General features: G+C 55.2%; 3 protein-coding genes and 1 long non-coding RNA gene across 16 annotated transcripts in view; 1 reads left to right on the top strand and 3 right to left on the bottom strand.

Moving 5' to 3' along the window:
* CLUH (clustered mitochondria homolog) overlaps positions 1-16,996 on the bottom strand; it is a 40,437-nt gene extending 23,441 nt beyond the window's left edge. Inside the window, exons 1-5 of the mRNA XM_037411312.1 lie at positions 16,834-16,996; positions 2,556-2,752; positions 787-958; positions 481-624; positions 146-273 (exon numbers count right to left, since the gene is read on the bottom strand). Of these exons, the coding sequence (XP_037267209.1) occupies positions 146-273; positions 481-624; positions 787-958; positions 2,556-2,752; positions 16,834-16,951 (759 nt within the window). The 5' untranslated portion in view covers positions 16,952-16,996. The remainder of the gene's footprint in view (positions 1-145; positions 274-480; positions 625-786; positions 959-2,555; positions 2,753-16,833) is intronic.
* Positions 16,997-18,274: 1,278 nt separating this feature from the next.
* On the bottom strand, positions 18,275-34,921 carry CCDC92B (coiled-coil domain containing 92B). Its single transcript, XM_037411297.1, has 3 exons — positions 34,761-34,921; positions 29,876-29,923; positions 18,275-25,119 (listed from the first exon to the last, which is right to left on the bottom strand). The coding sequence occupies exons 1-3, from the start codon at positions 34,888-34,890 to the stop codon at positions 24,461-24,463; spliced, it is 837 nt and encodes a 278-aa protein (XP_037267194.1). The 5' UTR covers positions 34,891-34,921; the 3' UTR covers positions 18,275-24,460.
* Positions 34,922-48,035: 13,114 nt separating this feature from the next.
* On the top strand, positions 48,036-128,303 carry RAP1GAP2 (RAP1 GTPase activating protein 2). 13 transcript variants are annotated; one of them, XM_037411198.1, is made up of 26 exons: positions 48,036-48,173; positions 50,647-50,763; positions 67,910-67,945; positions 98,627-98,711; positions 105,980-106,015; positions 107,102-107,146; positions 107,635-107,667; positions 108,006-108,215; positions 108,754-108,857; positions 109,411-109,489; positions 110,063-110,116; positions 111,274-111,357; positions 112,648-112,748; positions 113,441-113,570; positions 113,790-113,945; positions 114,563-114,634; positions 115,055-115,141; positions 115,418-115,552; positions 119,491-119,628; positions 120,004-120,119; positions 120,443-120,556; positions 121,075-121,192; positions 121,581-121,707; positions 122,981-123,060; positions 123,268-123,303; positions 124,268-128,303. In XM_037411198.1, exons 1-25 carry the CDS (start codon positions 48,124-48,126, stop codon positions 123,274-123,276), a joined length of 2,316 nt encoding a protein of 771 aa, XP_037267095.1. In that variant the 5' UTR covers positions 48,036-48,123; the 3' UTR covers positions 123,277-123,303; positions 124,268-128,303. The 13 variants fall into 13 exon arrangements, with proteins under 13 accessions (XP_037267095.1, XP_037267087.1, XP_037267078.1 ...); XM_037411190.1 differs by having other exon boundaries at positions 48,039-48,173; positions 120,004-120,122; positions 122,984-123,060; XM_037411181.1 differs by having other exon boundaries at positions 48,039-48,173; positions 120,004-120,122.
* On the bottom strand, positions 87,887-89,593 carry LOC119158874. The gene is made up of 2 exons (XR_005107999.1): positions 89,346-89,593; positions 87,887-88,727 (listed from the first exon to the last, which is right to left on the bottom strand). It is a non-coding gene; the product is annotated as an uncharacterized LOC119158874 (long non-coding RNA).
* Positions 128,304-138,470: the final 10,167 nt, after the last annotated feature.

The raw sequence follows: 138,470 nt of genomic DNA, 5'->3' as shown, positions 1-138,470 counted from the left end.
GGCTAAGCAGTGCTATTCCAGCACTCATTAAGCATCTAGCAGAACAAATCCCAAAGTCCACTTCAGTGCAGCTTTCAATCCCCAAGCATCAGTTTGCTGCAAGGAATGTGCCGATAGCTGTTTTAATGACACAGGAGAACTCTACCTTCCAGTCTCTGTTCTGGGGCTGAAGGGCACACAGGGGTCTCTCTTTGCTACCTGGCAGGATATGTTCAGGAGGGGTGCAGTCAATTTGTTCCATTTCAGTACCTTTCTTCTTCCGTTTTCCACTGTCTAGAACAGAGATAGAAAGTCAGTGCTGACAGACACAGCGTTCCCTCCTCCAGTAATTATTCAAGGAGGAAAGCAGAAGTGCTCCGAGTGTTTCTCTGCACTCCTGAATAATGTGGGACAGCTGATGGCTAATGATGTGTTTTAACTAAGCAAGGAGTCAGGGGAATGAAAACACTGACACACCAGAGAAGCCTTTTTGCCCCATACCTCCCAGGTCTCCTTCAGTGAAGACACTCAAGAAGGACAATGAATTACAGTCCACACCATTGAAAGCATCTGATGGGTCAAGACTCTTCAGAAGGTCCCGAATGTGACGGACATGTATCCTGGCTTCTCGCACTGTGTACGGTTCTGATGAGTGAAAAGGGAGGAAAGAAACTGGGATTACACAGTTGCTTACTCCTTTGGCACGCAGGTCTCAAAAAGGAACCACAGGAAAAGACTGCCAGGTGGCCAAAACCACTCCCTATGAACACCCTCACTTTCTCCCTCCTGAAGTCTGAAGGAACTTGCCTTCCACCACTTTCAGCAGCGAGCCCTCCTGCAGTCCTTCAATAGTTTTCAGCTCAGCAAAGTTGTCTAGGACATTGCCATCCAGCTGCAGAGAGAAGCAAGTCCGGTGGCAGGTATCCTCACGGTCCATCAAAACTTGGTGGATCTCTTGCACCATCTCTTGAGGAGAGACCTTAAGAAGAGAAAGACCCAGACAGTTATTCTCAATCCTCACACGCGTTCTTGCCAAACTTTGTCCCTCTGCTGCAAAATCAAACACCTCTTGTTACCTCTCCAGGCTTAGAAAGGCAGACTCTGGCTCTCCCTACCAGGAAGATCACTTCTGTTTCTGCTGAGAAGGCACTGCCACCTCTAGCAGGGTCAGCCACCCCAGCTCCACCCCTCAGGGCTCGACACCCAGAAATGTAACAGCCTGGTGCTGTGCCGAGCACTCGGCATGGGACAGAGGTGGCAGAGAAGGAACAGAAAGTGGTGGGGGAACCCAGAGACTCTTCCCTTACCCGTTCACACTGTGCATTTGTGGCAAGGCTTTGAATGATGCACATGGAAAACAGACTATTTCCTCCACTCAGTTTGTTGCGGTACCCACGGCACAGTGCGGCATGTCCATGCCAGTGCCGCACCTCCAGGGCATGCCGCCTGCAAGCGTATGGCTCCCGCGATGCAAGAAGCCACCCCAGCTTGTGCACCAGAGCTGCTCTCCTACCTCCCTGCTCTGGCTCCAGCATCACTGACACTGCTCTCAAGCCAGCAGGACTCAGGGTAGTTTACATAAGCTGCTGTAAACAACGTGGCCTGCTATTATTAGCCCATTAAAACTAACAGCCAAGGGGATTTAAAGGAGAAAAAAGCTAGGCTGAGATACAACTAGTTCCACAGGCGATGCAATTTCACTGCACTCTCTGCTGGTCTTGGGGAGATAAGACTTCCCACTGGGTTTAGACTCCAGACATCTCTCCCCAGAACTAGAGATACTTCATTCAAATTATTTTCAGTGAAGTATTAAGCTAAATCAGAACATCCGTTAGGTATGTGAAAGCCTGTCCTGATCTGGTGGCACAGGTCATTGCCCCCGTGACACATGCGGAGCTCTCTGTGCAGTGGGGAAGGGAAGACTGCATTGCTCCCTTGATCCTCAGGCTGCCGCTTGAGCTCCCTGAGCTGTGCTAGCACCTGTTGCTGTACTAAGCCCAGGTTAGCCCAAGGGAGCATCATGCCAAAACCATTCGGCAAGCAAGGGATTTTCCCCTCCTGAGAGTCAGACTCAGAAATCCTGTTTTCCCAGAAGCGGGAAGGCCATTTCCCCAGTGCTCGGGTCCACGCCTGCACCCCTCTGAGATGGGCAGAGAGAAGCTACACCTCAGCTCATTCTCCCTCCCCTCGCTTCACACCTGGGATCCGGAACAAAACACCTCCCCATCCTCAGGGAGCCTAGGCAGGCCTGCGCCAGACAGCCTGTTGCTCACATCTCCTTTTCTTTCCTTTTTCTCTAGAAGCCACTGGTCAGGCAGCTTCTCTCCTGCACCCTCCATGCCTTGCTGCCTCCTTCCCCAATTAATGCCACCAAAGGATGGACAAGCGAGGGAGCCGTGAGCACAGTACTGTCCAGACTGTGGGAGCTAGTAGGGGCCTTCCTGGGCACAGTCCTCTGCCCCTTCCAACCTAGCTGGTTGAAGACCATGCTGCATGTGCCCTGGCTCAAATGCTTCCTGCCACCGCCTCCTCCAGCACCACCTCCATTCCCCTCCCCAGCTGGCAAAGGGAGGTACCTGCAGGGAAAAGGGCTCTATTCCTGGCGCACAGATCTTGACAGTAAATCCCGTGTCCTGTATGACAATGACCTCCTGGTCGTTCCCATCTTCTCCTGGGTCAGCCTCCTCATGGCCATTCTGTCTGGCATCCTTCTCGTCCTTAAGGCTCTCGTGCGGGCCGCTGCCGTTCATCAGTGCCACACCAGACGGGTGCTCTGGGCAAAAACAGAAGGATTTAGACAAGGTCTGAGCAAACGGACAGTCCTCACCGAGTGTTTGGAGACTGGTTCAGACACCACCACCATCCTCGGGCCAACCCAAGTGAACCAGGGGTTAAAAGGCAGCAAGCATTTTATTCTGCACTTGGTGTTTACTAGGCACAGATGTGCCAGGCCCTTCCCTCCCTTCCCCTCACAGCTTAATTAACATGCTCTCACTTGCCTGCAGGGTTTTCGTCTTCCACAAATCCTGTGTGGAGAGGGGAGGGAAGGAAAGCAGGAAGGATGGGTCAGTGTACAACACATTCAGCTTAGTCTTAAGAAGCCTCTTAATTAAAAGAGATGGGCGTGTGGTGCTTTGCAGCCTAGAGGCAGCTGTAACCTCTGCACCAACATGTTACACAGCTCCTAACATACCTCCTGGTACGCTACTGTTGAGCCAGGAGAGCAGGGAGGGGAAGACACGGCAGTTGCATTGCTAAGCTGTGCATCAGGTGGGAGCCAGGTTACTCCACAGGCACACAAACAGCTCCCACGCCCCTACCTGCATCTGGCCACCCTCTGCATTTCCAAAATACTTCGCAGAGAACCCATGGTGCCAGGGCGAGGCTTTGCCTAAGCAATTTTATTCAAGAAAAAGATGACGACATTTTAAGTGCTCATTTAGACAGATGCGTCACAGGGAAGGGAGCTCTCTGCACCTACTTCACTGCTCCAGCAATGAAGTTTTCTTTTCCAGTAAGGTGGAGAGCATCAGAGAGCTGATAGAGCTTCCTAAATCTTGTCTCCTAGAGCAGCCTACACCCACCAAACCAGGCTGCAGACCATGCTAAAGAGGACCGAGGTGCTGCCAGAGTAAGCTGGAACAGCGAAAAAGACCCTTTGAGAGAAGGAAGAGACCCTCTTGCCCCCAGCCTGGGGACCCTCTGGCCCAGACGGCAAATGCTGGAAGGGAGCAGGCACAGTGCCCTGAGGGGCGCATTTGCAGTACAGCTGTCCCGTGCCAGCATACACAGCCAGCACACCCAGCTGCTGGACCCCCAGAGCCACACACAGCAGTTCCAGCTTGGTGCTCCCAAGCAGCTGCTCACCAGCTGCGCAAATGGAGCGGGCTGGGGGCTTTCCCAGGCAGCAGCAACGGCCTTTCCAAAAGGCTGCACGGGGTCAGAGCAGCTCAAAGCCAGGTTAACACCATGAGGCTGCTGAGCACCAAGCTACAGTCCTCCAGCCAGCTCCACCTGGCAGCTCTCTTTCCTCCTCCTCCCCTCCTAGCAAGGCATCCATCCCAGCCCTGGCTGTGCTCCAGGGAAGACGGCAGCTCAGCCTCCACCACTTCTGAAATGCAGACTGGTGCTGTGGCTTGAAGACCTAAAGCTGCCACGGCTAGTTCCTGCCTACCAGCCCCAACTGCTCTGGCAGCCCAGAAAAGTCATCCAACCTTTACTGTGTACAAGAACATGGCTGGAAACGCCACATCCCCTGCACGCCTCTGGAGCGCAACACAGGCTGCAGCAACGAGCCCTGCTGGAGTGTCCCCAGAGGGTCATACTCCTGTTCCAGACTATGGCTGCCAACAGCCAACGCGCCTCAGAGAGGACTGTCAAGGCTGAATTAGGACACTATAAAAGAGCAAGAAACACAAGGAAAGCACACCCGTTCCAGAAGGCAGCAGGTAACAGAGCTACCTTAAGCAGCCTCTGCTGCCTTCAGCATCTCAGCAGCTGCTGTTCATGTTCCCTGTCACTTTGCTTATGTCCCCAGCACAAGCTGTTCATTTCTTTGACAGATGAAGCCACAGGCAAGCCAGACAAGAGGCCTGGCTCTGGCTCCAGCAAGCTGCAGTCATGCTAGAAAGGAGGAAGAAAAGCTCTACATAAGAGTGCCCCAAGAGATGTGGTTTCAGAAAAACCACACCATGCCCAGAGGGCTGGGGAGAGCCCCTCGTCACACCCTGCAGCCAGCACAGCCACACTCCTGGACTGCCTGAACATGTAAGGACAAGGAGGGAGAGCAGAAAAGCCATCACAGAAATGCTACACCTGAGGCTGCTTGTACCATTGACGGGATGACCCGCCAGGCTCCTGAGCCAGGCACAGTCCAGCCCCTGCCCACCCCAGCAGGGAAGGATCCCTGAACTTTTGCTCCTGCTTTAGCAGCCAGAAATGGGAGGCAGAACTTGGTTACAAGGAAGGCTGCAGCACTGGCTGAAGACCCAGCAGAGCCCACCTTCAATCGCTGTGGCAGCGGCCAAAGGCCAAATCCAGGCACAGCTGCACTGGTGCTGCCCACCAACCCGAGACCCCCAGTCTCCACCTGTCTGTGACCAAGGAGCTTTTCCAACAGAGTCACAGATGACAAGCTCGAGGTGCTGCTCACCAACAGCTGACTTTTGCTGGCAGCTGAGGCATGGAAGGAGCAGCCCGTGGGATGTGCTGGCTCCTGCCTTTCTGCTCTCATTCCCAGCCACGATGCCTGTCCCGATGCTCCTGCAGCCTACCCTACGCCATGCTCAGGCCCACCCCTGCACCTGATAATCATGCTAAAGGTTTGACCAAGGATGCTTTCCAACCAACCAACTCATCAACAGTAGCAAGGTGGGTGCTGAAGCTACCCCTGTGTCACAACAGTTGGCAGGGTATTCCCAAAAGAAACACCATCATCTTTGAGTAAATGTGACTTGTCTTTTTTCTAAGCAAGATCCTGCAAAGAAGGTGCCTCCATAAAGAGCAGAAATTAACCAGCCAGCCTGGAGCTGCAGGTGGGGAGAAGGGAAGCAGTGTATAGGGACTAACCAAACCAGGAGACATGTGTCACACGAGAGCTGAGCACCCATATGCATGCTGGCCTCAAGTGCAGCAAACACCTTCAGCTGCAAAGCAAAGACAGGGAAAGCCTGCACAAGACAAGAAGTCACCAGCCAGGACCACACCTCTGCTGTTCACTACTCTGTGGTATCACAGCCCCAAACTACTGATTGTTTCAGAAATCTGAAGACTGTTTCCTGTCTGTGGAAATACAACCTATTTGCACTTTTCATCCCTCTTTCCCTTCTTGAGTGAAGTTGGGGCTGATACAGCTCTGCACTCTGTAACAGAAGAGACATGTTGAGGCAACACCTTCCTGTCTCCTTATGCCAGAAGATCCAGCTCCAGACAACACTGTCTTAAGTTTAGAAACAAAAGTTAAGCCTGCACTGAAAAAGACCAGCTGTCCAGCAGGTAAACCCTTTGATTTAAGGCCAGCAAAGGCTTTCCAGTGGGGTTTTTACAGAATGGGTATGTTTCAAAGAAAACTGTGTGTTTTGTTTCAACCCTGGCTGACAGCATGCCTGCCTGGAGGAAGCGTTGCCTGCTGCGTGCCAACATCCTGCGTGCTCTCCCCATGGGCAAGCTTCACCCACCTGCCTGGAAGCGGTCCCCGTGCTGCCTGCTGCAGACCAGCTGTGCTGCAGCCTCAGCAGCACCAGCAGGGAGAGGGAGGCAAAAGCATTGGCCACCTGATTTCAGCACACTCAAGATGGCAGGAAGAGCAACAGGGATACCCGAAAGACACCTGTAGAGACCTCTCTGCTGTTACCTGCTCAACGTTCAAGCCCCAAAGGGGGCAGGAGCTGTGTTATTTGCGAGCTCTTGCCCACAGGAGAGTGCGCCATGCAATGCAGCCCAGACTGTTTCATGGAAGGCAGCTGAGTCACAGGGAAGCGGTTCCACCCGCTCCGGGGGCACTACCCAGCCACTCCTCCTGCTTACCGCCCTGCTCACGCTGCTGGAGATGGAGCAAGGAGATCCCTCCCTGGGTACACGTCAGCCTCGAGATGCAGTTCTGCGGTTTCGACCAAAGGCTGTGACCTCCAGTCGCCCCTGTCACTCCACAGGATGCACCAGCACCCCAGCAAGGACCCTGCTCCTTTCAGCCCCTGGTGCGTACCCCCAGGCATGGCTGAGGCTGCTGAGCTCCAGCTTGTGCTGGCTGGCAGCCGAGCTGTAACGCGATGTTCTCACTGCTACTCAGAGCACAGCGTGAGCAAACCTCGAGTGCAGGCAAGACTACAGCGTCAGGAGAACAGGCAAAGCAAAACACTGAGGAGGGGAGAAGGCGGCACAGACACCACCTCACCGGGAGGAATCAACCCAGGCTCGCACCTGGCAGAGAAGATCACATAAGGATTAAGTTTTGTCTTTGCACCTGGACGACGAGTACACATGCCAAGGTGACAGGCCCTGTTTTAATCACCCTTCCTATTCACAGCAAGCCTGCAGAGGTGACGGGCACCTCACGAACTCAACCAGTCAGGATCCTGGTGTGAAAGAGGGTGCACACCTGAACCTGAATATGCTGGCTGCATACAGTGATAGATAGCACAGATTATGGGAAACGTTAACCACTTAATGTTCAAACAAATCTTCTAAACCAGAGTCAGTCACTAATCCTTTTCTTCGATTATCAGGTCAAAAAGATGGCAACACTACGCTGCTGTGAGTTCGCCTGGTCTGGAGGGACTGCTCCGTAGATGAGGAGTTCCCTTCCCTGCATCTAGTAACAGCACAGATTATCAGAGGCACAAGACTGGAAATTAAAACCCTACCATTTCTGTCACCAAGTTTAGGAGCGCATTTCTTGTTACTGGCTCTAGAGTCATTCTGAGGGCCCAAATTCTGCCTTTCCCTCCTCAAAAGCATTTCGAATCCTGAGCAGCATGAGAGTTTCTGCACGATCTTGCGGCCAGCTGGGCCTGCAGCCCAGACACCTGCCGCTGGCATGGAGAGCACACACAGTGCTAAACCAGAAACCAAGCAGCCAGCCCGGGTCACTCACACTGCACATCCCCTCATGCTGCTGGGTGCACCGCAAGACAGCATTCGAGACCAAAATTCGGCCACTGCACAGCAACTGAACAAAACCAAAATACAGTGACAAAGGCAAAATTTGACCGTGAGACTTAAAAATAAAAAAACCCCCGAGTTTCTCCTATCTTAGAAGTCCTGGCAAGAACAAAAGCCACTCTGACTTACCGTTTGGTGCCATGCTGGAGTGACTGGCGTCGACTCCAGCCATGGTACACCAGCTTGGGGAGAAGCAGGAGAGGAGAAAAGCAAGATGCGGCCAAGCAGGCGGCTGCTCCCCTCCCACACTGCAGCAAGTGGCTGGGGCCCCGCTGTCCCCACAGTGCTGGGAAGATGCACCAGGTGAAGGAACATGCCGTCGCTGCGCTCAGGGCAGCCGCGGAGCCGCTCCATCGCTGCAGGTCAGGCGTCTCCCACCCATGGCAGCTCAAGCGAGCCAAAGACTCCAAGCAAATGCTGCTCCAGTCCCTCACTGCCCCACGCTCCTGCCTGCTGCAGATCCGCTCCCATCCTTTACAAGGGCCACGTTTGCAGCCACAAACAAGAGAAAGATTTGCCATATGAATTAAAAAAAAAAATAATAAGCAAACCCCCCTTATGTTTGTTTCACTGACAAGGGACAGACCCCTCTGTGGTACACACCCCGGGTGGGATATCTCACCACCTTCCTCCTTTTCCTTCTGCCATGAAGTTAAAACATCACCTGGCCTCCCCTGCCCTTCATCCTGCCCCATCCCACGGGCACATGCAGCCACCACCACCATGACGGGCATACAGTGTTTTGTCTACACAGAGCGTGACAGAGTGCCATGCCACTGAGCACCTAGCAGTGTGAGCTTCTTTTTCTTTCTCCTCTTCTTCTGCTGCTGCTGCTTTGAGGGCAGTGCCTGCGCCTGAGAGTCAGGATCACAGCTGGACCTACTGCCGGGGCAGACAGTGGGGTCTGTCATTACAAAACCAGTACTTGTGCCTCGCACCTCAGGTGACACCTCTTCAGTGGGGACAGGCAGCACAACTGTCCTTTGGGCCGGCAGGATTTTCCCCATGCTTGCTGGCAGAGCAGAAGGCGGCATCCCAGGGCTCCCCAGAGAGACATCAGTACCTCTGCATTCTGGCATGCTGTCTGGGCCCACCGAGGCTGTGTCTAAACACAAGGCTGCCTGTCCATCACCGTGGCCCTGGCCAGTGGGACGTGCTCCAGGGGCTGCATCCCCCCCGTCAGCTGCTGCCACGTGCTCCTCCCGGCGGCAGGATCTATGGGCTAAGCTGCTGTCCTCAAGTTTCATGCAGCTCTGGCAGACCTCAAGCGACAGGGCATGATCGACCAGCCCTGCCGGCCCTTCCCCAAGGTCGGCTGGAAGGACAGCCACCGCACCGGATGCCTCTGTCTGCTGGAGCAGACCAGCAGCGCCAACGCTGGGTTTCAAACAGCTCTTATCACAGACCGTCACTGTTCCTTCATCGTCCTTGGCCTTGGATAGGTCCTGGATGTATTCAGCGTACTTCTGCAGGCTTCCAGTCACTGCCTCGCTGGGGATGATGTCTGGATACAACCCAGCATACTGGGCAGCTTCTGGTATCTCCGGGTAGATGGTGCAGCTCATGGCAGGCTTTGGTAAGAGGGGTGACCTCTCATCGGGCGAGTTAAAGCTGCGCGTCTGGAAGATTAGATCAGTGACATGCCTGCAGCAGTTTGCAAAAAGGCTGTTCCCCATGATCACAGGCAGGCTGGCTCATACAGCACCAAGTTAGAAAATTCAGTTTTGTTTGCACACATATACTGAAGTCCCCGCAAGGCAAACTCCCACGTGGCAGCCCTCACCTGCTGCAGCCAGGACCTGCTCGCCTTCTCACGCAGAAGGCCTCCTTCTCCACAGAAAAACCCTACTTGGCCCCAGGGTGGCAAGACAGAGGGCCAGCAGCTGACTTTGTGCAGTATCCCATGCGCCCTGAGCTCATGTCCTGCGTGCTTGCCAGGATCGGACACCAGGCTCACAGCAGCTCCCCCAAAGCGCTGGTCAGCAACCTTCATCCACCGCACACCGTCGCCCCGCTCCCCAGCCGCCACGCTCACAGCACCACAGTACCCGCAAAGCCCAAAAGTAGCTCCCGCAGCTGAAGCGCTCCTCTCCCTGCCGCGCCAGAACAAAACCAGACGTGTGTCTAACAGGTTCTTCAGGCGCACTCGCGGAGGGATGCCGGCCCAATCACCCCGGCCCAGGGGGGTTATAAATAGCCCGATCTCGAGTGCTGCACCAGTGCAGCATGGGACGACTGCTGGAGCGCTTCAGCGCTGCCAAACCTGTAAGCAAGTGGATGCATTGAATTACAAGGCGAGGGCAGTTACTATGGCACGGCTGGGCCCAGGCACAGCCATCCATACTAAGCAGGACAAGCACAAAACAGCCAGGCACTGAATCAATAAGCAGTCTCCAGACGAATTTTCTGTCCTCTCACCCTGCTCTGCTGTATCAAACGCAAACAAACCACAAAACCACACACCCGCCCCCAAACACAACTCCTCTCTTATTGTTACTTTAAGAAATCCCAGCAACTAAAGCAGAGATTATGGAGCCAGAGATTTCGGCAAGCACAGGGCGCCCCAGGGAGGCTGCAGCCGAGCAGGCCGCAGCATGCCTCTGGTGAGGCCGTGCCGCAGCCGCCTGGCTCCTCGCCTTGTCCTGCCGGGACCAGCCAGGCACCGTGGCCCTCCATGCATCCCGCAGCGTTCAGCTGCTCGGGTCCCTTCAGCCGCCCCGGTTTCTTGGGACGCTTGTGAAGAGCTGGAACTTTCAGACACGCAGTGTGATGTGCAAGAGCCACAGTCTAAACTGGCCAGCCCTGGACCTGCCCGGGAAAGCCTTCATGTCTGGGTAGCAAACCTGCCAACCTCCAAAGTCCTGGGCAGCCTGAGCCCCAGCACAGGTTTCCTCAGCGCTCGTCATGGCTTCAAGGACGGGAAGGGGCACAACTCTGCACCAAGCAGAGGAAAAATACGTGCCACAAAAATCTCAAAACTAAAACTAACCCAAGACCGCAGCGCTCATGTGATTGCTTGCTCAAGGCCAACACAGCACACACAGGAACAGCGATCCCTTCCTCCAGAGGCGGCCCCGGGAAGGCCAGGAGCAGCCCCCTGAGCCTCCATGCCAGCAAGCCACTTGCCAGAAGAAAGGCAGAAATGGGCTGAGGAACAGACCCAAAGCTCTCCACAGGAAACCCTGACTAGCTTCTGTTGTCCTTTTAAAGAGGAGAGGAATCAGAAGCAAGGTCTGTCCCGCTCCAACTCATGTGAGCTCCTGCCCCAGTAAGCAAGGGGCCCCAGGCACCCCCATGGCTGCTCCTCCGGCGCAGGAGCTGCCAGGCCTCGGAGCCTCAGACAAGGCATCCCTTGGCCTCGCAAGCCAGCACCAACTTTCAGACTGCACCAGTAACTCCTGTTTTTCCGATTATTTTGAAGGAGTTCAGATGTATTGACAGCTTCAACTCTTCCTCTTTATCCACAGACCTCTGAAGAGGCAAAACCTCCCCCTGGAGCAGTACCTGGTCAGGTCTCATGAGGCCAAGCAGCATTTCTTCAGCTCAAGCCAAAGCACGTTCAGAGCAGCGGGGTATGTGCTAGCTTTAACATGCAAAGGCTGGTGTCAGTATAGCAAATGCAAATTAAATTTTAGCTGAATAATAAATCAAACAAAATAAATAGTTTAATGAATGTAAATAAACTGACTAAATTAATAGGTATTAGCTCCAGAGATGGCCCCAGTGGAAACGTTTCTGCAGGACATCCCATCAGGGGAGGTGGGAGACAGCAGAAGTGCCTCCAGCTACCTCCCTGGTGGAAGCCACAGCTTCCCAGAAACATCCAGCACTTTAGGTGCAACAAACACTGCTTTTACTAAGGGCCCACGCTGAAATATGAGAGCAGCTCTACTGCCATCATTAAACCCAAATTGGATATAACCCATCTGTGGGTAGAGGTATAAACACTGCATTTATTTTTCAGCAGCTTTGTAACACCGGGGACCGACCCACACAGTGAGTGTAGTGGGGCTGCAGCATGCAGCGCTCTCGACAAGGGCCCTGGGCTTGCTGGTCTGGAAACCTCTCCTCTGGCACTAACAATCCATGGATGGCAGGTGGGGAAATTATTCATTCCTAGCTCTGGTGCATCCACAGTAAAATCTGGCTGGATACACCTAAACAACTCAAGCCGCATTCCAGCCTGTTTGTGGCTTTTCTGTATTTGTATCGATACAGGGACACTTGCATTGCAGCCATGCCCCAGGGCACTCATGGGGTCCCACAGCTGCTGGCTCAGGCACTTACAAGCACCAAAATGCCTCATACTTTGCAACTGGCACCCTGAGTTACCCACGCTGTGCTCTCCACATCTGGGAGCCACATTTAAACCCATTTGTAAACTTTCTGTCTGGCCAAAACTTCGGAAAATTAGTCCTGAACCCAGCTGGCTAGGTGATCCTGCTACAACAACATGCAATTCAAACATCACAGAAAACAGGAACAAAGACTAGGACCTAGGGCAAAGTGCAAAGACCAGCACCAGCAAAAACATCAACTATGTCAGGAAGAGCATGTTTCTCAACTTTAAAGAGAAGAGAGCTGAACGAAGGAATCACATTTCAGGCAGGTACTGAGAATCAGTCGATAACTCTCAAAGTACATGTATCTTATTCTGGGACATACCTTAGCTGCAGAAAGATACCGAGACGGCGAGGGCCCAGGACAGTGAGCTAGCCTGTTAGACTCTGGGTGCAGGGGGACCAGCAGAACATCAGGTTGCAGACAGAAGCAGCTGCACTGGGAGCCACTGCTCCAGAGTGTCACAGGGAAGGCTTTGGCTTCACCCCGTGCTACCACTGGTGCCTGTCACCACAACAGCTCCAGGGAAAACTCCATGCAGCACAAGCCTGGAAAGACCAACTTTGCCAGTCCCGAGAGCCCTACATGAATCTTCACGTGGCCGAGCCCCTGGACCCACAAATGCAACAGGGAGCTCTGGGTAGGGTTCGCAGAGGAGAGCAGACGGCTGCAACACTGTCCTCAGCAGCTCCTGCTGCCTTGCTGCATCCCACGGCACAGATGTGCCCATCAGCCCACAGCCTCCCACCAGGGCAGACCCACGCCAGCTGCCTGGGGCCACACACAGCCCCAGGGAAACAGGCTGGGTGGCTGCTCCCCACAGCTGGGCAAGGGCACGCTGCAAGGCAGCAGCCTGGGGAACTCGCCCATCCTGCAAAATCCCTTCTGCCCAGGACACTGAGCAACCTCATCCTACCTCGCACAGTGCCATGACCCGAGCTGGCACCGGAGCCCACCTTAAGCACAGCCGAGCCCACACACTGAGCCTCCAGGCTGGCAGAGGCTTCACAGGCTCCAGCGCCACTGATGGTAAAAGCACGTTACCCCCAGTGCCTGCGCGCAGGGCACTCCAATGCAGTTTGCTAGCAGGCAATATCCACATTACACTTCCAGTCTTGCCCAGCCACAGCAGCAGGATGCTAGCTAGCGCAGAGCTGGGAAAGGAGGGCTGATGTCAAGCTAACCTGACCTGCAGGAGCTCTAGGCAAGCAGGGCCAGAGTCATGATCCTGCAGTTTTATGCTGTTGGACAGTAACTACATAAAACTCCTCTGAGCCCACAGGCGCATCAACAGGTTGCAGTAGAGCTTTTCTCTTTAAAGTGGAAGGGAAGGGCAAACTAAGGAAACACGTTTTTTTAGAAAACATGCTGTTACTGTAAAGTCACTTAGCTGTAGGGAACCTTACTTCAGTGGCCTGCTTCATAGGATTTTTCCCTCGGGACTGGTCAAGCAGCTGGTGAGCACCACAGCAGTTATTTCTTCAGCTTGAGAAAAAGAGCTTGCTTCGGTGACTGTAAATCTATTTTCCCACCCACCCCAAGAGGGAACACCTGTCACCCATTTAAGTATCTATGCCAAATTGTCAAGAAAATGCCAGATAATCACTCATTCCGGACTCACTAACATTAAAGAGGTAGAATGCAACAGGAAGGTCAACTGGCAAATGGGTACGTGCAAGCTCCACTACTTAAACCATGTGCTTGCAGGAGGCGAGAACCAAATGCTAACCCTCCACCAGCCTTGCTACTACTGGCAAAAAACTGACTTGCTTCCAAAAAGCAACTGCCACCGCTGCCATGGGAGTAGCCATGCTCTGGTTTTCGCCTTCTGCACTCTGTCCAAGCACTGCCCTGTGGACTGGTTTTACCTCTCAAATGCAAATAAAAAAATGCATGAACTTCAGACCTTCAAAGCTTCTGGAAATAACAACTTTCTAGTACAACCAATAGAGCAAAATTGAAGAAAGCAAAGTGAGTGCTGGAAAGCTGCGCCAGGAGACGTGTGTGCTGCCAAGTTTAGTCATTTACCCACGACAAAGACAAACACAGGGCTCTGCAACACAACGCTGGTTTTACTGTGCATGAGGCGGGTCTGCGGGTGGATTTATCTAGGTGCATGTTCCTGACCTACTTACTTCCGCTTTTCAGCTGGGAAACCCAGAAGCAAGGCTGCTCTGGCAGAGCGGCGAGCTTCCAGTGGGAGTGCAACTCTGCTACCCCACCAGCAGAACTGCTCCAGACACCATCCCCTTGGGTCCCCATCCCCCATCTTGGGGCACAGATGTTGTGTTATCGCATTCCTTTCCTCTTCTTAACCTTGTAGCGGTGATCAGATTTCTCTTGCACAATATTCCTCCAATTCTCCCCCTGAAGCCTGTTACAACCACATATTAAAAAGCCCCGACAGCCAGCAATTCAGCCCTTTCCAAAACACCAGCAAACCGCCAAGGTCAGGCGACAGACAGCGATAGCAGATCCCGAGATTAAGAATCAGTCTTCTGACCTTGTTGCTAATGCACAGCTACACTTACCTCCACAGCAGTTTTCCATTATCACCTGCATTCTCTGCTTTTTTAACAGAAGATGTGGTTGAAGATATGGGCAGCCAGGAAGAACAGAGATGGAGAGGCCTAGCTAGAAAAAGAGCAAATCTTTGGGCAAGGCAAGGTTGAAAAGCATTTTACAGTAGCTAGAACCACTGAGAAACTTGCACAGCAGACAAACTTGTTCTAAGGCAGTGACAAGCCTACTAACAAAAATAACCCAAGAAACACTGCACACAGTGGTGGTCTCGATCTCAGGAGAGCTAGTAAGAAAGGTAACTTAACCCCTAACTGCCTCCATCAGAAATCATCACAGGAGCCTCAAGTGTTCACATGGTGCTGGGTTTCTGCACTTGGAAGGACGTAGTTTTGTCCAGCTTGGAGGCAGCCATCAGCAGCCAACAGCCCTCTCACCCTTCAGAGGTGGAGAAGGCAGTGCCCAAGTCCCAAAGTGTGGCACGGCGGAGGGTGCATGCCCTCACCAGAGGCCCACCAGGCTCCTGCCCGCTGCCCAGCAGCACCCAGGGCCACCCTCGGACAAAGCAGGCTGCCCCAGATGGGCGCCATGCGGGCCGTGGGGGGTACCCCACTGCCGAGGCTGGGTTTCCCCTGGCAGAAGGAGAGGCCTGGGAAGCTGAACCAGAAGGCTGTCGCCAGCGGGGACAGGCTGCCCCCACCACCACCACCCAGCCCAGCACCTCTGCCTAGGAGCTGTGCTGCCACAGGCACCGCCTCAGCCCCGGGCTCCCAGACAAGACAGGAACCTTCCTCCCCCTCCTCCTCCCCGGACCCAGGAGGTGCCTAAGCAATCGCACAGCGCTGAAACAAGGGGAGGATTTTTCCACCTCCCTGCCTCCTTCAGCAACCAGCCTGCGCCCGGAGAGGCAGGGATTACACTGCGTAACATTTTAACCCAGCTGCTGGCACTGCAAGCGTTACGCCTGCTGTGAAAAACGGTGTGCGGGGGGGGGGGGGCTTTGAGTACCACGCTCCTCGCTCTTGAACCATGTCCAACCTGCTACAGCACCAAGAGCCAGTGAACTTTGCTTTAGGTGACAAACTTCAGAAATTCACCTTGCCACCATAAAAATCAGGGGAGGGAGGAAGCGGTAGGTCATTCGCTGAGCGGATACAAGTGCCCCGGGGCTGAAGGCCAGCCACAAACCACACTGCTTCTGCTTTTCTTTTTCCTTGCACACTAAAGATCAGAGAAAAAGGGTGAGCCCGAGGTGAGCGCTCGGGACTGTTAACTTCATGAAGACAGAACGCACCTACAGAGCAACACCCAGAGCAGGGGCAGCCCCCCGCGGGGTCTGCACCTAGGGGAGGTGCTGGGGACCGTGCGGGCAGGGGCTGCACCTCGCCCCTGGCCTGAGCCCCCCCGTCTCTGATTTAACGCAAGCGCAGCCTGCGAGGAGCCGGTTAGGACAGGCAGTTTCCCGCTGAAGCTGCCAACAAGCCACCTGCCCTTCCTGGGAAAACCCACGTTGCTGTGGCTGTTTCCCAACGCGCCAGTGGCTCCCGCACCCCACGCCCGGGAGCGCGGCCCGCTCCCGCCCTCCGCACCAGCGCCCAACCACCGGCGCACCCACGGGGGCACCCACCGCGCGCGGCCCGGGGCCGCCCCTACCGCCCGCTTTCTGCTCGGCGCCGCCGGAGGCCGCTCCCCGCCGCCAGGGCCCGGGCACCGGCCTCCGCCCCGGCCCGCCCCGCCACCGCGGGGCCGGGCCCAGGGAGCTCACGGGGCCCCGAGCGGCCGCTCCCCCCCCCCCGCCTGCGGCCGCGTGGTGGTGCGGCCCGGTGAAGGTGACCTTCACCGGGCCCGGGGCTCCCCGCTCCGCCGGGACAGGCCCGGCCACGGCCCCGCCGCTCCCCCGGGCCCCCGCTCGGCCTCGCCGGGACGCGGAAGAGCCGCAGGGAACTCGCCTCCCGACCCGGTGGCCTCCGGCCCCGGCGGCCAGCAACTCCCCGGGGCTGCGCAAAGCCTCCCCGAGCCGCCGGGCGGGCGTCGGGCCCCGGCCCGGCCTCCCCTCGAGAAATGCGGGGCCCAGGGGCGCCGGGAGCCCGACCCCGCGGCGGGGCAGGCGGGCCGGGCCCGGGCCGCTCCGCCGGGCTCTGCCCTGCCGGGAGGAGCAACCTAAGTTGGCAGAAGCACCGCGGGGCCCCGCCGCGGGCCCGGGGCCCGCTCCCCCGGCACCCCGCCGCCCCCCCAGGCAAGGCGGCGGCAGAGCCTGCCCCGCCGGCGCGAGCACCCCCGGGGGCGGGCGGCCCGGCCCGCGCTCCCTCTGCAGGCCCCAGCGCCCCCCCTTACCGGGGCGCTGCTGCGTCTCCGCCGGCCTCCTGCCGCGGGGGGCCGGCTCCTGCTGCTCGGCGCCCTGCGCGACGGCCGGCACGGCAGCCGGCGGCATCTCGTCCGCCTTAATGACCATGGGGCCGCGCCGCGCCCGCCCGCCGCGAAGGACAGCGCCGCTCCGGCCCCACGTGGTGCCGCGACCCCGCGCCGCTACGGCGCGCCGCCCGGGACCAACCTCCGCGCCCGGCGGCAACGCCTTAAAGGGGCCGCGCCGCGAAACGCCCCTCCGGGCGGCCGCCGCACCCGCCGCGGGGCCGCGGCGTGGGGCCGGGCTGCCGGGGCGGCCCCGCGCCAGGCGGGGCGGCGGGGGGCACGGCCAGGGGGGGCCCGGTCAAGGTCACCGGCCGCCGCGGCCGCTCGCTGCCGCCCCGGCTGCATGCGACCTTCCCGCAGGCCGCAAGGTCGCCAGGCGGGCGGGCCGCGGCCGGGGCGGGCCAGCGCCCGGCGGGTCCCGCGGGGCTGAGGGGGCGCCCCGCCGGTGGCGCGGGGTCTCCGCACCCGCCGGCCCCGTTCCCGGGCGGCGGGGAACGGGCGAGCGCCGGCAGAACGGCTCAAACCCCGGCGTCTTCCCGCGGCGGGCGCCGGGGCCGGTAGGGCCCGTGGGACACGCTGCGCACCCCTCGCCCCGCGGCCAGGCATGGCAGGTAGCCCCGGCCGGGTCACGGCGGGGGTCGTGGGAGGGCCAGGAGTGGAAGGGGCCTTAATGGTACCCCAAGGGGTCGCGCTCTTCTCCGGAGCGAGTGATCTGAGGAGCGGGAACGGCCTCGGGCTGCGCCAGGGGAGGCTCAGCCTGGGTGTCTGGAAAAATGTCTCCACCGCCAGGGTGGTCGAGCACTGGGACGGGCTGCCCGGGGAGCGGCTGGGGTCACCATGCGGGAGGCGTTTGGAAAACACGCGGATGCGGCGCTTGGGGACATGGGTTAGTGATGGGCTCGGCAGTGCTGGGGCAACGGCTGGGCTCGATGGGCTCAAAGGTCTTTTCCAACCTAAACAATTCTATCATCACCTCATCCCCCTCCCCGCCACGGGCAGGGCCACCTCCCGCCAGCCCGGGTGGCTCCCAGCCCCGTCCACCCGGCCCTGAGCCCTGCCAGGGACGGGCACCCACCGCCGCTCTGGGCGGCCTGGCCCGGCGCCTCACTGCCCTCGCGGTACAGAATTTTCCCTAATGTCTAATATAAACGTGCCCTCTCTCGGTTTAAAATGGGTGCCCCTCATCCTGTCACTGGACTCCCAGATAAAGCGTGCCCCCATCGTTCCTCCCCCCTCCCAGGAGCACGGGGCTGCTATGAGGTTCTCTGGAGCTGTGGAGATGTGGTTGATGAGGCAGGATCAGTCCTGGAGACGGTGGCAGCGGCGTTTGTGGCTGGAGGTCCTGGGGCAGCACAGTACGACCCTCTGCAGATTTCAACCTCTTTATTAAGAAAAGGCATATTACAACAACTCCTAAAGTACAGCTCCATACTCTAGTCTCTGGGTATTAACACATTTTGAAAAGCACTTGGTTAAAAAGCAAAGTCAACATTAACATCGTCCTGGCGAATAATGGTGTCATGTAGTAAAATGAACATTCAAATAAAGCAGAGCAGTGTCAAACCTTTGGCATCTGTCCCACCGCAATGGCTCTCCCCAGCACGAGGCACAGGCTTTTATTGTTCTCGGCTGAGCTTTGCAAACTCGGCCAAGAAGAATATTTTTGCTCCAACAAAACCGCAGCTGCTCTGGGACTAGGGGAACTGTACCCAGAGGTGCTTCCCTCCCCATCCCTTTGCCAGAGCCCTCCACAGGGTCCTGAGCACAGCTCTGGCCAGGCAGAGGTGATGGTCCCCACCTAGGGAGGCCGATTACACCCTTAGCAAGGACTGGGATGCGGGTGACATTCCATGTGACCTTCCATGTGACCTTGAAACACCTGAGCAAATACAGATGGTGCGCATCCCTTCGGGGCTGAGGCTCGGCACCTTCCTCACACCCCCTGAGGGAGAAAGGGTTTGCTTTTTCAGACATACAACAGAGATTTGGGGGATTCCCAGGGCCCAACAGTCTCATTCCTGCTATAACTGCAATGACAGGCAAGAGGATCTTTTTTGGAAGCCACAAGATCAGTGAAATCTATCGGAAAGAGGCAGGAAGCATCACCACACCCTGTGGAGGACCAGGTGCCGCTGGGGTTTGTGCTGGGTGCACCTCTCACTCACACGGGCCGATTTGCAACCCCGTTCCTGCCTGCAGGCACGAGGGGAAGGAGAACAAAACGAGGCGACTTGGTATAGTGATGGTACTGAGTGTCATGCTCCATGTCCTCCTGCCCTCCATGCCCCCCTGCCAGCCGTGTCCCCCTGCCCACAGGCGCCGGCCCCTCGTGTTGCTGCAGTGGGGAGCCAGGATGGCAGCGTCACTGCAGGGCCAGCTCCCGGCGAGCACTGGCAGAGAGGGGACAAGAGGCAGAAACCTGGCCTTGGGAAGCAAAGGGCAGCTTTAACCAGCGAGGAGACGCACCACTTTTATCTTTGTGCTTTTACAGGCCCTGCTGTCTGGCGGGATCCTCCACGGCTGCTGCGCTTATTCATCCCAGGTTTCTCTTGCTTGCCCAGCCCGGCACACCGGTGTTGCTGATCTTATCCACAGCATGAGGCAACCTACAGGCGTAGGGGAGTTTTCTTTCCCCTCCTATCGCGTTCCTGGTAGGACTTGGCAGCCAGGCACTGACGGTGCAAGAGGGTGACAAGAACAGACGTGCACCGAGGTGGCTGTGGCATCACTGCAGTGAGACTGGCTGTTAGGGCTGCCAGAGAGCGAGGGCTGGTGTTCCCGGCTTCCCGGGGAAGGGCAGGACGTCGCAGCTTCACCAGGGCAGCGGGAGCCTGTTCACAAGGCTGCACATGAAGACCTTGAAGCATTCCCCTAAGTCCCAAAAATGAAAATCCATCGGCGTGCTGCTGTTTTACCTTCCCAGTGGGGAGAGAGAGCTGGGCTCCTCTGCCTCTGGGGAGCTTCTTTTGGGGAACTGGTATGTGGAGATGCAGAGCAAGCAACCCCTCCTTGACCACTGCTGGCTCTTGCTCTCCAGCCGCTTCAGGCAGGACGTTTGGTGCTGCGTTGCTGCCAGCCTTCCTAGGCATCCCGGGGGGACCACCCCTCAGCACCCCCACAGCAGCTGCCCCTGCGTAACACGCACCAGCTGTGTCCCGCGCCCGACTTTGCTCTGCAGTAAGGCGGCTTACAGAAAGCCTTGGGCTCTGCCCCAGGCAAAGCTTCCCCAAGGCAGCAGGATGAGGCCCCGCTGCAGACAGGTCTCTGCGCAGCACCATGCAGCAGCCAGGAAGGCTGTGCAGCCTCCTGAGGGGGTGTTCAGAAGTGGCTGCACTGTTCAGGTCCTCGCACTGGCACCCTCGCAGCAGGGATGGGAAGGACGCAGCTGGGAGCGCTTAGATTAGCCCCAGCAAACACATTCAGAAAATATGGCTTTTTAATTAAAAGGGTCAGGAGGGAGAACTTCCCAACTGGTTTGCCCAGGGTTAAAATAAGTCCAGGGGAGTGCACAGGGAGTCACCAGGGCTGGGGCTCTACTTCCCAGTGCTGCTGGCTCCGCAGCGCAGCCGCAGCGAGCATCTCCTCCCCACCCACTGCTCACCCTGCGCCTGCTGCAGGGTTGCACAAGTTGAGACATTGCTTTCTCAGACAGCATTAGGGAAAATAACAATAATAAGGAAAAGAGAGATTAACAAACCAAACACATCAAATCCATGAGCCTCTGCAGAGCTGCAGAACACAAGGGGGTGGGTGGAGGGGTGCAGAGGAGAGGCACCCGGCTGTTAGTCTGTATGCAGAAAGCTCTCAGCACATTGTGGTTTATACACATAAGACATTGTTTAACAACCGAGCGTTATTGCTATGCATCCATTTCCAGTCTAATCATTAAGCTTTACGAGTCAACATTAAACATCGCTTGTTCCATACAAAGCACATATGTGTCAGCGGTTACACTCCTCGGTCTATGTGTGTCAGGTATATGGCGCAGGTCGAAGCTGTATGCACCCTCTGGACTCCCAAGGAGTCCGGTAGCACTGACTAAATGCACCTATGGATCCCTGTTACACCGTACAGGCTAAGGGCTAACTTACAGTCCGAGACGCTGGGGGCGGTTAGAGCCCCCTGCCCAGGGAAAGGAGGGCGGGCGCTGCCTGGGCTCCCACAGCTCCCTGGCACTCGCTGTGGCTAACAGCAGCCTACTCATTAAAAAATAGGAATGCTGCCTTTTTGTTCTTTTTTTTTTATCATTTTGATCTCTTTGATCATTTTATATAAATACAAAGATTAAAATAATTTATCTCAACATCATTTCTATTACAATCATACAGTGTTTTCCCTTCAAAACAAGTGTGTGTGTGTATATATATATATAAGTGTATATATAGTATCTTTAGAGCTTCCCTCCCACCCCCCAAGAAAAGCAGCAGTGACTGAAGCAGGTACAGCAACGCAGGGACTGATCCTTCCTGCTCCAAGGCAAGGGTGCCTGGGGAAAAGCACAGGGCTTGCCCCAACAACTCATTTCCAAGCGCATGACATTGGCATCACGGGGGAACTGGGGTGCTCCCTCTCCATCCCTCTGGGAAACACCCCCCTCGCTGCAGGCAGCTCTGCCCACAGGTCTGAGGGCTGCGGGGCTCAGGGCCTGCCCAGCTGCCCGCAAGCACCGGGGAGCACCCGAGGAGGGAGAAGCAATCGGGGGACTGCAAATGAGATTGACTCCTTGAGCAGGCTGCTAATTAGCAGTGAAGAGGAAAGGGTCCTGCAGCTCAGACAGGGTTGCTTCATTTACATACTAGGCACTGAAAATGATGATTGCTAGGAAGGTATTTACACAGAAGAAGGATCATACCTCTTCCTCCCCTTTTCAACACTCAGGTCAGTTGTGAACACCATGATCCTATCAAGCATTTTATAATTAAAATGCAACATACTCTGTCTAGCAGGATTGTCTAGGAAGGAGAGGGGAAAGCAGCTGTGCACACCACAGCTAAAGGAATAGCCACACTGCGCGGGGACACCTATTACTCTCTTTCACATTAAAAGAGAATAGAGACAAATCCTCAGCAGAATCTCTCTGAACCTGAGAGAAACAGCCATTTCCGCAGGCAAAACGGCACCTCACCTGCACACCACCACGGGGACCCCCCGGGTGGCCACAATGCTGCACACCAGGTGCTGCTTGTGCAATGCAGCACAAACTGCCCTTGCTGCCCTGCACTGCCTCTGCAGGGGTGGGCAAAAGCAGGCCCCTGAGTGCAGCCCGCTCGCCCCAGAGCTGGGCAGTGGGCAGAGCTGCTTTAAATCACTTTGCAGCAGGAAACAGGTGGGAACCCCCCTGCAGCCTTACTGAGAGCCAGACCCGGGGCTTTTCTCCCTTGTGCAACTGTGCCCAGGTGCTCGTACCCCAGCTGGGCATTACCAGTACATCCTGCACTGCCCTGCACCCTGCCTGCCTTGGGCAGGCAGTTTGGGCATGCAATGTTTTGCAGCCAGGGCATGTGCAGGCCCTGCCAGGCTCTCTGCAGCCTTCCACGGAGGGTGACAGTCAGGGAGGCCAGGTGGGAGCTGGTGAGGGCTCTGTGCTCCTGGGCCAGCAGCCCTGGGCACGAAAGGGGCTGCAAAAATCTCCTGCTAGAGCTTTGCCTTTGCCCCCAGCAGCTGCACACCTCTGCAGGGCTCCAGCCAGAGTGACTGGTCCCTGGGCTTGAGGGGACCCCGCAGGTGTGGCTTTGCTGAGCTCCTTCCCAAACACAGGGGTGCATTAGAGACCGTGGTGACAGCTGGGGGTCCCAGCCCTCGAGGGTACCCTGCGGGAGCAGGAAGGGTCTTGCCCTCCAAAGCCTGACTATCCACGTGCCAGCCAAAGGAAAGGTATAAAAGCTGCTAGTTTCTGTTCCGCTGGTGCAGCTCATACACTCAGGGGTTTGGTTTTACTGAAGAGCTGGCCTAGGGACCGTTGCTGAGAATCTTGTAAAAGCATTTTAATATAGTATATAAATATTGAACTACAAAAATAGACACCTCTGACTGCACGGGCATGCTGCAGGTGAGCTTGAGCAGGCTAAGCCCGACTGCCCTACGAGGGCGATGCTTTTGAAGAGGTTTCAAACTGAACTGAAAAGAAATGGGGTCTGATGGTGGCCCACGGCTCGCCCCTGCCCGTGCCAGCTGTGCAGGTGGCGGGGGTCCTGCAGGAGGCCGCTGCCCACGCAGCCAGGCAAGGTGCTGGCTGTGGCCAGGGGCCGGGGCTCCTGGCTGGGCACTGCCGCGTGGCCGGGCTGGCCAGGGATGGCAGCCAAACCGCCAGGGCGAAACCTGCCCCTCGGGGTTGCCCAGAGCAGCGCAGGTCGCGCTGGTGCCCACGCAGAGAGACCTTTGCCCTGCGCGGCCGCCAGAGCCCTCCCCTGCATTTCTGCTGTTTCACAGCATCCAGGGAGTAGATGTATGAAGCTGACGGCTTGGTCTGGAGATCAGGCAAGGCTGCCCGGGCAGGGTGAGGGCTGCGTGCTGTACAGCTGCTGCGCTGGGAGGGAGGGGGAGGTGGTGGGAGAAGACTGGAGGGCTGCTCAGCCGTCTGTGACAAACCCAGATGTGGCTGTGGATGTGACTGAGAACCGGAATGCTGGTGCCGAGACGGGACCTGCCGGGTGCGATGGGCACGAGTCACAGCCTGGTTCCAGCAGCACGTGGAGCAAGGCTGCGGTGGGTGAGGAGCCGCACGTGGTGTCCAGCAGGGCCGGCACTCACAGCTTATGTCCAGCTGCCCATCCAAGTCCTGCGTGTAAATGTAATGTGAGGGAAATCCATGTTAGAGAGAGCTGAACCGCAGCGCAGGGGACCTGGGACCCAGCTGGCACAGCTGCACCGTCCCTGTGGAGGGGGATCCCTCCTGCACCCATGGGACCAACTGTTACTCAGCTGCCTGCATCCCAGAGGATCCCTGGTGGTGCCTGGGGCCCCCTCCAGCCCAGCCCTGGTGCCAGTGATGCCCAGGGCGGGAGGCCCGGCTGAGCTCATCCCGCTGTGCCAAGCCATGTGCCCCACAGCCTGTTGCTTGCTGCTGCACACTCGCTTCCCGGCACCCATGGCTGGGGAGAACACATCCGGCGTCCGTGCCGAGGGGCAGCAGCAGCAGGAAGGTCTCCTCATTGCAGAAATGCTATCTTTCTTCCTTCCTTCCTTTCATTTCTTTCTTTCTTCCTTTCTTTCCTTTCTTCCCTGTCCTCTTTTTTTTTTCTTCCTTTCATCCTTCCTTCCTTCCTTTTCCTTGGAAGCTCTGGACAGGCGCCCGGCCATTTCCCTTTGCAGACTCTGTGCTGGGCTGCCCGCCTGCTCTGCAGTGCTGCTGGCAGCATCCCCGGCTCAGACCCTTCGGGCAAGGGGGATCCTCCCCGGCTGCTGGCAGGCAGGAGGTGCGAGCAGGGCATCCGCTTTCTGCTGCCCCTTCCCCTCCGAGGGGACGGGGGAAAGCAACCTCTGCCGGTGCCCACCCTGGTGCCGCTGGGCTCAGGTCTTCCCGGCTGGTCATTCCATGCCACCTCCTTGCCACCTATTCCCGGGCCCGGGGGGCGCCATGGGGGCCGGACCCCTGCCTCTTGCTGGGCTCGCCCTTGGCCAACCTGGCCCTGGCCATCGGCTCCTGCACAGGCTGCCGGGGGGCCCTCTGCACTCGAGGTGCCGTGGTGGCACCGGCCGTGCCGCAGGCCTGGGCAGGGGGCTCTGGCGGCGGGCGCTGCGGCCGCGCTGCGTAGAGGAATAGGGCTGGGTCAGGCATGGCGTCGTGCTCCTCCTGCACAGGGTCCCTGGGACGGGGGCCATCCCCGGGTGGGCGTCGGGGATGCACCCTGTGGCCACGGCGCCGGGGCCTGCCCTCGGCCAGGGGGCCGGTGGGGGGCTGCTCGGGGGGTGGCCGCCCACCCGGCCGGGGGCCCGGCAGCCGCTGGGCAGTGGCGTGCAGCTGCAGGGAAAGGTAGGCAGCTGCCTCCGTCTGCTTCTGCAGCTCGGTGTCAAGGATGGTGACTCGGTGGCTCCGCCGCTTCAGCTCTTCCAGGAAACGGCGCTCCTTGTTGCGGAGGCTGGACCGCAGTGCAGCCACCAGCGTCTCCTTGTGCTGCAGCTCCTTGCGCAGCTCCAGGTTGTCCTTCTCCTTCTCCTGCAGCTGGGCCTCCATCGCCCGGCACTTCTCCTCCAGCTCCCGGTCCAGGACATCTGTGGGGGCAAGGCATAGAAAGGGGTCAGGGGAGGCAGCAGGGGCTCAGCCCATTGCTCCCAGCGGGTCCCCGCACGCCCCCACCGTGGCTGTGAGGGCACGTGACTGTGGGTACTGGCCACTCCATGGCACCAGCATGTCCCAGCAGCACCTTCGAGGCTGCTCAGGTGCTTTTTGAAGGTGGAGCTCCAAAACTGGCCGTGAGCTGCCCAAGCCCGCTAGTACCAGCTGTTTTTCCTCACACACCCAGGCAGGCACGGGAACCCCCATCAGCCCTGAGCTGCCACACTGCAGGCACTGTGTGATGCTAAGACCCAAACTGGGGGGTGAAAGCAAAGGCAGCTTCAGCGGAGATGCCATTGCCATGAACCTACCACCTCTGCCTCGCTGCAGCCTTGTGCTGCGGTTTCAGAATTTCCCTGGGTAACTTGTTTTTCACCCAAGAAGTGACTTTGAGCATGGGCAGAGGGCAGGGGGGAGCATATGGGCTGGGAGAGGAAAGGAAGTGGCAGCAGTGAAACCATCAGCCCAGCTCAGGACGTGTCTTTGACTTCAAGCCCCAAGGCTCCACAGCCTTATTAGAGAGAATGGAGCTGCTAATCCAGGATTGCAGAGGAGCCGGGCTGTGCTCAGCAGGGAAGGAACCTCCACTTTAGGAGGGAGGAGTGGGCCCAGGGGGTGCCTGTCTTGGGAGGCAGGATGGCCAGGCAGCCAGCCCTCCTTGGCTGCTGTGTGCACACTGCGCCATCACCCCTGGCTTCTAACACCTGATCTGTTCATCATCCTGCTCCTGTCAGCAGCTGCTGCCAGCGATGGGGCACGGATGGGACTTGTTAAAACAGAGGCGGTGCATCAAGCAGCAGGTTCCCCACAGCTCCTACCACCCTCCCTGCCCTTCCCACACCTCGAGGGCGATGGATGCCCTCCCTGTCCCAGCCCTTCTGAGTCACAGCACAGGCACCCAAAAAAGTGTGACTTCATGTGGGGCTGTGTGCACTGCTCCTGCACATCCTGCACAGCCCTGGCCAGCCTGCGGGGGCTGCCTCCCACCTGCCTGCAGGAGGATAACCTGCATCCCTGCATCCCTCTGTCCCTCCATCCCACTTGCCATCCATCCCACCCTCCACAGTGGCATCAAAAGACTGCATTGAGTAAACACCTGCAGAACAAACTGGATAAAAAAACTTTGCATTTTCCCAATCCCTTCTGCTCTGAAAGACTGGAGGTGGTGAGGGATGGAGGGGAAGCACTCCAGAAGGACAGGGTTGGCCAAAGCACCCCCCCAAGCCATGCTCCTGCAGGCTGGCATGGCTGGCAGCCCTGTGTGCTGGGGGGTTCCTGGGGGTCTGCATTCCTCTGTGCATGGTGGCATTGCACTTGGGACAGCGAAATTCTTGCAGGTGATGATGTGTTGGAAAGGATGGTCTGAATCGGGAAGGAGGAGACTGGAGCATTGCTGGCAGCTGGATTTCCCCTCCCTCCATACTATGTGTCTCCGGGGCAGGAGGGAGTGGGGGGCAGTGGCTCAAAGTGCTCTTGTCCTCAGCCAAGACATGTTGTCATCTCCAAAAGGAAAGGCACGCTGCTTGCGTGGGGATCTTGCAGGACCCCGGGGACCTGGCCTGGGCACAGATTTCCACTTGAGGCCACTGCATTCCCCACACTCAGCCCTGGGAGCTGTTTGGGTGCCAGGGGCTGCCCAGGCAGGGGGCACATCCCACCCACGGGTGTGATGTGGCAGCTGGAGCAGCCGTCACAGGGCTTCCAGGGCACACCCTCACGGCAAAGAGGCCAGGCTCAGCAGGCAGCGGGAGGGCCGGGCACTGTGGCCGGGCCATGAGCCTGGCACAGGGGCACAGGGGTGACCAGACCACCCCAGCGCACCCTCCTTGCCTGCGACGGGACTTCTGCCCCTGGCAGCCCCTGCCGAGCTCCTGCCCCCGGCCCGTGGTGTGGAGCGAGTGCTCACCCTGCCTGCGCTCACCCCTGCCTGCCCAGGCCTGCTCCCCTTGCCTGCAATCATCCCTGCTTCTGACAATACGATTTGCAACTGCTTTATAGCCTCAGCTCCTAAGTGTCTTCTGCAGAGGAAAAATGCTTTATAATGAGATCTTAAGGGAGGCAGTTGCACACAGTAATTATTACGAGTGGCATTTGAAGAGCAATCATCTGATGGCATCTTAAATTAGGTGGTTGGCCCATAAACGTGGCAAATGTGATCGCACTCCTCGTAAGCTGTTAAAAGGCTGAAGGATGGGCAGAGACCTGTGGGTGGGACTCGCTGCACATTATGGTCCATGATGCTCCGATGGCAGCTGGTGGGCTGGCAGCAGGCTCTCCCGGGAGCAGTGAGCCCACCTGTGCGGGCAAGGGACCTCAGTGGGAGGAGGGAGGCAGGGTAGGAACCGGGGTCTGTGGGGGCTGGCATGGGCTGAGAGGGGCTGGGTGTGCATGGCTGCACATTGTAGAGGAATTATAGAGGAAAGAAGGCAGGTTAATTAACATTGATAATATACAGCTGTGGGCTTGCTTCAGGGGTGGTGGGTTGGCTGATGTGGATAAAGTGCAGCTGTGGCTGGTTCCTGCTAAGTAGTTAAATAGCTTATAGGGTATGGAAGAGGGGCACTGGATGAAGTGAGACCTGGAAGAAGCAGAGGAAGAGGTGAGAGTGTGTGCCCTAGATGGAGGAGAGACAAGGAGAAGGATGCAGCAGAGGCAAGAAGCAGGGTGGACTGGCCTGAAGAGTATGAAGGAACAGCACAAACAGTAGATGAACTGTTGAAGCCTTGTGGGGGATTGGTGGCTGTGCCAGGGCAAGGCGTGCTAACTACATATTGAAGTTAAACTGGTATGTGATGGTAAAAGCCTCGCTGTATCTGGCTAGTTTTGAGAGTGCTGAGACAGCGTGTGGGGGTGGCCATGGCCCCCCAAGCCCCCTGGGGCCAGCCCCAGCACTGAGTGAGGGTGCTGCCAAGGGATGAGAACGACGGGTGCGATCAGCCCTGTGCCTGCCCTGGCACCACCAGCCCCGGCTCTGGGGACGAAATGCAGGCTGGGGCTTGGTGCCAGGGACTGTGCCCCAGCAGTGCCAGGGATGAGTTTCAGCTTTATCCCTGGGATGGAGGAGGAGGAGGAGCTGGGCTACTCACAGAACATTCTCTGCTGGCCACGGGTGCCCAAGCACCACTGCCTGCCCCCACCTGACCCAGGTGCTGTTGGGGACAGGGATGCATCACCTGGGGCTGTGTGGTGGCATTTCCTGGCATGCAGGAACAGCGTGGTGAGGTGGTCTTAGCCTGTGGCTCCTCAGGACAGAGGCAAGGCCAGGCAGGATGGAGCCCAAAGGGACACCCTGGGGACTCTGACATGCACCTGCTGCCTGCTGGGCTGTGGATGGAGAGGGGCCAGGAGCCCCGAGGCACCACAGCCTTGTGGAAAGGGGCCAGTGGCTGCCTGGGAAGGGCAGATGAACTGAGCACATCCTTCAGAGGACCACCCAGGTCTTGTGTGTGGGGCCCACTGGCCGGAGTCCATCGCCTGGAGAATTGCCCAATGCATCCTGCTCAGGCACCAGGCTGACTGGACTCTGCTCTGCAGGTCAGGGCTGTATGTGTGAGTGGGTGAGATGCAGGGAGCAGCTGCATCTGCCTCCAGATGAGGGGCTATGGTAGAGGGATGCTCAGGAAGGTGGGGAGCAGTGCCCGGCTGCATGCGGGCAGCAGGATGCTGTCCCTGGCATGTCCCTGCTCTGCTGGTGTGTCTGTGTGCCAGGCCCCTGCCTGTCAGGGCACTTGTTCCTGGAGGAGAGGAGCTGAAATCAAGGGGAGCTCAGCACCAGCTCCCCGCGCCTGTGTCCCTCGGCACAGGCTTTCATTTGAAAACCTGCCCATCAGGTGGCAGGGGCCAGCGTGCTGCCTGCCAGTGGTGAGAGATGCCAGAGCCCTGTGCCATGCTGGCCTGGCAGGAGCTGTCCTGCCTGTGGCAGGCTTTGGAGAGGGGAATTGCCTGTTGCCTGTGGGTTTCTAGTCACCCCCAACGCTGTCTGCTTGTGCCAGGGGGCTGAGGCTGCCTTTGGGCTGGAGAAACGCTTTAGCAGGGCTGCCTCAGGAGGGGCTGCAGGACATGGGCCAGGTGGCCCGAGGGGACAGTGCATTATGAAATGCTTTTTGGGCAGCTCTCTGCTGCTGGTCCCAGGTCTGGGATGGTGTCTGGAGCTTGCAGACACTTTTCATGCACAGAGACATTTCTCCCCCTTATTTTGGAATGTGAAAGGTTATTTTGTAGGCAAAACTGACCATTAATGAACCAAGAGTATCGGGAGATTTTCTGAATCGGTGTCTGGATTGCAGTTGGTGAGCAGAGCTGGAGCGGGGGCTGATAATGTCCTTGTTGGCTTTTCCCTGGGGCTGAAGGGTTTGCAGGCTTTGAGTCCCACCCTGGGGGTCTGTGAGCTGCTCCCGGGCAGGTGTGTGTGTGTCAGGGCATTAGCAAAGCCAACCTACGGATGCCGGCTTTTGCATGCAAAACCTTCCTAGGTAGCTGCCCGAGCATTTAACGGGGCTGCCAACAGGCTGTGTGTGCACGCTGATTTAGCAGCCACAGCCCTGTCTTCAGCCTGACTGCCCCCTGCAGACAAATGTCCATGTCCTCTCCCTCGGTGGCCCGATGGGCCCCCTCCGGCCACAGGCTCTTTGGGTGGCCCCTCTGTATCCACACATGCTCCCTCTTATCTCGTGCGCAGATCCATGCTCTTACCTTGCTGCCGGGTTTCCAGCTCTTTTATTTCCAGGTCATGGGTAAGCTCTGGAAGAGAAACAGGACTGAGAAGGAGCGTCCCACCCGTCCCGCACACTCCCTGTGTCTCCCTCTGCTCCCTGCCAGGGCACCAGCAATCACCACAGCTGTGGCACTGCCTCTGCCCAGCCCGTGGTGTGAGCGTGGCCATCTCAGATCACCTGCCACAGGCTGAGCCAAAAATAGGCAATTCTGGCAATTTATATGTTATTAAGCAGCCTTGGGATCTGGCATCTGCCAGGGCACTTGCCCTGTGCTGTGGCCAAGGCAGCGCTTGCATGTCCTGCCCCATGGCGGAGCCTGAGCCTCTTTTTCTCCAGCAACGCCACCTTTTTCTAAGAGAGCTGCTGAACCATTTTCAGTGCTTGAAAAAATCAGGACAAAGAGCAGAGCAATGGACTGAAAATAGACCAAAGTGTAAGCTGCCACCCAAAGTATTTCATAATTTACTGCTTCCAGGCTGATCTCTGCCTCTGCACATGACGCAAGCAGGATGGCTTCGTCCCTGCACGATGTGCCTGCAGAAGGATGCTTGCCCTGCTCGGGGGCAATGGGCAGCTTCAAAATCCCTCTCAGCCTGCCACCGAGCATGAGCACAGCCTGAGTGCTGCAGGCATCTGTCTGGGCACAGGGAGGCAAGGCAGCGGCAGTGATGGAGAGGAGCTGGTTTGTGGGATGTGGCCCCCAGCCTTCCTTGGGGATGCTGGATACAGATGTCCCAGGGTGAGACACGGGCTGCGGACCTCGGGCAGCACAAAGTGTCCTCATGACTGTCTCATCTGCTGCCGTGGGCCTGGGCAGCAGTGCTGCAGGTCCAGGGTGTGGGTGCAGGCAGAGCTGCCCGGTGCCCACGCTGCCCCTGGAAGCAGTAGCGAGGGCAGTGTCCTGTGGGGATGAGCCCACCACGGGGCTGCAGCCCGTGCCTGCCTGCTCTGCCCCAGCATGCTGCCTGCTTGCTGCCCAGCCCTGGGCTACAGCTCACAAAGGGTAGCAAAGGATGGACTTTCTGGACTTCACTTTACTCTGCACTTCTATAGGCAATCTCTTTTGAATTAATTAATTGCCACCCACCAAACCATCAGCAGCTCTGAGGGAGGAGGAAAGGGGCGGCAGCAGCAGCATTCAGTTGTTGTGGGGCTTTTTTTTTTTTCTTCTCTCTGGAAATGAGTTCAAATGGTTAATCTTTGCCCTACATTTTTCTTTTAATCTGCTTTCATGTTGACTCTAATCCTCACCACTGCCATCCTTCTGAAACGAAACGTTTGGCTCGGGCTGCTCTGCCCGTCTGTCTTGGAAAACAAATCTGTAGTGAGAAGGCAGAAGTAACTGAGAACATAATGCAGTTTCTGGAAAGCTTTCAGCTCTCTCGACTGTCCCATTGGAAATCAATGGCAACTGTGTTATTTTTCTGAAGCTAAAATAATAGGTTTGGAGTCTCAGATATATTTCGAATGAAAACTAAAGCAGTTGCCTATTTCCAAAGAAGTCATCTCCCTGCTGAGCAACTGCAGGGCTTGGGGATGATGCACAGCTCAGGGTCCCAACCTCTGCACAGGAGCTACAGGGGCTGGTGGGAACCTGCCCCGGTACCATCCCCTGCAACCCCCGAGGGGCAAACCCAGGGGAGAGCACCCTGCAGGGCTCTGCAGCATGCCCAGCCTCTGTAGCAAGGATCCAGCTGCTCTGCAGTTCTGCATCCCATCTCCCACGCTGCTGGCCCCAGCTGCAGCTGGCTCCCAGCAGTGCCCCTCTGCCCCAGTGTCCCCTGCGCAGGGCAGAGGACAGGGCACTGCTGAGTGATGCACTTCAATGTGCCTGGTGCAGGAAACGGCCAAGGAGGGCTTTGTATTCCCTGCCATGGGCTAGGGCACATGCATCTGCCTCACAGGAGTCCCCCAGCCCCAGCTGCCTGAGGGCTTGAGACCCTCTTGGAGGTGGCTATTTGCCCCTTGGAGGGGCTAGATACTCAAAGGCAAGCTAGAAAAGGGTTTATTTAATACATGGCTTCTCTCAACACGTCAGGCTTCTCTTTGGTGCCTGGGAGGCCTGTCCTGGTGCCCCAGCATGTGAGGGTAAGGAGGGATCATCGCACAGCCCAGCTGGCCACCTTTGCTATACACCACATTGCCTGGCAGGGAATCCCCCCAGATCCTGCTCCATTCCCAGAACCAGCCTTCCCCTGGTGCTCTGCTAGCACGGCTGAGCAGGGTGATTATTGCCACAAGGCTTGAGCTCATCTTCCAGTAAAAGGAGAAACAGAAGAGCCAGAGGAATCTATTGCTATTTCTGCTGTGTTTATACCTTGCAAATAAAATGGGAGTGGGAGGGAAGCCAACTCTCCTCTGTAACATGAGGCTCCTTCCAATAAATGAATTGCAGGGCTCTGGGCTGCATTACCTTCCTCTAAAGCCTCGGACTGCTGGGGCCGGCTCTGCCCTTGCCCCGCAGCAAGGGCTGCAGTACTTGCCCAAAGCAGCTGCCCTCTCCCCCTGCCAGGCTGCGGTGAAGGGCATGAGGTTGCAGGGTGCTGGAGGCTTGTGGGGTTGAGCACGTAGGGTTTAGCCCTTGCTGCTGGCCCATGTGGCTTGGTGGTGGAGGCTCCTGGGATGCTGGGCACAACCAGTGGGAACTGCCTGGTGTCCACAGGCAGCAAACCCAGGGATTTATTTACTTGAATAAGGTCCCTTCTGAACACAGCTGTTCTGCTGCTGGATCCAGCCTGGATCCAAAGGCGCTGGCTCGCTGTGTGCCTCCCCCTCAGGTCCCCTTGCAGCAGACGCTCCCTCTGTTGACGAGGGCTCTGGCACCTGAGAGCTGTCGCTGCAGGCGGACGGAGCTTCTCAGGGATGAGGAGATGGCAGCTGAGAAACAGATGTCTGTAGGAGGGAGGGCATTTCCAGTGGTGACACCTTGGGGAGACCGAGGGGATGGTGCAAATGTCTTAAGGTCTGAAATGAGAGCTCCAGGGCAGCTGGCACAGCTCTGCAGGGCCACGACAGGGAAGCACTGACTTACTGACTCCGCTTGGCTCCTGCAAACAGCCCCACCAGACAACTACATTCAAACCATCAGCAAAGTCACCGTAAAACTAACCTGGCTTTGTCCCCATCACTCCTAACAGAAAGGCGCTGCAGAATTGTACACCTCGCAGATGAGGCTGTGACCCTCGTCCGGTCAGCCAGTGCTGTGGTTCAGCCGCACTGGGAAGAGATCAGTTATAACCAACTGTGCAACGGGTGCATTGCTGCCCCTGGGGACTCAGAACCCCCCAGCGCCTGATTTATGCATGAGAACTTCCCTGTCTCACCTATCTGGAGAGGCCATAGATGAAGCCATTAAAGCAACAAAACAGAACAGCAAAAGCTCGGAAAGGATGGGGGAAATCAGATGGTTTTAGCAATGCAGACATTTCTTTGTTTCTCAGGAATCAGGGAGGATGGAAGATAAGGAGTAATTAGCTACAGCTGAATTATTGATGACATCGATGGCACAAGTTGGAATGAGTTTCGGTGGTGGGCAGGAGGCTGGGGAGCCAGTGCTCTTGCGAGGCTGGCTGAAGGGGAGGGAGACATTGCCGCAGAGGGGCCGTGGGTGGGGTCTGGTGGCCATGCACCCCACAGCTGGGGCAGGTCCCTGAGCCCTGTGCCAGGCTTGTGGCTGCGCTTCCAGAGGACTGGAGATGGGCAGACCCTGGCCAGCTGCTGCAGGGTCTGCCGAGACCACGGGGAGCAGCTTGCCCCCTCCCCGAGAGGCCAGGCTCCTGGTGACAGCCCCCGATCTTGGGAAAGGCTGGGAGGTGGCAGCCTCTGCATGAGGGGCGGCTGCGGATGCCTGGCAGGGACCTTCCCTCCAGAGCAGGAGCAACCTGGGGTGGGGGAATAGATACGCTGATGCTGCTGACGTTGGTGCTTGTTCAGCACCACAGCAGTAAAGCACGGCAAGAAGATACTGATACTGGCAGCTCGGGGCTGGGCTGGCAGGAAGGGAATGGATTCCACCTCTCTGTGTGCAAGAGAATAAAGAGTAACAAAATATAAACAAGAAAATCACATTTCCTCCTGTTCTGAAGGTGGCCTTGGTGTGGTCCCATGCATCCCTGTTATCAACAGCATTCAACCCTCTTTCCCCTGGCACCTGGGTACTGGTACTGGCACCGGGGAGAAATTATGAACTACTTTACGTTTTCATAATCAAAATACCTTTTTGGGCACAGATCACAAGAGGAAAAGCCAGGACCACCTTGCTGGCTAATGCTGGGTTTTCCCTCTTCCTTACCCCAGTGAATCCCTTGGGGCAGTGACTACTGCAGCCGAACTACTGCAAGGTGCAGGAACATGCAGCCAGGGAGAGTGCTGAGCTACCAGGGCTAATCCTCGTTCAGAAGTCTGCCCTGAGCACGGTGTGAAAACAAAGGAAGAGGGTTTTAATGATGGATTATCAGCATAGACTCCTGTCTTATCACCCACCCAGCCAGCTGATGTCCAGAATAAAAATTGCTCTGGTTCTTCAGTGCTGCAGCTGGAGGAAGCTGCTGGTACCCAGTCACAGAGGAGTGGTTTCAGAGGGTTTGACCCATGCTAGATTTGGTGGCCACACAGCACTGCCCGAGAAGGGGCTAGTGGCATCCAGGCCAGTACTGCAAGTGGGAGGCTGAAGGGAATGGGGATCCCCTGATCCCACACCGAGCAAGATCACCTGTGGCTTGGTGCTTCCTCCCATGCATCCTGCCAAACGCCAGTGCGAGCTCCTGTGCGAGACCAGCCCTGGGGTGCCAGCAGCAGCTTTCCTGCCCAACATGCCCTGTGGGCACACCGCTCCCACGTGCCATGGCCAGCCCAACACTCACCTGAGCAGTGCTTCTGCAAGCGGAGGATCTCCAGGTGCAGATCATGGAGCAGCTCCATCTGCTCCTTCTTCAGGAAAGTGATGTGCCGCTGCACACTCTGTATCTGGTGCTCCAGGGACACAGTCTCCATCGCAACCAAATTCACAGTCCAGGCCTGCGGGGAGCGGAGATGGCTCGTGATCAGACATGCAGCAGCACACTGGGCTTGCGAGCCCTGTCCCCAGAGCCCTTGCAAAGGGCAGAGCCCACTGGGAGCAGGGTGGGTGTCTACTCTTGTCTACCCTTTCCACAGGGATGTGGCTGTGGGCAAAGCATCCCTGCTCAGAACCCTGGGGACTGGCCCCCAAGCCACCCCGCTGCCCCAGCACCTCGTGGGTCCGGCTCCCATCCTGTCTGCGCGCGGGCTGGGAGGCTCAGAGACTACACGAGCAGCAAATGCTGCTGCACAGACCCTGGCATCAGAACGGCTCGTTTCTATTTTGAATTTGGCCCTAGGAAATGTTTTGTCACTGAGCAGGATTGCATCTGGGACAGGATTGCTCCCTGCAGTCCCCAGGTGGGAGTTGCACCAGAGTCGATCTTGGCTCTCACTTGACAAGCCACATATTACGAAGCAGTAACTGCAGCGAGAGATCTAACACATGAAAAATACAATATGCTCTGTCTAACCCGATCAGTATTACGTGGTAAGGAGAGTCACCTTGTCTTCCAGAAGAAGAAACGTCTTCCCTGGTAATTCACCTGGCAGACAAGAGCTGCTGTCAGTCCTACTCCGGGCAGCTCAGCCCTGGTTGGGGTCCATCACCAAGCATTAATTAATGGCTCCAGCAAAGCAGCTGCACAAGCTGCCTACCTGTGCCTCTGCACCAGGGAGATAAAAATAAACCTCTGAAAGAACCCTTAATCCTGGGAAATACCATTCCATATGGATGTGGAATCCGTCCTTACTCCCCACACCCAGTCCAGGAGGAGGGGAAGCCACAGCAAACTGAGCTAACCCGGCAGTGCTGAGTTAACGGTGGGACTCGATGATCTTAAAGGTCTTTTCCAATCTAAACAATTCTGTGATTCTATGGGGAGACATTGGGCCAGCCAGCCTGAGGGATGGCATGCACCATCCTGGCCCTAGGAAGCTGCTTCCCTTCCCTCCAGCATCCACATCTGACTTCAGTTTTCTTTCTATAGAAACTTCAGAACTCAGCAAGCACTTTGGCTCACGTTTATGGCATGCCCAGCACGGTAATGCAGTGCATTTCAAGATAATTCCCACAACCAAAATCGAATCAAACTGTATTTAAGCTTGATTCCACAGTAAGTGATCTTGGCAGTGCCCCGAGTTCAAAGCTTTGCTCTTGCCAATGCCTCTCCAGATCTGTGACAACCTTAAAGTCAGGTCTCCATGTTGCTACTGTTTAATGAAGTGGGGGTGCAGTGAGGCTTCAGGGCTAACAGGTTCGGGGTGTTTCCCATTGTGTGTCACTGCTGTGGCATCGCCCCGTGGCTGGCCCCCAGCCTGCTTTCACCAGCTGTGGCTCCCGGCACCTGCGTGACCCTTCCCGGCAGCGAGCCGGCACGTAGGCACAGCGTGGGTCAGCCCCTGCGTACAGGGCAGCACTGCAGGGGCCAGAGGGTGGGTGATGCCCCGCATGGGGAGAAGGGGCTGTGGCACAGCACGATGCTGCCTTCATGCAGCCCCTGCCCAGGCTGAGCATGCCTGCCTCTGCCCCACAGCTGCCCCAGCCGTACCCCACTCCACCCCGTGGCATAACCCCTCCTGCGAGGGGCTGGTGCTGCTCTGCCTCCTGGTGTGCTCAGCCACTGATCTGGCTTCTGTGGGGGATTTCTCGGCTGTAATGCCCCCGAGGCAGGCCAGCGCCAAGGGTCTAGGGAGCACTGATGCTGCCACTCATCTCTGCAGCAGAAGTGGCATGTGCTGGGAGGGGGCTGGGTGTGAACCCCAATTTATGATGCTGGTGGTGCACGGGCAGGGAGATTAGAGGCAGCTGCAACACCTAATTGGCCTGTCAATGAGTAGAAGTGATAGCAGTTGTGCTGTCCTGTGGTTGCCCCTGCTTGAGGGGGTCAGACCAAGCTGTATGAGGGGGCTGAGGGCTGCCCTGGCCGTCCCCCTTGGAGACCTGGCTTGGGGCTCCTGCTGCAGCCCGGAGGGTGCCTCTGCCTGGGGGGGCTCTGCATAAAGCATGAAATAAGATATTGGGTAATGGGAACTGGCTTTAGCATAGACAGATGGTGGATTGTCACTGGGTTTTTTTCATGTCCTAGGGAGCCATTTCTGGAGGCAAAATAATGAAACTTCAAGTTTTAGGGTGGCTCTGAGAAGTACCTCTGTTTTGTCGTGGATCTTTCTGCTATGAGTCTCTCTACAGCATATTAATAATTTGTTATCTTGGGAGTCAGATACAGGAGATCAGAGCACCTCCGTCGTTTTGCACAGGATATCACGCTTTGTGTAAGCATTTGTCCTGTACCTTTGAAAGCAATGCATTTTCCCTCTCTGGAGGCAACTTTAAGGTTTAAGTAATTGGGCTTGCACTTACAGCAGGGTTTATGGTTTACAGCTGGACTTGATGATCTTAAGGGTCTTTTTCAACCTAAATGATCTTATGGTTCTATGACTCTATGGCTCTGCTATTCAGGGAATGAAATGCTCCAAACATTCACCCTATGAATGTGATGGGAAAGCTTGAAAAATGCCAGTGTGATACATAAAAGCAACAGATACAAAGGTCCTGTTTCTCATTTAAGGCGCTTATAGCAGGAGCTATGATTTATACTGGCTTAAAGCTTCCCTGTGGAACAATGTCATATAAGTGAAAATAGCCTTGGCTCAGCCTGCTTAGTCCTGCCTGGCCACATGTAAGGCGTGCAGCCCCGTGCAAGGGAAGCATGGGCATCTCTGCAAGCCTGGGGACCTGCAGCCCCTCATTGCTGGGCACCTTAAAATGGAAGCAGGGTAGGGGGGGATCTAGCTCTAGACTTAACTCCCTAATCATTCCTATTCTTCTGAGTGGCAAGATGATGATTTTTAAGTCTTGTAAGTCACCTAGCCTTTCCTGATGGCAGCGTGATTAATCGACAGGAGAGATGGCGCTCCTTCTTTGTACCCTGAGAGCTGGCAGTGATGGGGATTCATTGGGGTGTGATGGGAGCACATTTACTTGTGCCAGTGCAATGGCTGTGGAAGTTACTGGGCATGTGCCATAGGCTAGGAATACAAATCATACCAAGGCATAAACCCTCCTGCCAGCCGGGGCTGTGGAAGCGCAATGTGCTGGGCTCTAGAGCAGCTTCTTGATGGAAGTTGTGGCACCTCATCTTGGGAAACATCAGAAAGTAGGTTGGATGAAGCCCAGGGGATGCTTAGTGCTATTTTCAAGCACTTTGTTCTGTCTAGTTGAAATGTCTTTAGTAGAAATGGCTACAAATTTTCCGTTGAACTTTCCCTCCTCCCTTTAAGTAGGAAATTACCCTTCTTTTACCAATGGAAGTGTTTTCCATTGAAAATAAATAGTTGATTAATATCAATCTGTAAAGAAAGTAAAAGAAAAAATATCTGGGATTGACATCTGTTGTGTCTGATTTGGAAGATAAAAAGCCTACATAATTTACCTGTGTATGGGGGAGAAAAACAGTCTGTTTCTGGAATTGCTGTGGGAAGTCCTTAGTGGGTTTGGATCAGCTTTGCCTGTCCAACATGACTTTCACCATTTCCATTGAGAAACAGCTCTCAGCTTGTGGCAGGAACATCAGAGGTATCGTGTGTGGGGGGGAGCACCTCATCTGTCTAGACATGGAACTCCCATCCGCAAACAGGACACAGAGGCTGGCAGGGGCAGGAGCTGCCTTCACAGGCAGCGAGGATGTGGCCGGGAATGGTCATGCTGTTGCCTGAGAGCGGAGGTGGGCAGAGTTCTCCTGGGGCTCTCCTGCCCCTTGCAACAGGAGCCCAGGGGGCCACAGACCGTGGCCCAAAGCTGCTGCGGCTTCACCACCCCACAGCCCCACGGGCAAAGGCAGGAACATGCTGTTCCACTCTGCAGCCGTTAGACAGCTTTGTGTCACAGGTAATGATGCAAGAGCCAAGAGCTATTAACGAAGCTGCAATTTAGTCCTGAGGTTTCAATAGCATCTGTAAGCTGTTTGAGCACCTCTGACGTTACCAGAAGGCAGTGGGTGAACCTTCGCCTTGCCAAGGCTGTGTCCAGTTGTTACCCCAAAGGGTTTCAGAACCAAACTCTCAACGGCCGATAGCTTCCCTCCCTTGGTTCTAAAGTCAAGTGGAGATTGCAACAGCTTTTTGACCCTTTAGTTTGATGTGTGTCTTTGGTCGTTTCACACAGCACAATCACTTGGGAAGTGTTGGGGATTAATAAGGATTAGCTGCTGCTGCTGGCTGACTTAATAATGCTTTACAGGGCCACCGCATCTCCCAGCTAATAATGCCCAGGCTTCCCATGTCAAAGGGCTTCAAAGCACCCAGCAAGTGCTGAGGACCATATCTCTATGTGGTGAAGCAAGGTGGGAACCTTCAGCCTGTGCCCAAGACATGAGACCCAGAGCACCGTGACTAGGGCTGTCACTCCCAGGGATGCTGAGAAGCACCAGCTTCCCGAGCCATGGCCTTGCAAGCATGGCTCCCAAAAGGATGGTTGTACTGCAGCAAGTAGGGACAGGGTTGGAAGCAACGCTGCTCTGATCCCTGCCTTGCTGTAGCTGTTATTCTAACTTGCCAAAGCAACTGGTGGTGGAAGCCTTTGCAGTGCCCATGTACTCTGTGGCTTTGAGGAGTTATGAATGAGGTTACAACTCTAGAAAACTACGTCATTCATGATAAAAGTCAAGGGTAAGTGATAGTTCTCTTTAGCTTGAAGGATGCTCTGTGCCCTTGCACTTCTGATAGTTTTATATATACACACCGTGAGAGCTGGAAAGGAGGCAGCAATCAGCTAAATGGTGATTTTTGCCCCTATTCAAAGGTGACACTTAAAACCCGAGCTGGCTCCTTGTCCCTGCAGAGCTGGGGCTGAACGGCTGTCTCCAGTTTTGGAGACTGGACATACAAGGGGCTTTGCTCCATCACTGAGAGCTTTCCAGGAACAAGGTTCCCTTGCTGACCATCCAAGATTTTGAGCACAGGACTCTCAGGCCTCTCCCTGGAGTGGTGGGATAGCCCTCAGCAGGCACTCATGACCAGACCTTTATCTTTAAAAATGCATTTTTTATATCTTAATCCTCAACTGCAAATTCACTCAGAGAGATGGTGAAAGCTTAGCTGACAAAGTGCTGGATAAGCTAGAGGAGGGTTTGGGACCGCTGAGCACAAGCAGTTCAAGGCAGACCACGTGGGTGCAACGCACAAACATGAACCTGGGGAGATATCCACTAGGAACAGGTGAGTGCGCTCCAGAACAGGCCTTGGAGAGCTGCTCCCTGCAAAGAAAGCTTCCCTGCCATGCTCAGCCACCCCCTGCCCTGTCCCTCGGCCGAGGCTCTCCAAGCCTGGGCCATGGGCTGACACCCAGCTGCAGCACTGGTGTGGGGTGCAGCAGCACTGAGCTCACTGCCCTGCAGTCCCCCACGCTGGATGGTTGTGGGCACAGTCTCAACTCCTGAGCCTCCCTGTGGGCCTGCCCTTGCCTCAAAAACACATTTTCCCCCCCTCTCCTTACCTTCTCACGACGCAACTACAATCTTTGGGACAAGCACATTGAGAGTCCTGATCTCAGTTGGGTGTTTCAAAGTGCTATCGGAAAATGTCAGTGAGATTTGCAACTTCATCCCAATTTATCAGAGTTCTTATTTCCCAAAACAAAGTGACCAGAGCAGCCTCCTGAAGTAGCTACAATGACCAATTTGGTGTGGAGCTTGCTAGGAGCTGATCTCCTTTGCACAGATTGTTTGAGAATTTGTTTCCAGGGCAAAACTGTACTCAGTTCTGTTGTTTAATGCCAGTCAGAATCCCAAAACTTTGATGCAAGATGAGGCATTTGAAAGGCAGGTACAGTATTGCATGTACACATACCCCAGTGCAAACACTGTCACACCAAGATCCAGCCCTTACCTACGTAATCGTTTTCCCCCATAAATGGTAAATTAACTGGGAGTCAGAGGACACAAATGAGGTTTGCAGGAACAGGTCGATAATTTATCCCATGGCAGTTGCCAGCCACCTCCTCACCACTGCATTAAAACATACGCAGGAATAAATGCTGATACATATCAGAAATCTATAGCGCTTAGTATTTACGATCTCAAAGAATATGAACAGAAACTTGGCAACAACACCACGGAGCGAGTGTGTCTTTAAATGTAAGGAAAACAAGGCAGCAGGAAGCTGAGAAACTTGCAGAAGGTCACGGAGGTAGTGGCGATGCCGGGAATAGAAACTAGAGGTGAAATCTCGGCCTTGGGAAAGTCAGTGGGAAACCTCCCCGCATCTTGGTAGAGGCAGGATTACGCTCGCAGCCCTATTTGCCATCAATTATCTACCCAGATCTATTTAAAGATAAAACCAAGCCAAACGCTGATGATAAATTACTGTGTTTTCTGGCAATTCTCTAAACAGAGCAGCCTGACTAGCAGCCAGAGCTGAAGCTTGTCACTCGGCTGCAGACGCTGCAAGCAAGGCCGTGCTTTCTCCTGCTGGCTCCGGGGTAAAGCTACGGACCCCACTCCGCGGCAGGAGCAGGATGGAGCCCGCCGCCGCCACTTCCAACCAGCCGCCCCTGCGGTGAGCGCTGCCCGCGGTGCCACCCTGCCCGGGAGGGCCGCAGCAAGGCTGCCCGGTGCCCGGCGGAGCCCTGCCACAGGCTCTGAGCGCCGTGCCGCGCCGGGAGCCGCTTCCCAGCCGCGCAGCCCCGCCGCCGGTGCCGCCCGCGGGGCGAGGCAACTTCTAGAACGGGCACCCGCGGGGCCGCGGGAACTTCGGCAGGGACAGCAGCCCCGCGCCGCCGCACCCCGGCCCCCGCGGCCCCGCGCCTCCGCCCCGCGCACCGGGGCCCCTCTCCCCGCCCCGGGCCCCACCGAGCCCGCCGCCCGCCGCGCCCTGCCCCGCCGAGCCCCGCCGCCCCGGGCCCTTACCTGGGGGAGCGGCGGGGCCCCGCGGGGCGCCCGCTGGGCGTCATGGGGCGGCGGCGGCGGGGCCGGGGCCGGGGCCGCGCCGGGCTCCCGCGCTGCCCGCGCTGCCTGCGGCGGCCCCGCCTCGCCCGGCCCGGCCCGGCCCCGCCGCCCGCCGGCAGCCGCGCCGTAAACAGGCGGCAACGTGACCGGAACTGGGGAGCTCCGCCGGGGCGAGGCGCGGGCGGGGAGCGGGGCCGCGGCGGCATCGGCGGGTGCGGAGCGCGGCGGCTCCGGCGGCAGCGGGGCCCGAGGGGACCCGCACCGGCGCCGGGGACATACCCCCGCACCGGGCCGGGGCTCCGCTGCCTGGGGGTACTGGGGACGCCCGGGCTACGCTGCCCCGGGGGGGCCGCACCGGGCCGGGGCTCGCGGCCGCCGCCCTGTCGCTGTCCGCGGTGCTGAAGCCACCGCCCCGCCACGGGGAGCGAGGAGCCGCGGCGCAGCCGGGCCGGGCCGGGCCGCCGGGGCTCCGGGCATCTGCTGGGGAACCGGTGGCGACCGTGTCCCCTGCGGGGGCTGTCAGTGTTAACGCAACTCGAGGGGGTGCAAGCCAAATGTGGGGTGGCACCCGCTTCGGCGGGGAAACTGGTGGGAAGCGAGTCAAGAATGGGCTTGTTTACTCATGTGGTTACTAATCCTTCATGCCCTTTTGTGTCTGATATCCAGACCAGCTGGGGCTCCTCTTTCAAAGATGACTAAATTCATTGCGCCTCTTCTACAGTAGGGGAAGCTGAGATGCAGTGGCCTGTTCCATGTCACATGGCAGTGAAGGCACGGAGAAATGGTAGCATCCTTCCCGTCAGCTGACAGTCTGCTGATTCCTATTCCCTTAAACCAAAATCTGCTACGGAGGGAGCACTGTTCCTGGTCTGATGCTTAGCTGAATTGTGCTGCCATTCTCACACTAAAACTGCTGCTATTCTGTACGTACCAGCCTTCAGCGCACAAGCAGCACATGCATGTGTTGTAGGGCAGCCCACAGGGTATGGTTTGTGGCAGCATTTTCTCATCCTGTGTTCTTTCCTCCCTTTGGATGCTTCAGACCTCTGACTGTAGCCAGTGCTACACCAAGCAAATGAGGGTATGCCATGGGAAATAGCTCTGCCTTATGCTTGCAGGAGGGCAGGCACAGCCGAGCATCCTCCAGGTGTAATACGGTGGGTTTGTAACATCCTCCTGCTGTAATGGCTGAACATTAATCCTTACCTGATGTGAAGTGGTGTGGTACAGCCTGGCTTGGTGCTGGCCAGTAGCAGAGGAAGGCTGAGCTTGGAAAGGGGGCTTTTCTATGGAGCGTGGGTTTAATTCACACTTAAAGAGAAATCATTAAATCAGGAGAAAAGGTGACCAGGGAGGTCCAAAGGTCTGCACAAGCACACACAAGCCTCTGATTTGCAATGAATTATTCAGACATCTCTGCTTAAGGCCCCAGCCAGCACAAGTGAGAGCTTCAGTGCTTCTTAATGCTAATCCAGTTGTGCTGACTCCTGCCTGGACCTCCTCTCAGTTTGTGTCCTCTGAAAAATAGAGTTCTTCCTGCAAAGCCAAGTTGTTAAGAGGTGAAGAATTTCTGTGTGAGGGAGGAGAGCACAGAATTTCTTATTCAGAGAAGTGTTGTCTCATTAGGAGCTCCTCTCACCCATTTTAACCATCAGGCCAAGGCTTGCCAGGGTGTCGTTTGTCTCAGCGTGGTGTTTGGGGGCAGGGGCGGCTGTTTTTATGTCTCACTGTGTCTTCCCCTAACTTATGTGCTATCTTGAGTAGGAGTGAATTACAGATGGGGAGGTGGGGGGAAGAGGGAGGGGTGATTTCTGAGTGCATCCTGTTTCACCAGGTTTGTACAGTTTTCATTGATTTTCCACTGAATAAAAGACAAGCCTGCAAACAATCAAGGTCAGGCGTTTGGGGACAGAGAGCTGCCTCTGTAAATGAGGTCATTGCTCCAGGATATGGCTGTGCTGCGAGGGAAGGCAGTGGAGCACAGCTCATCCTCTGCACCCAGCATGGCATGGGATAGAGCTGGCTGCCTCTGCAGCATTGTCTGGCAGCCCAGATCCAGCCACGATGCACACACGCTATTGCTATTTCCCATCATTTCTCTTGCTTGTGCTTGCTATTCTACAGTGAACTGGTTTCACTGGAAGCTTTTTGCTCTGAGAGCGCTATGCTTAGCTTTTTTGACCAGGACATGACCTAGAAGTCCCTTAGCTAATCCCTCCAGCAACTGCTGCATCCTGCCCTGCAGTTACACTGCGACCCTTCCCCACTCCCAGCTCGCTCCAAGTGTCAGGAGCCACTTCTCGCACGGGCCTGGGGTTGTTTGTGATCCGCAAAATGAGCCCGAAGTGTCACGAACGCCATTTCAGCCTCAGGAGGGGCCGTGAAGTCGCCGCTGCCAGCCCAGCCCGTGGCCGTGGGGCCGAGCCAGCCTGCTCCTTGCCTGCTGTACGGGAGCGGGGGATACCCCACCGCAGCACCGCCCCACCGGCACCCCGCGGGCAGGAGGGCGAGGGGACCGCCGCGGCAGGGGGCCTCGGCCCCGGGTTTGACTGCAGAAATGTGGCCTTTCCCCCTGGGAGCCGCTGGGGGGGGGGGGGGGGAGGGGCGAGGGGGAGCGGGAGGGCTGTGGGTCGGGGCTGCAAGGCAGCAGCAGCGCTGCCGTGCGGGACTGGGTGCTGCCCGCTGCCCGCAGCTCCGGGCCGACACCGGCCTCTAGCGGCGGCGGTGCGGGCGACGGTGCGGGCGGCGGTGCGGGGGTGCGGGCAGGGGCAGCTTGCAGAGCCTCCAGCGCCGGGCTCGGGCCGCCCGGGGCAGGGGTTGGCGGGCCCCAGGCAGGGCAGGTGCTTGCGGAGAGGGTGCTGCAGGAGGGGTGGGCGCAGCCCCTGGGGCCGGGTCTGCTGCTCGGGGTGAGCTGGCACCAGTGCCCGGGCAGCCAGGTCTGTATTGTATGTGGGTGTGTGTGGGGGTGTGTGTGTGTGTGTGTGTGTGTATGCACGTGCATATGTGGTGTGTGTCTGTGTGTGCATGTATGAATGTGTCTACATGTGTGTATGTGGGGGGGGTGTATGTGGGGAGGTGTGTATATGTGTGTATGTGTGTGTGCGTGGGTGGGCTGTGGCTGAGCACGGTCCTGGCAAGCTGCAGCGTTGGTGCAGGCAGGGCTCCCTGCAGCGGCTCAGCTGGGCACCCCAAGTCCTGCCAGCACGTCGGCCAGGCAGGAAGGCAGCTGTGGGGGGGCTGGGGGCTGTGAAGGTGCTGCCTGGCAGAGAGGGTGGCTGTGGAGGGAAGGCAGGGAAAGGGAAGTTGTGCTGCAAATCATGGCCTTGATCGGGGCCTGTCTGTGGCACAAAGGTCTGTTTTGATCCCATCTTAGCTGAGATATTTGTCTGGGTGGGTAGTGGTGGTGTAGGCATGTAAAGGTGGTATCCATCTCTGCTTCACTTGCAGTCAGTGGACAAAAACAGGCACCCTTTTTTTTTATTTTTTTCTTCAAAGTAGCTTCAGCTATTTCAATAGCAGCAACTGTGGCTGCTCCTGGCCGTGCATCCCTCTTCCCTCTGGCTGCAGGAGCAACTGAAGACTGTGAGCCCCTGCCTGCAGGGCTGTCTGGTTAAATGCCTCATGTTAGGTGAGACCAGTTCACTTGGGAGGTGACTGAGAGCAGGACACAACAGCCACTTCCCAAAGGGAGCATGCGTCTTGGTGTGCAATGAAGCTAAACCTACACCCTGAGCCCTTCCAGGCTAACTATGTAGTGTGGTTTTAGAGCACAACTTTCCCCTCCACCCCCTGAGTTCACTATTAAGGGAATTCTTGCAATTAATTTAAAAATTAGCTTAACTTTGCTTCAAATATTATTTTTCAACCTAATTGAAATGTAGAGTGTGTGTGTCTCCTAATTGCTTTGAAGAACCTATTAAGAAGCTCCTTAAAGTGATGGAGGGCTAAAAGCTAGAGGGTTTTGATAAATTTAACATTAGCTTAACATTTCCACAGAGATTTGAAAATATCAGACTTATAAGGATATTTACTTGAGCTAAGTAATGCAATTTGTCCGAGGTCCCCTTGAAAGAGCTGTTGCTCTGCCCAGCCGCCTGCGGTGAGGTTGTGGTGCGCCCCGGAGATGCTGGGGGAAGGCAGTAGGGGAGTGTGACTCTGTGACACCCCGCTGAACGTGGCAAAGCGTTGGGAAATAACGGGCCAAATCTGTTAGCCTGGCTCTGGTGCGCTGGCCCCAGCGGGGTGCCCGGTTGGGATCAGCATGGCACTGGCAGTGACAAGGGGCACGTGAAAGATGCTGCATGCATTAGCTCATACATACTATGTGAACACTCAATTTTTTTAAATTTCTCAGTATTTCAGAACTTTTTTTTTTTAAATAAAAGTGGTTTTTATTTTTAGAACTTCCAGGTTTGCAAAAACTGGCATGCTGAAACAGGGACTGTCAGTTCCCAGGCTCCAGGGGCTTCAGTCTTTCCTGTGCCCATTCCTATGGCCCCTCTCTGGCCCTGCATTGCCCCTGGTCCCATCAAGGCTGCCCCACCTGTGGCCTCCCGCAGCAGGCGGAAGCACCAGAGAGAAGCGAGGGCTGGGATGGGATGAGGGTCTGGGTAAGGGCCAGCCATGGCTTTGCCCTGCCAGGGAGCAGCACGACTGGTGCTGGCAGCAGGGACCAGCTTGGTCGTTCCCATCAGTGCTGAGAGTCTCTGCATGTACCAGTGTGAAATCCAGCATGGCTATCATGCTCTGCATAGTGGACATCGGATTTTTAATCTGCCCTTGGCTCTGAATCTGATCACGAGTGATACTGATCCAGGCAGAGCTAGTGTCTGATGGCTGCGGGCAACTGATAACAGCCTTGCTGAGGAGTGAGCTTACTTGCTGCCTGGCTCATTGACATATGATGTATCTACAATTTCCTGGTCATAATTTCAGCCAAAGCATCCAGCTGAGGACCAAGCTACCAGCAGAGTGGGCTGCCAGCTGCCAAACCAAGGTATGGACACAGCCTCCCTGGGCAGGACATTGCCTTCCAGCCCGTAACTTGTAAGAGGTGACAGCTCCTCCAGAGGGGAGGTCACTGCCTGGAATTAGGAGGAGCCCCTGCTGAGTTTCCCTTATGTGACCATGGCAAGGCACAGCCCCTCCAGCCAACACAGCAAAGCACTCCCCTGCTTCCTAGCTGAGACGGAGGCATCAATGCCTTTCACATGTGTTTGGGCCCTACAAGAGTCGGACTCTAGAATTGCCAATAATAGGTATTTACTTGAGTAATTAGTGTCACTTGATTTGAATCAAGCTTGCTGAGTTGTGAAAATAAGTTCTCAAAGACCAGAAAAGCTAGGATTTAGGGCTGGAACATCACTTTTTAGAAACAGCTTTTAGTATGATTTGACTTTTCTTGAAATAACATCTAGGTACAATCCCAGTTTGTTTCCCGAGCGCTTGGGCCCCCGTAGATAACATACCCTGTGGCCCCCAGGGGCTTTGGCTGGGGGACCCTGGCTCAGGCAGGCAGCAGGTTTAGCTCTGAATCTGTGGGACGATGATTATCACTCAGCGTTCCTGGACCCCATGCAGGAGAATTCTGCTGGGTGGGTTGGTTGTTTTTGTGGGTAAGCAAGAACCAGCGGCAGAACCGGGGGTTTGGGGGTGAGCTCCTGGCCTGTGCTGGTGTGGCCATGCAGCTGTGCTGCAAGGGGGCTGGGGGGACTCAGGCTGGGCAGGGAGGCCTGGCTGGCCCCAGCCCGTTTCTGGGCTTGTTCCCACTGGTGACTGCCAGGGACTTGGCGATGCTTGGCTCGGACTCGCTCCCTGCGTTTGCGAGTCTGGGAAAGGCGCGTTCCCCTGGGGGTGCTGGTGGGATCCCTCCAATGGGTGGGAGACTCGGGGGATGGTTTGCCTGCAGCCCACCGCCCCCGCAGCGCTGCCGGGGACCCCCGGGGCTGCCCTGGGAGGCGGGGGGGGGGGAGCGGCCATTGCGTAACGCTTTACGTAACAGGGCACGGTGATGTGACCCCCCCCCGCACCTGCCCAGGTCCCCCCCCGGTCCCCCCCCCGGGCGCGGGAGGAGGCGGGAGCGCGCAGAAGCCGGCGCAGCCGCCCCAGCCCCGCGGGGACCGTGTCCGCGCTCCGGCGCTGCCCGCCCCGGCTCGGAGCGGAGCTGTGCGGGGCTCCCCCCGGCTCCCCCCCGCCCGGCCCGCCTGCGGCATCGCTGCCCGGCATGGCCTCGGGCAAGGCGGCGGGCGAGCGGCGCTGGGAGCTGGTGCGCTGGTGAGTGCGAGGCCGGGGGGTCCCGGAGGGCGCGGGGGGGCGCCGAGCTTACAGGGGGGTCTCGGCTCTGCGGTGGGGGTGCCCCCAGCCCGGGGGAGTCCCGGCTGCCGGACCAGGTGGGAAGAGGAGTCCCGGCGGGGTGGGCTCGGGGGGGACGCGCGGGACCTAGCCCCGGCCCTGGGCACTGCAAGGGTCGCAGCGTGGTCCCGGCTGCGGAGGGTCCCCGCGGGGCAGCTGCTCCAGCCGGGGGGTGCATCCCCGGACAGGGAGGGGGATGGGAGTTGGGAGTTGCTGCTGGGGGGATCGCTGGCGTTCGGGGCCAGTACCGGTAGCGGAGTGGGATCCCAACGAGAGTCTCCCTGGCGTGCCTGGGCGTTGGACCCGCCGCGGGGAAGCCTCTGGGACACGCCCGGGATGCTCTGGGGGCATCCCGGCTGTTGTGGGGGAAAAGGGTGCTGAGGCTGCTCCGGGCTCTGGCGTGTGGGGATCGCTTGTCTTGCTGGAGCCAGGGGGATCGCAGCAGCCGGGATGGGCTGACATTGGAAACAAGCTTTCTTTGTTGCTTTTTTTTTTTTTTTCTTTTTTAATCGTGGAGTTTGTGACGTCCAAAGCTTGTGACTTTTGAGCAGGGCGCTGTAGCGATGCCAGGCTGTGGCTGGGGTGACTCTGGCTGCAGCGCGGTGCTGCTGATGTAAGAGCTGGGACTGGGCCCAGGGCTGGTCCCAGCACCGGCCGGCCGGGGAGCACAGCCAGGCCCAGGCTGGGTGCCAGAGCTGCCAGGTGTGGGTGGGATCCCTGCAGACCAGGTCAAAAGCCAGAGTGGAGATTGCCTGAGGATTTCTCTAAGTTTGTGAAGCTTGCTTTCCCCTTTGCCCTTTCTTTCTTTCTTTTGCCTTTCTTCAGCAGCCTAGAGCACTTTTTCTTTTGCACACTTAGACCCAAACTATTACAATGGTGACTTGGCTTGGCCATCCTGCCATCCCCATGGCCTCAGACCCCCACTTCTTTCCCAAAAGATGCTCTAGCTTGCCTGCCACTACTTTGTGCAGTGTTATCATATGCAAGAGCTGCAGGGGAGCACTGGGACTGCACCACGCTTGGTTGATTTCACTAAGAAAATAGGCAGGTCAGTCTGTACTGGGGACACCCAAGGAACCTTTTGGGTTTCCTTTTGCTGAGAGCGGGCAGTCCTGACTCCTGCACCATTGCTGACCCCAGCTCCGGCAGGAGCCCTGCAGCCCTGGGCTGCCTGAGCTCAGGCAGATGGTAGAGCCCAGTGGCAGCAAACAGCCTGAGATGTGGCCCTGCTCATCAGGTCTGTGGGGAACCCGTGGCACTGTGGTGTGTCCCCTTGGCCCCATCCGGGCAGCATGGCCGGACCCCTGTTGTTCATGGCAGGAATGTACAGCCTGGAGCATCTGCATGCAGATGAGAGGACCGTGAGCTCACCTCAGCCCTCCCTGGCATTCATGAACGCTTCAGCTGTGTGTGCGTGCATGTGTCTCCAACCAGTACTACAGGGGCTTTAAATAATTAATTGCTTGCTGATGAAATTTCGTGTTTGGAGGAGGGTGTGTGAAGTGTGGCTGGCTGTTGGGATGGAGGCAGGCAGTGGAATTTTGTTCTAAAAGATGGGAACAACTGCGGTTACTGACAGAACTTGCAGCTACTGTCCAGAGAATCCATACTTCTCCAACCAAAATAATAAACATCAGTTCATCACTTGGATATTATTTAATAAGCCTCAATATCTGGCCATTTGAAACAATGACATTTGAAATAATATTAGAAAGGCATTAGCCTGGTCTTGGAGCCAATGAGAATGCTGGGGACAGGTCTGGTGCTGGTGGGGGGATGGCTGGGTGGGAGCTGCTAGAGGCAAACTGCGCCCACCAGTGTGGTGATGCTGAGCCGCAGGGTGCTGTACCTGTGTCTCCCAGGGTTTTACACTGAAGCGTCCTGTGCTGCTTTGGGAATGTTTGCTCTTTGCTTTTCTGTGTGTGGCAGTTGTGACTGTGGCCTGGTAGTCCCGTGTCAGTGGGATGCTGTACTGGGGGCTGCAGCCAATAGCAGCTCCATGGGTGCTCGGTTGGAGGGCACAGAGTCCCCTGCAAGGCTCCATTCTGCAGCTGCCCACCGAGGAGCTGTGCTGGGCAGTTGGGGATGCTGCCCAGTGGCAGGGAGTGCAGGTGGCCAGAGGGTCACCATCCCCTCCCCTGGGAGCCACCCTCGAAGGGGTGCCCCCTCAGCCCCATGGGAGCATCCACTGATGGGCAGGGAAGGACAGGGACGGTGCAGGGATGCAGACAGACGGGGCTGTGATGTCATTTTGCTGTTTCCACTGAGGAACACATCGGTGGTGGTGCTGGACTCACAGCTCTGAGCTGTACTACTGAGCCCTCCGCATCCTGCAGCTCCCTCTTCACTATCCTGCGCTAATAAATATTTCAGTCTTTCTTGCTGTTATTTTTAGGTACGTGCGAGAAGGCCGGTTTCGGATCGAGGAGAGGACGCTGACAGCTTTCCAGTGGCTGTACTCCCCCCACCAGCACCGCATCGTCAGCCGGGCAGACCTGGACTCACCCAGCAGGTAAGGGGGGCTGGTGGGCTCAGGGATGGGGACTGTGGGGAGCACCAGCATGTCCCCTGCCAGTCCCATTGGCAGACCGCTCTGTCACAAGCCCTTGTGGTTTTGACGTGGGTCTTCTGATCCTCAGTCTGTCTTTAGAGCCCTGTGAATACCTGAATGTCTTGGGTTTTGCTTTAAAATAATGGTCCAGATGCAGCGGTTTCAGCCAGGAGCTGCAAACATCATGTAAACACCTCTCCAGTTTAAAGCAGCGGAAAGGACAAATTACTGTCCACCTGCCCAAACTTTTCTTTTTAACGCCCCCCCCCCCCCCCCGTGCTTTTGGTTAAGCATACAACCTTTTGAGGACCTGCTTTATGCATGCAGCACACTTGAGATTTACTTAAAAACCAGATTAGGAGCCAGGGCCCGCCTATCTCCAAGCCTAAAGTGATCTCTGGAAAATATTTGTTCTGATACCTCGATTTCATTCTGTGCTTAAACTCTCTCCTTCACAGCTCGTTGAGAACATGTCTTGGAGCCATGTCCTGGGCATGTACCCTGGCTTTCTGGGCTGATGCATATGCATTGCTGTCGGTTTGAATCCCAGGGTTTGATGATAAAATGCCATTAACATAAAAGCCTTGTGGGCCTCAAGATACATATAGCGCAGTGTCTGTTTTTCTGCTTGTTAAGAGCACTGAAACAGCTGAGTCCCTGGGTGGCTGCGCAGCTAGAAGCTTTTCCCTCTTTCTTTCAGCAGCAGTTTTACTTCAAGAGACCTTAAAGCCTTGAAGTATTTATCTCCCCAGAACTGCATGTACCAGGGTAACAGTGGGAGGGTGGCTGGGGAGAGAGAGGGTGCCCATCAGGGGTACCCAGGATAGGGAAGGGCTGCGAGTGCTCTCGGAGGGTCCCTGCAGAGTGAGGTGTCTCCAAGGGGGACAGTGCCTGCTCGTGGGGAGCAGGAGGGGAGGTGACATCTGTGTCTAGAAAAAACTTCTAGGAGCAGCAGGGAGGTGCCCCACTTCCCTCGCAAGAGCTGTGGCATACATGCATGCTGCTGCCAGCCGCTTCCCAAGACAGCGATTCCTTCACCTGCTGCCAGAGAGGCTTCCCAGAAACTGAAATTACCATGCTGGTTATTGATTTGAACTAATTTTTGCAAATTACTATCAAAGGCTGTATAAATCTCACCTCTGGTGCATGTATATCATGTGGCATGTGGAACTTAAATGTGTGTAACGTCATTTATAATTAATCTAAAGTACTCTTGGGGTTAATTCTGCTGGATTGATTTGATTTTCCAGCGAGCTCAGAAGTCTGGTAGAGTCTGTGGGATGTCAGTGGCCAGTTATGAATGGTGCCTGCCTCCCTTTTACAGGGGTAGCATCTTTACCCAGTCGCCCAGGGCAGCTCAAGTGCAAACTCCAGCTCAGTCAGTCCCGAGTTTGCCTGACTGACTCCCCAAGCAGAGAGGGGAGCAGCCCTCCTGGGCAGCACCTGCGGCTGGGGAGCAGAGCTGCTGGCCCCGCTTGAGGCACGAACCTGCTGCAGGCTGTGCTGTGCTGTTTGCTTCAGTAGCCACTCTGTGGGACGGAAGCGAGGAGGAAGCCGTGTTGGGGTTGTGTTCCTATCTAAAGCCCATTGTTTGTTACTGGGAGCAGTAGGGCATCCTGCAGTCCCCTGGCCTGGCATAAGGGACAGGGTACAGTGAGCAGGCAGCTGTGCCCCCTCCCAGCGCTGACGCTCATCGCAGCTGTGGCATGCTGCTGCAGGGGCTTCGTCTAGGGAACATTTTAGTGCCTCGGGTGGCATGCCGGCACTGGGATACTGTGTGGCATTTCAGGCTGTCACATTATTTATGTGTCACATTAGTTGGATCACTGTCTCTATTTTTGCACTTGCTGCTTTTTCTTTGTATAATGGTAGTGACACAGCTGAGCAAAAGGATGGCTGATCTGCTGGAGGGGTTGATGTAACAGGTGTATTTTATTGTTCTTTCTATTTGTACATGTTGATGTACTCATTGGTCCCACCTGAGCAGCACTTCATAGAAGGGCAAGAGCATGGACCCCATTTCCTACGGCTTTTCAGACAGCCAGGTTGGTTTTGCCCTGGTCCCACACGCGCAGCCTTGTGTTTGGAAGCAGCAGGCGCAATGCTGCCGGCAGAGCTGCTTTGGCTGGGATGGGCCTCTCCTTTGGCACGGGAGGGCTACTGACAGCTGGGCCCAGCTGCCCAGGAGCTGCAGGATATCTGTGGCTATTTGGTTCGCAACACAGCAAACCTGAGTGCAAGGAGCGCAATGGTTTTAAAGAGTATCCTGGCCAAGGCATGCCTGCTGCTGGTGTGCTCCGGCAGGGACCAGGCAGTGCCGAGGCAGCTGGCCGGGGTGCAGTGGGTTGCCCAGTTTAGTCCTGAGTGCCTTTGGGAGCTGAAATCACCTGCTCAGATGTTGAGTGCTGTAAAACAGGTTTCAGGGCTGCCAGAAAAGGGAATTGCATTGGTTTCAACAAATCACTTTTGGAACTAGTGGGAATGAGGCAGCACAGCTGTGGCAACTGGCTGAGCCCTGCGGTGCAGGCTCACCCTTGGGGCTGTGCCGGGTAGCAGTGGTGTGGGGCTGGGGTGGGTGACCCATGAGCTAGAAAAGATGGGCCCATCGGTGGGGATGGAAGTGTTGCCTTCCCTTTTGACGAGTCCAGACTTTGGCCCTGGAAGCTCTTCCTTTGTCTGGTCCAGCCAGTCCCTAATTGCGCCGTACCAACTGAAGGGGCTCACGTTTAAGACTGAAGTCTGCTTCCACAGCTGAACCCAGAGGGGGTTGCTCCCTTTTCTAGGTATTTTTTCATAAAACGGCCCTTTCACCCTAAAAGCCCCGGGCAGGTTCAGCGGGCAAGGTCCCCAGCTTCTGCTGGTGGGCATCACTCCAGCGATGCTGCCGAAGCCCCCCGATGAAAACTCCTTGCCCAGGAGCCCATGGCATCTCCAGCCTCGGGTTCCTTCCCCCCTCCCAGGGACACGGTTCCCAGCTGGCTGATGCCCTTCACCTGAGCAGCGCTGACTCCCCGCTGGGGCGGGCAGGGCTGCGGAGCAGCAGGGCGCCCCCCGCCCTGGGCTGTGCGGGGGCGCGGGGGCGCAGCGCCAGGCGCAGGCTCCTCGGTACGCGGGGATGCGATCGCTGCGGCTGCGGGGCTGGCAGCCCGCTCCGCACCCCCCCGCGCCGCTCCGCACCTCCCTGCGCCGGGGCTTGCAGCCGCTGCCGGCTTCGCACAGAGAGCGGCGAGGAAATCAAGGTAAGATGCTTCCGAGCCTTACTAAATCCGAACTGCACTCGCAATATATAGCGGTATTTAAATAGCGTGTGGGAACTGGAATATAAATATCCAGGGTAAGCCTTTAACGGGGAAGATTTGCATCCCCATTTGTCCTTGTTTTTTTACCCTGGATGGGCTTGCCCGAATGCAAATGCGAGGCAGAGCCCGGAGCTCTATTGTTGAGACATGTTACAATTCTCAGCTTCACTGTTTGCGTTGAAATATGCGGTGACTACTTCAGGCATGCGGGCGTCGTGTGCCGGGGCTCAGGGACAAGGAGCGGGGGACCCGTGTGCCCAGTGTGGCGATTGCCAGCACTTGTGTTAAATACTGGAAATTTAAGGAGGCAACTTCCAAAGATCTTTCCAGTGCTCTGTTCCCGTGTCTGTGGGGGGTTTGTGGGGTAGTGCTTGCTCTGAGCAGCTCCCAGCAGGAGAGCTGTGAGGGGTTAGGGTCCTGCCTTTGCAGGGCGCCTCCTCAGCTGAGGGGCCCCTGGTTTTTTTTGCGTTTGACAGAAACAGGGCACAGAGATTGTTCTGAGCCTCTCTATTCACCCAGCACCCTGTTTGCTGGGGTGACTCTCCTCCCCTCTGTCTCTGAGCAAGATCATAGCTTATCTCTGCCAGAGAAGCAGTGTAATGTCTGCTCACAAGGCAGAGTATTTCTTCTTATCCTGCTCATCTCTGCAGGCGAAGCACCCGCGTAACCCGGTGTGTGAGCTCCGCAGAGCTGATAAGGGCTGTGTGAGCATGTCGCCTGCATCCCTGGTGGATACAGGACATGAGATGGATCCTGCCAGGTGCTGCCTTATTTCTTCATCTTCTGCACACTCCAGGATTCACTGTTTTATTTAAGACCGCTTGTTGTTTTAGTAGCAGAAGGGACATAATATCTGTCCACACGGCACAATTTATTGAGGGTTGGAAACACGCCAAGGAGTCTAAATTCAGATTCGACAAGAAGCGTGATTCCAGCCAGCAGGCTCGCTCTCTGCATACGCCAGGTTTAGCAGATATTTCATTCTCCCTCTGCTGCTGATTCCTCCCAAAGGGCAGCTCACTATAACCATAGCAGCAAAACAGCCTTTTTTTCTTTGTTTATGTTTGTTTTATCATCCTTCCTTCCTCTTTGTCCCTAAGCGTATCCATATGGTGGTGGGGTCTTGGGGGCTACTCAGGGAGTCCCTCTGCTGCTGTTGGCCATTGCCTGTTGTGTATGTGAAGTCAGATGCTCTGGCTGTCATTAGCAGCTGCTGTGGAAACAGGAACAGGACTTCAGCAGCAACAGTAGAAGAGACATTTTTTTCAGGAGCTAAAAACAGCTCATTCTCTCCAGACCTCTTTCCAGTTTTGTGGGGGTAGATGAATCCCTGCTTAGAGTTAACAACTGCATCCAAGTTGGGTGTCAAACCAGAAAGAGCTGTTTCTTGACTCTAGCCCAGCTCTTGCAAAACCCACCCAAAATGGTGGAAAACCACAGGTGATACTGGCAAGAGGTAGCAAGGTTTTGAAAATCTTGAGTTCAAATCCCGTGTGTCTTGTTTGCAGTATTCAGATGGAACCATGTACAAGTTTGGCCTTGAATCTGAGCCCTGACTGCTGCCTAAACCTAACCTTGTGCCAGCGCATCTTGGCTTCAGGCAGTCGCTGCTCAGCTATATGCTGTCGGAGGGCTGGGGAGCCGGGTGGCGTGTGGGCTCTGAGGAGAAGCCCCCTTGAGAGGAGGGTGTGTGGGCTTGGTGAACGGGCGTGTGCCCAGCTCCCAGCTGCTGCAGGCACCATCTTGTGTCATGTCTTCATAAACGTGCCGAGTGCCACTTAGGGTTTTTCTTCCTTTACTTCTGTTATTAGAAAACTGTTACAGAGACTGTTTGTGTTAAAGATTAGAAACCTCATAATTTCCAGCCAAAGCATGTTCAGGTCTATCTCATATCCATGCTTTCCTCCCACCCCCATGTTTTGCCAGCCCTAGCTTTTAGTTTAAGCTGTTCTTTTTCTGTCTTGCCATAGGCTGCAGTCCCATGCCTCCTGTGCTTGTTGTGTGAATTGGGCTAAATGCTCTCTGGTTCCTCTGGTCCAGCTGCCTGCCAGCAGGAGTGGGGTTTTGTTGTTTTTTGCCCTGATGCATGCCTCCTCCAGCAGCCCCTGCAGTGCCTGGGCAGACAGGTGACAAGCTTCTGTGAGCAGCAGTAGCAGGGGACGATGGTGTGGGATGCACAGTGGATATGCAGGTAGCCATGGTGACAGTGCCCAGGGACCTGGCACTGGGCATGGCCAGCTGCCTGCCTGCCTGTTTGCCTGCCTGCCTGCAGCAGGGCTTCCCCTGGGCATGGAGGAGACACGCTGGGGACAGTGATGCCTCCCCACCTGCGGCTTGGCTGCCTCTGGAGCACCCTGAGCAAGGCATGATGCGTGTGCATTGTATGGGTGCACAGAGAAACCTTCCTGCTGGCTCCTCGCGGGAGGCACACTGTGTGTGGACACAGGCGTCTGCTGCTCTTCTGAAGCATCCTCTTTTGAGCTCAACCTGCATGGGAAGGGGCATGGCTGGAAGAGGTGGGGAAAATGGACACGTGGGAAATCTGTGTGCTTGAACAGGCTCTTCCTAAAGAGAGGAATTTCATCCCCTCAGTAGCAAGACAGCTCTAAAATGGGGTGGACCTGAGAAAACAAGCAACTCCTTACATTAAGTTCATAAATGGGCTGAGAAGAACGCAATGAACCTGGAAGTCTGTGTGATGACTTTCAGTGCATAGTGCTGTGATCAGACCAGGTCTGTGTCCCTCTGCAGCAAAAAGCTGGGTTGTGCGATGCTGGGAAAAAAAACCCAGTTGCTAATGTGTGTCAGGCTGGGTACCCAGAGAGCATGTGCGTGTCCAAAATGTGAATGCTGGTGACGTTCTTGGTGCCGCAGGGTGCTCAGCCAACCCAGTTACTGCAGGAGGCCTGAAGGCAGCAGCTGGGGACCTGGAGGATTGTGCCCAACTCCCCTGGTGCTGGGTGAGCTTTGGAGAGATGGGAGTCACTGGCTCCATGCGGTAGAGACCGGGGTTTGCTCCTGAACATATAGCCTGGACCTGGCTTTCCTTGCCTCCCCTCTGTGCTGCCTGGAAGTGACAAGATCAATATGGTAAAGAAAAGACAAATTAGTGCTGATGGACTGCAGCCCCAGAAACAGTTAAACACATTGATTTCTGCTGACGTTATTGTCCTGAGCCAACCCAGGCTTTGCAGAGTTTGGCCTTGTCTTCCTCCACAGTGATCCTGCAGAAGCATCCCCATCCCTGCCAGGATAAGTGCAGCCCTTGCTGGCTCATCCCAGAGTCCTGCTGCTGATGTTTGCTGGGATGTGTGTGACAGGGGGCTCAGAGATGGCCCTTTCTGTGCTCCCAGAGGTGGCTGAGTCAGAGTTTGCCTGTTCCTGCTCGTCATTTTGTTGCTTCACGTAAGGAACGGATCCGGACTCCCTGGTGCCTGGCTGCAGGCACTGTGTGGTGTAGCAATCACTTCACTGTGAGCAGCGGTGCTACCCAGTTCCTGCTGCCCGAAGGCATATGGGTACCTCTGTCTGCGTGGCGTGGGGATGTCTCAAGAGATGCACGGGAAGGAGTGGCTGAGGGATTTACCCTCCAGGACCCCCCTGTGCTGGGCTCGGTCAGTTGCTGCAGCCAGCAGGTTCTTCCACCTCTCTTGGTGACTCCAAAGTGGATCTGGTGCAGCCTGGGGCCATCCATGCCTGCCCCAGGGCCTCGGTGGGATGAGAGGCTTCGGTGCTGGCTGTGCTGTTGCCAGTGCCTTCAGCTCATGCCATCTTCTCCCTTTCATGGTGTGCAAAGAGCCAGCTGGGGAACATGAGAGCTACTGGCAGGAACGGAGAGGAGCTGGGGTGCTCTGGGCTGGATATGGCCCCATGCGGCTGAGTCATCCAACCTTTCAGTCTCTCTGATGTCCATCCCCAATGCAGCTCAGGGCAGAAGCGCAAGAGCTCATTAGAAACCTGAAGGCTGCAGGTATGCTGGGCTGCTCTGCTTGAGCTGTGGGGGGCACAGACATCTGGCCAGTGCTTCTAGGGGTTCAGCCAGCCCCTGTTGCTTTCCCAGGGTAACCTCCACTGTGCTGCAGTCCCCAAGGTGTAGCCAGGTGGTCCCTGGGCCACTGGGGATGCTCATGGTGCAGTCCGGGGCTGTAGGGGCTGAGTGTGCGCACCCCTCTGTCACTGCTGCTGGAGAAGTGACTTGTCGCAGGTTGAGTGGTGGCTTCTCCCAGGGTCTGTGCTATTTAGCTCTTTTCATAGAACTCAGTGGGAGGGATCAGATCGCTTTGGATGTAGGGATGAGGCCTTGAGCCATTAGTGCTGTCAAATGGCCTTGAGAACGTGCAAGAGGAGCTGGAGTGAGGTCTGCAGTGTGCACTCTGCGTAACCTTGGTCTCTGGAAGGAAGAGACTCTGGCTTTATCCAGCACTGAATCTGTCCCTGACATGTAAACATGGGTGGAAAACAGGCTTCCTGGATCTCTGATCCCAGTATTCACCCTCACAGTTGCCACATCTCTGATGTCCCTGGGTGGGCTCTGCAGACCCTGGCAGGGGCAGGAGTCTGCCCGCTGCCCCTCACCTGCCCCTCACCTCCACCTCACTCTCCATCAGTCACAGTTGCTGCTGAGCCGAGCATGTGGGACTGGGTAAGTGCAGCAATGGGGCTTTCCACGTGCTGGGCTCTGTGGCATCTAACCCAGCCCCCCAACAGCATCCCCAGAGCAGGCCTGGCAGCCCAGCACATGGCTGGCACCCGTGGGTGCCTGTGCAACCCTCGTGCCTGCAGGAACCAGTGCTGTTAGCCACCCGGTTGCTGCAGCTGATGACCCCTTCCCAGGGATGAGGTGGATGTGCACTTGCACTGGGGGCTGGCAGGGCTGCAGCACATCACCTCTCCCATGCTGCAGGTGCGTGGATCAGCGAGCCTTGTCACCAGCCCGGTAAAACCACAGTGCCCAGGACAGAGGCACAGTCTGCGCTTCTCCCCAGGCATGTTCAGTGCACTTTTTCTCCCTGTTTTCTGTTCCTCAGGTTAGGAGCACTTGGAGCAGGGCTGCCTTTCTAAGGAGGCTGCTAGTAATTTCTATGCTGAACTTTCATTTTCTGGGAATTGGCTCTTCATTTCTGGGGGGATGTGTTTGCACTTCTTGCTTTATTCCGCACACCGATCCTCCCAGTTAAACCTCAGATGTATTGAGCCCTCCCTAATAAGTTTAACAAGCAGGCTGTCGATAAGCAGGCTGCGCCTCAGCTCCCCAGGCTGCTGGCTGTCCCTGCAGAGCAAAGCAGCACTTCTGGCTGTTGGAAGGAGGCGATCAGAGATTCCCCTGCAATGAGCAGCGCTGAGACTGACAGAAGTATGCTACTGTCCCTGGAAGGTCTCCTCGGCTTTACTGGTCTTTGGCTGAAGCTCACCTTCTGGGTGACAAAATAGTGTTCCCCTTACCCAGTGCAGCTGCTGAGGAAGCCTCGTGGCAGCGAGTTAGTGCTGCAGACCTGTTAGCTATTGAGCAGTAAACGGCCACCTCTGAGAGCAGGCTGGGTCTTGTGGGAAGCTGCTGCTTAAGGCATGAAGTTGCACACTTCATTTCACTTCAGTAGCACCATAAAGGGGAGAAAATATTGTTAAAAATATTCCACACACTGAGTCAGAATTAATTCGGACACTGTTTTCCTTTCCTTTGTATGTTGAGGCTGATGATATGCACAGCATGTTCTTCCTGCCAGGACACAATCTGATATTTCTGGGTGCCCACGACCTTCCTTAGAATCATAATGGAAAGATGAAAACCCTCAGCGTGCTGCATGCAATATTAAAGCACTAACGATGCAATCAGTCTCTCTTAGCCCCAGTGACAAAGGGAAGAATTACGCTGCCCTTCCTGGGCGCAATTCTGTTCTGTGGTGTGGGCTTTAGCTGCTGAGGAGGTGGCTGGGTACCCATGCCAGCCCCTCCTCTGCCCGTGCCTGCTGCTTATGCCTTCACAGGGGCAGTGCCCCCCCGCCCCCCATGCCCAGGGCGCAGGCAGGGTCGGCCCTGTGCTGGGGCACAGGCTTTCCATGTCTGCCCAAGCCGCCGGGCTCTGGAGCAGCAGGTACCACCTGCGCTGGCTCCACCATGGAGTCTTGCTGCGAGGAGCTGGGGGCTGGTGGCCTGGCTAACCCATCCTGCAGCTGGCATGTCTGTGGGCAGCTGGGCTGGCCAATTCAGCCACCTTGGAGGAAGGTGCCTTCAGACCCTCCTTTCCTCTGTGCCAGCGGTTCATGCATTTGCCGGTGCTGTGCTGTGCGGACTTCTGAACACCCTGGTTTCAGTGGTCTCACAGCAGCCACAGATGCAGTGTTGGGGCAGTTGGAGCCCCGCGGTCCCCCGTTCCATGATGGATGAGTCGAGCCAGGGCTGTGCAGAATTAGCTTGTGTTTCCTTTTGTAAACAGAATCGCAGCCCAGCAGTTTGTGCTCATTAAGCTCTATCTATCTGTATGGCCTCGCGCTCCCTCCCCTCTTGCTGTTTTGTTGTTGTGCCTGGTTGGAGGGTGTGATGGAGCCAGGCAAAATGTGGGCACCTCTCCCCGATGCTGCTCTCCAGCTCCAGGACCGTGGTTACACACTAGGGAGCTGCAGGTGCCTGGTGCTCCAGGTGAGTTTGATTCTATTAATTAGCTGTTAACAACGTGGCTCACTGCCCCAGCACCCCCTCCCCAGTGTTACCGGCGGGGATGGGGCTGCTCGCCAGAGCCGGGAGCGCAGCCGGGGTAGGTCAGGGCAGTGGGCTTGTCGTTCTGGCAGAGGCCCCTGGGAAATGTTAATTTTGTCTGGTGCAGATGGTACCAAGGAGGCATCCTCCCCCAGGCTTTTGTTTCTTAATTTTGGCTGATCAGTTATGATTTGGCTGTGCCTGCGCTGAAAGAAGGAGGGTGGGGTTGTTTTTATTTTTTTCCTTTCGTTTTTGAGCCCAACTGTGTGAAATACCTTGAAGGGATGGGGAGAAGCAAGAAAACATCATTGTAGACGGACTATTTCTGGATGCGTTCCTGTGCAGGCGAGGTAGCACTGGATAGGCGCTGATGTGGTACCCGGGAGTGGAGGGAGTCTGGTGGTCTCTGGGGAGTTGCGGTTGGATCCTTGCTATATTTTCAACCTTTGCCTGGTTCAAATGCTGTTTGTCACTTGTATCTGGTGGCTGACATGGCCCTAGGGGGCTGCCGAACATGTGGGGATGAGGAGCAGGGAGAGCTCCGCTTCCATCCCTGCTGGCCACAGACATCTCTGGGTGCTGGCCCTGCTGGCATGGGGCAAGGTGGGCTTTGTGTGTGGGGTGCCTCGCACCTCTCCAGGGTAGCGGGGAATGGAGGTAATTTCCCTATGACTATGTTGAAGTCCTGTCCTCCTGGGCTCCGAAATCCTGGGGGAGGTACATGAGTCTCTCTTCGTGCTTTAGCAGAACTGCCATACCAATGAGGTGTGAGGACCTGCCAGAGGATTTCTGACCTGAAATGACCTCCCATTAAAGGGGAGCCTGGCCCTGCCTTGCGCGTCCCCCCGTCGCCCTCCGCTTCCATGTTGCCCTTGACAGTGGCAAGTTCACGTAAGGACTGAAGTGGCAGGATGAGATCAGTAATTGGTACTTACAGTGCTGCAACAGTAAACCTTTAAATGAAGAGCTGGCTGTTTTCCTGGGACTCTCCAAGTTGTTGCTGGTGGGATGCCAACTATAGATGGATGCTTCCCAGGGCTGCTGTCCCTTCCTGCCACTGCAGGTTTACGTGCAGGGCTGCGCTGGAGCTGCAGCAGCTGGGAATTGTTCTGATGCACTGCAGAGCTCGGCCATGCGGGGAAGCTCCCTGCTTTTATTTTCAGGCATGTAAATCGTGAGCAGCTCAGCAGAGCTGGGCAGAAATCAACCGGTATGAGTGTAAGAAAGACGTGACCTGGGGGAGGATGAAGTGAGAGGATAATGTCACACTGCTATTGATGCAGAGCTTTAACGCAGAGTGTGCAGGCCAGAAACAAACGTGCTCCAAGCAAATATCTGCTCCAAATATTTCATTGTACCTGAATCATGGCTTTCAAGCCTGCAGCATGTTTGGAATTTTTTTTTTTTTTAAATAATGTCCTTAGGAGCTCTAAAATGCAAAGGATTTCCATCATTTCATCCCTTCAAGAAGAGATGGCTGTGGGCAGAAAAGTAGGAGTTGAAATAGCTGGATTTCAATCTAGGCTTTTTCCCTGGAGTTGAGTGATTTCTCCAACTCCCTATCTTCCCCCCTCTTCTTTCACACATTAGACAGAATCCAAATGTCTCTCATTTTAAAGCTTTTGGGTGCTTGGATGAGAGTCTGACTCCTGCAAGTGCCAAGCGCTGGGCTAGGAGCTGCCTTGAGTCCCCTGGGAGCTGTGTGAGCCAGGCACTGCCCGGCAGCGCCAAGTCAAGGAGATGTTCACTGTGCACCAGGTGTTATCGTAAAGCATCGGAGGAGGAGGTGAGTGTTCAAGTAGCTGAACCAGTAGGACCTTGGCAGGTGGAGGCTTTCCGCTGGCCTTTGAACTGCTGGGACTTTGGGAAGTGAGCTTTGGGTTCCTGCATCCTGTGAGCGTGGTGGATGATGTGCGACCGAGTGGTTCACCCCTTCCTGGCTGCGGTGCGAGGCGAGGCTTTGGTGCTGTGCCGGCAGCATCCATGCTGAGTGCCACTGTGGCCCTAGGGAGAGCGACCCCCCTGTGCCTGCTGAGGGGTGCTTGGCGTTCCCACTCTTCACTTTGACTGGTGGATGCAGACCCCCTGTTGCAGCACAGCCCTGAGTGGATGCAGGTGGGTGCTGGTGGCTGGTTTGGGGAGGCAGAAGGTGCGAGGCTGGGGTCATCAGCCCCCTGGATGTGATGCTCAGCCCCTGGGCACCATGTGCAGCCCCCAGCAGCAGGCTGACCTCCCCGCTGGCTCTGCTGTGTCCTGGGATGCCCAAAGGCTGGCATAGGGAGGACAGCCTGTTTCCTTGGGACTTTGTGATCAGTGGAAGCTGGTACCCAGCTAGAGGTCAGCATTTCCATTTAAATGAGATTTCTGAAGCCTGGCTGTTACAGGACCATGGGGTTTTTGCTGGTGGTCAGGCTGCAGATGTGCATTCCAGCATTACAGAGCTGCCACGAACCAGAGGAGAGAAAATGCAGCAGCTTTGTGGGGGCCGGGTGGGAGATGCCTCACTGGGCTCTGGGGTAGCTGGAGATCTGTTTGCCATGAGAGATGAGGTGATGGGATTTTTGCTTATTGAGGTTTAATGCCTTTAGTGGGATGTCCCCTAAAGTGCACTGGAGCATCAGTTGAAGGATCCCCTACCAGGGAGACAGCCTGGTGCAGTGAAAACAGCTCTGCTGTTTTGGGGATGGCTAGGAAAAAGCCACCCTGGGAGGCAGACCTCCATGTTGCCACCAGTGACCTCTGCACTGTGTCCCAGGGGCCAGCTGGGCTGGCAAGTTGCAGGGGGTAGCCTCGCAGCACGGTACTTGTGGGCGATGCTGTGCCCAGGCTCAGCCCCGATGCCCACGCTGCCCCCAGCTCCTGCCACTAGGAGAAATAGGACATTTGCAGTGTAATGGTGTGAACGCCCTGAGGCCACACACACACAAAAAAACCCACAACCCAGAAAAAAGGAAATTACTTTTTTTCTGGTGTTTGTATGTGTGTGCATGCGCTTCTGTGCTCGAGGCAGCTGACCGGTAGGTGCTGGGGTCCCCCCGCCCCAGCGCTGTGCACGCCAGCAGGAAGCACCCGCTGTGCCCATCCTCCGCGCTGCTGGCCCCGTCACTGCGTCCCCCCATGGCTGGAGCTCCCCGGCAGCACTGAGCCACCACCATGTTCCAGAGAAAGCGCAGCGTCTCCTTCGGCGGCTATGGCTGGTGGGTGCCTTTCCTTTCTATCCCTCCCTCGCTACCGGGGGCATGGTGCCACACGAGGAGCTTTTCTTCTTTCTGTGGCTTCAAAGGAGGAAGGAACCTGACCCTGTGTCATGGTGCCCTTGTGGCAGAGCCTGTCCTGCTCTCCCTCACCAACAGGAGCGCGTGGGAGTCGGGAAGGACCTTCTTGCCCCTGTGCCTGTGGGGAAATCTGGCACAGTTGCAGCAGGCAGGTGCTGCTGTGCCCCAGCAAAGTCCCTCGTGAGCCTTGCAGGTGCCAAGTGGTGAGGGGACCTCCCCAGGGACTCATGGTGGGTCCCCATGGGCATGTCACCTCTAAGAGCATCCTGTGGCTCTCCCTCCACTTCTTTCTCTCACTGCTGAGACCTCTGCCTGGGCAGCAATACTTACAGCTGCCTTCAGTACCCTGCGGCATGTGTGGCAAGGTCCTGCCCGGTCCATGGCAGGTTCTCCGCACCACTGGCACATCCCCGAGTCATCCCTGCTCCGTCTGTCCTCAGCAGTGCACTGCAGCTGCTGCCCGCACCCCGGGGTTCAGCAGGATTGCATGCTTCTCATTTCCCTTCCCTCAGAGACGTGTTGATCTGTAGGGAAATAGTTTAAGAAAATGGCGCTGTTCTCCCTCTGCCCTCCTCCAGCTTCCCTCTCCGGTATTTTATGCCCATTCCAAGTCTGCTGTGTGATTGTGAGCAGGCTGTGGGAATTGATGGCCAAATTGGCAATTTGATAATGATTTGTGGCTGTTGGGCGCTGGGCAGTGGTGCTCTGCCTTCCCCCCATCCCCGGGCTGCAGCGGCTGTAGGGGCTGGGCAGCCAGGGTCTTTCAGGGGAGGGCTTGTGCCAGTGGGCTTGGAGCTGCTTGAAACGTGCTGGGGGAAATGCTGAGTAACGGAGAGGGCTGTGGGAGGGCAGTGAGCTTGTCGAGGGTTTCAGCAAAGACTCTGGGAAACCGAAGCACACGCCTTACTGAAGTCAAGCGTTTTGTCTCAGATGGATTTTTTAGTTTTTTCTTTATGTACAAATGGGAAGGAAGCACTCCGATAAACTTCTGCACCAATAATTTCTGTGAAATGTGAACGCATTTTGTGGCAGAGAGAAACTGCAGCTCTTGGGCAGCTTTGTCCTGCAGCCACCATGGGAAGTGGTGGCTTTGGGACCCCGACCATGCTGGGCATGTCCCGGGAGCTGCTGCTGCCCACGGCTTCCCGCTGCGGTGGAGCGGAGCCGTTACTGCTGTGCAGGGGTGTGCGGGGCCATCTGGGCACTGCGCAGTTGTTTTCTCTCTGTGCTTTGGCAGTTACAGGGGAAAGGCAACTACGAGCCGGAGAGTCACGCCGGAAAATGTGGTCTGCTGGCTGTTGGGGCTGTGCCACCGCCGCCGGCCGGGCTGGGGGAAGCAGGGCACAGGTTTTCCTTGCATTAGTCAGCATCCGTGTCTGCCCGGTGAGATGGACAGTCTGGAGGGCACGGGGGGAGCCCTGTGTTCTGCAGGGGGAGCTTCTAAGTGGGGTTGGTGCACTACTCCCTGGGGAAGGCTCCCCTTTCGGTTGTACGTTGGCTGGAGAGCACCGTGCTCAGCTGGGAAAACGCTTCTCCGGGTGTTTACAGGAAAGGAAGGGACCTGCCGCAGCCCCTCACCTGCCTCTGCATCTTCGCACGGCCGCCACTGGCACACCCTTCCTGTGGGGACCGTGTGGGGTGGCCGGGCACACCCAGGCGCTGCTCTCTGTAGCTGCAGCTGCTGTTTCCAGCCCTCGCCTGGACTGTAAATAATTGTTCTTTTTTCATCTTTTTTTTGTTTGTTTTTCTGTCCACTGGCTGCATCTGCTGTCAGCGAGGTCCCGGGAGGAGCGTGCTTGGCATGGGGTGGCAGACGCGGTGCCGTTGCTATTGGATGTTGGGATGTGTGTGACAGGTGATGCAAAGCCCCGGTGTGTGCAGCCACGGGCGCTGCCACCCCAGCCCTGCCTGCGCCCCATCCCGGCTCGCCCTGGCCCTGGTGACCCATGCAGGTGCCAGCCTCGTCCCCTGTCCTCCAGGGCCGTTTGCACCCAGCTGGTGTCGGCGGCTCCTTCCCCCCCGAGTGCTGCTCTTGGTGGTGGTGGGGGGAGACACCCCCTTTGCTGGGGCTCAGGGAGCCCCAGGGTCGTGATGGGGTGTGCGGGGAGGAGGCTGGGCTGGGGTGGGGGGTGTTTCACTGCACCCCCTGGGGAAGGGGTGCAGGGCAGGGCCTGACACAGTGGTTCTCTTCACTTACTCATACTGCAGCTGCGGTTTCCCTAGCAGTTTTCTTTCTTGTGCGTTACTTTTATTTTTGTTTCTCTCTCCTCCCCCCTGCCCCTCTCTGTTTTTCCTTCCCACGGCTCTGAGCGAAGGTGCTGGGTGCAGCGCTCTGCTCCAGCACGCATTCTGCTCCAGCACGCGTCCTGCAGGAGCTGCCCCTGCCACCCACTGTCCCGTGGCGCATTTGCATCTGTCACACGGTTTGGTGATGGCTGTTTACACCACCAAGCTTTAATGTTCAACTTGATTTAGTGATCAACAAGGTTTGTGGACAGGCTTGTTAAGTATTAAGTGACAATAGCAAGTGCCTGGGGTGTGTTTTTAGGAGCAGCGGCGTGCCAGCTTGCCGGGAGCGGAGCATGGGAGCTGACGTGTGGGGAGATGCCTGGAACGAAGCTCCCGTGGCCCTGGGGTTTTGGTGAAATGCCGGTCCGAGAGAGCGACTCGGGGTAGGGTGATGGTGCCTGCAGGCAGGGTGGGCAGGGGGTGCCAGGTGGCTTTGCCCGTGGGAAGCGGGGACACCCCATGTGGGGTGCCTGCTGTGCCTGCCCGGCTCGGGCTGCGGCACTGTGCGCCAGGGATCCAGCCCCGCCACGTCACCCATGGGTGCAGCCTCCTCGTGACGGAGAAATTCAGCCGGGGAGCGGAGGGAGGTAAAGCTGCGAGTAGAGGGGAAGCTGCATTTCTGCCGCCTTGCTGTGTCCTCTGTGATCGTGGTGCAAACCAAGTGGGGTTTAGGGTGGTTTGTTTTTGGTTTTTTTTTTTTTGAGTTAGGGTTTTGCTTTTTTTATTATTATTTTTAGAGATGTGGAATTAATACCATGTGGCAGAGCATTTGCAATGACTGCCAAAAGACATAATTTTACATTTTGAGACATTACTACAATTTGCATTAATTAATATGATTTTAACCACAATGATTCTGTGGAGATAGGCACTTATTAATGGTGCCAAATAAATAAGTGAAGTAAGTGGGGCTCCTGGCCCTGTGTGAACTGGCTGGGGGTGATGGGGCTGCTCTGTGTTCCTGTGTCCAGGGTGCTCGGTGCGGGTGCTTGCAGCAGCTGCAGGTAGGTAAGGGGTAAGTGAGAGGGTAGGTCAGTGACTGCTGCCCAGCTGGGCATCGTCCTGCAGGGATGAGCCTGAGCTCGCCCAGCAAGGCAGCAACCAGCCAGGTGTCAAAACTGCACTCTGCTGCATCCTTATTCCTTCCCTCTTGGACTGGGCAGGGTGGAGTTTGCGGGGTTCAGTGTGATCTTCCCAGCATGTCAGGGCCGTCATGGGTCTCTCGTCTTTAAATGTGTGTTCTGTGGGAGCAGTGCTTTGGAGAGAACTTGGCCTTGGGTAATATCGTTTCTGCTGCCCAGACCACCTCTGGCATCTCCAGGGAGGAGGCAGCTGTCCTCCACCACTAGCCACTGGGAAATAGCTGGGGGGGATTTTGTTTTACTTGCCACCAGGCTTCACCCTGGGTTACGTTTTGGTTGATTTTCTTCTCTGGTCAAGTCTTTCTGTGGTGGTTGTCATGTCAGCCAGATTGATGGCACCTCTGAAGGAGATGCTGGGGCCAGGCTTGCCAGCAGGCTGCAGTAACACACTCCTCTGCTTTCTCCCCAGGATTGACAAGACGATGCTTGCCAGCCTGAAGATCAAGTGAGTACTTGCGCTCTTCTCTCGCGCAAAGTCATTTCCCTGTGAGATACGCGGTGCTGAGCGATGGTTTTGTGTGTGGAGGATGTTTTCTTCTAGCTGGGCTGTCTTCCCGGTTCCGGCGCTGTGCAGTGGTAGACCAGCCACCCCTACCCTTCCTGGAGACGTGCCTGTGCCTGTCACACAGCTTGTTCTCCTGTCTAGTCTGAGGTGGTTCAGGCACTCAGTGCTTTTAATAAATGCAGCAACACCATTGCTGTATGACCGGTGGGTTAAGGCATGCACGGTGCAATTCATGGGGCACCTGCTGTACCTTGGGAGGAGCTGGGGTGGGCATTGGCAGAACGGGCCACCACAGAGCTTCTGGCTGTAAATTCAGTGAAGTCTGGAGGTTTTTATTTTGTTTTTGAATCTTGCAGTCTGGAAAGCGGATTGGTGTCAGTGGGATAGTGGGTGCCTGTGCTTCTCACCCAGTTCCTGCACCTGCACTGCTGGGGGGGCTCTGGGTGTTGCTGTGGAAGGGGTGAAGATGCTCTTGGGGCCCAGGAGGGTCTGTGAGCCACTGGTGTTATTTGGTGGGTTGGTCTCAGGTTTGCCACAGACTTGCTGAAAGGTGGCAATGTGGGCTGTATGCTCCTGGCAAGGCGGCTGCTGCGCCAGATCCTGCTCTGTGATGGAGGGAGGCATATGGGCTCACCTCCCCGGCTGGGAAATGTCATCAGCTGGGTGGGAAGAGCAAGTGAGAAAGGACTGGGAATGGTGATACTGATGCTCTCTGTTCTTCTGGCGCTTGTGGCTGTCTGGGACTTGCCTCCTATTCCCATCAGCCTCTTCCTCCCGTCTGAGGGGGCCTGTCCCTTGCCTCCCGTCACGTGCATCCTCCCCTCTCCCCGGTTTCTGGGTAAGCTCCTCAAGTCAGGGGTTTTCCATTGCAAGGCCATGCGCATCTCTGGCGCTATTAGCGTAGCCGTGTGCTAATATAGAAATATTTTGTCCGAGCCTCCCTTGAGCTCAGGGTAATGTGTATGGGTAACAGCTCATGCGGTTTCCCTCTATAATCATTACTTGTGCAAATTATTCATTAATGGAAAAGTATACAGAAAGCCTTGGGGGAACCTGCTGCCTGAATGAGCAAATGCCCATTGTAAATAGCACAACAGAAACGCTATTGCTACGCTCATTGCTCAGGTTTTTGCTGAACTAATGAGAAGTTTAAATCAATGTTTACCACTTTTGGGAGTGGAGGGAAATCTCAGTAGACTTCTTTTTTCCTGTGGAGTTGAGAAGGATTTAACTGCTCCTTATACACCATGCCCTGATTTTTTTTTCCTAGGGCCCATGCAGCAATTCTGCTGCAGAAATATCGTTTAACCTCCTTTCCCCACTATGCCTGGCAATTAGTGCCACACTCGGAGCACTGTGCTGGTGCCATGGGGCACGCTACCATGCTCCTGCTTGGGTGCGGGTGAGGATTTTCTCTCTCCCTCCCTCCTGCCGCAGCTGGCCAAGGGGGTTTGCTCAAGGCATTCAATGAGCATCCACTGGAGTGGTTTTATCCCTGCTATTTGCAGCTAATGCTTTCCACAGCCTCATGATGCTTCTGGTTTGTGGACAGACTGCTTCATTAAATGGTTCTGTAATTGGGGCCCAGCCAGAGCACATTAGATGTTTGTAAAAGCTTTTAAAATAAAAAAAAAAAAAAAGTTTTGGTTTTCTAACGCCCTCTTATTATTGCTGCAGCCTTCTGGCTAAGATGCCAGGCGTAGGCAATTTTCTTTCACTGTGTAACTTGTTAACAAAAAGACAAGCTGCTTTCTGCAAGCCAAGGAGCACCTCACCGAGCCTTCTGCATGCTGCAAACATCAATATTGACTTTCAGAAACCTGGCAGGGGAGAAATAGTACGTGGTGGCAGATGCAGCCCGAGCTGTCGGCTGCAGAGGGGGTCTCAGCACAGCTGGGGGGCTGCAGGAGCCCCCACCCAAGCTGGGCCCTTGTGCCTGAGGTGAGGGCTGTTTGCTGGGGCAGCACCAAGACCCTCTGTCCCAGGGGAGCATAGAGGTGGGCTGCGGGCGCGGAGGCTGGGTCCTGTGCAAAGCTGGTACCTGGTGAGACCAAGTGTGACTCCAGGCTGCGGGATGCTCCCCTGCCTGCTGCTCTTGCGTTTGTCGTAATAAAGTCACACACACAGGTGGCACTAGAGCATCAAAGTGATTTTCCCTCTGTCTGTCTCTCTTTTTTCTTTTTTAATTTGGGTTTCATTAGTTCCTATGGTAACCATGAATATGTCTGAGGGACTCGGAACTGGGGAGAATAAGTAGACACTGTGGAGTGGGAGTGTCGAAGAGAGGTGATGGATGGAGAGCCCTGGCATTGCGGTCAGGGGCTCGGCTGGCCCCGTTTGGTGCAGGGAGGTACCAGGGCAGTGCTCGGGCAGGGAAGGCACTGCAGAGGACTGAGCATCCCTGAGCGGCTGCTGCTGAACAGCCACGTTTGCTGCTTGGCCTCCGAAATGCCCAGGAAGCTGTGGTGAGTTTGGGTCTGGCTCTGCCTCTGGGGGCTCTGCCCACACCCTGCCGGGGCAGAAGAGCCTGGAAGCATCGGCTCTCCAACAGGGAGCTTCTGTGCCTGGTCCCACTGCTTTGGGTTTAAACGTGCAGCTAGCAGGGGGCTGTCTCTGGCTCTCAAAACCGTGGTTCTAGAGCAGGAGAGAGCTGAATCTCTGGTGGCTGTGGGGAGCTGTGGGCAGAGCTGGGGCACAACCCACCTCGTGTGTCTGGGGGCTGCTCTTGGGAAGCCTTGCAAAGAACCCAAAGGCAGTGTATGGAGGATGGAGAGTCTGGGCCAGGGCTTGGAAATACTCTGCTTGCTGGTTTTGGGGGTGCCTGTCCCCAGGGCTGGCAGCAGGAGCTGGTGCTGGGAGAGGGGCTGGGGCTGCCAGCAGCTGCTGGGACCAGGGCCAGCCCCAGGCTGCTGCGAGATGGAGACAGAGGCGTTTGTGTGGTAAATGGGATTTGACATATGCAGACGCAGGATTTTGACATGGACCAATTCCATCATGATCTGTGTTTTTCTCAAGTTTTTTATTTCTTACTTGCTTTGTGGGAAAGTGCTGGGAGCAGCTGAAGCCCCTGCCCTGGGCTGGCAAAAGGGGCATCATGTCCAGAAGCAACCTTACAAACTTCGGCTCAGTGCTGACATTTTCTTGTGCCACATGAAGTCTCTGCAGAAAGCTAGCCATGTCTCGGGGATGGCGAGGTGCTCTTGGGGTGCCCGCAGTGCTCCCTGGGGCACAGCTCCGTGCAGAGCTTATAAAACATAGTGGAGTTTGAGGTCAGGTGTGCTGCTGGGGAAGGGGAGAGCTAGCCAGATGGCAGAAGACTGCCTTCCCATGTGGGGAGGTCACCCTGGAGGGAAATGTCATCCTGTCAAACGATCAAAAGATCTTTGCATATCAGAAATCAGCCCCAGCCAGGTGAGCTTGCCTGGTGAGTTTGTTTGCTTCTCACAACTACTCTGCGCTAAGCCCAGGCAGCGCAGCAAGTGCAGGGGTCCCCGAGGGACCAGGCAGGGACCCCTGAGCCCCCTCTGCCTCAGGAAACCCTGGTACTGGGGATGCCAGAGGTGGGAAGGTGTGATGGGGATGAACCCATGGGGACCTTCCCTCGTCCAGCTGGAGTTCTCGGGGATGAGCCGGTCGGGTGGTGTCCTGCACGGCAGGATAGCCAGCCCTTTGCCTGCTTATGGCTCCTCAGCCCTCTGCGCTCTGGTTATTTTCCCTTTAGTATCACTAGTGGGGTGTACTGAGAAACCATCGAGTATTTAAAAAAAAGAAAAAAAATCAATAAAAGAAGTCCCTCCTTCATACAAAGGGTCACCTCTTACTGTAGCCTTATAAAGCAAAAATAGTGATGAAATACTCATGCCTCTGTGGAACAGAGAAGCCTTGTACACCAATTACTGAGAGTCAGTGTGTGTAGAGCTAAAATTCACATGAAAAAGCATGTGATGCTCATCTGATGATGGTAACAGTGGTGGAAGATAAAGGTGGGAAGAAAAGAGATGAAAGATTTACTTGACCTTTGTAAAATGAGCTGTGTCCAGGCTTGAGGCTCTTTAATATTTGATGGGCCAGAGCTGAGTTAATGGGAATATATGGGAATGATTTAGCTTCTTGGCGGTAGCTGCACTGACTATTGCAATAATCTCGGAGGTTTGCGCTTAGGTCCTGTGAGGACAAGGTCTGGAGAGCAGATTGTGTCTAAGTAAATTCCTTTAACTTTATTACCACCTTTTAAAATGGATAATTGCATGCAAATGTATGTTTTGCAATTATGCTTTAGCTGTAGTAGCATATGTGTTACACTGCAAAGAAAACGCTATCAAAACTACCACAAAGCAGCTGGCTGCAGTGAACGGGGGGCAGGCGGGCAGGCTGTGTGTTGCGTTTGATTCGTAACCGCTTATCTCGGGGGGGCTGCTAGGTGACCTGGTCCCAGCTGGCGTGGCACAGCTGGCAGTGATCTCGACTGGTGCAGAAATGCAAGAGAAGAGCTGAGCGTACAGGGCTGGTGTGTGAAGGGCACCCTGGGACTCTGAGCAAACTTTAAAATCAGTTAAACACAGTGCTGGGGCTGGAGGGGCAAAACGAGGTACGGGCCAGTCTAGGCTCCCAGCCGAATGCTGGGCAGAGTCTCTAAATGGGTCTGTGCATGGATCAGCATTAATTGGGCACCCAACTGAGGCGAAGGTTGTTTAATATACATCGTCCTGCCGGCTTGGACACTATTCTAGCCCTGGAGTGATGCCTCTCCCTTTCTGATATTGCTGTTGTCAGTTATATTACTTTTTATGGATGTGCATGTGGTTCATCTAATCACAGCAAATTCTTCTGAGCTTTTCCTAAGCCATCTTTCTTGGTCCCGTGACCCTAATTGCACACTGATTTTTTTGTAAAGATTGCTGGAAACCTAAACTACCTGTGATGGGTCATGATCTAGCAGTGCTCTGTTCACGCAGCAGCAAGGGGTGAGGAGGCAGAGTGCATCCTGAAATGGTATAGCCCCTTCAAAATGATGGTGCAAACCCAGTTTACCTCATTGAACGTTTCCCCAGCAAAGCTGCGGCTCTGTCTCCTCTCCCGGGCAGTTTGTGTTGCCCCGTGGGCAGCTGGAGGCACATGGCCAGACACAGCATCCCAGGCAAAATGGGTCCTTGTGTCAGCGGCAGGTCTCATGCCCAGGTCCCTGCTGGGACAAAGCCCCTGGCGAGTGCCAGGGAGGCCGCAGGCAAGTGGCCAGGGACCGTGACAGGTTCTCGTCGCTGCCGCAGGCGCTGGCTGCTGCCATCCCCGCTCACCGTCTGCTGCCACAGAACCTCCTGCATGCTGGGCCAGCCCTCGGCAGCGCCGGGGGAACGGGGGCTGCACAGATAAATGTCAGCGATGTCCTTATGCAGACCCGAGGTGACAGCTCTGCCTGGCAGGAGGCTGGCTGCTGGGTGGGGAAGGCAAACCACCTGCTCCCCTCCCCGGCTCCAGTGCAAATGGCTGGTGGGTGGCTGGAGTTGCCCTGGATCCAGATTCCAGTCCTTCACTGATTCAGTGATGTTTTGTTTTGGTTTGTGGTTTTTGGGTTTTCTTTTGTTGCTTTTGTTTGGTTGTTGTGTTTTTTTTTTTAAAAAAAAAAGCTCCGCTGTGTCTTTGTTCAGGCGTGTACGCAGACTCAGGCAGTATGATTCAATCCTCCGCTTCTGGGAGGAGGAGATGGGCATGTGTGAAAGTGTTTCCAAGTCCTGTATTTGCAGTGCATATGCAAACAGGCTGGGAGAGGCTGCGGGTCACTGCGGTGTGGGAGCAGCCCGGGGCTTTTCACGGGCTCCTTCCCAACCCGGCTGCTGCCCGCCGATGCTCGGCCAGGGCTGTCGAGGCTGGGGCTCCTGCTCGTTCCCCTGCTTCCTACCAGTGCTTCCCTGGCTGCAGCCTCTTCCCAGGCATGCCAGCAGTCGGCACGCGAGCACTTGGCTTCTGCTGCTGCTGCTTGCTCCCGCTGCGACTGGGTAAAAGTGCGGGAGCCTGGGCGGGGGGGAAGTTGTCCTGCTGCTGCGTGGCTGTGTGAGGGTGGCTCTCCTTCCCTTCGAGGGGCTTCGTCTGTCAGTGACCAGGATGCTGCAAGCCCTGTCCCCCTAGCTCATGCCGCAGCGGTGGTCGGTGGTCATCCCTCTGGGTGCTGGTGGGAGTGATGAGTGGGGGCTGCAGGGGATGGGCCAGCGCTCGGTGCCCCCCAGGGGAGCAGGGACGGGGCGCTGGCACTGCCTCTGCTCCTGCCGGTGGGGTCCTGCCCAGCGCTGCGCCCTGGGGACCCTCGCAGTGGGGAGCTGTGCATCCCGGCACGCGCCGCCTGTGCATGCCCAGGCTGGAGATCTTCAGCATGAGGAAGCAAAGGTGGGAGTCAGTGATTTAAAAAGGAGGAATGTAAAATTAGCAAAACTGGGGTGAAAGTAGGGCAGCGCATATGGGGGCTTGAATGAATCATCAGCCTGCTCTCACTGCTGCTGCTTTATTTGCTTTTTATGCAAAGAAATTAGTCTGTTAGCCATGTTTCTGTTGCTGGTTTAGGGTCCAGTGGCCCATGGCTGAGCAGGTCAGCGCTGTGCTGTCGCCAGCTGGGACTGCGGCAGGTCCCGGTGGCAGCACCCGGGTTGGGCGGGCGGTTGCTCACTGAGCCCTGGCTGGAGCTCGGCCATGGGGCTGGCACCTCGGTCACCACAATGCTAGGCTGAGCGGGTCCTGCTGCCTCGGGAAGGGCTCGTCCCAGCCCCAGCCACTTCTGTGAAATCTGGGTTTTGCCATCACAGCAGCGCTGGCTGCCGGGCTGAGATAGGGACGGTCCTGCCCGGGAGCAGCCCGGAGGTGCGGAGACACCCTGCACAACCCCAAAATGCCCTTGCTGGGACAGTGAGTCAGTGCTGCTGATGGGCAGCTGTGCCCTCCTGCCCACAGGCTTGGGGTGGCCGCAGTTGGTGGTGCTGGGGGTTACACCCAATGTCCTTAGGACAGAAATGGATTTTGGGGTGTCTTTTGTGTTGGTGGTAGTTTTTTGGTGTCTCTCTTCAGTGACTAAAGATCACAGGGTGAGTGCCATGGCAGATAGTGTCTGCCTCTGTCCCTTGCCCTCCGGCATGCTCAGGGATGGAGGGAAGGGGGTTCTCCCCATGAAGGGCTGACCCAGCACCAGGGTTTGGACATTATGGCTGTGACAGGGTGATTTGCTGGCCTGGGGGCAGTGGCTGGTGGAGCTCAAACAGCACAACGGAACCACCCCCAAAAATCACATCTGTTTTCTAGAGGGGAAGAGCAACCTGGGAGATCAGAGCCTTGATAATGTAGATTTTCTTTAAGGACAGAAATTACTTTCAATGGGTATAAGAGCTGCACTTTTTGCGAAGGCACTGTATAATTTTGAGAAGAAAAACTGAGAAGGGTCTGAGGAGCTTTGGCAATGTCCGGTTGAGCAGAGGCACAGTTTGGCAGGGGCCAGTGCTCCCCTTGTCCTCATCACCCCAGCAGAGCCACCTTGGGGCTGGGGTCACCGACCCTTTGTTGCAAAGAGGGGAGTGTTTGGAGCCCCAGGGGTGCCACTGCTGCTTGGTGACACATCATGCCAGCCAGAATGGGCAGCAGAGCAGCACCTGCCCCAGGCAGCTGCTGGCACGTGGGCAGTGGTGGGAGAAGGACGAGCTGGAGCAGTCAGTCTTTGCCCGTCAGCTCCTGGCAGTGCTGGGGTGGGTGCTGGACCGAGGGTCCCCCATAAACAGCATCGCACAGCGAGGCACTGTGTTGTTGCAGAAGACCCTCATGCAGGCAGTGCTGCCATGGTCAGGGGCTGATGAGCAGGGACATGCCGGAGATGGTGGCCAGAGGACAGGTGGCTGGGGAGCAGCGGGGAAGGGGATGCAGCCCAGCTGGGGGTGCTCACCCTGGGAGGTGAGCAGGGGCACAGGCAGACCTGCCTCGGCCCGCCCCAGGGCTGGCTGGGGATTTACAAAATCCAGCCAGTCCCAACGTCTCTCTCTTATCTCTGGTGAGCAGGTGGGAGCACTTCCCTCTTCGCGGAAGGGTGGTTATCGCCCTGGCCGCCCCCAGAGCCACCCAGCCCCATCCTGCGCAGCATCCTTGCAGCACATGTCAAAGCCTGCCTGGGATGGAGGAAGCCTTCCCAGGAGGAGAAAGGTGCTGTCAGCTTTGAGGACTTGGGTTGTTTCAGCCATTTAATCTAGTAAACCTTATCTATAAAAAATTTTGGGGGTGGTACTGGCACAGCTCCACTGATGTTCCCACCCTGGGAGACTTCCCTTGGTATTTGGCTAGGTGCTTTCCTCTCAGTGGCTTGATGTAGATATTTGGGTTTATTTGGGGGTTTATTGCTGCAGAAACCTTGGCTGTAGAGCAGATGAAGTGGGCTGGGATCTGGCGATGCAAATGGCACTTGCCAGTGACGTTGGAAGTGGTGCAGCAGTGCGTTCTGCTCCTGTGTGCTACCCAGTCCCATATGTTAAAATGTTGTTGTTGCTGTCAAAACAGCCTTCACATATTTAAAGCTAGATTATCCACAGTTACATCTGCCCAGAGGACTTAGCAACCCCACGTGGGCCTATTTTTAGCTCTGTTTCAGAACTAATAAACTGTGCTGGTTTATATATCTTTCCTCCTGCCATATTTATAGCCTGTCAAAATAGGAGCTGTTTGTAGACAATCAAAAGGCGGCTGCTCGGAAGAATAACAGCTGTCTAAAAGCAAATACTGTCGTGACAGAGGGAGGGAGCCCTAATAGCCGGAGTGACAGAGGCACTGTCCACCTGTGGGTGCATGCTCCCAGATACTGGAGTGTGCAGGAGGATGGGGTGGTCTGCAGGGGCTGAGGTGCACAGCCGGGGCTGCCGTGGGGCTCACCTGGGGCAGGGCCCCCAGCTGCTGGCAAGTGATGGAGGTCTGGAGGGGCTTTCACCCCGCTCAGTGTGCCCACCCTGGCCCTGGCTGTGCATCTGCTTGCTGCTGGGGTGGATGCAATTTGGGGAGTGCGAGCAGCCCTGGCTCTGCTGAGCCAAGGAGCCCAGAGCAGGTCAGGGAACACTGGCATAGGAGCGCAGGCACTGTGCCAAAGCCTGTGGTTTGTTCCTGATGTTAATTTTGTTAATTACTGTACTGGTCCCACTGGCTGTTGCTTTTCCTTCTAGTTGGCCTCCTGATGGTGACCAGTGCTGGTGAACCGTGCGGTGCAGCAGGGACAGGTGGCCACTGGTGCTGTGCCTGGTGCCTGGGAGCTGCCCACAGCACTCCTGCACCTGGGAAGTTTTGGTGCTAGCAGGGCTCATAGTCCCTGTCTGGAAACAGCCCTCGCCATCTCCAGGGATGTTTTATTTCCAGTGGGGCTTGTGATGCTGTTCTTGCACCACCAGCTTCAGCATCGTACCCATACGATGTCTAAGGACCTTGTATCTTCCAAAGCCTGTTGTAAAAACTTGCCTCGTCTCAGACTCCTACCCAGAAGGGATGTGCAGAGGCTTGGCAGGTACCTGAATAGGTCAGAGCTACATTGCAAAGTCTCTGTGAAGACTCAAAGGTCACTCCCTTCAGACACTGTTCCTCTCAAATGTTACTGGTGTCACGCCAGGCACTGTGACAGCTCCCTCCTCCTACAAGCAGCTTGTTGTTAATCCTCTCCAGTTGGGAAGGCAGAGCCCAGTGCTCACATGGGGGGTGATAACCAGCTGCCCTGGCTGCTGGGGGGGGGGGGGGGTGGGCTCAGAAGCAGGGTAGGATTTCCATCAGGTCTTCATTGGAGCTGCAAAACCCCAGTGCAACTACGAGCTGAGCAATTTGCTCTTTGTTTGCACATTAAGCTTGAGCATGGGGAGGTGTGCTGACAGACAGGAGAAGGAGAACATGATGGAAGAAGTACAGGATCAGACTTGGGTCTGTGTCTGCTCCCCGAGAGTGCCACTGCTCAGGGAAAGACTGAGAAATGGGACACACAAGTCATGTCATTTCATCTGAGATGCCAGTCCCTTTACAGGCTCTCTGCATCCCAGGCTGGTGGGAAGGTAGAGTTGTCCTTTCGATTGTGACTGTACCATTGCCCACGGCTGCTGCTGGGACTGGACATGGTCATGGCGGTTGTTGGCTTGTATGTACAGACACGAGGTGCTACCTTGACCAGGGTGCTCCCACGCTGTTGCAGGTATGGCTCCTACTAAAGGGGACAAGTGACCACCTGGAGATGCTATGGTGGTCCGAGCAGTGTGTGTGTGGAGCAGGTACCCCTCTGTCCAGCGGGTACCCCTCCTTGGGCATGGGTACCAGCTGCCAGAGAGAGCTCCTGCCCATGGGCATTGTACCCTCCCCTTCCCAGAGCACTGGCATGCTTGCTCTAGGTCTCTTGTTGCTGGTCATTGATGAGGTTGAACAGCATGAGGTGATTTAATAAGGAAAATGGTGGGTTTCCAGCTAACTGCACCATTTTCTATCTTTTTGATGTGGAGCAAGAGGCAAAGAAGAAGCCATAGAGCAATAGAAACCCATTTCTGAACGTGACTGACATCAGTGTGTTCCCTATCGTATGGATGTGTCAGATAATACCTGTGTTTTAGCTCCACAAATTATAGGTCTTTTAATGCTCTCACATCAAACAAGGTGTCTGAGGGAGACAGGTAATTGAGACAACAGCATCTCCTGGGGACATGCTGAGAGCTGGGGAGCTTCTGGTCCTGCCGCTGCACCCCGCAGCCCCAGGACATCTTCCTGTATAAACTGATAACCACCCCTCGCAGTTCACCGCTGGCGAGCACCACAAAAGCAGGGTGCTGACCTGCACCGGAGGTTTCTGGAGGTAGAAGGTGTTTCTCCCTATGTAGCACCCATCTGCAGTGCTGCCCGAGTGCTGGTGCTGTTTCCTGTGGGGCAGGGGAGCTCATTGCAGCACGGATTCCCACAGAGGCAGCTATGGTCCCTCACAGTCACCAAAACACTTTGGCATCGATGGAAATCAAGGCCCAGGGACAGCATGGGATTTTTCCAGGGCTCCCACAGACACCTGTGACAGTGCCAAGCTGGTCATCCTTGCAGGCTGCTGTCTCTTCATCATGTCTTCAGATTAATTCGCCCCTCCTGACGCTTTCCTTGGGCCAGGGAGGGCTGCTGCTGTCGTGGTGGTGGGCTCTGGAGAGGGAGCGGCTGCTGTTGGCTGCCCTGTCATGGGGAATTAGAGAAGCCCAGGTGCGCACTCCGCTTGGCTGGGGCTCCTCTTTTACATAATGCGATTAGCACTTCTCTCCCGAGCCAGCTGAATATTCAGCATTGCCACAAGGACCTGCGTTTGCAGCCACCAGCTCTTCTGCGTGCTTTGCCAAGGCAAAGACCCAGCTCGCCACAGCTGCAGCCCACTTGCGCTGGACACCTCTGCAGCACTGGGTGCGTGCCCAGTGATGCCAGGGGCTGCCACGGCCCCTGGGGCCAAGTTAAGCAAAAACCATGCCTGGGTTCTAGGCTGTGCGGCATGGCATGGTGCTGCATCCAACGCTGTCACGGGATGCTTTGGGATGCTGAGTCTGAGACTGGCTCTTGTGGGGATGGGGCTGAAGCGGTGGCTATCTGCAGCAGCTGGGCTCAGGGATGGGGATCTGCATCACCTGTTGCTGCAGGAGGAGCAGCACCAGCTGGCTCCATGCCTCTCCCAGTGTTCCCCTGCCCATGGCTGGTAAGAGCCCGCACAGGTTGGAGGGCAGCTGTCCTGGGAACACCAGGCACCAGCACGCAGTCCCTGGGAGCCTGAGCCCACTCTGCTCCTCCCCATCTCTGCCCGGGCTTCCCCCCCTGCTCCCGCAGCACCCTTGGGAAGGGGCGTTGCTTGGCTGATGTTAAAGCTTGGGCCTAATCCTGAGCTTCACACCAGGTGTCACTGGCATTGATTGGAATAACAGCTTCAGGGACCATCTTTGTTCTGCACAGGGAGCTGGGGTTGTGGTGCATCCTGACTCTGGCTTTATTAGTGACATTAATCATAAACGATGGCATTTAGGTCACTGATTTGGTAGTAAAATTCAAAGGATCTGCTCATGCTGTAAAGACTTATTTCCTCTGCTGATTTGATCTAATTTAATTGAATGCTGAAATCTTGGAGCTCATCTCTTCAAAAGGCCTGTGTTCACAGGGAAAAATACCCCAAATTATCAAGGATACAATTTCCATATTATTGTGCTGCTGTCACAGGCATGACTACCTTGTACTGTGTTTAACCATCAGAAATGATACAGTCATTCAAGGGATCAAACCGGGCAGGGCTGATGCTGTGGCTGAGCCCGGGGGCTCCTTGCCCACCCATGGCAGCAGCGTGACAGTCATGCATGCCTGCCTTCCCCTCTCTGCTGCTGATTCACTGCCCGGCCTTCAGCAGCTCCTTCGTCTCCCTGTGCTACCATTTTCTTCTCTACAAAAGGGCTTTGGCTTATCACGGTGCTCGTTGGCCCTGTGATGTGCCAAGGAGCCATGGCCAGCGCTGCTCTGCTCGCCAGTACTGGAGGGTGGGCTTGGCACCAAAACACAACTCTTCTTTTGAAGTCCCAGATGTGTGTGATGTGAAGGTGCTTTCTAAGAGGTTCTTATCAAAGCTGTGTCTCTCTGGAGGCTGCTGAAAGAGGAATGTTCCAAAAATAAAACCATGAGAACCTACAGATAGGCATACAGATGTGTGTAGATAGATATCTGTAGATATGTAGACAGAAAGATATCTGTATATCTTCCCATGTAAAGCAGATCGAGCTGTCTTAAGCCCCCTGGACTATCAGCTGTGGTTTTATACCGTACGCAGACCAGAGAACTGTATGCTCTCATCTGACCCCACAGTGTTTGATCTGGAAAGCGTTGCTGCATTAGCCCTGAATAAAGAGCTTTGTCCTTGTTTGCATGGCCTGGCTCAGCTGGCAAGGTTTTCCTTGAAAGTCACGATTATAATTTTGGTAATCTTCCTGGCCTGGATGAACCCTCATGCCACGGGACGCTGTGGATCCTCTGGCGGTGATGCCAGCTGCGCACCACTGATGAGCCCCTGGAGAGGCAGAACCTGCTCCCTGGGTGATGCTTTGTCCTGAGCCGGGCTAATTACATGGGAGGGGGCTTAGGGGGACACTGCTCATTAGGCTGTGCTGCCCTGGTTGCAAGGAGGAGGGACTGGTGCATCCCTGCCCTTGGCAGGAGGCAGCATGCGAGGGCTGAGGTCTGGGCTGGCTGCTAGGCTTTTCCAGCTTGTGGCTGCGTGCCCTGCAGTGCCCGCCTGCGGCCAGCCCTGCCCACTCACTGTGGGCAGCGGGGCTGCCAGAGGAAATGAGTGAGTGGATAATTTGCAGCTCATCTAATTAAAAGGCTGTGATTTTGAAGGCTGGTCATGGAAGATGAGAAGGACGTGGCAATGAACGAGCGTGGCTGCTCGCCGCTGTCTGGGGATGAGCCCCCGGTGTTGGCAGGTGCTGGGTGAGGGGTGCTGAGGGATGGGTGCAGGGGGAACAACAGGAGAGGGGGTGTCACTGGCTGGCACTCGTGGAGCCGACACAAACAGGACACATGTTCTGTGGTGCAAATCCCAGCAGCTCTGGCGCTTGAGTAAATAGCCATTCGTTTGACCTCCTGCCAGCCCTGCTAAGTAGGCAAATATTTGCTGCCGCCTCCTCTCAGCTGCTCAGTGGAAGAGGAAGGGGAAGGGAAGGGGCATTTTGCTGATTGCATGGTGGGCAGGTCCTGCAGCCCGGCCGTACTGTCACTGGTGCTTGGATACAGGTCACCTTTCCAGGGTGCAAATAGCCATGCTGTGACATCCGCTTTCAGTCTTTTGTGCTCAAAGTTTAATTGCAGCACAATAACACAAATTCAATTTTTATCACTGTGCTAAAGCAGAGATACCTTGGTTTGTGCTCTGTAAGCTGTTGCAATATACAGCACCATCAGAGGGCTGCTGATAACACTGTGCACAGCAGTGTCCATGGCAAACCCCCCTCCCTTCCCTCCTGCTCAGTGCTGGCCCTCAGACCTCGTCCCATGTACACCTGCTCCTGATCCATGGTTTTCCACCAGTTCTGATTGTCTCAGTTTGAGCACACTGACAAACAACAGCCCATTTCAGGTGTATTTTAAAGTCTGATTAATAATATGAATGTAGCAGCAATGACACAGTGCTGCAAATGAGTGATTTAAATCACTTAGAGCATCAGTGGTATTAGCAAAAGCGATGTAAAAGCACAACAAAGTTCAGTGGCAAGGTTAACTCTGTCACTTACTACATGGATGAAACACACAAAGAAAAATCGAGTTAGAATCGAGCTAGAATGATGAGCACGAAGAGCGGAGACGGAAGGTTCAGAGAGGACCCCTTTACTTTCTAAACTCCTGCTGGAGCTGAGCTGTGGCTAGGTCCAATCTTAGTCTCAGACTTGGCGATAGTTTATGTGTAATAGATTTATCTGTACAAAGTTTGTAATAATTAATAGTGAGTGTCAATTTCATTAATATTAATTCAGCATGCTAACGGTCACTTACCGAGGATCTGTTGTGGGTAAGGGGTCTCCGCCTTGGTCAGGAAGGCTCTCTTCGTCTCAGGTAAGAGATCCCACACCCTTTGAGGCTCGAAGGGAGAGTCACTGGCATGGGGACCAGCTGCAGTTCGGGGAGAGCTCAGACTGGACTCATCCAAAGATCTGTCATTGGCAAAAGGTATCTCTGTCTTGAGGAGCAACCTTGAGAGGTGTTCCATCCCAGGGGGAGATCACTGCTGTGCAGCCACGCAGGGAGAGCTCAAAGGCGACACACTTAGGCTGTCACATTTGTGGGATAAAGCGGCTGGCTCACAGTCAAATTGCATACAATGGGGAGGTATGCACGAGACTCCTTGTGCTTACAACTTTCTTTCTTCCTAGATAAATGAGTGTGGGAAAAGCCACCCACTATTCATAAGTTAATTGCATGATCGGTGTTCCAAGCCCACATGCACCAGTGCTCACTGGGTCACTGCTCCTTTGTGAGTTTTCTAGAGGAGCCCTTGGCCTGGCTACGGCTCAAGTCTTTACCTCCTTTGGAGCTTGTACCAAGCTAACGCTAGTTTGATTAGGTGTTGAATGCATTTGTCACACGTGGTGCTTGGCATCACCTGTGTGCTCTGCAGTGATAAACCATTTCATCGTGATGCTCTGGAGACTGTATGACCCTGAGCAGGGACGGTCCAGGGTGTGCAGGGAGAGGTGCTGCCCACCTCCCGTGGCTGCCTCTCCTGGGCGTCTGCCTCAGCCACCCAGAAAAGGCAGGGGAGCGGCCAGGCGCCGGGGTGTCTAACAGTAGGGAACGTGGTTTGTGGATGCTGTGGTCCTTTGAGCCCAGTGGCTTGCTTCCCGCACCACCCTCACACCCCCCCCCACCCCCTTTTTTTTTAATACCAGTGTCTGCTCTGAGGTTCTGGGAGGTGCTTTCAGTGCTGCTGCCCGTTTGTCTCACCCTGTTGCTGTGCAAACACTGTGAGGGGACATTGTCACGAGACGCAGCAAAAGCCCTGCCCCACTTCCAGGGAAGTGTGGCTTGTGCAGAGGGTGCAGCCAAAACAGGGTTGAGTCTGGGGCCTGCTGAGCACTTGATTATTTTTAGGTCGTCTTGTGTGATCACTTGACGTGCTGAAGTCTCTTCTCTTTAAGCCTCTCTAACCACAGAACAGGTGTCCACGTGCCCCCGTGCCGCTGTCTCCTCACCCAGCCTCCTGGCTGCTTCCCAGCTCTTGCGGTACCGCACCTGCCCTGGTGCTGAGCGCTGGCCCTGCTGCCGCTCTTGCGTGGGGCCAGCTCGCTTTTAATAGCTGGCAACACCTGGCTGAGCCTTGGCTTCCTTCTGCAGCGCAAGGTCGTTTGCTCATAATGAATTACTGTTCTTTCATTGTGGCTTTGATTGCTTCCCCTGCTTATTTCCTGGGAAAGCTGATAATTGCGCCGGGGAGATGAAACATCGTGGGTCACACTTGGCCCCGCGTCAGGTGGAAGGTTTAACACTTGTGATGGGGACGGGCTCTGGACGGGGAACGAGGCCATTGCGTTGGCTCCCAGTCGAGCTAGGCAGATACATTTATTTTTGCGCATCAGTCCTGTGAGTTGTACAGGAGCCACAGGACTGGGGCGCAGGGTGCTGCCAGGGTTTGGGCTCTGCGGCATGGCGGGGAAGCCTTGGCAGCTGTGTGGGGTGGGAGCTGGGTCTGCCCTGCGCCTTGGCACCCATCAGTCTCTCTTATGATCACTCTAAATTGACAAGGTGCTAAGGTTGCTTGTGGCACATCGCACTCGTCTCGCACTATTCCAGGAGAGATAAAACTTGCTGTGTTCTGTCTCTGCATTGCCTGCTGGCTTTGTGCTTTCTTGGTATTTCCTCTACGTCTTTCTAACTGAAGCCATAAAATAAATCTCTAATCAGATTACTTAGGGCTGGATGTAACATAATCTAAAGCTCTATTTCTTCTGATACTTCTCTTAAAACTGGATGCACTCTTATCCTCTTCCTGCAGCACCGTTTGAAATGCTATAATCACTTTCTCCCTAGTTTGCAAGCTCACAAATCCTTTTCTTCTTATGCTAGGGAAGTCGGAATGTGACTACTCCTTTGCGGACAACCAGTTACTATTTTCTCTTCTACTCTGTGTTGCTTCAGCTCCTTTTGTTCTTCCCTGGCTCCTGGTGCCCGTACCCAGCTGCATCCTACTTGGGTGTGGGGAAGCACCCCAGCACTCCTGGGGCAGTGGGGAGGGGTCCCTGGGCAGAGCTCTCAGCACCTGTCAGCCACTGTGACTCAGCCACGAGGCTGCAGGGATGGGCTGGCCATGCCTCCAGCCTGGCTGTGGCAAATGCCTGGCATAGCTCGTGTATTTCTGGCTGTCCCCCTCATGAGCGAGGGAACCAGAAATATCTCTTGCAAAGGGAGGCGCAGAGGGCGTCAGGGACGTATCCTGCACTGTCTGATGAGGCAGCGCTGCAGCTCTGGCCGGAGAAGCCCTGAGTCACCGGAGCCAGGCTCAGGTGTGAGTGACGGGGCCGTGGGGGCCATCTGCGGGTGGCTGGGGGGGTGGATGGGCTGCTCGCTGACAGGTGATTTAATCTCACTGCAGCAGTAATACAAAAGCCAAAGTTATTCCATAAATATAGGGCTTCTTAACAGTATTAATAGTGTCATTTATTGATGGGAGATTCAGTAATATTGGGGATGAAGGCTTGATCTTGTCACAATTTGCTATTTTCAGATCCTTTTTTCTTAGCAGAGTGTCCAGAAGAAAATGCTAGGCTTTGTGTAAATGAACCAGCCACCCAGGTGATTTATTAATCATGGCGTGTAATTGTCCTAACCTGCCATGAGCGGTCTCCAGCCTCTCGAGACCTGGCTTCCTAGTTAGCTGCGAAACTGTTCTCTCTGAAGAAGAAATGTCAGGACATTTTTAAAGAAATATTTATTTCGTCATAAAACAGAGGCAGCTGCTTAACTTGGAGGTTATTTAGTCACTGCAGAGGTAATACTGTTTTTTTTAAAGGAAGGATGGAGACTCAGAAGAGCCCAGAAACACTGGCAGGGGGAGGGAGGGAGCTCATTGTCTTTGGTCCAGGTTCCATTGCACAGCAGGTTGTGGCTCCCTCCAACTGAGCCTGGGAAATCTCCATGCATGGGGAGCTGGCAGCCCCTCTAGGGACCTCTTCCAAGGCCAACCCAACCTCCTTGGTTTTCCCAATTTCCAGTCAGCCTCTCAGGCTGCAGCTTTCTGTCGTACGAGATGTCCTTTGGCATATCTGTGCAAACACCACCCAGAGGGCCTTTGCAGGTGCTGGCCCCGACAGGGCATCCCTCTTTCAAGCCTTTAGGAAGGTGATCCTCTTGTGGCATCAGTGTGGGAACAGGAGGTTGGCTGGAGTCACCCTAGCCCCGTGGACTGGGGGACAAGGTGTGGGGCTGGGGAGATGCGCTGCAGAGGTGTTTTTGCAGCTGGGCGCAGGCAGAGTACTGGCCCCTTGCTGGGATCAGTTTGATGGGATCCTCTCCTGGAGAGAGTAAAGGCTGGACTGGGGCTGCACGCCACAGCCGATGTGGCCGGCCTTGCAGCGCAGCTCCGTGCCCATGCCCGTGGCTGGCCATGCGGTGCACCTTGCCATGCAGTGCAGCTCCGTGCCTGCGGCCGGCCGTGCGGTGTAGCTTGCCACGTGGTGCAGCTCATTGTGCCTGTGGCTGGCTGTGCAGTGCAGCTCACCATGCCCACACCAGCCATGTGGTGCAGCTCGCCATGCTCCCAACTTGCTGTGTAGCACAGCCTGCCCTGCCTGCCCTGTTTCTGCTCCTGCTCATCCCTTTGGCAAGCAGAGATGATCACTGTGTGCATGGTGAGCTGTTTCTTTGCAAGGAGGACCCACTGGGTGGGAGAGGGGGAGCGCAGCAGGTGCTGGGGAAGGAAGGCCAGGAGCAGGGGCCATTCAGATGCACCAGCCCTGCCACCTCCTCTGTCTCACCAGGCATCGCTGGCAGCCTGCCCCAGTCTGTCCTGGAGGATTTAGCAGACAGCAGAACATAGGGAATACAGGGCAGCTTCTTCAGGGCCCCAACACAGCTACAAGTGATGTCCTCGGGAGCAGGAGGCCCCCAGTTCCCCTTCACCTCTGTGTCCAGCAGCTGAGCATCCAGACCTCCTAGGAAAACCCATGGCCTCCTAGGAAGATGTGGCCATCATCAGATGGGAACTTCTTTGTGCTGGGGTGGAGGCAGCAAAGGGGCTACGGTGTTTCCCTCACAGCCCTTTCTCTGTGCGAGAGAGTAGGTAGCGTGCCGTGGCACGGCACAGCACAGCGTGGCTGTAATCCGGGTACTGAGCTTCCATCCCAAGGCTTCACTCCACCGCCCTGCCAGCTCTCCTGCAGCCCCTCACCATTTATTATATTGCCTTCGTCCTATAAATTACAAATCAGCTGCAACAGAGTCCAGAAGAAATTGATTACAGCGCGGGCTCGTTTGCTGTATTTGGGTGGAGAAGAAAATATGGCGGAGTGTGTCTGCTTAAAGTGATTCTCTATTTCCAAATATGAGAGAATTGAACATCTTTAAAAATCAATACAAAGCCACTTCAGCATAAAACAAGAGGAGATTAATACTTAACTTGTCTGGAAAAAGGGAGGAGAGACGGTGGAAAATGTCTCCAGAGAGAAAGAGACTCAATGAAATTTGAAGCTGGCTGTTTAATGTGAGAGGTAAAAGGTTTAAAATTAAAACCCCTCCCCCTCCATTAACTGGAAGCTAATGAGGTGCTGGAGAATTGATATAATTTGGCATGGAAATTGGTTCTAATTTATTTCCTTTCTTTTTTTTTTTTTTTTCTATGCCTGAGAAATTTGTCAGACTGATGATTTCTGCTTGAAAGGAAGCAGCCAGGTATTTTCTGCAAGAACAGATTTATTGCTCCAACAAAAACTTCACTGAAAGGCTTTGCAGTGTGCGTTAAGCACTCTTCCCTGCCAGTGAGGATGAAGGCAGCACCCAGGTTTAACATAATTCTTTCCTCTTACCCACTTGCATTCTGGCACCCACGACACGTGGTTTGGCATCATCTGATGTTGTGCCGAGGAGGCAGAAACGCGTTTTTGGGGTATTTTGAGAATGGGTTGGAGGAAAGTGGGGACCTTGTCACCTGTCTGCTGGCATTACTGTGCTGGAGAACTGGCTGCTGCTCCAGCCTTCCCAGGGACCTGTTGAGGTCTGTTGAAATACGAAAATACTAATCTCTGATTTTAAGTTTTGACTCTTTGAAGAGCTAGGAGTGCGCTGTGCGGGTCAACGTGAATAGTGTGGTGACGGCTGAACTGCTGTCAGGTTCTTCTGGGGTGAATTAATGTGTCATGTTGACAAAAATAACGTTGCACATATTTTTATCTGACTTACAGTAGAATGCATAAAGAGATTACAGTGATGATGGATGGTTTCTTACGTTGAATTTAAGGAATACATCTGATCAGAGATTATGCTGAAACATTTATGTAGAAAAGGCTGAAGCGAAGGTTGTGTCGATCACCCTAAGCGTGGCAGACGGGGTGCAGGCAGGAGGAGGCAGCAAGAGCAGCTGCTCTGTGCCACATCTGGTCTGTGGCCTTTGCGAGCTCTTTGCTCCTGAGTAAACGCATTTATTACGGACTTTGCCAGGAGAGCCCCACGTGCTGTTAATGATTGACTGCCCTGACTGGGGTGTCTCCAGGCTGCTGGTGCTCCGTGGCCTGTCAGAGCGCCGGGCCGTTGCACCGTCCATGGAGCCACTCTCTCCATCTTCCCAGGAGCTACTGCAAAGTGGGGCTCCCACTTGAGTGGGATGCTCCTGGTGGGGTGACCGTGGTCGGCCGTGCCACCTGCGTGTGCCCCCCAACAGGCTGCCTGTTTGCGGCAGGGTCCTCCCAAAAGCCCCGACCTGTCAGCTGTGACAGTTTGCTGGATGGCTGTGCCGGTGGTCCTGCACCCTGCTGCCTGCCGGAGGCTGTGCTATCCCTGTTGTGAGGCCAGGCTGCTAGAATGCACCTGGGGGAGCACTTTAGGGGCTTCAGCAGATGATGCAGTAGGATTATTGTGACTTCTCTGAGGCTGGCTGCAAAGACGCGGAGCACCGGTGGGCTTTGGGCAGTGCTGGTGTCTCAGTCCTGTGTGGGGCCGGAGTTCCACTTCTGTGTTCTCGTACATGTCTGTGGCATGGACTGTGTTTTCATCCCTGTAAGGAGGAACACGCTTAGAATGCTGTAGCTAGTCCTGTGTCTAATTCCCGTGAAAATTAAGCTCGCAGAGGAGGAAGGTGAGATGGGAGGTGGGGGGGATGTGTGTGTGGCAGAGACCCGGGTGTTTTATCACCATGGCAACAAAGACTTCCAGGGAAAGGTGCTGAGGTTGTGAAGTAGATCATTTACAGTTTACTTAATTAAAAAAAGCGCCACAACAATCCTACATACATTTCCTGGAACAAGATGTGTGCCAGCTCCCCAGCGCGAGCGGCAAGCCGGAGGGCTCGCGCTGCTCCCGGAGCCGGCTCCGCGCGGGAGGGATGCTCCCGGAGGGATGCTCCCGGCTGGCACGGGCAGGGTGGGCGCTTGGCCGGGACCCGCGGGGCTGTCCCACCTGGGGAGGGCAGGACACGTGTGAAAGGCAGGAGCGAGCCCTGCCCTGCGCGGGGTCTGCAGGGGCTGTGAGGTCACTTCGCCCCTGCCAGGAGCGCGGTCTGCGGGTGCCGGCGAGGGATGTTCTCGCGGAAACTCGGGCATCAGGGTAACGCGGCGCCGGCGGCGAGGCCGGAGCCCCGCCGCTGCAACCGGGGTCCCCGCTCCCTGTAACGCACCCCAAAGCCGGCCGGACTGATGGTCTGCGGGGGGGGACACAGCCTCAGCGGGGGGAAAGGGGAAAGGCGAGCGGTCGCCGTTCTACAGCCGCTTCCCGCGGGGCTCCTTGCCCTGCCCTGCCCGGCCCGGCCCTGCCCGCGCACATCTCCGCGCAGAGCGGCCCCGCGCACATCTCGCACACAGCCCCGCACAGAGCGGCCCCGCGCACATCTCCCGCAGAGCCCCGCGCAGAGCAGCCCCGCGCAGAGCAGCCCCGGCGGCGGCGGCGGGGAGCGCGCAGGGCGGCGCGGGCGCGGAGGCACCGCCCCCCGCGGGAGCGGCGGCTGGGGCCGGAGCGCGGCCGGCGGCAGCGGCGATGTCCCGGGCGGGCGGCAGGCTGCGCTCCCGGCGGGCGGGGATCCGCGCCGCCGTGGTGCTCATCGGGCTGCTGCACCGCTCCCGCAGGCACAGCAAGGAGCAGAGGTGGGCTGCGGGGCCGGGCGGGAGGGGGGGGGCTCTGCCCCGCAGCCGGCCGGGGCGCGGCGTATGCCGGCGGGGCTCGGCCCCCGCTCCAGCCTCGCGGTGCGGCGACCCCCGGCGCTCCCGGCGGGCAGCCGGACAAGGACTGTTGGGCTCGGCCCCGCCGCGCGCGGGACGGGGGTTCCTCGGCCGCCGCTTTGTCCCTGCGCCGGGAGCGGCTTCGCCTCCCCCTGCCCGCGGGCTGCGCCCCCGGCCGCCTGCGCGGCTCTGCGCGGCCCCGCGGGGCGAGGGGCACCGCTGCTGGCCTCGGGGCGCTGACGCCGTGCGCCCTGGGTCAGGGAGCTCTCTCTGCCCCAGGACTGTGCTGCTCTGGCAACTTCGGTGTTAAAAATAGTAAGAAATGTGCATCCAGACCTCGGGGCTGTGCGTACCTCCAATTTGGGGTGGAGGTGACGTGGGCGCTGCTGCAGACTGGGGTTTTGTTGTTGTTGGTTTGGTGGTGTTTTTTTTGTTCAACTTGTTATTTTGTACCAAAACGATATGAATGAAGAATTGATTATTTGGAATCCTTATTATAAAGTATTCCCTCCCCCTCCAAATCTGTGAGCCTGAAAAATCAGAGTAAGACAACTGGGGATGAAGCTTTAGCTCTTCACTCACCTGCAGTTTTGGGTCACGGGGTCCATACCCTGTTTTTTGGTGCTGCTGCCGTAGGTGCTTTGCCTTGGACAACAGGCGCCTTGTGAGGGCAGGGTTTTAGCGATGCTTTTGTGGTGTAACGATGGCCTTCCCATGTGAGTTCATGTGTTGCTGTAATTTTGGGATAATTTCTTCTCCTTTGCTGGGGTTTTAGGTGTATCATTAAACTGAACAATTGGAAAAAAGCAACCCACAGGTCTGATTGTCCTGAAGGAGCAGCAAAGATGGATGCTTACCTGAGCAGACCCCTGTCCTCCCCTGCCCCAGCTGGGATGTGGCAGGTGGAGGCTGTGCTGGGGCATCCAGTGGGCTTAGCTGTCCCCGTCCCTGCTGTTGCCCCTCGTGTTTTGTCTCCTTTAGCCGAGACCCATGTGGGCTCCCATTTAGCTGTGGGCTCCAGCTACGGGCCAGAAGGTTTCAGAGGGGCTGGCTGATTGGGGGGCGGCTGGGGCCCCTGTGCTCCCCCCACCCTGAGCTCCATGGTCTGGGGCCTCTTCTGCTTTCACATGCTGTGTGGGGAGCACCTGAGCACTGAGGACATCTGTGCCCCTCCTCCAAACACTGTCCCCACTGAAACTCATTTGTTTGTCTCAAAGCATGGTGGGGAAGGAAGGGAGTGCTTTACTGGTCACACCGAGCGAGACTTTTCCCAAAGAGTCATCTTTCCCATAGGTACCAGATTTCTATGAATGAGCTCAGCATAACACTTGAGGGCTGAGAAAAAATCTGGCTCCAAACTCTCATAGAAATCTGGCTGGTGATGTGTGAGTCTGGTTTTGTTTTTTTCTTTATTTTTTTTTTCCCCCCACCATCACGTTGAGCACAAACCCTCTCAGTGTAGTTCTTGCTGTGGGGTTTATGGAGTACAACAAGAGACACACAGACATCTCAAGGGGACAACCCCTGAGGAGGTTTTTTCCTGTCTGCTGTGGACTGAGGAGCCTTCATGGGAGCGACTGCAAGAATTCAAGCAGTTCTTTACGGTGGTTGCTTCATCTTATGCAAGCTGCCAGGGCCATCAAAGTGACATAATCTGCAGGAAAAGGAAGGGACTGCTAGCGGCATCGTCAAAAGGGACTCTGTTCCTCCACCTGCTCCTATTTTCTTTTTTTCCTCCTACATTCGGTCTTTGTTCTGTGTTTGCAATTGAATTTTGCTTTACACAAGCCATATGCAAGCCTGGCAGGATCGGTGGCAGCTGCAGAGTCCCTGGTGGCCTATGTCCCTTTCTTGTTAGCAACCCAGCAAAGCACAGCACAGCAAATTGGCTTCACCAAGCTCCCCTCTCAGAGCCAGGGTGGCACTTACCTTGCTCCCTCCACCTGCAATCAATCTGGCCCATGCCTGTCCCATGTGCTCGAGCTGGAGGGGAGCAGCAGTAATGTGCACCAGCAGCTGGGGCCTGAGGGGGCCACTGCTGCCTGGCTCCCGTCCTGCTTTGGATACCTGGGATTTGGAACTGGGTATTTTGATTTAAATCAATTTTCATGAACTTCCCACGTGCAAGCAAGGGGATGCTCTGGTGGCCATCCTCTTGTGGGGTAAAGCTGGTGGGTGGGTACTTTGGTGTGGGTGCACCCCTCTGTTCGCTTCTCAGTCTCAGCTGCCGTGTAGGCGACTGGGAATAAGGCAGATGTCTTTACTCACTGCTGTTAGTTTACAGTTTGGTTCAGCAAGGGTTACTCATGGGTAGTTTGTCTCCTGGTGCCATTGAGTGAAATCTTTGTACTGCCAAAGTAAATTTTAATCGCCATTTGTTTCAGTGGGATGTTCCCTGGAGTAACATCCCACATGTTTTGGGTCTTTCCCTTCCCCTTCCACCTTCTACCCCTGGCGCAGATGCCCAGGTAGGGACGGCGTCCCTGCGCCCTTCAGCATCAGTTCTGCGGGCAGTTGGAGATGCTGGTTTCTGGGAGCTGTTCTCTGCAATTTGCAAATTATTGAATCAGCTCAGAAACGGCTGCCCAAGGCTTGCTGGCTCATGTTTGTCAGGAATTGGATCAGACGGGCCTTCTGGTCTTAAAAAGTCCGCAAGTGCCTTGGCTGGTTTACCCAAATGCTGCAGGAAATCACTGCTTTCTCTCTGCTCCTGCAAGTGAGATCAGACAGTAAAATTTATAAAAGATAAAAATCTCTTTCTACCATTATTTGTGTATCAAGCCTTACTTTCTTGGCCAGAACAAGTGGGAAGTCCTTGGCCAGTTGGAAAGAACCCAGTGTCTGTAGAGGTGCAGGCAAAGCCGGAGCCAGCTCCTCGCTGTCCCCCCGAGCAGGATGGGCAGTGCATGGGGCAGCAGCGACCCACACAAACAGCACAGGCAGCGCTGCCTGCACGAGCGCGGCTTGCTCTGAACTGTTCTTGACAATATTTGTTCTCTGTACAGAGGAGTAATTAAAGCTAAACTCATTGGCAGTTAAATGTCACCTTGCTCTGAGCAGGGCTTTGGCTCCCGCCTGTGGGAGCTGTGCAATCGGGGAGGCTGTGTGTGCACACAGATGCAGGCTGGCAGTTTGCAAATACCTAATTTATTGCAAGAAATCTAGACCAGAAAATGCTGCTCTTGTTCTTTGCTGACTCTCAGGCTTCAACACAAGAAGGTAACGCTTCAGGGCAGGACCAGCCTGGGCCCAGGACATAACAAGGTAAATCAGTCTATTAGGGAAGATGTTCCACAGCGGGGGCTCTGCCTGGCGCCTGTTTAAGCCCCGGAGCACCGGCAGCTTCGCAGTGCAGGGTGCGCGGGATGGAACCGGGTCTGGGGTAGCTGTGGAGCCCCAGTGCTGTCTGAAGTTGGGAGCCCTGCAGCAGTGTGTGTCCTTTGCAGACGTCCTCCCTGGGATGAGTGATGATGCAGCGAGATCTTGGCTGCCTGGAGTCCCTGGGATTGGATGGAGAGCTGTTCAAAGTCAGAGTAAGGTGCTTCATTCAGGCACTCACTGCAGATTTTCACGTGTAGAATCTCAGCGAGGTGCCCTTGTCTCTGTTGCAAAAGAAAGTTATTTTCGTTGGGTTGGGGTTTTTTTTGCAATTTGTGAGCAGCTGGCCAAGGGCTCCTGGCTGCCTCAGTGCCGGGGGTATCGCAGGCTCTCGCCAGCATCCTGGAGCTGGGGACCAGAGGCTCGATCCCAGCCCTCTGCCATCAGCTGCAGCATCCATGCAGTGCCTGCCAGCAGGGAGCAGGGATGGAGCAGCCTGGGCTCCACTCCCACCACCACCCCCTCCAGCATGGGGGCTTAACCCCAGGCAGTGGGAGGATGAAAAGCAATACGGAAGTGCAGTCCCCTGTGAAAACTTAAGACACTGGGCATTGAATATTAAATAAACTAAAAAGGGGAGCAGCTGGCAAGGTGATGCCCATCAAGGGCAAAAAAATGATGAGTCCAAAAATAGAGGCTGTTAATTTACAGGATAATCTTTGCTGTCCTTCTCAAGGGTACAGCATCTAGACAAGCTGAACTTGTTGCTGCAACAGTTTTGCACCTTCTCAGGCCAGGTTTCATCCACAGAATTAAGTGTAGGCAGAAGGGTAACCTGCAGTGCTCCATGTTTAATTTGCACAGTGTAACAAAACGTAGAGCTAACCAGTTAGTGTGAGACACTTTGCCATGTCAGATAATACGTTGACACCTCCCCTTCCCACGTGTACGAGCGTACTGTGTCAATTTAGAGCCTGTCTGGTAAATCAGATGAACAGAACAAGAAGATGGGATGCATTAGAAGTTTTTCATTAGGCTTTAGGCTGAGAAAGCGGGAGAGCAGTGTGCACTCCGAGATGGGGATTTGGCTGGGAACACTTGGGGGGGCTCCAGGGGTCATGGCAGCCCTGGCTCTGCACTGAGCAGGATGTTTTAGTCAGGATTGCAGTGTGTCAGTGGGGTTTACCAAATTCAGGATATGAATTTGTAGGCACTTTTGGGATGTGATGAGGGGTGCTCTAAAGACAAAAGGTCTTAACCTGCCCTTGCTGTATTGGGAACTCGCCAGTGCCCAGGTGCTCAAAATGGGGGGGGAAATCCACATTTGCTCCCCTTTGGGAGAGGTGGGGAGCAGCCCTGGCCATGTGGACCGTACCTTACTGGTGGGGGCTGGCGGCAGTGGGGTCCCCCCCGAGTGCAGCCCCATGGCTGCAGCCCTGGCCAGGAGAGGGGACGGGACCCATGCCGGGATGGCAGGGCTGATCTCACGGTCTCCATTAGGAAACCCTGCGGTTGGCCCTGCGTAACTGCATTAAGGTATTTCCTTAATTAGATTTACTAAGTATGTAGGATTCTAATTCTTTCTTTTCCTTCTCTCTTAATTTGCCTAATGCGAAAAATGAAGAAATAAAATTACAAAAACAATGCCTGTGTTGCCTTCTGGAAAGGCTGGTGTCTGGCTGTGGGGCTTTGGAGGATGCTCTCGCACACCCTGTGCACTGGCACCCAGCCACAGCCAGGGCGAGCTTGGGGGTGTCGGGGCTGGGTGAAGCACCTGGATGCCTGCCAGGCACTGGGTGCTGTCGCTGGGGAGCGAGCACAGCACCGTAACCTTTGGTTACGTTATTGATGCTGGAGCCACTTATCTCCCGTGGTGCCAGGGGGAGGTGAATGGGGAGCGATTGCAGGGGCTGTCCATTGGAGCTGTGCCGTGCCAAGCCCAGGCTTCAGCTCATCACGCTATTCCTGCTGTCCTTCCCTACCCCATCCTCTCTTCTTGCACTGTGCCATCCTGGTGCGGGGCTTGGTGGAGGAGCTGCCTGCAGAAGACTTGTGGAGACTTGCACCCCTGGCGCCAGCCGGGGAGCGGGTTATGGCGTGGGGCTGCCACGAGCACCCGCTGGCCTTGGCGGCGTCAGGGGAGATCCCCGGGGCTGCTCCTCCATGCGAGCATTGTGGTGCACAGATAAAGACGTGCTAATCTTCCTCATGATTCATTTATGGTCCCATGAGGGTAATCTGTTTGGGAATTAGGCTGATGGCCCTTGACCCCGTAGCTGATGGCAGGCTGAATCATCGGAGTCTGTAGTTGCAATTTCACGTAATGTTATTTCCAGTGCACAGAGGCTAATTAGGAGCGGTGGCTGGTGAATGGGTTTGTTTTGCTCTCCCCGGAACTGTAAGAGCAGTTCCAGCAGTTCGGCCCCAAAGAAGCAATCAGCATGTGACAGAGGAACACGTTGTTAAATTGTGCGAGCGATTTTATAATACTTAGAATATGATGCTATGGCAACCCGTTACAAATCCCAGATCAAATCAAATTATTTGTGTACATCCCTGTAACTTTAATCTTTGCAAAGTCTGATACATTTTATGCCTTTGAGGCCACTGTGCAGATTAGTGCAATCAGGCAGAGCTCAGGGTTCAAAGCAAGGAGAGCAAAGGATGAGTGATTTGCTCCAGATCAGGCTGTGCTTTAGTGTCCTAGAAAGTTGAAGAGCAAACAGTAAAAATCTGTCATCCTCGGCATTTTTTCAGCAGTGGAGTCATGGTGAGTTTGTGGGGAGGAGAAAGGGAAGGAGCTCAATAAAAAATATGGGTAGGCAGGACATGAATTCTGCTATTGCCCATACGCTCTCCCACATTGCTTTAATTCATTTCTTGCACTGAAAAACTGGAAGATGTTGAGAGCTTAAATGACGTGTAATAATGTAAAACAAACTTGACCTGCTCTGATTTAAAAAAAAGGCAAAAAAAGACATATATTGGTTTAATGTAATGTAAAATATCAGTCCTTGGTGTGGATTCACGCTGAGACACCATCTGCTGGGTATTTCGCTTGGTGACTCCAGCTGTGGTTGCGATGCCGGCACAGCCTGGGTGGTGCCACAGCCCTTGGTGCCCTGCAGCTGCGAAGGGGATGGGTGCTGCCGGTCCCGCCTTGCCCCTCGCAGCCGTGGGACAGCATTCTGTGAGTCCTGCTCCATCGCATTGCAGCCCAGAGGCCAAAAGCCACCTTCCTCCTGCCTGTGACTGCCCGCACCTCTGGAGGAGCCCAACAGGACCATCCTGAGTCCAGGAGAAGTAAGTCCTGATGGCAGGGCCCCACTGCCTGCGTGCCTGCGCTGCCCTGCGCTCTGAGAAATGCAATCAGCAATTACTTACAAGTACCAGAGGGTTTGGTCTGCTAGGTCCCAGGTCCGTGAGCCGGATCCCCGTGTGCCAGTGGCTGGGCTGTGGTGCTGCCCAGCATGGTGGTGCACCTCCCTGCCCTGCGCCATGCTGGTCCCCCTGTGCCCTGCCTGGGCTGGTCTCACGCCTCTGGGACAGATTTATGGGCTTGAACTCCAGCTCCGTATTTCCCTCAACATCCACCCAATGTTCCTCAGGCTACAACTGAAGTCCATTAATTCTTGTTCCTTGGTCGTTGACTAATGAGAACTATCGATCTACGTCCTGTTTGTCCCTTCCTTCCCCTGGTCACAGGCGCTGCAGCTCCCTGCTTTGCCTGTCTCCATGCGTGCAATATGTTAACAGCACAGGCTGACAGCTGGCAGCCCCCCCCAGCCAAATCTAATCGCGCCGGCTGCGGGGGCATGGGCTCCGAGGCACTGCCAGCTCCGGCTGCTCTCCGCTGCTCTGCCACGAAGTTGGTCCCACAGCAACGGGGAGAGATGTCAAATCCCCAGTCCGGGCCACGGTGCTGTGAAGGGCAGGCTGGGATCCCCCAGCACAGGGCTGCAGCTGGGCAGGAGGCTGCCGTGCCGTCCTGCAGCCTGCAGCGGGCTTTCTCCTAAGTGCTTACCTGTGGGCATGTGTGTGTATGTACGTAAATATGTGTTTCAAGAGATGGAGTCAAGTTTCATCAGGAACAGGGGAAGTCTATTAGCAAGAGCAGCTGTGCACGCAGGCGGCAGGAGCAGGAGCCAGCCCTTCTCAAGCTCTGTTAGCAGAGATGCAGCCAAACAGCCGCTCCTTTGCTCACAGAGCTGATGGTGGGGTTTTGCACTCACTGTTGCACCAACAGTCTCAAAGAAAACTTGCCTGCGTTCCCTGCAGCATCCCGGCAGCACATGGCCCTGCCAAGGAGGGGCTGCAGGCACCCAAGCCTCCCCGTGACCAGCATGTGGTTGTCACCTGCTGTCGTGAGAGCTGGGACTAGTGGAGCAGGGCAGCGTGGGTGGCAGGGCAGGAGCCAGGGCGCAGGTGTTGCAGGAGGTCGGGTGCGCACCCTCTGGCAAGAGCTGTGTGTTTTGGAGAGGGCCCTGGCGGGCATCGGTGCCTGGCTGCCACGCACGCCAAGCTGTGCCGTGCCATCCCGGGGCAGGCTGCCATGGGAACCAAACCTTGTTACTGCGAGATAAACAGTTGGACATTTTGGCCTGGTTTCTGCAGGACTAACCTGGCAGGGACGAGAGGAAACTAAATTAAATCTCAGATTTTCTGACTCCCAGAGTAGCATCTGGCAGTACTGCTGCGAGTGATGGCTTGTTTGTCTGCTGGGGAAGAGGCTGGTGAGAAAGGGACAGGGTATTTTGCTTGGATAATCAGTGGAGGGCTGAGGTTGTGACTTTGCCAGGTTTAGGGGGCTTTTGCGTGGGGCTTTCTTGGCAGCTCCGTGGCGCAGGGGCTGCTCCCCACTTCCCCAAGGTCTTGCATCTCACGATACCTCTTGCTGCCCCCAAATTCAGTGCCTGTGCACATTAGCCAAGGGGCCCTCGGCTAGGCTCGCCAAACCCGTGCCATGGTCTCCCCAGGCTTCACGCCGGTGTCACCGGGCTGGAAGCCGCCTCCGCCATCGTGGTGCCGGGGCTGCCAGGAGGCCAGTCAGGAGCAGATCCTGCCCAGGCAGGAAGGGTGCCAGATGGCGGGAAGCCGTGGGGATGGGTTGTCATAGAAACTCATCCCTTCTGCCCCCCCCCGCCCCCCCGCAGCCCTGCGGCTGGGCTCCGGCTGGCTCCCAGGGATGCAGCCCCAGCGCTTGGTGGGCAGTGAGGGGTCCCAGCCTGCCCTGGGCGCGGGGCTCTTCAGATGACTTTAATCATCTTTTTATGTCGTCTGTTTGGTTTTTTCTCAGATTCAAGATATTATTTTACAGGCAGCCCGCACGCCGCGTCTTTGCCAAAGAAGATAAGCCCTTATCTCCTGCCTCGTGCTCCTGCTCGGGGCATGGGGGAGGCTGACATGCCTTCATCTGTTTTTTCAGGAAGCAGGAGCTGCTGAACAGCTCGGATGTGACTGTCCCAGAGCGACCGCTGTCCCCCCCGCTCACTGCCCCGCCGACCATGAAGGTGAGTGTGCGGGCGATGCTGGGCTGGGCTGTGGGCGCGCGGTCCAGCCGAGGTGCCGGTTTTGGAAACTGAAGCTGGTGAGGAGCGGCACTTCCAACGCAGCGGCTGTACGGATTTGGGCTGTTCCCGAGGGAGCAGCAGTAGGTGGTTTCTGGAGTTCAGCCTGCAGCGTGTTCAGACACCATCAGCGCAGCGGGCGGGCGTGCCGGCGGGCCCCATCCTGCACCGCCGCTCATGTTACGCAATCACAAGCAGCAGTGCCAAGCAGGGTGCAGAATCCCTGTGCTGTTATCCTTTTAATAACCCTCCCTGGGCGCCGTGGCGGGCGGCTGCTTGCCAACACAAGGCAGACTGCATGTCCCCGGCAGGCAGACACTGCTGGCAGGGTTTGACCCACTGCTCGGTCCTGCCAGGGACGGCTTGGCCGCTGTCTTTTGCCGTGGTGTAGGCAGCAGGTCGCGGGGCACCGTGCTTCCCCTCCGCTCTGCCCGTGCCAGGCTGCCTCTGCAGGGCTCTGCTCCTCCTGCAGATTTCCCAGACCCAACGGGTGATGGCCACGAGCAACCTGGTTAGACCTGGGAGCTGCTCCCGCTTGAGCCGGGGTTGACTGGGCACCTCTGCGGCTCCCAGCTCGCATTTCTCTCGCTCAGACAGTCTCAAGCAAGCAGGAGTGAGCAGCCCTGTGCCGAGCAGCATGATGCACAGAGCTGGGATGGTGACCTGGGGCAAAGCTTCAGGGCGAATTCAGGAGGAAAGGTCAATTTGGGACATGGAGGTGAATGGGGAAATAGGATAAAATGCAGCATGGGTTCAACAAAAGTAGCTTCTGTCAGAGTAGCCTGAGATATTTCTGCGATACCAGTTTCCAGACAAAGGCAATTGTAGCTCTTCTCCCTGGGTTGCTGCAGAGCGCTCGATATGCTGCCACTTGGGAAATTATTCATTAAGCTGGAGAAGATGAGATGGATGTGAGGATTACAAGGTGGCTGAGAACCTGGTTAAATGGTTGTTAAGAGCATGTAGGCTTGGAAATAGAGTATTGAGTTGGAGGAGTTTATTAGGGGAGTTTCTGGTGATTTGGCATATTTAGGGTTTTGAGTATGACCTGGGTGCACAAAGCAGGCGGGAAGTGACAGTTCACTGGTGACACAAGCTGTGGCACCTTGTTGGGCTTGGGCGAGGGGGTGTGTGTTGAAGCCTAGATTGATGGGAAGGAGGGGGGACGTGCCTCTGGGAAACACTTGCTGGCAGTGGGGACACCGTCCTGGGGACACCATGGGAAATTGGGGAGAGGGGGTTCCGCCCTGCAGAATGTACCCAGGGACATGCAGGGTGCCGGGTGCAGGAGGTGCCAGTGTGACAGCCGCAGAGTGTGCTTCCCAGTCCTTATACCAGCAGTGTTCCTGTCCAGCTCAAGGAGGGGAAGCCAAAGCCCCCACGTTGTTTCATAGCTGTGGAGGACAAGAAATCTCCTGGGATGGTGTGGGGTGATGCGCAGACCTCCCAGGGGCTCAGGGGGATTCCATCCCAGGGGTGTTGCTGCATCCCGTGGTGGGATGCTCAGTGGCCACCTTGCCAGTGCACTGCTGGGGAAGCGGTGAGCATCCACGTTTCTCATGTGGGCTGTCCTGGACAAGCGCTGCAGCTCCTCCACAGCCCTAGCCTCCCCACTGTGGGAGGGACCAAACTCTCAGTGCCATTTATTTTGCCCTGCAGGAAGGTGGTAAATTGCTGGGTAACACCTGGCTGGAGTTCAGGTAGGACTTTCTGTGACCATGAGCGCTGCAGCCCTGCAGTGTCCCTGAGGCTCGTCCTGCTGCCATGCTCCCTTGTGCCTTCCCAGGCTTTACAGCAGCACCTGCATCCTGAGAGGGTCTGCCTTTGCCTTTGTCCTTGTCGTGTTTTAAATGGAAATTCTGCCTTCTAATGAGCCTGTGAGCCAAGCAGGCTGAGCCTGGCTGTGCGGGCAGAGGTGGCCCCTGGTGCTGGGGTTTGCTCCCTGCCCAGGTGCTGCTGCAGGAGGGGTTACGGGGGGCGAGACCCCAGGCACGCTGCAGGCAGAGGGTATGGCTGCTCCTCAGCTGGAGACAGGGCAATGTGGGGCAGCAGGAGACTGGGCTCTTCAATGATGTTTAAACTTCGATTGAAGGCTTCCCTTGGCTTGGGAAACTTGGCATGGAAACCTATGGAAAGCCTGTCTGGAAAAAGTGTGTAGTTGCTACACCACATGCTTCAGGTAATGTAAGCTCCCAAAAAACAAAAGCTGAGGTTTTTTTTTGTTTTTGTTTTTTTTTTTCATGCCTCTCAACACTGGTTGTTTGTACTCACACCACGAGCTGCACGGGCCTGTCCCACTGTGGGTGCTGTGGCTGGGGGAGAGGCCAGTGATGGCTTTGGCTGAGGGCGCACCAGGACAGGTCTCTGTGGGCCAGGCTGGAGGCTGCCTGTTTCACTGCTGGTTCTTTGTTGTTATAATCGTGTAATTAAAGCAATTAAAAGACAATTACTGACTTGTTCTGCTTTACAGCAGGATTAAAGGGCTTCAGAATCTTTTGCGGATGGCACAGGTTGTCCTTTCGGAAAAGCAGGCGGAGCTGGGTGGCCGTGGCAGGTGCTTGCTCCCTTCATCCCTCAGTCGCCACCATGCTGGCGGTGGCAAGAGCCGCTGCGGCTGCCCACCCTCGCACCCCAGTCGGGCGGTGGCAGGGGCAGACCCTGCGTCTTGCCTTGCTTTGCCAAGTGCCAAACAGAGATGAATCCGTGTGGTCTGCAGGCTGGCGGCTGGCTGTGGGCCGCGGGGTTGGTCTGCACGTCTGCTTTGTTTGGAGCTTGCCCGTGCCCTTGCTGCCGCTTTGGTCTCGGCTGCTGTTGGCTTTTGAAAGGCAGGGGCTGGTGGGTACCTACTGACGTGTGAGATGGGACTGGAGGTGCCTGGGAGAGGAGATGTCAGGGATTAAGGAGCCATCAGCTTGATGAAGGGAAACCTGGGGTGACTTTGTGGTTGGGAGGCAGACACCTGGTCCCTCGGGAGATGTCAGCTCAGTTCCCTGACAGTTGCGGTCAGCGCAGGGGATGCCAGGCAGTCACTCAGCGCTGGTGTGGCTGAGCCTGTGATGAGATGCTGCAGAGCATGAGTGCTCGTCCTGCTCTGCCCTGCTCTTGGTAGATTTCAAGGTGCTTCCCAGAGATCTGTGCAAGACTTAGTGTCATGGAGAAGGACAAGGAGTAGGTACGGGTATTGGGAGCAGGGACAGGAGCAAAGTCCCCAGCAGCAGAGACTGCCTGTGCTTTGTCACAGCCACACAGGTGCTTTGGCTAAAGCAGTTGTATCCTGCCTCCTCCCCAGCTGGTGTCAGGACTGGTGCCTTCCCTGCAGCTCCTGGGTCAGCCATCTGGGTTGTCCTGAGCTGCCTCTGACAGGATTTATGGTTGGGATTTGTTGACCTCCTTTGGAAGGGCTGTGGCTTTTTTCCAGCTGGAGAGGTCGGGTTTTCTGCCTCCTGCCTGGTTCCTGCTGCAGCTCTCCTGGGTGAGTGCCCTCCTGAGGGGCACAGCGCATCCCGCTTTGGGGCCATGCATCCCCTGGAGGGGCTCTGCATTCCACTTGTGGAGCTGTGCATCCCACCTCAGGGCTGTACATCCCGCTGCGGGACTGTGCATCCCCCCTGTGGAGCCGTGCATCCCGGCAGGCACCTGCCCATCCCCTGCAAACCTTCACCCGCTTCCTGCCCAACCTGTTTCGGGCGCTTTGCTTCCCAGGGGAGCCACCCTTTGAAATAACAAAGCAGCAGTCCTGCCGTGCCTCTGGCTTGGAGAAACATTAACGAAGGGAGGTGTTGGGGCTGGGGAGGGATGGCCAGGCTGGTGCTTAGCTGCTTTCACTGGGCGCCTGTGAGGAAGTCTGGTCGTGGCAGCAGCCCTCACTGTGTGGCTGATGCAGGGTGGGGGATGATGCCAGGAAGATGATGGATTTCTTACGGGGCCCGCTGGTGAGTGTCACCGACCAGTGGGTATGGGTGCTAGGGAGAGCTTTGCCCCACTGCACTCCATCCTTGGCAGCTCCTGCCTGGTGCAGGCTTTTCTTTCTGGGTATTGGAAACCTTTGAAGTGGGCATTTACTGACTGTGCTGCAGCTTTGGCTCTGAGCACTCCTCGTCCGCAGGTACCTGCTTGCTAAACTCACCCCTGGGGTGCTGGGGTGGCTGGACAGACACTGGGTGCTCCAGCCGGCTTGGCTTCAGAGCCGGTGTCTCACCCGGTGCTGATGGAGAGGAGTCCTGTACTTTTCTGTGCTGAAGCACTGGGATGTGTGTGACTGTCCATCCCCTCTCACACTGCCAATGTAGCATGCTTGGTGGTGAGGGGTAAGGACACGTGAGCAGGAAAGGAATAGCAACTACACCATTTCGTGTTGAGTAATTTGCATTTCTGAGGTTGTTGGGACAAGCTACTGGGCAGGTTTGTCCTTCCGAAGGGGGCGGGGGAACTGCTGTCTGTGCCGGTGTTGCCTTTGGTTGCATTTGGGAAGCAGATGCAGGTTTAGTTTGGAGCAGACAGTCTCAACAATCCAAGCTGGGCAAGCAGAACCTTTGCTGCTGGCTGGGCCCATGGCGGGTGACATTGCTTCCTGCTAGGTGTCACAAAGGTGTAATTGTCTCCACTATAATTACCCAAATACTCGTGGCCCAGTAAAGTTGGCTTTAAGTATGCATAAATCCCTGAAGGCTACAGACTGCTGCCTGCTGTATTAAATACATGTACGCATTTTCTGCTGGAACTTGCTTTAGCCAGTGGATCCAGTGCTGCTGTGTGGTTTGGTACTCTGGTTCTGGCTGCTGGCAGAGTGGGACCTGGAAACTATCTTAATTGACTCAAGGATCATTTGACCATTGTAGAGACCCAAAGATAAACCAGAATCTAAACCATGCTCAAAATAAGGAAGAGCCTTTTTAAAGTGCTTCCAGCTTTGGACACAGAGCTCTTCTGAGCCTGGGGTTTGTTTTCCCTCCTATAGGTGCAGTAGATAAAAATGGGATATAGTCTTGAAGCTAGAAACATGGCCAGGGCTGTGCTGGGAGCATCTTTGCCCCATACGAGTGGAGTGTCACTGAGGGCAGTCACTAGGCTGCTTGTGCTATAAAGCTAACCTTTGCTCGCCACGTTTATTAAAAGACAATTTCTCTGAAGTTTTCCTTTGGTCTTTGATTTTCATTTCTTCATCTCCTTCTCTGTTTTTTTTTTCTCTCTCTTTTGTCTTTTGAGAAATTCAGTCTATTCTAAAAGTCCCCCCCACCCCTGGCCCAAGCCTTTCTTTCTGGTACCACGACCCCTCCTGCCCCAAATCTCGCATCTCTTTTCTGCAAGCTGTTTCTGATAGCCAGCAACATTGGAGCTGTGGATCCTGCTTTCTGCTCTCCCTCCTGGACAGACAGCATCTGCCGTGGCCCAAGCCTCCATATGAGCTGAGAGCCGGTCAGCTGCGTCTGGAGCGTGGTGGGCGGCTGGGCTGGGAGCAAGCAGGGGTTGGAGGAGAGGTGGGGAAGAGGAGGGATGGGGCTGCTGTGTCATGCCTCCAGAAAAGCCACTTGCTCGTTTACTGGGAGTGCCTCAACATTTAAAACCGTAGTTTGACTAGATAATTTATTTGCATGTACTTGAGAGCAGGAAAAGCCGGACAAGGGATCAGGATCGCCCAGCTGAGGTTCATTGTTGTTGTGCTGAAGGGGTGACGCCACAGCTGCCTGGTGAGCTGTGGGGCCAGTGCTTGCCTGTGGAGCACCAATTCCTCCACAGCTGTGCATGCTGGCGGGGCCATGCCTGTGCCAGTCGCATGGGTCAAACCTGTGTCTGCTGCATCTGAACATCACAGCAGGAGCAAGTGGGAAAGGCAGCTGGTGCCTGCTGAGCCCTGGAGCACCTCAGCGGCTTGCTGGCTGCTGCCAGGACTGGGGCCCCTTTGGGCAGCGCAGGTAGATCAGGGCAGGAGCAGGGTTTCTTGAGGTCACCCCTTGCCCAGGGGAAAGTGCGGCTGAGCAGGGCAGGCATTGCTTTATCACCTCTTCTAGAGAGGCAGCGATGGGCTCTTCCCGGTCTGGGTTTGGCTCTTGTCCCTGTGCTAAGCGTTGCCAAAGGTGCAGGAGCCGCGTGCTCCGCGTGCGCTGCAGCGGCTTGGGATGCTCATGGGGCTGCAAAGCTCTGTGGCACCAGCACTGCTGGGGAGGGAGGCAGCAGCCCTGGAGCCGGGCAGCTGCATGCTGGGGGAGCAGGGCAAGCTCCCTGGCTGCGGGGTCGGTCTGCTTTCTAGAGGAGCTACACGGGGTTTTTAATCGGAGCCCGGGGCTCATTAATCTCTTCAGTTCATTTGGCAAGTAGGCCGTTAACCCTGCACGGGGCAGCCCAGCACCACCAGCAGCAGCATTACAGGCATTTGCACAGCTGGTGAAAGGCAGAACCCAGGGCTTGCCCCTTGCAAGGTAAGGGATGTGGAGAGGGCTGTTGTAGGTGTCTCATTTGCAAGTGTATTTGTTTGCTTTTTTGGATTGATCAGTGTGGGCCTGTTTCATTTCTAAACAAAAGTTTTTTGCTGCTGGTTTGCATGCACAGACCCCTCCTGCCGGGCACCCTGCAAAGCAATGGGAGGATCGCGGGGGCCAGGGCACAGGCACCCCATCCTTCAGCCTGTGGCAGGACCAGCTCTGCCCCACGTCCTCCGCAAACTCTGCGCCTACAGCCCCACCGAGTGCCCCACAGCACTTGGCAGCTGTCTGGGTTTTGTCCCTGCCTGATCCCAGAGATCCAGCACCTGCTGCGCAGAACTGAGCAGCACATCACGAGCGTGGCACAATGATGCTCACCTCCCCTTGTGAGTGGGGAGCAGGACAAGCCCTGCAGCATCACTCAGCCTGTCTTCTCAGGCTTGTTTGGGAATGGCACGCAGAGCAAGGAGGAGTTAGGGAGGTGGGGAGCTGCTGCTGCTCTCTGCTCTGTGCGCTGCCTGCGGCTGCGGCACTTGCTGTGGGATGGCCACGAGCCCTGGGAGCCCAGGGTAGCTGTGGGGCTCTGTCCCGGCCCGGCAGCAGGGCTGGATGGGGTGTCTCCTAGGCACACGCCATCAGTTATGGATAGCATCTCTTCCTCCTGTTCCTGTTGAGGGCCAGAGTGCCCAGTACAGGGTGGGGTGTCCGGTGGCCCTGCCTTTATATGGCTTGGGCTGGCTTGCCTCGTGTCTGCTTTAATTGAACAGGAGGTTTCCTTCTTTTCTTTTTCAGTCTGCAGAATTCTTTGAAATGCTGGAAAAAATGCAGGTGAGCAGCAGCGTGCATGCCAGCAATGCGGGACATTCCCCACCCGGCAGAGGCTGTGAGGCCAGGGATTGCACATGCCTCCTACATTAACGTGCTGGGAGGCCTTGCATGATCATAATGCGGTTTGAATTGCTGCTGAAGTCCCCAGAGCTGTGGGAACCCTGCTGCACAGGGCACGGCAGGCGCTTCCCGGCTCAAACTGTGCAGAAGAGCTGTGCAGAAATGCCCTGGTGTGCCGGGGCAAAAGCAGTGGTGTCAGCAGCACCTCCCTCTGAGGTTATTCCGCATCATCCCAAGCAGCTTTGCAGAAGATGTTTTAGGTTTTAGCATGTGTCACCAGGCAGGGGCACATACTCTGAGACCTGGTCCCGTTGCTCCCTGGTGAAGTCGGGATGCTGCTGCCTGTCTTTCCAAGCAGCAGGCTCTGGTACAGAGCACAGCTGGGTCAGGGCAAGGCATCCTCTTGTCCCACAGTAAAACACATCAGGATCTGCCCCAGGAGGAGGGTCAGGGGACCAGGGTGTCCCCTGCCATGTGCCTTGTCCCTGCGGGAGGGGTGAAGGCAGGTGGTGTTTGCCTCCGGTGCTCCCCTGGCACAGCACGGGTAAGTGCCCGCGGGGTTTTCAGTCCCCGTGCTCCTGCCTGGGACAGACACTGAGACAATCAGGGCTGTTGCCGTGCCACGTGTTGGGGCTGTTGGCCCCACTCTGCAGGAAGGCAGTGCAGGGATTCCCTTTAGGAGCCCAGCCCAGAAAAATTAAGATGGAGCTGGACTGGGGTATGGGGAGTTTTGCGTTTGGTGCTGTGCCAGCACCTGGGATGTGATAGACAGTTGGGTATTTTCAGTGTGGTGTTGCTGTTACCCAGGTCTTGTCCAACTACATCCCCATTGCCCATTTTCACTGTGTTCCAACAGGGTCTGTCCTGGCATGCCGGCAGCTCTGCCTGGCTCATCCCAGGAAGAAACCCCCTCCTTTCATGCCAGTAGTGTCAGAGTGACTTCCGTGTAGCAAAATACCTTCATGGTTTTGTCTGTGTTGCTGAAAACATCTTGATTGTTTGATGTCTTTGTTTTGTTCCAAACAGGCACCAAAACTTGAAGAACAGAGGACTGGAAGCCAAAAACACAAGGTTGGTTGAATTTTGTTTCTTGTATGGATCTCTTCAAGTGTCTCTCCTTATCTCAGAGCTTTAATGTGTATTGTCAAATACAGTCACTCAAAGGACTGAAAAGGATTTAAATGTTATCTAAAACCAAGGCACTGATTAAATTGCAAAGATGAGAGGGTGGTGCCTGTAAATCCCTAATCCAGCTTTATGTCTAAACCTGTGTATTTTAGCGGAGAGATGTGTAAAACCCTTGGGCTCTGCACTGGTAATGGAGAACCCTTTGGAAAAGGTCTTACCCTGCTTTGGCGCTTTCTGGCAGACCCCTGGGCGGGGAGGGATCCCTGGGCAGTGCGGTGGCCCCATCGCTCCCTGCTACTGCCTCGTGCTCGACGCAGGGCGTGGGGACAGGAGGGACCAGTGCAGCTGGCTGGATGTGCAAGGCTGTGGTCTTAAGGGACGGCTGGTGGGGAGCAGACGGTCATATGTGGTGGTTTGATTCCTTTTTCCAGGAAGACTACATCCCGTACCCCAGCATCGATGAGGTGGGTGCCATGGACCACCCTGAACACCTTCCAGCCAATGCCTTTTCAGAACTGCCGATAACGGGGGGACTGGTGGAGATCCTGCTTCTGAGAGGAGCTGCACAAAGCGTGTTCCCCCTCCCCACCTTTGTGGCTGCTGCTTTTCCCTAGAAGCGCATGCTCTCTTCTAGGAGAGAGAGAAGAGGTTTAGAGGGGCTGGATTTACCCTCCACAGTGCTGGGGCTGGGGGCTGCTGTGGGAGGGGGTGGAGAAGGGGCAGATCATGGGGTGATAAGCCCATGCACCCCACATCTGCACCCCAGTCCTGCTCAACCCCTCAGAAGCATGTGTCTCTGCAGATCCTAGAGAAGGGCAGCCCCTACCCACTGATCATCCTGCCCCAGTTCGGGGGATACTGGATCGAAGACCCGGAAAACCTTGGCACCCCCACGTCATCCGACAGCAGCATCTGCGAGGAGGAAGAGGAGAACCTCAGCCCCAGCACCTATGGCTACAAGCTAGAGTGCAAAGGAGAGGCCAGAGCCTACAGGAAGCATTTTCTGGGGAAGGTGGGTGGCCCCGCTGCAGGGGGCAATCAGTCAGCTGAAAATTGCACACAGCCCCTCCAAGAAAAAAAAAGAAATTCTAAAATTGTGAGCAAAATGGGCAAATTTTGCAACTTCCCTCTTTGCAAGGAGAGGAGGCGACCAGTAGTGATGAGCACACACACAGCCTTTGCCCCAGCCCCCACAGCCAGCAGGGCCCCCCCGGACACCGGGTGGGCATGTGGGCTCTGAGCCTGCCCCATCGGGGGGCCAGGGCTCGGCTGGTTTCGGGGGACCCGGCGCAGCAGCCACCTGCCTGTCCTCTTGCTCACAGCCTTGTAATCTTCTTTCTCCCTCTGAACAAAGCTGAGAGCAGAGTGCTAAAGTCCACGGGCAGAGAGATTAAAGCCCTGGTCCCAGCAAGGAGGGGGTGCGAGTGTGCAGGGATGGGGGGGTGTCAGGATGCAAGTGAGTCTTTTGCTGCCAACCAGGGTGCAGGGCAGTGTCCTTGCCATTGGCAAGCTGCTTCCCTTGCCACTAACATGCTGTTTTCTATTTTTAGGATCATTTAAATTTTTATTGTACAGCCAGCAGCCTTGGAAATCTGATCCTTTCTATTAAGTGTGAGGAGGCAGATGGCACTGAATATTTAAGGATTATACTCAGGTATGGAAAAAAAAAAGCTTTGTGTAATAAAATATTTTCTTCTGGGATTCCCTTGTTTTGTTTCTACAGTAAATGCTAAAGTTGGGCTGGCAGCACACTGGCTGTCGCACGTGGAGGGGCTCAGGGTGGGATGGGAAGCAGCGGCATTATCCTTTTACTTTTTCTGTACTGGGACTGTCTCACCCCTGATAATAAATACGAGACTTTGATCTGTTGCTAAACCTGCTGAAACTGAGTGTAAACCTCTCTGTGACATGGGATAATACCAGTCACATCTATCGCCATCCCTCTGTAAGCTGACAAGACTCGGCACATCTGAACCGTTGTGTCATTTCCATCCAAACTATGAATATTTTAAGAGCTGCAGAGATGAAAAGACAAATCGAGCCTTTGCTTGCTAAGCAGGCCCAGCAAATTCAGCAGAACATAGTTTCCTAACAGCTGGCAGAGCACCGCTGCGTGCCCACCACAGGCTGGTGAACGCGGGGCTGCAGCTGGCGTCTCTTTGCCTTAGACACTCCCCAACACCTGCTTGGTTTTGTTTCTTTCCTAGGTCCAAAGTGAAGACGTTGCATGAAAGGATCCCCCTGGCAGGATTTAGCAAGCTCCCTAGTATCCCCCAGATTGCAAAGGTAAAATGCCAGGCTGGGCTGGGATACCCGCAGCAAAGCCTGTGCTGCTGCGTGTTGGGTGCCGTTGGGCAGTGTTGGGTGGCATTGGGCAGCGTTGGGTGGCGTTGGGCAGTTTGGGTGGCATTGGGTGGCATTGGGCAGCGTTGGGGGGCATTGGGCAGTGTTGGGTGATGTTGGCAGTGTTGGGTGGCATTGGGCAGCGTTGGGCAGCAGTGCCTGGGCTCTTGGGTCCAGGAGCACTTAGTGGGTGGTGGTATGTACTGGCCCTGCTGTTGGTTTCCCACTGATGGGCAGGTCACTGGTTGATACCTGGGGGAAGGGGTGAGGAAGCAGCAGCACCTTTGACCCATGGAGAGACCTGGGACTTGTCTTGCTGCATCCTCAGTCAGGTACCAGGCAGGCCACAGGGCATCCCAATGAGAGGATGTGAAAAGGGCAGCTCCTGCAGTCAGAGGCTGGATTGGGCTCCTTTGTAAGACATTCCTAGCCTTGCCATGGAGTTTCAGCAGGACAGGGGTGTCTGCTCCATGCATCTGAGGACCTGGACTGACTGCTCTTTCCCCTTGCCCGCAGGCCTTCTGCGATGATGCCTCCGGGCTGAAGTTTAACCCGGTTCTATACCCCAAGGTGAGGTAGCTTATCCCAATCAGTGATGTATTCGGCAGAGAAGGTCAGATAAGTTTGGTTCTCCCCTTTTCTCCAAGATCCACCGGCTACCTTGATACAGAGCATGGATATTTGTACTGCATCTTTCTAGCTCTGTGCCTTTGTGCACAGCTGCGGGGGGTGTGAGCAGTGTGGCGGTGGCGTGCCGTACGTGCCTCTGGGCAGCGGGCTGCCTCACGGCCATCTGCTTGCCATCGTCTGTTCTGTCAACTGGCCACCAAGGACTGATGGCACTTTGGTATTAATCTGCCCTCGGATCCTGGGGAAGGAGGGAAAGGTGACCATCTGTGGGGTATAAAACCAACCTGGATCTTGTTTGATGCCTCAAAGTTTGCTTGAAACCTGGTGAGATGGGTTGAGCCTGTGCTTGAGGAACCCTGCAGGAAGAGCTGCAGAGGCGGGTGGGTCACCGAGGGGGATGGAGTGGTTTATCTGGGTGATAGTCCCCACCGGTGACATACCCAGACTGACTTGTTGCCTGCTCTGGGATCACTTCTTCTCATGTGCACTCTTGTGCTGCCAGAGAGACCTGCTCCCAGGAAGTTACAGAGCAAATCCATCATTTTCAAGTACCTTTTATGTGGAAGACCTTCCTGTGGCAGGCACAGCATGAAGTTACAATGCAGTTTCACCACCCTTTGATGTAGCCAAGGTCAAGCCGATTTCATTCCTCCGTTGTCATTATGGGTGTTGTTCTCACACCTTATCTGGATATTTGAGAACAGCCAATGCCCACATGGGAGAGACGAACGTCCTGACTCAGTACCTAGGAGCAGGGCTGGGACCGCAGAGCTGGTGTGCTGCAGGAACTGCAGTTATTTGCACCCAACTTCCCCCAAACTTCGCCCAGAAAACCTGCAAGATGTCAGGGCTCCCCACACCCCCTGCCATGCCTGGGCACTGGGGCCACAGCTCGTGCCCACCCGAAGCCCACGGGCATCCAGGCAGACTGTCGGCAGCGGCAGCTGCGAGGATGCTGATGGCCAAAACCAAGGCCACTGTTAAAAACTTTTGGCCTGATTATGTGGAAATTTGGCTTCTGCCTGCCAGGGTTTGCTCTTCTGGACATTGTATCTTGAACTACAAAGTGAAATAATTTGTGTTTTGTTTTACTGCAGGCGTCCCAGATGATAGTGTCTTATGATGAACATGAGGTCAACAACACGTTCAAGTTCGGCGTGATCTATCAGAAGTTCAGGCAGGTGAGTAATCCCTGTGCCATTCTCGTGGAGCACATCCCTGCTGGCCAGAGATCTGCGTTTCACAAGTGCAGATTTGGCCCTGCAGTTAATTGTGTCACGTGCAACACGTGTTACAGGGTGTCCTCACTAATAATGCATTTCCTAGTGCTTGGATGTTTCCCCAACTCATTAAAAAATGATGTGACTGGAAAAGTTCAGTATGGTAATCAACCCACAAGCTGCTGTAGGGAAAAGTGGATGTGAAAATGGATTTTAGCAGACGTGGTATTTTAATCAGATACATGTTTAGACAGTAAAGCAGTTACTTTTGTCTTGGAGGACTGTGGGCTATGAAGACATGCATTTGGTAAAACTGCTGTCATTAGCAGAGGGACTCCGGATGGGGAGCGCAGAGGCAGCTGTCTTATAACCCACCGAAGATTATTCTGGCAGACACTCTTAATTATCTTTACATATTGCATTTTATTTTGGATTGAGTAACTCATGCAAGACCATAATTAGGGTCTCATTGTTTTGAAATATAGCATTCAAGGGATTATTAAGACTTGGATTTTCCAGTGGAGGATTCATTTGTGTTTTGGGTTTTCCTGGACATTATCCTAAGGTCCCTGCTGCTGGTCAGAAGTCGCTTTCAGCAGCTTTACTTCTGGGTGTCTTGGTGGCTGAGCGGGCTGTGACTGGCCCATGGCCAGTGCTGGTGGCGAGCACGGTGGTGCCAGCTGGCGAGAGCAGAGGTGGGGAGCAGCCTGTGGCTGTGTGTGGCACCCTGGCGTGAAGTGCTGGTCACGTCCCCCAGGACCCTGTGGCTGGCGCAGGAGGTGGCAGGAGATGGGCGGGCAGGGAGAGGTGACCTGAGCAGAAATCACTGTCCGAGCTGGGGCAGGATGGGTTCCTTTCTCTGTTGCTGTGGCATGCTTGCTGATAGCAAGGTTTGATTTTAAGAAGATGCTCAGAGCAGGGTGATGTGCAGAAGGCACATTCCAAAGGGACCTTTCACATGAGTTGTGTCCGTACCGCTCACAGCTCAATAGAGGAGCAGCCCCAGGAGGTCCCTCCCCAGGGTGCAAGGCTGTCCTGGCATGTGGTGGCTGCTGGCGATGGTGGCTTTGGTCACGCTCAGCTCAGGCAGTGCAGGGGCCTCTGCAGTTCCATCAGACCAGTGACACAGTGGCAGAGCCATGGCCAGACCCTCCTCCTTCCCTGGGAGCTGGTGTCAGCGTGTGCTGCGCAGCCCGGGTGGGTGGGCTGCTGGGGCTGGGGCTTTCAAAAGGTGCACCCTGTGTTTTGTAGACCCAAGAGGAGGAGTTATTTGGCAACAATGAAGAGAGCGCTGCCTTCAAGAACTTCTTAAGTTTTCTGGGAGACACCATAATGCTCCAGGACTTCAAAGGGTAAGTTAAATAAAAAGACTGATTTTACAAATACATTTAACAAGAGACCATGTCATATGTAAAAATATCTACCATACGAGAACAGAAGTCATCTCACTCATGAGCGGGATGTACAGAGCAGGAGCAAATATAGCTTTGGCTTGTTTTTCAAAGCTGGGAGAGTTTTCTGAAAAAAAATTGGAGCTGCCAAGAGAGAAAAAGTTCCTTTCTTGCACTTTTGAGGTTGTGAGAAAATCTGGCTATATTCAGCCATAGATTAAAAATACTTCGTATGGAAGCGGTCCTGTCTGGTGCTGCGGGCTCAGCCGTGGCGTGCCTGCAGGGTGGTCACTGTAGCGGCTACGGTGTGGGCAGAGACCCGCCACTGCCGGTGAGTGCTGTGGGCAGGCAGGTGCGGGCAGCCTCCATGGCAGTTCTCGGCACCGCTGCTCCCATGGCTGGTGCCCACAGCTGCAGTCAGCCCCGGCCGACCGGCACTGCTCCACCATGCACCCTGCATTTCAGACTGCTGACGGTGATGCTTGGTTGCAATAGATGACACACAGTTTGTTCTTTCCCATTTTCTCACTACTAGATAAAGATAAACTAGCTGGTTTGTTCTATCACCCTGTTCCCTGACAGCCACTGGCAGTCTCTGCTAAGCTTTCAATTAATATTTCTTCATTTCTCCCCGCCTTTCTCTTCATCTCCAGTTTTCGAGGAGGTCTGGATGTCAGCCACGGACAGACAGGAGCAGAGTCTGTGTACACGGTGTTCAGGGACAGGGAGATAATGTTTCACGTCTCTACAAAGCTGCCTTTTACCGAAGGAGACACGCAACAAGTAAGAGATGAGCTTCCTTGCACAGAAGCATCTGAGCCAGGCTGCGCTGTTTGCGCCGGGATGCCCAGCGCCGCGGCATCCTTGGCTGGCGGGCGGCACAGGCAGCAGCCACGCAGGCTCCCCGGTGTGCGGCAGCCTGTGTGCCTGGAGCCGGTGTTTGCTGCCGAGGGAGCGGGACCGCCTGGCTCTACCAACCAAATGTTTTCCCTTTCTGCTTAGCTCCAGAGAAAGAGGCACATTGGCAATGACATTGTGGCAATTATCTTCCAAGAAGAGAACACGCCGTTTGTCCCAGACATGATCGCCTCCAACTTCTTGCATGCCTACATTGTCGTGCAGGTGGAAAACCCCGAGGCAGATAACACGGCGTACAAGGTGAGGGAATCTCAACTTGCAGGTGCTGGTTTTTGTTTTGACATCTCAGGCTGAGGTCTGGAGGCGGCTGCCCTGCCCACCTGTGTGCTCAGTGATACAACCAGTGTTATACCTCACTGGCACGTGTATGTGTAATTTAAACAGATATACAGACACACACATGTACATTTATGTATGCATTGTTATATAATGTGGGTGTATACATACATACAGGTATAAACTATGTGCATGTATAATAGCATCCTCATTTGCTAAAGATTTTTTATGCTGCTCAGTATTTGAATAAGCCTTAGAACAGCTCATACCCATCTAACCATCACTGGAGTGTAGGTAGCATAAACCCTGTTACCTCTATTCTCCAGTAAGAGATCCAGAGCCAGAAATGAAAACAGAATTAGTGGGAAGTAAATATGGAAACGGTTAAGCCTCTCAGGAAAGCAGGAGTGATGACTCATGAAGGCTGGGGAGGAGTGGTCCCTCTGGCAGGGCGAGGGCTCTGGGATGTCCCTTGGCTCTCCGGAGCTGGGCTGGGGAGACCATCTCCAGGAGATGGACACCTCTGCACCGGGGGCTGCCCTGCTGCACCCATGGGAACAACATGTCTCTTGGCTCCACAGGTATCGGTCACGGCCCGGGAAGACGTCCCCTCCTTTGGCCCACCCCTGCCAAGCCCACCAGTATTCCAGAAGGTAAGAGCTGGGATGGAAAGCATGTTCCAAGCTATAAAAAACCCGGATATGTATGTCCGAGGTGTTTCCAAGCACACCTGCTTAGGAAAAAAAATGACTTCTGGAATTTACATGCATTTATTTTGATTTCTAGTGGTGCCCGTGGGGTTTCTGGTAGGGCAGAAGGCTGTGTACCATGGCATAGTGTAACCTGTGCAAGGCAGCAGCTGCAGCTCTGCTGCCGGGGCACCCGCGTCAGTGCCGGGGTGACAGCCAGTGCAGCAGGGCACCCAAGCCCATCTGGGGTTTGCCACCAGTGCTCCCACATCTGGAGGGGGCTGCAGGGTGCTGTGAGCTTGGTTTTGGACACAGCTCAGGTACCAGAGGTGCAGAAAGTCTTACGACGGTGGGTGTTTTCCAACTTGGCTCTCTCCCCCTCAGAGCCCTGAGTTCCGGGAGTTCCTGCTGACCAAACTCATCAATGCGGAGAACGCCTGCTGCAAGTCCGACAAGTTTGCTAAGCTGGAGGTAACGCTGCCCAGTGCTGTGGTGGGTGCTGGGGGGCTCTCCCCAGTCCTTCTCAAAGCCACGTTACCCTGGCGGGGCTGTGTCTGTGCTTGCTGGGGCAAGTGACCAGAGCGTGCACGTGTCTCGGCTCACTCAGGGGCTGTGGGGCCGCGTGGGGTGGGGGCAGCGGTACTGACCCATGGGACAGTGGCTTATCCCCCCTCGAGAGGGTCCCATGGGTCAGTGCCGCTGCCCCTCCCTCAAGGCCCCCAGCTGAGCCCGTTCTCCTCCCCCCAGGACCGCACACGGGCTGCCTTGTTGGACAACCTTCACGATGAGCTCCACGGGCACACGCAGACCATGCTGGGGCTGGGGCCTGAGGAGGACAAGCTGGAGAATGGGGGTCATGGGGGCTTTCTGGAGTCTTTCAAGGTAAAGCCATGTCCCTTGCCAACAGCAGAGTTAAAATGCACCCAGGGCTGGCAAAGCACACTGTAGTGGAAGGTGTGGATGAGCGGTGCTGGGGGACAAGAAGGGTCCCCTGAGAGCAGGGTGGTGGAAGGAGGTGGGAGCTCACTGCCATCACTGCCTGCTCAGCCAGCAAACACCCAAGTGGTCCCAGTGGGAGCAGGCACAGGCTGACGTGGTTGCATTGGTGAGTGCTGACCTCTCCAGACCCCCTGGGCACCTGCGGAGCACGCCGGCATGCTGTGGCATCACCTTGTCTCGGGAGGCGTCTTGGTCCAGGGCCAGCACCCTGACACGGGCTGTGCCTGCAGTTGGGCTGTGCAGCTGCAGGGCAAGTCCTGCTCGTGGCCCTGGGCTGCTGGCTGACCCGCTGTGGCTCGGGGTCGCCGTGGCACGCTGCCTGTCCTGGCAGAGACGCCAGGGCCAGCTGCCACTGCACGTGCGTGGGAGGTGGTGGTCGTCATCATGTCTCCTGTTTTCAGCACAGTGAAAGGTGCCGAGTGTGGAGAGGGGAAACAGTGCTGGGTGTGCCAGGGGGATTGGGTGAGTGTGAGGGTAGAGAAGGGAGACTGGGTTGTAGGAGAAGAAAAAGAGGTAGAATGATGTGGAGGAAACTGAGCAACTGATGGAAGTAGGGACAGTGACGAGCTGGGCAGCAGGTGACATCCCTTGGAACGGAGAGGGGGGCAGTGCCTGATTCTTGTGGGATGAGCCAGTGCCAGACATCTCTGGTGAGGCTGCGACAGCAATGGGGAGGCAGCTGGGAAGGGCTGGTAGGTGAAAACCCAGGCTGCACCCGTGGGTGGGTGATCAGCAGAGCCCCGAAGCCAGGGCACCACATCCCTGCATGATGATGCCTGCGGCTGTGCTTTGGCCCGTGCAGCTCCCCCCATGCTGCTCCCCATGCTGCCCCTGGCATGTCGTCTCTGCGGGCAGAGGCAGCTTTAGCTGCACGTACAGCAGGGAGGGATGCTGGTATGGGGTGACCATCCCCGTCCTGGGCAGGGGGAGCTGCCCTGGCTGTGGCTGCACGGAAACAGCTGCTGCAGTTACCTTACAGGCACAGTTTCCTCTATAGCACAGACAGATTGTCACGGGAGGATGAGTCACCTCATCCTGCGCCCAAGGCTGCAGAGAGGGGTGAGCAGCTCCCTGATCCCCGCTGTGGCCAGAGGTGGGGGCTCAGGTGTGTTTTGTTTAGGTACAAGACATACAGAAATTGAGGTGCTGTGCAGTCCTACATCACAGTGTTCACTTCAGGGTCTGAGACCATGATGTTAAATATTTTATTTTTTTTTTGCATGCTTTTTGTGTACGAGAAAGTGGACTTTGCTCTCTTGGCGTTGCAGGGTGTGCCGGGGCAGGCGGTGAGTTCCGCCGTCCGGGCTGGGCTGCGTTTGCCCGGCTGCCTCGGGACTGCGCTGCTGGGCTGCCTGCTAGCTTATGTCCTCCACCGCACGCTGTCAGAGTGAATGGGGGAGAGGAGAGACGGTAAATAAGAGGGCTGGGAGGGGGTGAGACCTGATGCCCAGAGTTTCCTTTTGCCCGGTGCCTCACACCCGTGACCCAGCCCACGGACCCTTCATCCCCAGCCGCTCAGAGAAACGTGGAGTTCCTTTCTGCCGGGCTCTGAGCAAGAGAGAGGGGTGCCTTCGCCTCCCTGCTGCGGGGAGGGGAGCCGCTGGCCAGCCCCCCTGGCACGGGGTGTTGGGGTGCCCTGCAGAGCTCCGCAGCCTCCGCAGCCCAGGCAGAAAGATCCCTGCCTGCAGGGCACGAGCACCCGCCGAAGCTGCTGGCAGAGAGCAAGCCACCGGTTACTTCTATTTGCAAACACTGCCGGGTTTTGTATGGATTGCTGACCCTAATAAATCAGGTCTGACGGACCCTTGCTTGGTGTTTGTTACTGGATGTGCAGGAGGGGACCGCGCAGGGCTGTTGGCACAGGCTCAGCCTGGTGCAGGTCTGCCTGCAGCTCGGTAACCCCTGGTGCCAGCAGCAAAGCGGTGCCTCCACGCCATGGATACAGTGCCGGGCACCTCCAGAAATCTGGCCCTTGGTGGCTTGTTTCCTCCAAAGTCTCTTTCCCTTGAGATGGGATTCAGGGGGCTGGAGGAGAGCTAGGCACGGCGTGGTGGGTAGCGCAGGAGCAGTTCAGAGGGAATAGCTGTGGAGAGAAACTTCCCTGTAATTGGCACACTGGCATCACAGTCCAGTTTGGGCTCGTTTCTATGGTGACTGCAGTAATTAAAATACGGGTATAGATTGTTCTTTTTTAAGTTGTGCATTTCACTGCTGCTTTTCATAGCACGTGCCAGACTTTCAAAAGATCTCATGGTTGTATTTGTATGTGCCTGGGACAACAACTGAGAGAAGACTTTAAAAAAATAGCTCAGGTCCTGTTTAAGCACCCAGACGAGTGTTTGGATCTGCAGGTCTCTGCCTTTGGTATGCACCGCTCTGCTTGCAACTGTTTGAGTCAAAACAGGTTACAGCAGTCCTCTTCCCCTGCTTGTGTGGCTGGTGTTCGCAGAGCCTGGCCGTCGGCCCTTTCCCAAGGGATGTGGAGAGCTCTGCAGGGGCTGCGAGTCCCGTTGTGCCCAGGCCCAGCACAGCATGGCTCCGGGCTCTGCCACAGAGCTGGGTTGGACTCGGTGCCTCTTCTTCGTGCCTGGGAAGGCATGCCTGGCTGTGGGCATCCCTTGGCACATGGAGCTCCGGTGGGGCTCCAGCTCTCCAGGGCAGCCAGTGGGAACATGGGCACAAAGCTTTGCACTGAGCATCTCACTCCCATCAAAGCCAGCCTGTGCCAAAGTGGACAGGAATGTTTCAGGGTGGCTGGGAAGAGGCTGTGCTCTGCAGTGTGAGCGAGGTGCCCAAGGCTGTGGAGGAAGCACAGCCCTCAGCCTGGGTAGGGGGGATACCAGGGGCACTTTGGCCGAGGGGTTGGCTCACAGGAGTGTGGCACAGCAGCAGCTGTGGTCGTTGGTTAGCTGCATCCAGCAGCGGGGATGCAGCGGGAGAAGCGGTGCCGGGTGGGCTCTTGGCTGGAAGCTGTTCCAAGGCTTGGTGATACAGCTCAGGCAAGGGCAGTCCAGGGGAAAACATGTCCAGAGCCCGGGAGATCATGGCTGATGTGAAGAGTGAAGGCAGAGGGCTGCTTGGTTGGGAGAAATGAAGACACAAGGGAGCAGGGAGAGTCTGTGGGTGCCGTGAGATGATGCTGTGCAGCTCATCTCTGGGTCTCTTACAGATGGGTGCGCCAATCCAGCAGCAGCAGAGATTCAGGCCAAACATTTTTCAAGCATAAGCATGCTGAAGAACAGAAGTACTTTTGCATAGCTGTGAGGCCTCAAACGCTGGAGGTGTTTTGTGGCAGGTTGTAGAGGTCTGTCAGTGTACAGGAGAGGTACAGGCAGCCGGCAGGGCAGGAGGCTCCATGCAGGACCTGTCTTCTCCACGTCCAGGAAGAATCGCGAGGGGTGTGAGCATCCAAACACCAGCTCACAACTTGGCTGTGGTCCCCATTCCTGCTGAGGGGTTTGGGAGGTCGGCCAGGGGCTGCCCAGGAGGCAGGACTCCAGGGCTCGCGTCTGCTGCTCCCGGTCCCATAGTTGCAGTCCTTGGCCCTTGCACCCGGCGTCACAGAGGCAAAGGGGGAAAAATCTGATCTTGTCGTGGCTGCGGGGCTCCCTGAGGGGCGGCTCGTCCCCAGGCTGTGTGGGGCAATGGCTGCTCCTCTTACCTGTCGGGCTGTTGTTGCTGTGTGCCGGCTCTCGGGGGGGAGGGTCAGGCAGGTTGCTCTCCAGTCTGCCTGGGGAAGACCTGGGGCTGGGGAGGTGTTTTGGGGTCAGTTCGTCACAGGGTGGTGATGACCTGCTGTCCCCTCTCCCCTCCGGCCACAGAGAGCTATCCGTGTGCGCAGCCACTCCATGGAGACGATGGTGGGCAGCCAGAAGAAGCACCATGGCAGCGGCATCCCAGGCAGCCTCAGTGGGGGCATTGCACACAACAGTGGCGAGGTGACCAAGACCACCTTCTCGGTGAGCACGGCTGCGTGTCCTGCTGTCCCTCTGTGCGTCCCTTTCTCCCCTGCCTGGCAGGGCACTGCGCTGCGCTGGCATAGCCTGCCAGTCCCCTGCACAGGCAGTGAATGTAAGGGTGAGAAGGCTTGAGCAGACCGTGATTTTATGAGGGCTTTGTTCAAATTTGGCTTGTTTTGTGGAGGAACTGAAGATTAGCTTCCAGGGGTTTTCAGCCCCAAAGTACAAAGGAGATATAAAAGCAATTGTAGCATTACATGTTTTCTAGATGTGCAGACAGAGTTGCGGGCAGCACAATTTCTCATAGGGTGTTCAGCCTTCTGAGCTGCTAGGAAGGAGCTTTGCTCTCCAACATGGACTGTTCTGTGCTTTTAGCCCCCCATAACAGCAGCTGCTGCTAAGAACCAGTCCAGGAGCCCCATCAAGCGCCGTTCAGGGCTGTTCCCTCGCCTGCACACGGGGTCCGAGAGCCAGGCGGAGAGCAGGACAAGGTGGTGAGTTTGACAGCGTCCTGGTTGCTAAAGCTAAAACCCCCTATTAACACATTGAATATTAGAGAAGCTGTTGGTGGGTGCTGGAAACCTTGCCTGGGGCACAGCCTCCCCTTTCTGCACAAGCCAACAATGAGAGCTGCTTGTGCTGTGTTCGAGGAATTGTGCCTTGGATCCCTTCCCTCTGTTTTAGATCAAAGTGGTGGTATCCAGAGAGCATCTGTTACTCTTAGAGTTTAGCATTTGGTGGTAAGGACTATAATTTGACCATCCTTTTTAAGTCTCTTGTATAACTCGTGCAACCTGTCTCTTCGTGCCCTCAGCGACAGTGTTTCCGGAGCCCAGAAGACACCAGATTTGGGACATTCTTCCCAAGAGATGAAATCGGAAACTTCGTCCAACCCCAGCTCCCCTGAAATATGCCCCAGCAAAGACAGGTGAGCCAGGACGGGACCCATCTTTCTCTGACCAGAGCTCAGCAGACCATCAAGGACTTTGTCAACCAAAACCATCTCCAGGTTTTACTATAAATAAGCTTGATACTAAGGGAAGAAAAAAAAAAAAAGGAGGATTCTGGTGATTCATGAGCAGAGCTCCTTTATGGTCTGAAAATAGGCATCTTTAAAAAGAAGAGCAAAAGCAGTATGTGACAGAAGTTGCCCAAACTCTGGTGGCATGGGAGCTGGGAGGCCCATGGTGGCCGTGCCTCCCTGCCAGTGGGATGTCAGCCTGGCCCGGGGCTCCTGCTGGCGGCACCCACCAGCCACTTCATCCCATGCTTTTGGGAATGGTTAGTTACAGAAGCACCCCATGAGGTTGATCCCTGCGGCAGCTGCTGTGCCCCGGGGCTGTGCAGGAGGGTCTGCCCCACCATTGTAGCCTGAGGGACACCAAGGGACGCAGTTTTCTGAGTGACAACCACGTGCCCTTCGTTTTGTCTCGCCTCTCTTCCTAGGCCCTTTATCAAGCTGAAAGAGAATGGGAGGTCGAACATCTCCCGTTCCTCCTCGAGCACCAGCAGCTTCAGCAGCACGGCGGGGGAGAGCGAGACCCTGGAGGAGTACGACAGCGTGGTAGGCACCGAACCCGCCTTGTGGCACGCTTGGGCTCGGGACCCCGCAGCTCTGCACTCCCCTCGGCTCCCTGCTGCCTCCAGACCGTGGGTGGTCTCTGTCAGGGGGAGGTGCCCCCTGGCCTCCCGGGTGCCTCCCCCCCACTGACATCGGGGGGCTTAATCCTGTCCCCTGGTGCGGGGAGGAGGAGGGTAGGGTGCCTGGTGGGACAGCCCTGTGAGCCTTGTCGTGGACTGGGCAGTGCTCTGCACGCCGGGCCAGGAGGTTGCTCCAGCACAGGCAGGCAGCAGGGCGGCTATGAGCAGGGATGCAGTGGGGCATCAGGGGGGCGTGGGGAGAAAAGCTGGCTGCACAAGGGAAAGCCATATCCTGGTCTCTGCCCGTGCAGGGAAGCCAGCCATCTACAGCATCGCCATTCAAGCAGGACGTGTTTGTCTACAGCGCTTCGCCTGGCAGCGAGAGCCCGAGCATGGGGGCCACGGCCACCCCCGTGATCATGAGCAGGAGCCCCACAGGTGGGTCACAGGGGCATGGGAGGGCTGGGGGGAGGCACCAGCTCTACCTTTGCTCCTGGAAGCCCCCAGCTTCCCGCAGCAGCAGGTTGGGATGGGATCTCCAGCTCTGGGGCAGAGAAGCCCTCTCTTCAGCCTCACCCGGGCTGCAGGTGGCTGCCAAAGGTGATGGGACAAAGCAGTGGCCTCGCTCACCCTGGCAGGACGGGCATCCCATGGGATGCAGGGCAAGCCCTTGCTCATCCCAAAACCCTGATCCTGATGGGGCTGTTCTGGAGACACAGCCCCATGTGCTTTGTTTCTGTATTGCCATGGGGAACTTGTTTCCCTTCTAAATTAGAGTGCAGAGGTGGCTTCTGCTGTGGCTTTGTTTCCTCCCTTCTCCCCTGGCAGGCATGTACAGTAGTTGTGGAAACTTGCTGTCTCCAAGGTCTGAGCCATGACTCACAAATTATTTAATAAACAGGCAGCTTCCCTTGATCTTGGCTCCATTACCCCTACTGCTAACTCACTCAGCGACTCCATGCGTTTCAGTCAGATACTTTGCAAAATGAGGTGCAATTCAACAGGGTGAAATTGGCAGAAATGGCCCTTTGCTGGTGCATCCCATAGTGATGGCACTGGTGACGGTGCTGGGGGATGTCTGCAGCACTCACCCCTCGCCCGCAGATCCCTGCGGCTTTGGTTCCCTCATGCAGCAGAGTGCCTGCCGGGAGGCACTGCAATCCAAATGAAAACGCACATTATGAACTTGGGAGCTGTTTGAGAAATAGCCAGGGAGGCACAAATCCACCCCAGCAGCTCTTTAACTGGGAACAGCGCGAGAAGAAAGGTGGGCTGCAGAGTGCAGTCTGGCTGGCTTTTTGTATCCCAGCACCCCACAGGTGGTCCTCCTTATTTCATTAGTGATTTTCTAAACTATTAAATCAGCTCCTTTTAATGTTTAAAGTGTTTATTTTGTGTATTTCCTGCCAAGAACGTGGAAATCCACCCATACATTATACAAAACAGTCATTTCTTGTAGCCCTTTCAGTAGCATTTCCAGTAGAAAGACTGTGAAATGTAATTAAGCCTCAATTTGTTCCATCAAAAACATTTAATGTACAGATTTTCCCAAACATTCAGCCAAGACAGACTAAATATTGGTAGCACTCATGACAGTCTATTGTGGTGCCGAGCTGTCAGGCTGGTCGAGCGGCAGACAGCACTATAGCTTCAGCAAATACTTTTCTTCACAGAATATTACTTTTCTTCTTTGCTTTTCCCTTCCCTCCAGCAGATATAAAGAACAGAAACTCTCCAAGGTCAAACCTGAAGTTTCGCTTTGACAAGCTCAGCCACGGCAGCTCCAGTACGGTAGGTGCCGGTGGTTCTCGCCAAGTGAGACGCTGTGTGGCCGCATCCTGCCCTGCCCTGCCCAGCTGTGGGCACGTGGTACTGGGGGTCCGGGCTTTCCAGGGCTGCAGAGCCCATGAGGGGCAGTCAGGGAGGGAGGGGAAGGGATTTCATGACTTCTTGCCCCTTCATTTGCACCCCAACTCGTATTCTGTTCTTTTCATCTAGAGCCACTAGCAGGAAGAAGTGATGAACTTGTAAAAGGTGAGTGTTTGTACCACGATGTTGTGCAGAGTGACTTGCCTCGTCTGTGGCCAGGTGTGCATAGCTCACCTTGGCTAGCTGCACTGTTTGTTATTAAATATGTGATCAATAATATATCTTAAACCATCCTAAATGGATGAGGGCAGCAGTGAGATAAAAAAAAATAAGCAGTGAGGTTAGTGACTGACAGGCCTGTGCCCGTCCGTGCCGCTGTGTAGCTTTACGTGTTCCTTTCTGCAGTACATTTAGGTGCTCTCACAGCGCTTCTGCCACCTGCTCCGGAGGACGATGGGCCACAGCCCAGCAGGTTTTGTTTTTCCCCAGTTAACCACTGTGAAAGGCTTGTGCCCATCTCCACAGGCAGGATGAAGTTTGCTGTGCTTTGCTCTGCACTGCGGGTGGGAAAGTCGGGTGGGAAAGTGGAGTGGGAAATTCCACCTTCCAAAAACCAGGTGGAAATGGCCAGTTTACCAGGTGGATGCTGTGAGCAGGGGTGAAGGGAGTGCAGTGTGGTTAGCCAGGGCTCTCAGTGGCTGGGGGACTGTCTGACCAGCACATGCGGGACCACCAGCACCAGTGGGTGCTTTCAGGCAGGAGGCATTTGCAAGCCACAGGGAATTTATTTACTGTTCTTCTCACAGGCTCCAGTTCCTGGAGTCCTTCAATGTGATGAAATGTGGGTTTTCATTAGGAAGTTCCCAGCTGAGCAGAAGAGCCCATACAACTTGAAATGAGAGGAATTTCCATTTCTGAAAGCACGGGTCTCAGAAAGCCCTGATTTGCCACCCACCACTGAGTTCCCTGCTCTCCTGGCCTGGAAGCGGCAGTGACTTGGTGTCCTGGGGATGGGCACTGCCGCGGCTTCACTCCCTCCTTGGGATGGGTACTTCACAGCCATTGCTGCAGGACTGAGAACGCTCCCATTCCACAGGCTCTGACACTTTTATCCTTTTCTTCTTTGCAGAGATTTTTTGTTTCAACAAAGGGAAAACTCTTCAACATCCTGTGGGAAAACACAGGTCCTGGCCACGGGCAGAGAGATGCCCTCACCCCCTGGCTGCACCTCTGTGCCGGGAAGGAGCTCCCACCTTGTCACCATCTCTGCCCCGACAGGGACCCAGCCACCTTCCCACCGGCTGACCCCCTTGCCTGCAAGCGCCCTGTGCCCCCAACCTCACACCACGGGAGGAGACGTGTCTCTGGCCACACAGCACACGCGTGTGGCCGGGGCCCCCCGTCCCCTCCCTGGTGCTGGGCAGCATCACCACATGGACACCCACGTGGGCTGCGGCTGGTGGGTACTGGGCAGGCATCGTCCATCCCTGTCCCGACTCCTCTTGGGCAGGGGGGAAGCAGGACGGACCCCTGTGCAGTTCAGGTCCCTCTGTGCTTTATTTGCAGTTGTCAGTGGTGAAACGGGGGTTTATATATTTTTTTTTCCAAGGGTAGATGGTCCGGGCAAAATCACATTTGCTTGGATGAGGGGCAGTTCCCCTGCCCCATCATTTGCTGTCACTCTCCTCTGGAGACAACAGGGTGGACTTTGCCCCCTTGGCTCTTCCCAGTGTGACGTGGGCTGCAGCAGCTCATCCCCCTGCTCCCCCCCGGCTCCAGCTTGCTACCCAAAAACTTTTAGGGCAGATGCAGCCTCTTACTCTGTACTTACTCAGTTTCTGGCACAAGAGGAGAGCGTGCAAACTGGTCCCGGGGCAGCAGAGCTGGTCACCAAGGGCAACCCATCCCCTCTTGGCAACTTGGGACATGGTTTCAAGAGCCTCCCTGTTTTTCCCTGCCTGAAACTCTGAGTGCAGGCCTGGAAAAGATTAACCAAAGCTAAAGCTGTAGTGTATCTAAATACCAGAACTGGTACTCAGAGTGAATTGACCCGGTAGGCTCTGCTTTACCCTACGGCTTGGATCACCAGGCAAGCAAATGCATAAAACTCCAGGATTTGGATGGCATCAGGCTGCTCCGCCCCTTGCAGAATCCATCCTGCAGCTTTTGAACAGGATTTTGTTTATTTTGAAAGATGATGATTATGAATTCTGCAAGGTGACTTCCCCATAAGACCCTTTTCCAAAAAATACCTCTCTCAACATGCCAAGAAACCCTTTTGCTCTTTTACGGGACTTTGTCCAAAGTTTATTGAAGTCTGTCCATGAATTTCACATTGCTCATAGATTTCCCTTACCAGCTCTTTGAAAGATGCACTGCGATGCTGCAGAGCTGCTCCCTCCCCATTAGCACAGTGTGCGACCTTTGCAAAACCCCCCATGAAATAAGGTTCTTCATTTCAAGAATTCCTGATGATTCCTAATGGAAACAGAACTTTGAGTGCCAAAGTTAACTTCACACAGCTGGAGCTCCGAGGGGCACAAACGTACCCGGTGGGCAGTGTGAGGAGGTGCATGCAGGTTTGCACACCCAGAAGCAGCCCCAGGCAGCTGCCGCGGCTGCTCCCTGGAGGAGGCACCTCTCTCTCTGGGGGCAAGTCTTGTAGAAGCAAACCATGGCCTCCCCTCCTCCCCGCCACCTCCCCCTGGACCAGAGCAAAGCCAAGCCAAGCCGAACCGGCTCTGCTGACTGAGGCTTTGTGTCCACTGTCTGACAGCCGTACTATTCGGTGCACATAGGTGCTCCCACTTGTGCATGTGTTTTATCCATTTGTAAAGAAAAGGCTGTGGCCCTGATGGGAGAGGAGCCAGGTTAAAGGCGGAGAACAGTTTCACAAGCAGCAAGTGCGCTGTGTAGGACTAGGAAATACCAGTAACCACCAGTGGGGACACTCCCTCCTGCTTTCAGTGAGTTGCATTTCAATAGAGTTTAAATCTTGAGGTTTTCTTTGAAAGAGGGAAAGCACAGTGTGCTTAGCCCTGTCCGTAGCTAGCTCTAGATGTCTCAGGTTCCACACACCTTGCTGTTCAGCACTTCTATCTGATGACGCTTCAGTAGCACTTTCAAACCCACCCCCAGTTCTTCCTCTTAGAAGCTTTTGGTCTGGTTTATCTTATGCTGCGCAGTGAAATACTGACTGGTGCAATGACTTGCTTTGAGGGTCTGTTCTTGGTTTTGCTTTTTTCCCCTGAGAAGTTGCTTGATTCTGTAGACGTCATCATTCGCATGGGTGTTGATCTCCGTGAGATCTTTCAGCAGAAGATGCAATGGCTGCTGTCAGCTGGGTTTTTGATTTTTTGGTTTGGTTTGTTGTTTGTTTTTTTTTTTACTTGAAACTGTGACTTTCCTTTTTGACTTAGATTGATTTATAGAATTATTCAAATGGGATTAACAGGCAGGCAGAACAGTGTGAAGCTTCAGGAAGAGAGATGCAGTGTGCTGGATTTGTCTTTCCCCATGCCAGCACGCTGGAACAGCAGTGGGGCTGGGAGCCGAGGTCTGGCACAAGGTTTGCCACCAGCTTCTGTGTGATCTGGGACATTTTCAACAGGACTCTGCACAACCGGTTGTAAAAATCTACTGCAACATCCATAATAGCAACGGGGCTTTTAAAGCTCCTGCCCTGGCCGGGTGGTAGTGTGGTTTCTGCCTGCCTGCACCGCCTTGCTGCTGTGCACATGTGCCGCGCTCCTTTCAACCCCTGCATTGTCCCGTGGCGGTGCTGGGGACTGACCTGCCGTTGTGTTAAACCTTGGAGGCGTTTGCACTTCAAGCAGTGGGTGAAGGTGTTCCTCTCTATATATATTGCAAAATGTTTTGTGCTTGTGACACACACACATGCACATATGTATGTATAGAAAAGGGATTTTTTATATATATATATAACTATATATATATATAAAAATAAAGAATCCTTAACTGACACTAAAAATATTGGACAGTGCACTTTCCTTTCTGATCCCCACTGTTTCCATGCATGTAACTTCGACCAGACTCGGAAGCGACTTTGCATGCGGAGCAGAAGGGGCTCAGAAAGGCGGCTGGGGGAGGACGGGGGAGCCCCTGGCTGCATGGGGAGGTCTCTTCTGTGGCAGGGGTCACTGCTCTTCTCACCAGGGTTTTGGTGCCCTGCTTGCTCCCACTGTGCCCTGGCTGCCACTGGGCTTGGGCCAGTTCTGAGCGTGGTGGGGGGCAGAGGCTGGTCAGGCCCAGGTCCACCTCCCCAGTGCCGGTGCTGCAGGCTCCGAATCCCCACAGCAGAGCAGGAGGGTGCCCTGCTCCCCGATGCCTGCATCTCCTGTATTAGCCCTGGCCGCTGGTTTGCAGCTGCGAGAGCTGGCAGGGAGCTGCTGCCCCGGCTGGGCTTGTGTTCAGGAAAGTACTTGGCATTTACTTGCATCCTCTTGAAGTCCCACAGAGTCAAGCACAGGATTAACACTTAAGCACAACATGAAAGTGCTTTTTTTCTGAGCGCAAAGGGGGGATCCTAAGCACAAATTCGGTTTCTTTCCAGAGTTTTGAGGGTCTTCAGGAATGGCAGGTGAAGGGGCCAGGATATGTTGCTGGCATGAATGGGCTTGTAAACCAGGGCTGAAGTTTCTTGGCTGCCTTTGGCTTGGCTGTGGGAGGTGCTCAGCGCTGATAGCCTCTCTCAAAACCAGTGGCTGGTCAGAGCTCAGCACCTCTGCAGATCGCACCTTGCACTCACATTGCTTTGCTGATGTTCCAACTTCTGTTCCACTAGAGCTGGCAAAGAGTCTGTCATCCCCCAGTCCTAGAGCATGCTTTCATTATGTTTTAATGAATGTAGCACTGTGTATATTCTGCAAAGGGAAACGCTGAATTTATATCATTAGAATGTGAAGAGAGTTTATAGAGTGAAAATAAATCTTGAAGAAATGTATCTGACAAAGTTTATTTTTTATGTAGAGAGGCGGTGCTTTGTAGTTCCTGGTGGCCTATGTCTGTTGTAAATAATGTACATTTAATTTATTGCTATGGTAGCAGATGTATTTGTTATGTATAAAACTAAAGGTTCACAAATGTATATTTTGTTGCTTAAATGTGTCTTTGCAAAATTCACAATAAATAACATATTTTGTGTCCATATGTGTACTACGTTGTGTATGTCCAGAAGGTGACAGCTTTAGATGAGCTCTGTGGGAACATCCCTCTAAAAGCCATGTGGCAGCACAGGCTGGGGCTGAGCCGTTAATGGTGCGAGTCCCAGGTGAGCTCACATAAGGTCACAAGCAGAACCAGAGGAGCGTCAGGGTGCAAGAAGGTGTGAGTGGGGACGTCTCTGCTGATGCGCCTCACGCCAGGACCAGACCAGCAGGGGAGGACCCGCCTGCCTCTTTTACAAATGCATAGTGATTTTAATGAAGTGAACTGTTCTGTTTGAACTGGAATTAGCGCCCATAAAGCTCAACATAAACCGGTCCCTGTCAGCAGCCAGCCCGCGTGTGGTAAAGAAAATAAACAGGCAGCAATTCAGTTTGTCTAAACCAGCTCAGCTTACCTTGGGTCATCAGTCTCCAGCATCTTGGCTGCCTTTGGATGTCCTCCATGAGATAACTATGAGATTGGATTTTCTCTCTCTGGCTCCTTGGGATCTCTTCAAATCCCCCTAATTTCCCAGGACACTATGAAAAGCTGTTACTGTTTGGAGGCTGCGTGTCTGCTACATTTTCCCCATGGCTCAGGCTGAACGAAGTGCAAAGCTATTAGTGTTATTTTTTTAATGTTTTCTGACGAGGGGAATGAACCCATAAATTTGTACTTCTGAGAATAAAATACTTGCCTTTGCCAGGAAAAAAATTCCACCACGAGGAACATTTTGTTCACCTTGTGTAGTGCAGCAGCCCAGCTTGGGCGCCTGATGCTGCAGCCCCAGTGGCAGCCCCAGCTCGACACCATGGGGGATGCTCTGGCAGGACCATTGCAGCCTGCTTTACAGAGGGCTGGCAACAGGCAGGGCATCAGTCCTGCTGACTGATCGTTACTGGAATGTGGTAGGCAATAAGCTGTGGGGGTTTTGGTAATGTGCTGGAGATACTTCTCCTCTCGAGGAGATACTTCGCCTCATCGAGCCTGCCCTGACACTGCACAACCTTCACCATTTTCCATGTCAGCCAGGGATATCAGTTCTCTCCTCCCACTCAGCCTATTTTTTGGCCAAGGACAACATGCACAGAGGGCCTTTGCTGGCAACTTCAACAGACACCGCTCATGGGACAGGATCACCTCCTGCTGCCATCGCTCGGTGCTGGGCTGTGCCAGCTGGCTGGCACTGCCTCCATGGTCCCCCGGCAGACAGTGGCTGTTCATCTTGTCATTTTCCACCCTCCTGTCCAGATCTGGCACCCAGCATGTTTTGTGAGCTCTCTAGAGGAGCTCTGCTCCTTACGTGGCTGGCACTGGTAAGGTTTGACCTGGAAGGTAAAACAGCAATGAATTAGTGAAGGGTAAAATGCAAAGCACCGAATATGTTGCAGGTAGAAAAAGGAAAACAGAAAACACATCTCCATTAGCAATGCTCCTCACTAGGGCAGGGAAAAAAGAAAAAAAAAAAAAAAAAAAGAAAAAAAGAGATGGTGACTAAAAGAAGGATGAAGCATGGCTCCCACCTCGCTGCACTGGTAACCCAGTTTGGTGACATGGGTTGTCCACCCACCATGGGGACAGCTGGCATGGCAGTACCACCACCAGCAGAGTCCTTCCCTGCCCACAGCCCCGATTCCATGCTTTGGAGGTCATTTCATCTTTTGGATTCTAGCAAAGGGTGATGGCGAGGCAGCCGGTGAGGCTGAGGAGGAGGAGAAGCAGCCAGGTGATGGAGGTAGCTTCTGCTCGTGGACAAAAGAAAGAACAATGGCAGAGACATGACGGCTGCGGTGCCTGACCCTGGCCACGCTGCCATCGTGCGCAGGGATGGGGACAGGAGCAGCAGCTTGTACAGGTTGACTGAGGGGGATCGAAGACGAGCCCCAGCAGGCAGGCAGTGATGATCCTGCAACTGCAATCAGGCTGCGGGACATTTTACTGGTGTCCACTGATCCCACTGAATTAAAGGCCAGTTTTTGATTCACCACAAGTATCCTGGCACGAGGTTTCCACTGACACTTGGTCTGAAACGATGTCCCCATTCGATCCTCTCTGCAAAGAATATCTTCTATCTTGCCCAAGACAAAACCTCCCTCACATTTCAGACTTGTTTTGTCAAGGGAGTTCTCTATGTTTTGCTAAGGGCATCTGGCAGACGCTTTGGAAGAAGCACAGCTCTTGCGTATGAAGATGACTGTTAATTATGGGCCAGAACTGCCAGGAAGTGACTTTCCTATCAATGGACATTTTGGTAAAAAACAAAAAACCAAAAAAACAAATACACACCCCCACCCACACCCCCACCCCCGGTCTGCCTCATTTACTTGATTTTGAATCAAGGAGTCAATTTTGTTGTTTTTCATCAAGACGGCAGTTTTTGAGAAGAGCAGTGAAAGACAGAAAGGGGAAAGCCTGGTGGGACGGTGGGACGCTCCCCCCTGCAGTCCCATGGGGTCAGGTGTGCAGAGGACAGCGTCCCCAGGCGAGCTGCGGACCCTCACCTCCACGGCCACCCTTCCCCTGCCCGGCGGGCGTACCGCAGCCATCGTCCCCCAGGGATGCCGTGAGCTGGCGGAGCCCTGGGTGCGATCCTGCCCCGCTGGTGCCCGCCGGAGGGAACGTTCTTCATGACATCGGGGACCCTGCAGGCGCCCTTCGGTCCCGGAGCCGCCGAGCCGGGCGCTGGGCAGTAGGGTCCCCGCAGACCCGCCGGTGCCGCTCGCCTTCGCCGGGGACGCGGGTTGGCGCTGGCGGTCGCCGCGGGCGTTTCTGGCGAGTGAAGGTTTCTCGGGGTGCAAAGCCCCGCCGCTCAGCCCGGCCTCCACCGCGGAGTACAGCACACGCTGCTCCATGCTACCGGCACGTGCAAGATACCACAGCAGAAACCAGAGCGTTTACGCACGAGTATCTGAGCGCTTCCCGTGGGGTACACCCCCCACAGCCCGCAGGGCCCCGCTGCCCCCTCGGCCGGGCGGCCCAGCCCGCAGCAAGGGGGGCCGCCGGCAGCGCGCGAGGGGAGGCGCCCCCGCCGGCCGGGCCCGAGTCCCGAGCACCGGGGCGGCCTCCGTGCCGTCCGGGCCCGCGGGGCGCGGCGCGGGGACTGCTGCCCCCTAGCGCCCTGCAGGCGCCCTGCAGAGCCGGGCGGGGGGACCCTCGGCGGGACCCCGGTGGGACCCCCGCGCCACCCGCCGCTGCCGCCCCCCCGTCGCGCCCCCGAGCTGACCGGGAGCGCGCGCCGGGGGCTGCACGTGGCCTCAGCGCGGGGCGGCCCGGCGCGTCGGGTGGCAAATGGAAGCCAGCTGGGTGGCCCAATTACCGGCCGGCGGGGCTATGAGGGGCAGCTGCGGGTTGCAGGGAGGGTCTGTCCCTGCTCGGCCCCCGGGCTGACTTGCTGCCGTGTCTCGTCTGCTTGCAGGTAGCGAAGTGCTCCTGATGTGGTAATTAATCTTTTTGTTGTTTGGTTTCTTTGGTTTTTAAGGGATGGGGAAGGGGCTGGTGTGGTCCCCAGGGAGTGGGAGAATCTGGGAAGCCTGGTGTGTGGGCAGGGGGTTTGTAGGTGCCAGTGATGGACTCTGCAGCTCCCTGCAGCAACGCGTGGTGCTGGGTACCTGCTCCAGTGTCGCTGACCCTGCTGTGCAGGCTGGGAGCCTTTCTGCTGCAGAGGCCGAGCCACTGTGTCATGGGCTGCCTGACCTCAGAGCCTCCTTTCTGCTGTTTTTAAGCATCACGGTTGCCTCTTTGTTGATTAGGTAACACTATGTCCTGGGGTGGGGTGGGGGTTTTGCAACACCGGTTTGTGGTGTGGAGATGGGAACTAGAGCCTTGCCCTGGCTTGCAGCCCTTGTGCGCCTGCCAGCTGACCAGCGTCTTTCCGCTTCTTCACCAGGAAGTCCTCCTGAATGCTCAAGCTGCAGCGCCCGTAAGAGTGCTCTGTCTGCTGAAAACCAAAGATAAGGCTTAATGGGTATGGCTACAATAAAGCTTTGGTGGTAAGTGTTTGCTGTTAGGGCTTTTAGTGGTGATGGCATGGAAGTATATAAATAGAAAACAATTATGCTTCTGAGAAGCTGATTTGAAGTTATTAGCTTCTGCAATGTATGCATAATCATCAACACAAGGGAGAACATATGCTTTTTTAATAAAAGCATTTTGTCTTACAGTATGTTAAAAAGTTAGCTTAAGCTATTTGTAAACTCAGGAGGCTTTTAAAAATAGACCGAGGTGCGTAATCGTAGAAGTCCAGAAGCTAAGTATTGGGAACTGATGTGCTGGTGACAACTACCTTAATGTGTAAAACCAGAGTTTGGATTTGTAACACCCCAGTGTCGATGGGGGGAGGAAAGGGCAGGTTTCCTCCACATAATCTTTCTGAAAATGTCTTGGGTGTGGGGTGGAGTTGAAATGCAGCAAGTGGTCGCTGTTTGCCAATTAGCTTTTGGGTCTGCACCTGTAATGCCCTGACCAGCTGCGTTTCCCTTCAATACTTTGAGTATATGAATGTCCCTAGGGGAATGTTACTTTTTCTTTTACCTGAAACATGTTATCGCTGTGCAATGCCTGGGAAAAGCTGTCTGGGATCTCAGTTCGCTTTCTCTTGCTGGTCTTGCACAAGGAGGGCTGTAGCTGTGTATTTTCCAGCTGTGTGTTTTATGGTGCACGTGAACCAGGAGTCTGAACTGCTGGCTTCGACTTCTCCCTCAGGCCAGGGGATCTGGGCGTCTGCTGTAACGTAAGGGCTGATCCTACAGTCAAGCATGTTCATATCCTCATTTGCATACTGGAGAACATCCACTGTGGATTCTGTAAGGAAAAAAAGCATGCGTGGACCTGTTGTGATCTTGGCCCTTCTAAATGTGTAGCAAACCCAGCCCCCATCTATGTGCAGCCCTTTAACGAAGTCCTGCCTGGGCTTGCTCTGCACTGCCAGTGGACTGGGCTGTAGCAGCCCCCCAAGACCCAGCTCCCCCGTGAATTAACTCTGTCCCTCCTGTCTCGCTCCTGTGAGGTGCAGCATCCTGCTGTTGGAACTTCAGAGGGTCTGGAGGCTACACCTGGAAGGAGGGGATGCCTGACTCCTGTTTTCCTCAGTGTGTAGTAGGGGATGAGCTGTGTGTCACCCAAAATCAGACTCTCACAAGGCGGTGTTCTTAAGTCCAGGGACAGGTCCTCACAGGAATGTGAAAACTAGCTGGGCACTAAGTTTGGAAATTCTGGTTTGGTGTTGGCTTTTTTGTTTTGTATATTCAGTGTCCAAGACACAGTGAATTGAAGAGCAAAAATATTCTGAGATGCAGATGTCTCTCTGAATTTTCCAGGGCATCACTGAATTTTTACCACTGTGGATGCAACTAGCATCCCCTCAGGTGGGGCATCAAATTGGAGATCGCCTCCAGTCCCTGCAAAAAGCAGCAGAAGGGCACCTCTGCTGCTCCACAGCACTTCAACCTCTGGCAGCAGCGGGCAGCCTGTGGTGCCGGGTACAAGGTCCGTTGCCCCTCTCGCAGGATGCTGGCTGTGACTCCTCACCTTGGTAAGGAGCAAGATTTGCTCACTTCAGCAATCAGCTCTCCTCATACAGTAAACAAAGGGATTTGTCTATAGGAGGGTTTTCTGGCTGAGGCCTTTGACCATCTTTTGATCTGGTTCCGCTCGGGGGGGAGCCTGAGGTTCAGCCTAGCGATCTGGGTCTCAAGGGGGATGATTGTGCTCTGCTCAAACACACAGGGCAGTTGCCTGCTTCTCCCGAAACCTGGGCCTGCTGTAACAATTCCATTTGGGTTCCCCACGAGTCCTGAAAGGCATAGCCATGCATGCACAAGCCATTTTAAAAGTGTCACAATTGATCTTGAAAGAGTAATAAAATGGAGCTTGTTAATAGCAGAAAACCCGTGTATCCAGTACTCTACACATGTAATGAATCCATCTAACTTGCAGCAGGCTGGTTATGTCAGGGAATGCTTTGTAAAAATTTAAAATTAATACTCGGATATCTTCTTTTCATTAAAATATTACATTTTAATGACTATTATTTTAAAATAAGGTTTGTTCCGAGAGTTGAAAGGGAAGAATAATGTGAAGAGCAATGCAGGAAAACCCACTGAAGGAGTGAAGTGATGTGCTCTTGGTCGAGGTCCCTGGAAGGCTGGGCACTCTGTGAGGGAGCTGCACTACCAGCAATGCACTTGCTGTTCCAGAAGCTCGGGGAGCTGCGTGGCGGGCCAGCCCAGCCTTGCACCTTGCTGTGTGGGCCGGTGGCAAGTGCGAGGCCAGGACAGAACCCCCCAGGCTGGGGACAACTGAGTGACTTACGTGGCGTGCTGGGGTTGGAGGTGGGCACTGCTTACCCACCTGTAGTAGATGTAGGCTGATGATGTGTAGATGTAGTCTGCAGGTTGTACCTGCCCCATCTAGACAGGTGACAGGGATGGCTCTGAAGTGCAGCAATACTTCTGGTGCAGAGGTTACATTTTTTCCTCGGTACAGAACAGCAAAAGTAACTTGAAACTGCAAAATACTTCCTAATTACAGAAAACGTTGTGAATTCCCTGAATCCCTTTGCCACAAGGGTGACATTTTGCTATGGAGTGTAAGAACAGAGGCTTAATACAGCCTGAACGACCATGTTACAAGGGCTGTCAGTGAGAACATTGATTTTAGGTGTTTCTTAATTACTGTGGGTTTCTTAGAGCTGTTTGAGGAGCAGGAGCAGCAATGTGTGACTATTCTTATCCTGTTCTGCAGTGGGAGCCACACATAACCACTGTGATTTTTGTTTAACAAGACTTCTTGAAACTGGCAGAAGCAGGCAAGGCGGTTAGGGCTGGGGAACCTGCTGGAGTGAGAAACATTACTGCTGTGCCATGGAAGGGCTGTTAAATTAGCTGGGGAGTATAGGAGAGAAGGCGAAGCTTTACCAGATCAAGGCAAAAGAAAAGACTCAGCAGGTGCCTGTCTTGCATATGTGAGCTGAGTAAGGAGCGTGCAGCAGTGTGTTCTCAGCTGTGCCTGTGGCTGCGGCTGCCCTGCAAAGTGCCCCAGCTCTGTTTTAACATGCTGCTCCGACTCCTGGACAGGGGGCCTTGGCCAAATGTGACTTCAAAATTGAATCGTTTTATTTTACATGGTCTGTAACAAATGCTTTGTGAAACCCTGAGTTGCTTTTTAGCAAAAAGACTTTTGGGTCTGTTTCATTTCAGAAACATCAAGATTTTTGTTATATTTGGGGCTACTTGAAACACTCTACAATTTTACAGGGTCTTGATTACTACTCGCTCCCTACCAGAAACATGCAACAAACCCACCACTGCTGACCCTGCCTGGCTGGCTCGGGACTGTTGTGCTGGGAGGAGGATGCTACTCTCAGCTGGCCCTTGCCGTGAGCAGGACCAGAGAGCATGGGGTGCAGCCACGTGCTCCTTGCCCCAGAGTGAGCTATGAAGGGGTAGGTACAGCTGAACAGGAGGCAGCCAGCTGTGAAACAGTGGTTCACAGTGGGGCTGGTCAGGGTCCTCCCTGAGCTCAGCACCTGTGGGTTTTGCCTTTGCTTTGCCCGAGGCTCCCCCACTGCAGGGAGTAGCTGCCATCAGTCAAGGAATTTCAGGGGATGTTTGGCTTTGTGGCAGTCAGTGTCCTTATAAGTGTCTTGGAACAAAAGATGTAAAATGTTTAGGATGGGGTCAGCCCCTGGAAATCCTCTTTGTGCAGGAGACTGTGACAGGAATTCAAACTGCTGTAAACAACTGAATGTGAGAAACTGCAAACCCATGGAGCCCTTCAGTACTGATGAGCTTGCCTGGGACGTACCTCTTCTGCACTCGGGCAACACTCATAACTGGCTTAATCAAAAAGGGGAATTTTCTGCATTTTCTTCCTTGCATTTTTCAGTGGCAAGAGTGTACACTCATAACTGTTTTCATAATTTAATTTTTATTGGTCAGTAAAAAATTATATGCATTCATTTAGTACACATGACATTATTCTGCTTTGTAATTAATCTGGACAGCAAGCGAAAACAAGCAGGGCTTCATCTTCAATTGTAGAGGATACCCTTTTGTGGTTAACCCTGGCTGGTGACTAAGCATCACGTGTGTGAGAGGATTGGAAGAGTAAAAGTGAGAAAACTTGTGGCTTGAAATCAAGACAGTGTAACAGGTAAAGCAAAATCTGCATGCGCAAGCAAAGCAAAACAAGGAGTTCATTCAGCGCTTCCCATGGCAGGCAGGTGCTCGGCCATCCCCCAGACAGCTGGGCTCCAGCACACCTAACGGGGACTTGGGAAGACAAGTTCCATCTTCTTCCCCCAGCTTATACATGCTCAGCTTGATGTCCCATGGGATGGAACGTCCCTTTGGCTGGCTGTCCTGGCTGTGTCCCCTCCTGACGTCTTGTGCCCCCAGCCTGCTCGCTGGCAGCACCTGGGAAACTGAGAAGTCCTTGGCTTAATACAAACATTACATGGCAGCAACTAAAACCATCGGTGTGCTATCAGCCTTGTTCTCACACCAAACCCGAACTGTGGCACTGCATCAGCTACTAAGAAGAAAACTAACTCTCTCCCAGCTGAAATGAGGACACCTCTGGACCCTGTAAGTACAGGTGATTTATTTGGTGACAGAGTACAAGTGGCATTCATCTTCCCTGAGGTGGCTGAACACCTTGTGTGTATTCAGCTCAAACTGTAAGAGGACCGTTGAAGTCAGCTGCCATCTCCTAGCTGAGCTGGGATGGGTGGGATTATCCAGAGCCTCTGCCATGTCACGTTTCCCCATTTCCAGTCAGGGCTGGTGCCTCTCTGGCAGCTGCACCATTGCCTGCTGGCACAGTAAGCTTATCTGGTAAAACCCAAGACTATTATTATGCAGTGCAAAATTTTTCACAGTTCCTCATATACGGAGCAGTAGCAACCCTGAGAGGTTTAAATAAATTAAGCTTTAAAATTAGTCTGAGACTGTTGACAGTTAAACAGGCAGCTCAGACGTATGTTTTAAAGGTACAGAGATCTTTTCTAGACTCAGCAGATGGGCAAGATGGGAATTAATGGTTGAGTGTTCCAGCCAGAATTTGGAAACTTGCCCAAACAGTCTGGACTCTCAGATTTGGTAGGAGGGAAACTCAAATTCTCCAGACAACTGGAAAACAGCTCAAAACAGACATTTCGGCCAGAATTGCTTCATTCACTCTTCCAGTTTAAACAAACTGCAAGTTCTGGAAACAACTGCCTAAATCCAGGTTTCAGAGGATTTGGGGGATAGTAATGGAGCAAAATTTCTCACTGTTATAGCTGAGATGGACCAAATCCTTAAATAATGTGCTTGAGAGTGCTCAGCTGCGGGGAGTCTTACTCATCAGGTGAAACACAAACCCAGATATTGCAGATCCTCTTCCCAAGAGGTCACTGAGCTTAGTCTGATTTCTAGTATGGGGTTAGGTTTTTCTGAGCAGGAAGCTCTTCTAGTTTTAGCTGAAGAACCTGTTTCAGTTCAGCCCTAGAATATTTGAGACACTTGCCATAATTTATTCCAGCAAGTAGCTGCAATTATGATATGCTGTGTACACAATTTTACAGTGCAGCCTTATTCTATATAATTTTGAACTTGAGATGCTCCAGTCAGGACCGTCATTCTCTGGGGTCTAAGACAGATGCACGTGATGAGTGGCACTTTGAAACTCTGCTGCTTTTCCTTTTCTTATGAACTACAGAGAATCCATTCAAGCATGAATCTAGGTCTAAGAAGAAAATACAAGTAATCATCACAGCATTTATTTCCTAGAGGTTTATTACTAGATTACTCACTGAATTAAGATATCTTCTTCAGTTGTGCAACGGTATTGGTTTGCGTGATTTTCTCACCTGGAAGTTATCTTTCTTTCTCTGCACTTTACAAGGCGTTAGCAGTTTGCTTGTTTTTTGTTTTTTTAATTCATTCAGTTCCAGATTTCCTCAGAACTAAGAACGGAGTACCCAGCTTGGTTTTGGGAATGAATTGCTCATTCTCAGCCAGAGCTGGGAACACAGTGGCTTTTGCTTGGCTCCTTACCTGCTCGGAGGACTGGGATCATGGAAAGATGGTTGAGGACTTTTACTGCCCAAGCATCTTCTCTGCCTCTTGTAGGTATGCTGACTATGTCATGGACTTCTAGTTCTGATCGTGGAAGAGAATATTTTG

Source organism: Falco rusticolus, chromosome 1 (assembly GCF_015220075.1).
Source record: "Falco rusticolus isolate bFalRus1 chromosome 1, bFalRus1.pri, whole genome shotgun sequence".
NCBI lineage: Eukaryota > Metazoa > Chordata > Aves > Falconiformes > Falconidae > Falco > Falco rusticolus.
Note: the sequence above shows the minus strand (reverse complement) of the source record. Positions and strands in the feature narration are given on the sequence as shown.

Excerpts from the sequence above, each read along its gene's own strand:
- RAP1GAP2 (XM_037411181.1), top strand. The coding sequence starts at position 48,124 with ATGGCCTCGGGCAAGGCGGCGGGCGAGCGGCGCTGGGAGCTGGTGCGC. Across the intron at positions 107,668-108,005 it reads CGTACCCCAGCATCGATGAG|ATCCTAGAGAAGGGCAGCCC; the intron begins GTGGGTGCCATG and ends GTGTCTCTGCAG. Across the intron at positions 109,490-110,062 it reads GTATCCCCCAGATTGCAAAG|GCCTTCTGCGATGATGCCTC; the intron begins GTAAAATGCCAG and ends CCTTGCCCGCAG.
- CCDC92B (XM_037411297.1), bottom strand. The coding sequence starts at position 34,890 with ATGGAGACTGTGTCCCTGGAGCACCAGATACAGAGTGTGCAGCGGCAC. Across the intron at positions 29,924-34,760 it reads CTTGCAGAAGCACTGCTCAG|AGCTTACCCATGACCTGGAA; the intron begins GTGAGTGTTGGG and ends TTTCTCTTCCAG. Across the intron at positions 25,120-29,875 it reads GCTGGAAACCCGGCAGCAAG|ATGTCCTGGACCGGGAGCTG; the intron begins GTAAGAGCATGG and ends TTGCCCCCACAG.